The 106,138-nt window shown below is 40.7% G+C and overlaps 5 protein-coding genes across 14 annotated transcripts; 3 read left to right on the forward strand and 2 right to left on the reverse strand.

Annotated features, from left to right (window-relative positions):
* Nucleotides 1–836: 836 nt before the first annotated feature.
* slc1a3a (solute carrier family 1 member 3a) lies at nt 837–24,141 on the reverse strand. Of its 2 annotated transcripts, XM_086030303.1 has the most exons (12): nt 23,917–24,141; nt 22,005–22,043; nt 21,819–21,935; nt 19,918–20,112; nt 17,581–17,718; nt 12,428–12,632; nt 9,264–9,306; nt 7,460–7,728; nt 6,843–7,076; nt 6,581–6,775; nt 4,775–4,909; nt 837–3,742 (listed from the first exon to the last, which is right to left on the reverse strand). In XM_086030303.1, coding segments are annotated over exons 2-12 (1,743 nt in total). In that variant the 5' UTR covers nt 22,006–22,043; nt 23,917–24,141; the 3' UTR covers nt 837–3,531. The 2 variants fall into 2 exon arrangements, with proteins under 2 accessions (XP_085886429.1, XP_085886430.1); XM_086030304.1 differs by lacking the exons at nt 21,819–21,935; nt 22,005–22,043 and having other exon boundaries at nt 23,917–24,140.
* Nucleotides 24,142–32,249: 8,108 nt separating this feature from the next.
* LOC147147027 (G protein-coupled receptor-associated protein LMBRD2B-like) lies at nt 32,250–43,192 on the forward strand. Of its 3 annotated transcripts, XM_086031801.1 has the most exons (17): nt 32,250–32,400; nt 33,482–33,777; nt 35,405–35,514; nt 36,358–36,456; nt 36,551–36,718; nt 37,535–37,745; nt 37,846–37,920; nt 37,987–38,091; nt 38,355–38,538; nt 38,828–39,009; nt 39,945–40,078; nt 40,155–40,260; nt 40,679–40,776; nt 41,300–41,403; nt 41,506–41,552; nt 42,646–42,748; nt 42,823–43,192. In XM_086031801.1, exons 2-17 carry the CDS (start codon nt 33,604–33,606, stop codon nt 42,888–42,890), a joined length of 1,968 nt encoding a protein of 655 aa, XP_085887927.1. In that variant the 5' UTR covers nt 32,250–32,400; nt 33,482–33,603; the 3' UTR covers nt 42,891–43,192. The 3 variants fall into 3 exon arrangements, with proteins under 3 accessions (XP_085887927.1, XP_085887925.1, XP_085887926.1); XM_086031799.1 differs by having other exon boundaries at nt 42,646–43,192; XM_086031800.1 differs by having other exon boundaries at nt 33,548–33,777; nt 42,646–43,192.
* Nucleotides 43,193–43,784: 592 nt separating this feature from the next.
* Nucleotides 43,785–53,327, forward strand: golm1 (golgi membrane protein 1). 4 transcript variants are annotated; one of them, XM_086032085.1, is made up of 11 exons: nt 43,785–44,017; nt 45,837–45,972; nt 46,757–46,936; nt 47,012–47,066; nt 47,389–47,491; nt 48,224–48,338; nt 48,409–48,523; nt 49,505–49,654; nt 51,161–51,322; nt 52,118–52,216; nt 52,986–53,327. In XM_086032085.1, exons 2-10 carry the CDS (start codon nt 45,844–45,846, stop codon nt 52,213–52,215), a joined length of 1,107 nt encoding a protein of 368 aa, XP_085888211.1. In that variant the 5' UTR covers nt 43,785–44,017; nt 45,837–45,843; the 3' UTR covers nt 52,216; nt 52,986–53,327. The 4 variants fall into 4 exon arrangements, with proteins under 4 accessions (XP_085888211.1, XP_085888209.1, XP_085888210.1 ...); XM_086032083.1 differs by lacking the exon at nt 43,785–44,017 and adding an exon at nt 45,226–45,382 and having other exon boundaries at nt 51,164–51,322; XM_086032084.1 differs by lacking the exon at nt 43,785–44,017 and adding an exon at nt 45,226–45,382 and having other exon boundaries at nt 51,275–51,322.
* An 851-nt stretch (nt 53,328–54,178) lies between these two features.
* On the reverse strand, nt 54,179–63,917 carry naa35 (N-alpha-acetyltransferase 35, NatC auxiliary subunit). Its single transcript, XM_086030588.1, has 23 exons — nt 63,772–63,917; nt 62,464–62,592; nt 62,353–62,386; nt 62,144–62,258; nt 61,603–61,677; nt 61,347–61,514; nt 61,197–61,263; nt 61,064–61,107; nt 60,933–60,983; nt 59,521–59,604; nt 59,326–59,440; nt 59,048–59,226; nt 58,096–58,155; nt 57,513–57,619; nt 57,086–57,152; nt 56,897–56,995; nt 56,564–56,742; nt 56,333–56,469; nt 55,573–55,640; nt 55,357–55,497; nt 54,955–55,077; nt 54,536–54,616; nt 54,179–54,467 (listed from the first exon to the last, which is right to left on the reverse strand). Exons 2-23 carry the CDS (start codon nt 62,582–62,584, stop codon nt 54,408–54,410), a joined length of 2,175 nt encoding a protein of 724 aa, XP_085886714.1. The 5' UTR covers nt 62,585–62,592; nt 63,772–63,917; the 3' UTR covers nt 54,179–54,407.
* Nucleotides 63,913–100,959, forward strand: agtpbp1 (ATP/GTP binding carboxypeptidase 1). 4 transcript variants are annotated; one of them, XM_086030587.1, is made up of 29 exons: nt 63,914–64,227; nt 65,745–65,820; nt 66,868–66,926; nt 70,451–70,581; nt 74,758–74,825; nt 75,199–75,262; nt 76,149–76,295; nt 77,215–77,346; nt 77,453–77,546; nt 78,177–78,214; nt 79,825–80,033; nt 82,239–82,416; nt 82,549–82,590; nt 84,685–84,785; nt 84,864–84,980; nt 85,207–85,281; nt 85,369–85,820; nt 87,166–87,249; nt 87,334–87,423; nt 87,500–87,648; nt 88,493–88,580; nt 89,006–89,150; nt 89,216–89,366; nt 89,806–89,986; nt 90,066–90,195; nt 90,282–90,413; nt 90,492–90,668; nt 93,149–93,300; nt 97,117–100,959. In XM_086030587.1, the coding sequence occupies exons 2-29, from the start codon at nt 65,815–65,817 to the stop codon at nt 97,352–97,354; spliced, it is 3,630 nt and encodes a 1,209-aa protein (XP_085886713.1). In that variant the 5' UTR covers nt 63,914–64,227; nt 65,745–65,814; the 3' UTR covers nt 97,355–100,959. The 4 variants fall into 4 exon arrangements, with proteins under 4 accessions (XP_085886710.1, XP_085886712.1, XP_085886711.1 ...); XM_086030584.1 differs by having other exon boundaries at nt 63,913–64,227; nt 85,207–85,820; XM_086030586.1 differs by lacking the exon at nt 82,549–82,590 and having other exon boundaries at nt 63,913–64,227; nt 85,207–85,820.
* The last annotated feature ends 5,179 nt before the right edge of the window (nt 100,960–106,138 follow it).

Here is a 106,138-nt window from a genome sequence, read left to right on the forward strand (position 1 = left end):
ATTACCGGTACTGACATTTATGGCACCACTGTTAGTTAATGCAACAAAGCAAGCAAATTGTTTATTTTTTCTCTTATATCTTTAAGTTGGGGTCAAAGGGACAGTCGTTTTGTTAACTGTTATTTCTTTGTTGTGAAATGGAGGAAGGCCAATTTTCACAACAGCAAACAATTTAGCTAAATGTTATCAAAGTTTGTTACGTTGAAATTTTGAGTTTATGGGACATTCTTTTTAAAAAAACATCAAAACAGAGTCGTACGAAAACCGAGGTGTCGCCACGGTAATATACTGAGGGCGGGCTGCAAACGCCCCTGTGCCCTAGTTTGAACACCCCTGAATTAGACAACTCAATTTCTCTAACCACTATAAACTGAAGTTAAGTATAATATGGAGAGGACATGGAGCGATGCAAGAGGATGATTTGCTGTTGTGACCCCTAAATAGGATTAAGATGAAACAGAAAAACAATTATAGTGTTTCATGTCTCTTTGTACTTGTAATGTAGTTAGTAACATTAAAATCTTAATTATAAATGTACAGTTTCATGATGATTTAAGACATTATTTGACATGCAGTGGACATCCGCTATTCGTGGCGACTGGCGACCGGGCAAGCCTAGCAGAATCCGTGTATAACTGACGCCTACTGAAAAGCATTGGGGCTAAAAAAATAAATAAAATTATACCCCCCAAAAACTCTTCAAAAAACACGGATAAACATTCAATATGTATTTTCCTTGAAAACTTTGAAGAAAAGGAGTGAAACCCTCCAAATTCTTTGATGCCAAACCATGCATATGCAGGGATCTACTTTGCATATTATATTAACACCACATGAACATTTTTTTTCTCTTTATTTTTAGAAAACATTATGCAACCTACCGTTACAAACACCGTATGTCTTTTGGACATGACAGCAACGACTGTAAACAAATGAACTATCCCAATAATTTGGCTCTTTACATCACAACAGGATTTGTAACAGAATAATCACCAAGTAACCTTTTGCGATTAGACTACAGTTCATACAATACACATTTATCTACATACATAGAAAGATCTTCGACAACAGGGTTTCCCCAAACATTCCTGTCAACCAAACCTAGTAAAACATATCATAGAAATACTATAGACATGGAAATACTATAGACAAAGTCTTAAATGTATTCAATAAACATGAAATAAAAATCCCCTTTTGTCTGTCATAAAACAGATTTTTTTTCTCTCTTGGTAGAAAAGTATTACCCAGGCCCCCGTTTGGGCCCATGATAGTTTAGGAAGCATTGCTCTGTCAATGGTCAATCCGCTACCAGGTAGTTCAATTTAGAAAATCTTTACAAAATTTAAAAAAGTAAAAATATGCAATTTTAGCAGCATTTTAGATATTTTAAAATATGATAAAATTTACTAATTGAAAGTAAATTGAAAAAAAAAAGATTCAACTTAGTTATATTTTAAATGTTTTAATATTTTCAAGAACAAACATTTTTCAAATTAGCATCTTGATGTTTCATTTTTAATTATTGCTTGATAAGCCTCCAGTTACCCATGGACATTTTTGGTGTAGCTAAGAATCTGTTATCCCAAAATATTACCTCAACAAAACAAACTACAAATTTAACCTGCTAAAAATGTCAAAACCTAATTTTATTAGCACTTTATATATGTTAAAATATTAAATAGTTGCATTTACTGACATAATCAAGTTAAAAACATGTACACTATTCATTCAGATTCTTTTGTAAAATAACTGGATAAAATAGAGAGAGAGAGCGAGTTGTTCAAATATTGTAATTTGGTCAAATCGATTTTTGGGATCAAAATGTGGCTGAGAAATTTTGGTTTTTGTTTCCTTATATATGTTAACCTCCTGTTATGCTGTTGGCTGATTGTTTTTTATCTTTTTCCGATAGTGGAAAAAAAAAAACGTGAATTTGCATTGTTAGTTTTGATACGTTTAGACCTCCAGTGGGTCAGAGGCACATTGTCAGTGTAGCTACTCTAAGTGCTGAACATAACAGGAGGGTTAATAGGCATTCGGGTGACAAAGCAACTAACAGCATAGTACAAAGCATTTCAGCACACCCACTTTGTAACATCTCACAATGCCTCTCAAGCCTGTACAAAGACTTTTAAAGAAGCCAGCCGTTTCACAGTGTACTGTATGTGCGCGGTATCGAACATTTCGAACATCTCTGAGCAGCACCACTGTCATGGGTGAGGTTTAGGGGGACAAGCATAAAATTATGTTGGTAAGAAACTGTGTAGATCTGCTGGATTCAGAGGGGTACTGGATTCTAGTAGGAGAAATGGGTCATCATCACAGTTGAGAATTTAGCAGTTGAGAATTTAGTGGTGTGTCTTATGGTGGTTATTGCAGAGCCACGCTGTTAGTTAGCCCTATTAGCTCAGAAGCTAGTATAACATACTCCTATACCAATGACGTGTCACCAGGAAAATGACAATTCAGATGACAGCATAGCTTTATCATTTAAAGCATTTAGCTAGTTTGGCTTTGGAAATGTATCAAAAAAATAACATTAACCTTCACCAGCAAAGAAAAACATGTCACTTAACTAGGAAAGTGGTTATGCTAACAACCTCGTAGCTTTATCCAGAGCTTGCATGCATCTGGGTTACTTCTTGAAACAGGACAACAAAACATTTTTACTTTCAAGTTTAAAAAAAAGAACCTGAAAAATCTAAAATAGACACCCGCCCACCCCTAAAAGAAACCAATTCCCTTCCAAATTAGCATAATCATGATATCACCAAGTAAATACTATGCAGATCACTGCATATCTTTATCAAGAACCTCCTACATTTCTCTTCATTAAGCGTGTACTTTTTAAAGAGCAAAAATGTATCTGTAAAATGTATGTAAATAAAATAAAAGATAAACAGACCAATATGAAACCTTTCCATTGCACGGTACCTGGCTAACAATACTATGACTAGAAATACATTAAACTACTCAGCACACAAATGACAAAAGTAATCAGTTTGCTTTGCTTAGCTCTTCACTCTTTAGTGTCTCCACTTTGCTGCAGCTGTCCTTAAGTAAAAATTGTGTCCCTCTGTATCGACCCTTGTTGTTTTGTATGGTATCCACTTGAACCAGTACCATGCAGTAGAAAATGGCATTTAGTGCTCTACCAAAGAGGATGGCACCCCAACGAAGAGCAGCAAAAAAAAAAGTGTTTAAGAATGAGTTCTGAGTTATTTCATGGAAGTGTACTACTTGGTGAAAACGGGTGCATGGCAACCATGCCAACGATGCTTGAGTGAAAAACTGCCATGGGACAGAGTGCAGCGAACCTCCAACTATTTGTGGTTCACATATTCAAGAATTCAGATTTGTATTGCTTTCTGCGGAACCTTCAACAATTGTCGGAAAAACTCTAGCCACAAGATGACGGCAAAGCCCTGGCTAACACCCTTTCATCGTTTTTTGGACCAAGCGTCAAATTCTGATAGTGGAAGATTTTGACATTGTAAAAAAGAAAAACAGAATTAAAGCAACAAAACTGTGCTACATTTTGGTCTCGCTGTCAGCGACGGGCCTCTCATTCTCATACTCGTTATCCTGGCAGATGAGCCGGTAGGGCTTCTTATCCGTTTCCTCCACTGCCGCCAAGTGGGCCTCCTCTGGGTCCTTGGCTAACTCATGACGAGATAGATGCTCCACAATGCCAGCCCCGATGGAGTCTCCCAGAACGTTGGTAACGGTGCGCAAGCGGTCCCTGTGGCAAGCGCAAATAGGACAACAGACAAAGCATATTTATGTAAGGAAAAAAAAAGAGGTATTGTTTTCAAACATATTTTCTTATCACCAATTTGCTGAGATGACCTGTATTGCCCTCAAACAGCTATGCTGCAACCTGAAACCGATAACATATGAAGTCAAAATGTTGCGGAGGAAATATCCTACCATTGGAGCGAGTATCAGAAGCGCCTTTTACACTACCTGAAAAAGCAGTTACTATTCCTCCTTTTTCCCCATGTTACTGTGTTGTATCAATGGTACCTTGAATGGATGGGGAAGCTTTAAGTTGACGTGGAAATTTTTGCCTTTGAAAGTAGTATCAGAAGCCCTTTCACATTGCCTGTGAAAGTCTACATTTTCCCTTGTCTTCCCTGCGTCTCTGTTCTGTATAAAAGTCGCCTGACACGGAATGAAAGGATGAAGTCAACCAAGGAATTTCCTGCCTTCAGTGGTAGTTCAAATGTCCCCTTTTCACTGCCAGTAAAGGCCTAGTGCTTAGTCTTTTTTCCCTGAGCATTTCTGCAACTGACACAGAATGGGGGTACTTAGTCAACCCTGCAATTTTTGACTTGAGACGTTCGGCCAGTATCAAACGCCACAATTATTTCGCCGTATGAACAACAATGGGACACGGAATGTGGGGAAACAAATTCGACTGAATATTCAGCCTTCACAAGTAGAATCAGAAGCACTTTACACTGCCTGTAAAACAGGACATTTTTCCACCTTTTTTTTTTGGTCTGTTTTTTATAAACGGTACCTAAGATGGAACTGTGGCACCAAAATGACCTGGTGATTTTCCATCTTTGGAGGTAGTATCACAAGCTTGTTTGCAATACCTGCAAAAGCTGATTTTTTTTCCACCTGTTTGTATAAACAGCACCTGACACTGAATGGAGTTCCAAGTTGACCGAGCAGTTTCACACTTTGCGACGTAGTGCCTGAAAACGCTGCCAGTTTTGCAGTGTGAAAGTACAAATCTTGACAATTAGGCAGAGGAAGTACTCACAGGAACCAATCAACGGCGATGATGAGCGTGATGTCATCAGTGGGCAGTCCCACAGACGTGAGCACTATCACCATGGTAACCAGCCCCGCTTGGGGGATTCCAGCTGCTCCAATGCTGGCTGCTGTGGCTGTGATGCTGCAGGGAAATGGAGGCATTTTAATGGTCATCTGTTTGACCCACATGAACTCAAATTGGCCTCCCAGCATGCATGCACAGCAGTGAATAGGGTCACTGATTAGGCTGGACCGAATAAAGTTTAACTTTAAAAGCAGATTAAATCATGGTTTAAATTTAAATTATGTTGCACCAACCTAGTTTAAAATTACCACCGATTAAATATGAACCTCTCCCCACTAAAAACAACACCAGCGTGGTTTTGTTGTGTTTTATACTGATCTAGCTGCTTTTGGGCCTGCATGAACCATTTGTAGCCGATATATTTAATTGCATAATTAAATTAGATTAAAATGAAAAATATTTGAATTTCAACATCCAAAATTATCCCTATTGATTTAAAACAGTTTAAACTCGGTTTAAAATCAGTTAAACTGAGTTTTACTGAACTGAGATGAATTTCAAATGGTGCTTAACCCATTAAGGACTAAAGCGCCTGTCTCAACAGCTCCCCCAAACCTAAGGTCGCCTTTGGAATTACCCTTGAAAACCTGAAGTTCTCCCAGAAATTCAACACTTACAAATTCTCAGCCCCTGTAGCAGACAGAAACATAATACCAAAAGAAGTAAAGATCTTAGACATGTGGCTTTCACACAGGCAGAATTTATTATTATTTACTATTTCAATCGAAGATGTAAAAATAACGTGTCAGTGCAAGAGAAGCAGTATTTTAATAAAAATAAAAAAATCGAGTGGTAATTACCATCCTCTATTCTGTTACAAAGACGTCAATATTGTAATTGTCCACAAACCATATCATATCACGTTCGACTGGTTCCTCTGGTCGTGTGCGTCGTCTATATAGCACTGCCCTTACTTATAAGAGCTCCCGGCGATCAACGGCGTCCGCCATTAGCCTACCTACGGCTCGAAAAAATTCCACGACCTCCTCCGCGGTCTCGCGACACAGTCACGTGTATATTCTGACGCATTAAATTGGCTAAGAGACGGAGAAGTGGATTAAAAAAAAACACCGACGTATTCGCTCTCCCGGCTTTAAAGGTAGAAAGACGCAACAGCGCTCCCGGCTCTAGTGGTAGAAACGCGGTTATGCGCTCCCGTCCTTAATGGGTTAATTTTAAAACCCGACTAACTCATTAAACATAGTTTTACTAATCTCTGAGTAGAGCTAATATTGGATTAAATTAAACCTTGTTGGTGCAACCCAACATAAAAGTCATAGCCTAGAGCCCCTGAAATTGAAAGAATCCACATTTAAGCACTTTACAATTCTGGATGCTCTTTTTTTTTTTTTGCTCAGGGCTCACGTAATGACTTATGACTCAGCTTCAGAAAAGTGGTGAGCCGTGATTAGCGCTTTAGATGGCTAAAAACGAGTGGATTTTTCTGCTTAACTCATATTCCACTAACACAATATTTTTGGGAAAAAAAGAAACTCCAAACCTAACTATAATTATGTTTTTCTCTCGGAAAGGAGAGTAGAAAAAACGCTACAGCGGAGCCGTGCCAGGACAGAGGGAGGAGAAAGCGTGAGATATGTGCGGGTCAAAATTGACCATTTGTGTTCGCAACTTCACATGTTTTTCATTCAAATTAAATTTGTAAGGTCAAAAATTTGTCATACACTAGATTAGCACGATAGAGAAAATACAGCGTGTGCAGGCACTTACCTGATGGTGAGAATCTGCCCAAAGTTGAGGTCAAAGTTGTTCACCTGAGCGATAAAGATGGCCGCCAGCGCTTCATACAAGGCAGTGCCATCCATGTTGATGGTGGCGCCCACGGGGAGTACAAAGCGGGTAACGCGCTTGTCAACTTTGTTGTTTTCCTCGAGGCACTTGAACGTGATGGGCAACGTGGCTGAGCTAGAGTACAAATGAGCATATTAGCGCATACGGCGACCGTGTTGCAGTGACAGAATGGTTACCAAACCTGGAGGACGTTCCCAGCGCCGTGATAAGGGCCTGGAGCAGCCCCATGATGAAGACGAGGGGGTTCTTTCGGGTGACCGCAAAGTAGAGCGTGGGCAGGACTACGATGGCGTGGATGAGCAGGCCGCAAATGACGGTGATCGTGTACATTCCCAGCTGGCCGCCCATTGATGAGATGTCGTCCATCTCCACGATTTTACCCGCGATCAGGAACAGGATGCCGATGGGGGCATACCTGATCCCAAAAAAAAAAAAAAAAAAAAAAAAGGCTCTTGCTGATTTTCGATCATCCCTCAGCTTCACAATCATTTGTTATTCCACCTATAAAGAACTCTTGTTTTTTATGTTGGTGACATCACTGCTATAAATGTCGACATAAAAGGCAAATCCAAAATAAATTACACTATTATAACAAAAAAAGCCAAAATAAAATGATCTGATATTGAAAAAAAAAGTGTTGTATTTATAAAGTTGTATTTTCACATTATTTAGTATTTAACTGTCTGCCTGTAACTATACGCTGCTGACATACAGTAGATACATAAACAAGGACCCAGAATAGTAAATAATAATTTACAAAACCATTACATGACATTGGATGATTTTGTTTCGACGCACCACATAATGATGGCCACCAGCCTCATGATGGCCTCGTTGAGACAATCGAAGAGGTCCTTCAGGGGCTGTCCCTGCTCCTTCATTCTCCCAATGATCAACCCAAAGCACATGGAAAAGACCACCAGGCCCAGCGCGTTGACCCCGTTAACGGCACCCGGCACGGGGATCATCTCCTCCCTGGTCATCACCTGGCTCCCGTTGAGCAGGAACACCGACTCATTGACTGTCACATTGATTTGGATCACCCTCTTGGCATACTGTGTCTTGAACTGAAAGAAGAGTGAGAGCCTAAAGGTTAGCCAGTGAAGCTTTGAGCCATGCTGGTAGCAATGCAGTGGCAATTTAATAGCTTGCCATATATTCACAGTGCCTTGACGATCCTCGGGATATGACTCTAGTGAAATGACTACATCTGTAAAGAAAAGCATATGGAACAAACATTTCCAGACAGAGGTACAACACACGTGTCTTCATTCATGATATAGTGGAAGTATGGACACATTACATTTGCATTAGTGTACAGGTACTCTTGCTACTCTACTAACCATAAACTCCTGTGAAGAACATGCATTCGTGTATAATACGCACCCCCAAAATCAACCTTTCCTCTGTACTTTTGTGTAATACCGTCCGCCAATTAGCAGGTACATTTTATTATCAGAGTGAATAAAATGAACGCATAATTATATATATATATATATATATATATATATATATATATATATATATATATATATATATATATATATATATATATATATATATATATATATATATACACACACACACCTATACATACACACATTCATACATATATTAATTAATCTATTTTTTAATCTCACTTAAAAATTGCCAATGTCTGTACGCATGTATCTGTATTCATGGTGGATATCTTTTTTTTCAATTACCCAGTCATTTGTCACCTTTAGGAGCTGTTTTTCGCATTTATCAACCAAGCTCCTGGTTTCTGTTTTGACGACGATGAGTGCAAAAAAGTTAAAAGTTCCACTCACCATCAATAAAGTGTCCAGTCACCCCCAAAATAACCGTGGTTGTGAGTTGAGGTCCAGTGATCTGTGGTTATAGCAAATGTGTTCGAATCCCCACCAAAACGTCAAATTAGCTTTTTCTTTTCACAGTTAAACATCTCGCTGATTTTAGCCAGACACTGACTTCAGTCCTGCGCGGTGGTTTGTATGATGGGTCATTGGACGCTGTTTGCAACACCTCAATTAATCCCTTGTCTTCAACTATGTTAAATCAGCCTGCAGTTCATCACTATTTGTTTTGGAAGAACATTCCTCAGCCTGTCTGTCGCAGACTTGCTCATACGTGCGGGCTGTTCTCGAATTTAGTTTGGCGAAGAGCTTTGCAATCACTTGCTACGTTCGTGTCTTCATCGCTATCATTAGCTGTATCTTTAGTCGCGGTTGGTTACTTGGCATTACTGTGGTAGGCTTTAACTGCTTCTTTAGTAAGCAAAGTCCTTCTTACAAAGAAGGCATATGACTCTGCATTTATCACTAGTGCTGTCAGGGCCTTTTTTTAAATGTATCATTAATTGGACCAACTCTCACATGCTCCTCCATTTTCACATCTTCTCTCTGCTCCTGAACTTGCCCTCCCACAATCAATGCATCACAACTACATTAATTAAGATTTGTGTTGGTTTTATTCACGTAGTGGATGACTTCTAGTCATCATGCAACTTAGTAATCAATTAACAAAAAAATAATCAAATTCAATGATAATTTAAGTAATAGGAAAAAGTGAAAAGACCATGTGAAAAAATATTTCACATTACCTGTTTGGTGCACGCTTCCACAAGGTTCGGAGGGAACATGTTTCTGCAAAACAACAGAAGCACATCATCCTCTGTGAACCAGGATGTCATATTGAATTTTTGCTTTGGGAATTTTAAATTGGAACTCTTCTCCCTGCCTTAGTCCGAAAAATAATTAAATTCCTGTCATCTTGGTTTATTGTCCGTGAACCAGAATTAGACTGTTAGTTAACAAACGGCGGGATGGACAAACAAACCTGGCACATTTTTCCCTTTAGTGAACACAATGGAAGTGTTCCCCTCACGCAGAGTTAAAAATAGTCAAATCAAATTGTCTTGTACTGTCTGTGTACTAAGACAAAGACAGTTAGCTAATAAATTGACAAACAAAAATACAGTGTTTCGTCCATAGATATGAACATAGTTAGATACGACACGCCCCTTTTGAGTGGGTGCATATGACAATGCTAAGCTAGGAGGGGCAAAGGCTTCAGTGCATTCCATATGTGTGGTTGGCAAGAAAACCAAAACAATAAGGATGCCAGCACATTGTGCTGTACAGTGTTCCCTCACTTTTCGCAGAGTGCACCAAAAACAAAGTGCTGATGCACACTATGTAGGTGCTCCAACTAGGGACACGGTGTGCCAGTGCGTCAGGCAGTACAGATAGATACAGTTCAAGCATGAGCTGCTGATTAGTTTAGAAAATTATGAGAGGGGAGAGCGCACTCTGCCTCTACGAACATAAATACTCTTGAGTAGAAAACAGGTGTCAGTGTGAATGTCCGAAAGCTACCCTAATGTTAATCGCTCAGTTTTTGTAGAACATATTTCCCCTTAAAAAAACAAACAAACAAAAAAGACATTTATTGACTGCTCCAACTTAGATGGAAGAAAAATAAAAAAGCCTGCAAAATAGTGAGGTAAAACTGCAATAGATGAACTTTAGGTCACAAAGAAAATCCACGAGATTGACTCTGCAATAACCGAACTGCAGAGCAGCTAGGGAACAGCGTACATGGTTACGCACAATGCTGTACAATATACAACAAGAAAACTGGGAATAACTTTTCACAGATACTATTATTTGGGGGCTTTCCCCCCCTAAAAAAATATTCTGTATTCATAGTACACGATTTGGCATTTATAAAATAAACTTCATGAAAATAAGTTGGCACGTGGCATCTAGGCACTTCAGTTAGTGCTCTGATGTATCTAGTCTTCATGTCTGTGGTTTCATCATTTTGAAACAGGATTTTCACATTTTTTCCCAATGAGTCAATGAAGGAACCGCTTTCTCTCCCAAACTAATAAAAAAGATGGCAGTCTGTCATGTTGCATCATCCTCCATGAACAAGGAAGTAGCCTGCTAACTTCATAAAATTTCACAGAGAACAGCTGGTGTCACCAGCTACCAGCTGTCCACTGTCCTGCGGTGTGCAGTCAGGACCTTGTTCGCTGGCCCAAACGCAATCAGAAGCACTGATCTACATGAACAATTTAGATGAATTGTATTCATTTATTTCCAACAGTCTCATTTCAGAGAATGTGTCGTGGCGGCGCAGCTTCCAGTTATTTGTGGGTTAATTTTTTTTGGTCCAATCAGATTTCAGCTTCAATGTGTTGCCATGTGAATCTAATTTGCCCAAGGCCTCAAGAACCCTCACATTTACATTATACATGCATTTTTGCTTTTGTGGCCCCAATGTAAGGGTTCTCTCTGCCCAGTAGTAAAAAAATTGCACAGTCCTACAAACAAACAATAAAAATGTAGTGTTCTGCTACTTTTTGAGTAGTGGAAATAATTTGATCTTTTTCCTCTATTAGTTACAATGAAAAGAGAGGGTGACACAGAAGTGGATTTTCACTCCCGTGCCATCCCACTCCCAAAGAAAAAAAAATCTGATTTTTCATTTATTATTGTGGCCACGGTTAAAGCATTTCCTTGCCAGAGTAAAAAAACAGTACAATCCAGTCATTTTACGTCATTCTCCATGAACCGGAGTGTAGCTGGCTAACTTCACAAATGTTCACTTAGTTTGAGTTATTTATTTTCCCTTTGCTGTTTGAGTCACATTGAACAGTTACACATTGCCCTAGAATTAAAAATAGTACAGTCCAGCTGTCTTATCATCCTTCAAAAACCTCGAAGATGCCTGCTAAACAACCGACAGACAAAGTATTATAAACACATAAAATATTATGTATTTACAATTTACACTCTATTTATCCAGCCTGCTAAACAACCAACAGACAAAGTATTATAAACACATAAAATATTATGTATTTACAACTTACACTCTATTTATCCTCCTCGCCCACAGGTTCCACTGGATTTAGATTTGGTTTTTTTTTAACCCATCAAGGACTAAAGCGCCTTTCTCAACAGCTCCCCAAAATCTAAAGTGGCCTTTGGAATTACCCTTGAAAACTTGAAGTTCTCCCAGAAATTCAACACTTGATTAATATCTCAGCCCCTGTAGCAGACAGAAACGTAATTCCAAAAGAATTAAAGAGCTTTCACACAGGCAGAATTTATTATTATTTACTGTTTCAATTGAAGATGTAAAAATAACGTGTCAGTGCAAGAGAAGCACTATTTAAAAAAAATAAAATAAAAAAATCGAGTGGTAATTACCATCCTCTATTCTGTTACAAAGACGTCAATATCGTAATTGTCTACAAACCATATCATATCACATTCAACTGGTTCCACTGGTCGTGCACATTGTCTATATATCACTGCCGTTACTTACTTTAATCAGAGCGCCCGGCGATCGACAGCGACCGCCATTAGCCTACCTACGGCTCGAAAAAAATTCCACGACATCCTCCGCGGTCTCGCGACACCGTCACGTGTATATTCTGATGCATTAAGTTGGCTAAGAGACGGAGTATTGGATTAAAAAAGGACAGTGACGTATGCACTCTCCCGGTTTGAAAGGTAGAAAGACGCAACAGCGCTCCCGGCTCTAGTGGTAGGAACGCGGTTATGCGCTCCCGGGCTTAATGGGTTAATAGGAAATCGAAAAAAACAAAACAACAATTGTGGTACATCCCATGGCACAAGAACACAATAGGTTTTGTCATTGTTTTCATTTCAAGTCAGTGGTAGTCATTCGCTTTCTGTCACCTGGTAGTCCCCTGCCACGTACGGTTTACAAACATTATGAGAAGGTCTATACCTGATAAGGTCCAGGAAGGCGTCGGCGGGATTAACACGGTCGATTTTCTGCCGGTTGGTGAACTCGTCCTTGGAGCCTTTACCGGGGTGGATGATGAGCACCATGACGATGCCGATGAACACGGCAATAACCGTGGTGGTGGAGTAGTAGACCACCGCCCTCATGCCCATTTTACCTGACGCGCGGCTGTCAAGTGCAGCCATGCCTGAAATCAGAAAAGTCACACATTTTCAATCGGTATTCCACCACCAAATAATGAATTGTGTCCACTTCCTGGCCCTCCGTGTTTATTTGAGATGAGTTTTTTAACTTGAGAGCAGGCCTACATTTGATACAAATTTATTTTTATAACGTTCAACAATAAATATTATTTTATGCTCTATTGACCAGATTTTGCTCCCTAATTTGTTACACGTTACGGACAATCTCCGCCTAAATTTAAGATTTACAGGTGCCATGTGAACAAAATACAGGTAGTCCCCGAGTTACGACATACTCTATGTACGACATTTCCACTTTATGACGCCCGTGCTTCTTCCGCCATTTTGTCCCCAGCACCCTATCGTTTCTGCTTAGCTAGTGCATAGTGCTTGTTTGTACGCCGGGAGTATTTTTTGCCTTCTTCGCCCTCCCCTCCTCCTTCTCCATCTACTTCTCAACAGTAATGGTGTGTTCCGGCGAGCATACATCAAGTGAGCCTGGGAAAAAGGTGCTGTAATTATAGATGGAATACACCCATCCCCATAATCTATCCAACTATTTTACAAGGAACAAAGCGCAGTGAGAAATATAATCCAGTTCTGAACTACACCGCGGGTAAGCAACACCTACTGGACGGCACCCAGGGAACGATCATATCCGCTTTACTTTTTGTATATTTTAAATGGCGCTCACTGTTTGTTTGAAAGTGTATCAGAGGTGCCCCCTTGAGTGGTGCTTAATTCCCAAGCAATTTATTTAAACTTGTGGGCCAAAAGGAAGCCAAGTGTGACTGCTTTGCATGCGCAGAGATGCCAGTTAACGATTAACACGCTGACCTCGACCGACTTTGTTTGGTCAATGATAAAGCATGTTTTGGAATCTGACGCACACAACATTGTGGCAGTGAGCACTTAAATCTAAAATCATCTTACACACTGCCAGACTCCACTCTTTGATCCATTCTTTTATCTATTCTCGGCCCCATTGAAATGAGGGCTTGCGCTCAGTGAGCTCTTAAGATTTAGAAAGGATTGAATTTTATTGAAATTAAATTTGGGGCAAAATTCTGACAATATAAAATATAAATCTTTTTCCCCGCCGAAAATATGTAACTTACTAAAGTAAAAAATTAACATAGGCCCACATATACTGTTTATTTTTTTCGTGATTATGAAAATATACTGCTCTACTCTAAAGCATAAAAACTTTGTCAGAAACTTTTTTCCTCTAAATATTTACATTTTTTTAAAAAGGCTTTTCTTAAAGGCCTGGGCGCTTTGTAAGAGTTCCTTTGAGGTTTTTATTTGGTTTTAGACCACATTGTCATTCAGGTAAGAATTTTTTTTCTCCCCGAGAGGACAATGTTTAAACTAGGTTTTATGACCGCTGCAGTCAATGGAGCGCACTTTTTTTTTTTTTTAACTGTCTTCAAAAGTTAGTTAGGAAAGCATTCAAGTGACTACTGTGGTGGTCACAGAAATAGTGTTGGTGTGGATTTCAGAAGAAAAGGGAACGAAAGTGACATCATTACAAAGTGTCACCTCCCCTTATGGCTTTTGTGTTCATTCAGAGCAGTAACAGGCAAAGAACTACCTCTTGTTGGAATGGAGATTAATTTCCTCGCCTGTTTGTTGTGGCGTGAACGAAGCAGCTACGGTCAAATCCTGTGACCAAACTCACTCAAAATTTCGCCTTTTCAAAGCAGTGTCAGGCTGAGGTTAGTGGATTTGGGGAATTTTAGAAGCCAAGGACTTTTATGAAATGTATATATCCCAAACAATACAACTGTAATAGATTTTGACATGACAAAAATACCATTTGTGTGTCAAAATATAACTTATTCACAGCAATATGTCATCCATTTTTGTGGTATATGTTATGGGCACCATTTTTTTAAAATACATTCATGCCCTTTACTGCACCCCTTTATCCTGCCTTTCCTCCCTATCCTTTTGCTGACAAGCCTGGGAAAACTTGTTGACTTGAGTCTGCCTACACACACACACGCAGACATACACAATGATCCCTGACCTGTCGTCTGGGCAACAACAAATGCAGCCTCACTCATTTCTTCCACTCAAAAGAATGAAAGAGGCAATGTTGAGGGAGAGCAAGGAAAGGTAGTTTTAGAATGGAGGTGGGGGGTACAACTACAAATGCAGGCCCCTTTTCAGATAGGGAAAAGTTTAAGTCGGGGGCGCGAGATGGGCTCCAGACCTTTTGGAACCCAACCAAACCTGTTATCGACTGCCAATTTTTCATGTGTCCAAACGTTTTGGAACATGTGACTGACAGATGTGTTTTGTTGCCCTGGTGTGTCCTATTACATTGAATATTCAAACACTAAATCACACTAAATGTAACGCATGTGAAGATTACATTAATTTTCTAAAATAAGTATATATACGCTTAAAGCCTGCGATGGCTGGAATATATACCACCAAGTCATCGCAGGCCTTTTCCACGCCGTGACCATAAGGTCACTCTAAAGCAGCCACACCAGCGGGAAGCCACTGTCCGCACACTGGCTATTACGTCACTCTTTTTTTCCACCTCCCACTTCCGCCTTTCTCTGCGTGATATTTGCTCATAGCCCACTGGCACATGCCAGCGGATTATCCAAAGCAAAGATTTTCTGGGTGTAGGCATAGAAAGCGAGCTAACTGCATGTTGCAATTGCACCAGATAACCGTTGATGCGTTCCTACGGAGCTCAAATTCTTATATAGCGCAGGGGGGAGACTCATGCAGGAGCTTAAGTGTGTCATTGGGCTCCATTTTAGCCCCCCCCCCAAAAAATATATATAATTGAATATAATATAATATAATATGGGGCAGCACAGTGGTCGCCTGGTTAGCATGGGTTCGATCGTGGTTCGAGGATAAGCGTTCTAGATAATGGACTCCTGACTCTATACGACTTCCTTCAATGAAGTATGTGTATTCAACAAAGCCTCAGAAAACACTGCCGAAGTTGAGAATGTGCAAGGGACTTTGTGGTCAAATTCTGCTGAGTGAGCACTTTCTTTTTCAGTTTCACTTTGATAGATAATTACCTTGTCTTTCTTTTGGAGGAAGCTTGTGTCTATTTTAACTCAAACACAGTCATTCAGCATAATTAGTTACTTGACTTTCCTGCACTCCAAACTCATTTTCAGAGATGGGTAGTGACGAGTGACATCTACTTGAGTAAGTTTTGGGAAATTTTGTACTTCTAGGAGTAGATTTGTGAAGAAGAATCTCTCTCTCTCTCTCTCTCTCTCTCATAATGTTTATGATCCAAGCTTTTGCATTTTATCATATTTTTTAGGGCCTAGGGCAAAAGTGTGTGTGTGTGTTTTTTTTTTATGTTTTACAGTGTTTTTACAGTGTTTAACTTTTTTCTTTATATTTGTACAACAATTTTAAAAAATCAAACGTGTCACCTCTTAAAAAGACAAAGTCTTTTATATTGGTTAACTGAAAGAATTTGAAAATGAGATGAAATAAAACTCACCTTTGCATCACGCCTTTGTCAAGGTTTTTTGCATCTCAACGGTATGTTTTGTTGTTTTAACCTTATACAGTGGTTAACTTCTTACACTTCACATTTTTGTAAAAGAATGATAACATGTTACCCAAAACATGACCTGTAAGGTTTTAATGGTGGCCATAGTTTCGGTTTTGAATTTGATTATTTCCTTTTACATTATTTCCAATGAGGAAAAACAGACCTGTCTTGACACTCATGTTGTTGTTGTTGTTGTTTTCCTCCCTGTGTTTTAACAGTAGTGACATGACATGATGTCACAGAATGCTAATGCTCCGCTCTATGCACAGCACAAAGGCGCCTCTCTTATCTGTGCTGTGGCCCTGCAGGAGGCCATTACGTCTTTCTCTCAATGACCCGATCACACACTATATGCTTGCTGCACTTCAAAGCAAACAAGACCGTTGTCAACACCATGACTGCGCAAAATAACAACCGAACGTCATGCGGTTGCTCATTCAGTCGATAATGAGTTCATCTCACATTTCTTATCGGCCCTCTGTGACCTAAAAGCACTTGTACATAGTGGAAAAGATGGAAACATTCTGGTCCAAGTAACAATCATTAGTATTGAACACTGAAAGTTTCAGGATGGGCTTTGTACTTGACCCTTAAACAAACTTTCAACTCTCTCGAGCCCATTTTGCTTACACCATTTGCACACCTCTCAGCAGGGGTGGAAGTGGGTCACCAATGAGAAAATCTAAGTAGTAACCTTCAAATTTCAAGCATCTCTCAAGTTACTGTGGCAAAAATCAAGTCCCCATTTCATTTCAAGCAAGTTGACTCAAGTCATCGCTTGGTTTACAATAAGTAAGTCGTACAGGCTATGTTCAGACTGCAGGTCTTAATGCTCAATTCAGATTTTTGGGTGAAACCCGATTTTTTGTGTCATGGTTCACAGGTATTAATTGTGACCTCAGTCTGTCTGGTGTTTGAACCAAATGCGTCCCGAAAGTGACCTGCATGCGCAGAAGAAGAGAGGATGTCAGCTAACGCTAACAATATTGCTGTCTTGGTAAAGTTTAAGAACTGTAAAAAAAAAAAAAAAAAAAAAAAAAAACCTGCCGAGTGAATAGGACGCTGTTTGGCTGTGTGTGATGTAATATACCCGATGCTGATTGGCTGCCATGAGGCAAAATGGCAAAAAAGTTCATTGTTTTATACGCAACGAGTTGGGCGAATGGGCGGATTTTCGGTGCTTCGTCCCACCGCTCTAAACGCATCATTTGCGGCGCCCCGCACGAAACCGTGCCCGCCCGCGCAAACTACATTGACTCCACTTGAAATGGGCCGCCAGAAACGCTCCCAACGGAGTTGATGTGAATGCAGCATTATGCTTTTATTTTAATGTATTTTTGTATTTTTTTTTTATATTGCCCACTGCTGCTCTACTGTACTGTATGTTGTATCTTGTGACTGACCTGTAACGAGGCTGGACACCAGCAGGGGCAACACCAGCATCTGTAGCATCCTCATCAGCAGCTCTCCGGGGAAAGAGAAGAACTTGATGTCACGGTAGGACATTTTGTATGGCCGCAGGGCAAACCCCAAAATGATACCTAGGCATATATCACGTTAAAAGTCAGTAATTGATTTAATGTACAAACCACAATGAAACCAAGTTACTTTCATGCGTATTCAGCAGCAGATACAGTAGTTCGTTGGTTACTTAGTTAATTAGTTAGCAAGAGGGTGGCACGTCCATTGAAGTTAGTTATAGTAGCAAGTTTGTAAAATTGTACATTTTTCATCGTAGTTTGCTCACTAGATAATTAGCAATTTAACGGGGCTTAGTATGAAGTTAGCTAGCTAGTTAGTTGGCTTTAAATTATTTAGCAGGAGGGTATTGTCTATCCATCACTAAGTTCCCGTCTGTTCCGACCGACCCGCGTGGTCACAGTCCCCTCATCGGCGATAGCCAATCGGCATCTAGAATATAATTTTGAATCCTGAATTCTGAATCCCGTTTAAAATGATAGGCAGACTGGCCTATAGGCGATTACTATTTGGTCCGCCCGGACAAAAAGGCGGATAAGCGAACGGCGGTCCGCTACAGGATGAAGGCGCTAAACGGACCGGGAAATTTTGGTCAAATGCCCAGCTCTGCTCATTCACATGATTACATTAAAATCACTATGGATATAGATAAAACATTGTCCAGTGTTGTCACATGAGATAAAAACAATTTTCCGTGTAAATTCACTTGAAGGTGCAAATCAAGTCGCGAGATTCTTTGACTGAATATGGATGCTCTTTTTGTGATGTGCGTCACTGCAATGCAATCCCACTGAAACCCAAAGATGCTCCCCAGTGGTTGACTCAGAAGTGTGCTGTAACTCTAGCAGGGAGACAGATGTGGCATGCGTGGGTGACCTCTGCCTTACTTCCATCCACACTATGCCTCAAATTTTAATTCCAAATCATTCCAATGTCAGCCACAGGGGTCGGGTGAGGTCCAAGTGGGGTTAAGTTCAGTCCTCGCTTGCGGAAGTTTCTATTTATTTCTAAGACAGCTGGTCTCTATCATACTGCAGACACACTGACACAAAATGCATTGCGTATGTTCTATCATGACACCATGTTTGAAAATAAATACGCTATCCTGTAAAATGTTCATTTAGTCTGCTATTTTGGTCTGAATGTCCCATTTTTGGTGATTTCTGGTCATTTCTAAGGGTCCAACCAAATTCATCCTCGTAAGGAATTGATTCACTGACCACCAAATTTGACGGATGGATGACCCTTTCGCTGCGAATGTTGTCATAACATGTGGGCGGAGCCTGGCTCCCAAGTTGGACAAGTTCCCTTAAGAGACATGAATCTGCACACCATGCAGAATTTACACCTTCCACGAAAATAGAGCCCTTAGTCTCGCCAACATTTCCTCGTTCCGGTGGGACGTGCCCGGAACACCACACCAGTGAGGCATCCAGGAGGCATCTTGTGCCAAGTCCTGGGTGGCAGAACTTCCCACCCTATCTCTATGGAAGATCCCGGACACCACGCGGAGGAAACTCAATTTCTTGTATCCGTTAACTTGTTCTTTCGGCCACAATTTGTTTGTTTGTTTCTTTATTTAATTATCATCTATCAAAATCTTGGGATAAAAAGGTCAAAGAAATCACTACATTTAGAAATAGATGACCAAATGATTACCCACATGATAAAATACAAAATACAGTGAACCTTCACAACAATATGTCAGTCAAATAACTGGAAAATGAAACTAAGCGTTAAATGATGAAAACCAGTCTAGTCTTTCCCAGTCATTGATGATATGCCAAGGAGGAAAATGGTAATGATGTTAATATAATGAAAAAGAGATTCATTTGTTACAGTAATCATTGTATTTACTCTTGACACCAACATGTTAAATAACATTTTAACTATGCCGTCTTTAAAAGGTTTAATATGGTAAAAGTTCAATTTCCGTTATTTTTCCGCCAGGGGTGAATTTTGAAATGTTGGAATTCGTTTTATTCAAAGAGTACATAACCCAACCTCTCTTTGCTTCCATGTCCTCCAGTCTGGATCTTTTTTTTTTTTTGGTTCTTTTTGCGCACATTTTTATTTACCCTTCTAACAAGGGTACCAAAATAAAATAAAAAGTAAACAATAAATACATGTAGCCCTACATTTGACACTTTAAATTGCCACTAACTACTACCAGTATTTCCATGTTCTTTCAAAACGAAGCAACAGTTTTACTTCCAGTGCTCTTTCAGGCAGCAGCTTTACGTTTGAACATTGCCACTCACCAACGACGACTGCCGCCACTGTGAATATGACAAAGACGTTCCTTATGAAGAAGCCCTTCACGTCCTTCTTGCTGATGTTCGACATTCTCTTCCTGGCCAGCAGCGAACGGGACTGGATGCTGGCCTGGATCTGCCGGAGGCCTCGCTGCGCTCTCTGCGGGTCCTCCCCGTTGGCCTGCATCATGGAGGAGCTCTCTGGAACCAAAAGGTAGGAAACTTCAAAGGCAGACCGCAGAAGCTCACTCAGGTGTAATACTCTATATTGTAAACAAGCTCCCTATGCAGTTTAATAATAATAATAATAATAATAATAATAATAATAATAATAATAATAATATAAAAAGGAATACATTGGATGTATGTAGTACATTTAGTTTGCATGAAAAATAATCTTGTGTTATGTACAGATGACACCTTTTATTTGTACCCCACTAAACCCTGATATGTGGTCACTCTGTAATGTGTCTATGTGTACGTATCTCTTATTAGTTCTGCCCATTCTTCCTGTGAAGTCGGGACATTATAGTTTTTCCCCCCAGTATTGTAGTTTTTTTGGTCATTTTATACTTTTTAATCAAGTAATTGTGTATTTAATATTTTTGTATTGTGTTTCTAACAATTTTGTATTTGTCATCTTAAATTTTTTATTTGTTTTCATTATTTTCTAATGATGTGTATTTTTTGTCAAATACTTTTTTACTTTTGTCTACTTTTGTATTTTTTCCAAACGTGGAGTGCATTTCAAGTCTGATGCTAACCAAAACAGCAGTACCTACACTAAAAAATGTTACATCATGTTTTCCTTAGGAATTTAAATGATATTTACTTGAAAAAAAAAAAGCTGTACAGTTTATTTACTAAATTAAATTCTAAGTACATTTTACAAGGAGAGTTTTTCAGTAAATTTTACTTTAATAGTATTAGTTTATTTTTTTTTAAAAAAAGTCACTCATGGGTTGATGAACTCACTCATAACCTTCAGGACAGCCACTCTACCACCTGCGCCATGCTTCTACCGCTGTGTGTTAGAGGATCGTTGGTGTTAGGCGGAATACTCATACCTCCAAAAGGAGACCTCGTTTTTGGGGTTATGTTCGAATTCAAACGATGCCCAACCCTATGGACAACTGCGAACATGTGTGCACACCTGATGGGAGCCTTAAGCATCCTTATTCATTTTGTTTACTTGGACTGTATCATCAGAGGAGTATACAGTACAACCTTCTAGTGCACTATTTTGATTACTATTGAGTACTGTTCATTTACTCTGCCATTTATGTATTCACTGTATTTGAGTTGTATTGTTGCGCATTTAATGAGAGAAGTTGTCAATCTCATTTATTATGTAGCATAATGTGACCATGTATAGATAGATACTTTATTTTACATGGATATTATACTGTCTTTTAATTCTGATTGATACTGCACTCAAAACGTATCAAATTGGTCCAGGGGAGCATGCCCCGCACCCCCTTGAGGGGTCGTATACTTCTCACCTTTTTCTAACCCGTTTTCATGGCTGGCTAATACTAGGTATGAAAACTGACTCCTTTCCACCATTTTTCGTGACGCCATTTTCATGTGATCACTTCACGCAGGTCTGTTTTGCACTCCTCTCAGAAAGAAACAGCTCTGGCTTGTTAAAAATAAAAAACGTCTATTTTTTGATATGATGCACAGAGTAATCTCCTCTGTCGCCTCGTTTTTTCAAAAATGTTGATGATTTTCATACAGTATTTCGATGTTTATCGCATGCGCGGCGGGATAACTCATCTTTGACTGCCCAAAAAGTGTTGAAAGCTAGCTGCCACATTTCTATTGACCTATAGCACATGACTTTGAAGTATTTGGGGACATGCATACAAAGTTTCATCTAATTTGTAAAATTTGTGTCACCTAACCGTGAATGGGGGGGAGACGTAGGGGAGACGTCCATCGGGATAAGCCAGCCTTCCGTTGCCAGAGATGGTGAGGAAACCTCCGGTAGCCAAACAAACAACAGGCAGACGGGGGTGGCACTGCAGAGATGGCTTTTATGGCAGTTGTAGTCGTTCCCTATGCTTTTGTCGACTCCAAAATGCACTTACTTGTTCCTAAACAGCCGCACACCGCTTCGCACAGACACTCTTGCCACAGGCCATTCCATTGCAACAATGGAGAAAGTTTGAGACATTTTTGCTCACTTTTTTAAGCCTTTAAAATGTTCTAACTTTCTTAATTCTTAATATATTGACAAAATTTGAACAACGTTTTGTTTCTTTATTCCAGCTGTTTCGGGTGACATGGTCTTGCAGGGAAAAAAGGGTCACCCACGTACCAATACTACATGTCAGCAGTGAGCGCCACTTTCTTTTTTAAATGAGGGGACTTTTAACTCTTTTGATGCCATGACATGTAAATACGTGTGCAGAATCGTTGTTCGTGGATGCCATGACGTATTAATACGTCTTCAGTGTTTTTTTTTGTTTTTTTTTAAATAAAACTGTTAAAATGTAGCGTATGAGTTGTGTATGCTCTACAGCAAAGCTGCGTGACAAGCTTGGCACTCCCACTATGCAACAGACTATATTTTCAATCAAAGAAAGGTGACATAGTCCCATCGTCATCTTTGTTTGAAAGGAAAGGGATGATGTAACGTGCACACGATCATGGTGGAAAATTTAATAGAATTACCCAGAAAAATGATCGAGTGTCAATGTACAGTAAGACAGGAGAGAAGTAACCACCCCTTTTAGAAGCGTCAACTTGAACATGCACAGTGCAGTGTTTATCTTGCAATAAACTGTTGATTTTGCGATCAAAGCGCCATTTCTTTGTGTTCTTTATGATGTAATAAGCATTGTTTGGATATTTGAGGTATCACAAATGCAAAAAAAATAAAGCATCGAAGTGAAAATTCTGCTTGAAATGCGTCCTTTTACAAAAAGCTTTTTCTCAGAATCTTTCTTGGAAACAACTATTTTCAAGAAACTTACCAATTTTCAACTGCTGTTTAATAAAGAATGGTAAAGGGTAGAAACATTTTTTTCTGATGAAAGAAGAGGATCAAAGCTTTCTTTTGGTATGTTACATGTTTATACAGCTACAGAACTCAATTTTTTGTAGGCCTTCAAAAATGAGCCAAAGTAGTCAAAAATGGCTGGCACCGGCAAGTGCAATTGTTTAACATAGTCTGGCATTGAATGAGTTAAGCAGAGCACAATATGATTGGCTGCTTGGGGAGTTGCGTTGCGAGCAACCTATTTGGAGTTAATTGCTTCCAATGATCTTTTTTGGCAGCGGTTAGAACATAGCACCGAGGAGAAGGTGTGACAGACAAAGGTTGGACGGAGGAGGTGGGACGGAGGGGAAGAGGCACTACCCGGATGCCTTTGCATTGCCATTTCATTTCTGATATTCCTGTTCATGGCTGCTACTAAAACTACTTTACTGCTGTAAACCTTGAGGTTCCTCACTGGAGAGAAAACAAATGAAATGTTATTGTATATAGTAGGGGTACTGCTACAAAGTTCCCTTTGAACAACAAATACGTGAAGACGTCCTTGAAAAATGTTGCATCATGTTTTCCTTAGGACTTTAGCAAATCTGAGATAGGGAAAAAAAAAATCACCACCAGTTGCTTTACAGGCTAAAGCCCATTCCACTTTATTGAAAAAAATGTTGCATCATGTTTTCCTTAGGACTTTAGCAAATCTGAGACAGGAAAAAAAAATCACCACCAGTTGCTTTACAGTCTAAAGCCCATTCCACTTTATTGAAATTCATCAGAAAATCCGAATTTTGTTAAGAAATGTCAATCCACCCCCCACCCCCAAACTATAGGAAACTCTTCAAAACGTATTGAATGGGGAGCACATGTGGCATGAGGGAAAAAACTGTGACGGAACACTTCCTTAAACACAACACAACCACCATGCGTTCCACGCACGCAGTAAGAGTAGACGTTTAGCCACAGAGGGCCTCACAACAAGTGAAATGACAGAAAAATTGCTAACGTACCGTGAGGCTTGACACACTTCCTTTGGTGGAGGGTTTAAAGCTCAGTCAGTGCGTGGATGGGGAGAGGGGTGGGTCGGTGGTGCTCAGAGTCGCTCTGTGCTGGTGAGTGTACAGAAATGAGTGGGAGGCGAGAGGAGAGACAGAAAAGACAGCGAGGGGGAGCCTGTGAGTGAAAGAGCTAGTGAGGGAGAATGAAGGCGGTGCCACAGGAGTCACAGTTGTTGCCTTGTGGGGGTGAGAGAGGAGAAGGAGGGGAGGGGAAAGCGAGAGGCCGATGGGAATCAAGGTAGAGGAGGGGGGGGGGGTTGATTAGAGAAGGGCTGTTTGGTGGCAGGGGGGCTTGAGGAATAATAAGCTTTTCCGAGCAGGAAAGAAGAGAAAGGAACTTGTTGATTCCCTCTTTCAAAGGTTTTGTCACGCCTGATAAATTGGGACTGATTGCAGAATGCTGCAGAGAGGACAAGGTGGTCTCTGAACAGATGCCATTCAATTTAACGGAATCGAATTGAGTTGAATTTACAGAAGCGTGGAACTGCCAATGTGGAGTAAACAGTTTCGACCGGGCTATGTCGTTCGAGCGCACTTCAAAGGCGAACATTGGGTTTGCGCAAATGTACTGGTAAAGTCGTTCAAACCAATTTGCAAAGTTGTTCGGATGTCTTGGCAAAGTCGTTCGAACGTATTTGCTAAAGTCATTCAAACGTATTGGCAAAATGTAAGCTAAATGCCAAAAACAGCATTGTTTCCCATAATGCCACGGGGGATTGACTTGCGCATGTGGAATTGTGCACATTTGACGAAATATGTTTGCAGTACGTTTGAACGACATAGCCCTGTCAGAAATGGACATTGCTTTCTGCATTATGTATCATTGAGTATCCTGCTCTATTGTAGATTATTGAAATGAATTAGCTTTGAGGACCAGTCAGCTGAGCCTTCATGTCAATATACTGTAAATGTATGTCTATTAGGGATGGGTGAGCATCAGGCTCATACCAGACTTATCTTAAGGTATGGGTCCTCGCAATGGCTGCCAATACAAGCTGCTGAGCAAGCGGTTCTCTAAGTGAGCTGTAGCTATGGCCATCCTCTCATTCGTCCATAAATATGCCATTTCTGTGAGTATACAGTATGTATGTTTTTAAGATTTATATCAATGCTTAGCGTGCGTTATTCGTGTGTTTTTACCCAAATTTATGTTTAGTACGCTGGTAGCTACAGTACATTGTCTTCTGATTAAAAACAAATAGATATGTCACCGCGACATGCCCTTGTCTGCTTTGGAGCAATGTCAGCGGTTAAAGAGTTCCACTTCAACCGACTTCCACCCCTTGCCTTGGACAACACATCAGAGATAAGTTGCCCCCAAATGTAAGCATATCAGTACGCACAGAAAAAGAAACAAGGCGATCATTTTATTTATTGTTACTTGCCTTTTTCTACACGTGTTGCCGTTATTCACAGTGTTCCTGTGTTTCTGACTTGATAAGCAAAGAAATCACTGTCAGTAGACAGTATCACATTTCAAATGCTAAAAATAAGAAATATGATACTGTCGAATGAGTGACCAGACCATGTACCGTGAACTTTCCAGCAATACAGTGAGGCTTACTGCAGTGAGCTTTCACAAAATATTGCAATAAATATCGTACTGTGACGTCAATACCGTGATAAAACCAAACCATGAGCTCTTGATATTGTTACAGCAAGTTTGTATGATGAAAACGTAGTTTCGGCCCGCGTCATGATTGTGAGGAAAAAAATCAGTTTTACAAAAAGTGAGCAATTCGGTTGTGTGTGGAGGGCTCATTTGAACGTGGTGATGAAACGGATAGCATTCGACAATCAAGGTACCAAGTGTACGTGTATGCTTTCTTTGCGGGAATATGCTCTGTCAAAATTGTGGCTCTTTGCCTTTGAGTGGTTAGCCACCCCTGGCCTACTGCATGATACTGCAATAAAAGAAAAATAAACTTTCTAGAAGTCTTTTGCAATATTCGTAGTACTTGTGATGCATGTAACTGAATCCAAATTTTAAGTGCAATGGACTATATGCACGCAGCACATCCGCCTTCGGCGTCTGACTTACTCTAGCATCCTAAGCATTTGAGGAATCTGTGAAGGCCTCGTAGATTTGACAGGGAACGTGTTTTCGAGTTGTCCCACCCAGATTGCGAAGCTGCTATGATTCTGTGTTAATGACAGACTTACTGTAAGTAGACAGGAAAATCTGCTCATTTTTTTTCTCTTAGGCATATGACTCAACATGGCCCATAACAGTTATAGTGAGTCATTTACTTTCTAAAAGTGTGTGCCATGCAAAGTTAATGATATTTCCTATTTGAACATTTGCCAAGGTTTTACTTTGTTTTTATTTTTAGTATTATTATACTGAAGGCACATTTCCACAACACGGACATTGTCGATGCCATGCAAAAGCTATGATATTCCTTATGTAGATGAGGTCAATATTTGCCAAGGGTTCCGTGCTAGGAAATGACCTTGCATTTGTTCAAGGTAGTTATTCATAGAGTAGTGTTGCATGGAAAATGATTGATCAAACAATATTATTTTTTCTCCTGCCCCATAGCTGTGGAGTCTCACTGTGGTAAATACAAATGGAAAGTGTGAACAATCACTTATGTGCATATGTGCTGAGCGGGTAGCCCGGGGTGTTTATTTACTCAACTGCAAAGTTTGCCAGGCATCTGTTTGGCGTGGGTACCATGTTTGCATGTTTCTGTAATATTATGTAATATTGTACATATTTTCAGTCCCTTTTTCATGTTTCTTTTCCAGTGGCTGAAAAAAAAGGAGCTTTTTTTTTTGTATCTGTATTTTTTTTAAGTAAGTCCCTTTTCCCATTTTTTCTTCTTGTTTATTGGAGGTAAGGTGTCATCAAATGAATGATAAACCTGGCCCAAATTAATTGAAGCATTGTGTCTATTATAGCAGAGGCGAGTAATTGAGGAATTCCGTAATTGAAAATGTTGGCGAAAATGAACAAAAGTGAATAATTACAAGGAGCATTGCCTTTATTTGTACAAATGCATATTTACTGTATCTCTTTTTTGTCTATTCGAGGTTTAAAGGGGAAATCAACCAAAACATATTTTTTTCCATGAATATGTTCCCAGCAGACCCACTAGTTGAAATGAGGCATACTGATTAATATTATGGTTGTGGAATGTGAGATATCTACCCGTTTTTAGTCATCTCTAGGGGCGGCCATTTTGTCATTTCTGTCGACTGAAAACGACATCACAACTACTCAGGGCTCAGGTCACGACCAATCCTTATGGCTAGACATTTTGTGTGTAAAAAGACAGCTGTATCATTTCAAACAAAAAGTAAAAATGACGATGTTTTTTGGGGGGTCCGGGGGGGTGGTCTTTCACACGTACAGTAAGCACTTTTTCCACCTATTAATTCACTCGAAGCGCTTCACCCTGAGTTTGCATTTACCTACAGTTGGCACAGCATCAGGAGCAACTGGGGGTTCAGTATCTTACTTTGACATGGTAAAAGGCTGGGGATTGAACCTACAACCTCTGGGTTGGGAAGACGACCACTCAATCACTGAGCCATGCCACCGCCAAATATCATTATTTTATAATCTTTCATTCATGATGATGATTTTGATTAGATTACGCTAATATTGATTATTATTACTTTTATTTGAAATGTATTTTGTTTGGCCAATTGTGTAATTTTCTAGTGCTTATTACTGAAACCCTTTTGAATATTCATCCAGTCAACATTTCAAAACATGCAAAAACAAAGAACTGAAAATGTGCAATATTAATATTACACCCCCTGAAACTCTCTAAACTGTGTACAAACCTGGTTATGTTACATTGAAGTGAGTTGAAGTGTATACGCGTTCACTTTGCCATTACTTAATGCCTCAACTTCCCACACTGACAGTTGATCTTACGTAATCTCCAAAAGCTGCATGAAATCCAAACATTTATGACGATCTTGGATCACCTACTTCAAGGATATATTCTAAAATAAACAGATATATTAAACACCCAGTATGTGCTTTAAAGCTAATATAAATCCCTACAAAGCAATAGAAGTAACGCCGATCCCATATTTCCATCACTGAGCCTAAAAGTTGAAAGCGGGACCCCCACCAATCTTGACCCTGTCCTTAGTAAGCTGCAGTAGCCTGTAAGGTTTTATATAGACAGGTGTGTGCCTTTCCTAATCAAGTCCAATCAGTTTAATTAAACACAGCTGGACTCCAATAAAGGAGCAGAACTATCTCATGAAGATCAGAAGAAATGGACAGCATGTGAGTCAAATACGAAGGCCGCTTCAAAGGGTCTGAATACTTACAGTATGACCATATGATATTTCAGTTTTTCTTTTTTCATAAATTTGCAAAAATTTTCTACATTTCTGCTTTTTTTTTTACTTTTTTTACTGTCGAGATGGGGTGCTGAGCGTACATTAATGAGAAATAAAATGATTTTTTTATGATTTGGGCAATTGGTTGCAATGACACAGAAAGTGAAAAATTCTCAATATGTTCCGTACCCACTGCATGTGCTTTCAAAGCTAATATAAAGACCTACAAAGCAATACAAGTAACACCGATCCCCCTATATTCTCGTCACTGAGCCTAAAGCTTTAAAGCGGGACCCCCACCAATCTTGACCCTAGCCTTAGTGACTCACATGGCATCTGTGACACACACACACACGCGCAAACACACAACAAAGCCAACAACAGAACCATTGTTTTCTGCTGCACCAAAGAGAGAGTGTCTTGTAAATAGGAAGAAAGGCTGAGAAAAGTGCCATAAAATGCACAGAAAGAACGGGGAAAACAGGTAGTGTAAATCTCTACACGCATATGCACGCACTCACACGCACACACATTTGTTACATTTGTGCCCTTCTCACAACAACACACAGAGTAACTCTACCGTAGCCACGCTGCTCCCCAGGGGCTGATGTATCCAGGACAGGTTATAAGATCTGCGGCCTGCAGTAACCCCCGCCGCCCCGCCCACCCAACCCCGAGGGACGCCTTAGAACTAGGGCTGCATTGTATCATTATCATTGTGCGTGAGGGTTTCCCATGGATCAGGTGTTGTGAGCCAAGAGGCGGCGAATCTCAGTGCGCTCGTTTCTGTCGTTCAGTGGCTCGGATGGTCGCACGTTGTTTTGCCATTGAGGCCACCGCGGAGCCCACAATTTGAGCTCTGCTGCTAACCAAAACAGCAGCACCTACCGAGGCATTTCAACACTGTCTCAGATGGATGAAAGAAAGCATGGAGTCTTATTACATGTTGTGCATGAGCTCCCTGTACAGTTATTAAAAAAAAAAATCTTACATTACTGTATTTCCTCAAATTGCGGCCATCTCTCTTTATAGACGCCAGCCGCGTCATCCAGTCTAGGGAAATAAATGACACCCTCAAATAGAAAGCTTTGTTTTCCCATCAAACTAACAAAAGTAAACAAAAACATCATTATTTGAGTTAATAGATGTTATTCATTCGGATATAAGAGTCTGCTCAAATTTCGTTGCTAACCAAAAGATTAGTGCCTAAAGAGGCACACAGACAGTCTCTGAGAAGAATTCAAGTGTAAAGCCTTAGCACACTTTGTCCATTTTCACTTGATGCCTACGTCATTTTCATTTGAGTAAACAAATGGCGATTTGCCGAAGGTACAGTGAACTATTTGCGTGGAATAGGGCTGAAGTCCTGTTGCGAATAGCAAAACCCGTGAGAAATGAATACCCCCTTAAAAGAGTGTTTAATGCAAATGCAACAAAAAGGAAGCAAAAAAATATTTTTCTCTAATTAAAGCTTTCACTTCAAAAAATTTCCTTGGCACTGAGGTGCCACCAGATGGTGCCAAAGAATGACTGCTACTGCTTATTAGCTTAACAGCTCATCAACAAACTCTGAGAAGCCTGATAACGATCCTGATAATTTGAATCATGAGTGTTGGAGGAGGGAAACATCCAGGAGAGGGGCCCTCGAGGACCGGAGTTGAACACTCCTGGTTTATTGCATTACTGCTACTGGTTTGGCCTGAACAAGAAAAAACAGAAGCTGATAGGTCACTTTTTTTTTTTTTGCTTTGTGTTGTGAGCCAAAATTTGAGCGTCTGTATGTGCATCAGGTACTACTAAAAAGAGAGACCAATAGAGGCCTACTTCCAGTTGAGTAAATTGCTAATTAGTAAATAAACAAGCCCGTCCACTTTTTGTGGCTCCATTTCATTCATTCTCTAGTGCAGTGTTTTGCAAACTTTTTTGCGTCAAGGCACATTTATTTCATCGAAAAAATCCCGCAGCACACCACTAGCTGAAATTGTGAAAAAAAGAGCTTATTTTAACAATATTAGTGTTATATTGTTTATGTAAGTATTATTTAACATTGAAGAATGACGTTATATTATAATGTCTTGAATATGAATTAAATAAACACAAAGAAAAAAGTATTTTATAATGTTTCATATTGATACTTACTCAGTGTGAAACATGGCCCTGTTTGGATAAACATGCGTCACTAATTCGCTTGTCTCTAAACGAAGACAATTAGCGACCTGCTACTGCTGCTACCTGCTGGTATGGAAGAGTACTACAATGTAGTAAAGACATGATTACGCTGCCAGAGTTTGAAAAACACTGCTCTAGTGTGTACCGCTTATCCTCAGACCCCACTTATAATATGATCATCCTTCAAGGGCCATTATATTGAATTCGGTGGCATCTAGTGGTGAGAGTGCAGTGTAGCAGCAATATTGGATGTTAAACGCCAGTAGTTACCGACTATATGCCACACTTTCAGATATGAATGGGACTCGATGCTTTGAAATACATTAATAGTAATAGCCTACTGTATAGTAATAAGACATTTTAAAATAAATGAACTATTTTTCTTCATAGTGTTTACAGTATAGTGGATAGTTACACTAATCCCAGAGAGGTTGAAGTGCGCATGGCTGACAGATGGCCTCACTAATACCGGTACTTGCAAGTGCTGCTTGCCCTCCACCGGACATATTCAAAAACATTCTCAACAAGATGGACAGTTTTCTGGATGAAGGGACCGAACATTTGGACATTTTGTTCTCAGGGTGGATCGGTGGCCCTGCAGGAGGATGGTCCACTTGTCTGACTCTGGTGGAGCACATGTGCCTGGACCTGCTGGGCCAAATGGACTTTCTGCTGGAGCACAGAGATGTTTGCTTCAGTGTAGCAGGCCCGCTTTATTCGGATGACCTCTACGTGTGGCTGTTCCATCATATCTGAACAGAAAATGTGGATTCATCGTAACACACAATGCGTATATAAATGCGTCTTGTGAACTGCAATACCTCCAATGGTTGAACAATTTAAGGATTCAATCATCTGCACTAATGCCGCCAAAATTTCTGTAAAAGTTTTTTATTTGATGATGAGCTCCATCGCTCTTATGTATTAGCTATCGAGGTGAAGAATGTCTTCTTCTTTTTCACGTTGCAACAAACTTGCCATTTTTGGGGGTCTCCTGAAAAGACTATTTTGGATGTACAAGATTTTGGCCCGACGCCAGCAATGCACTTGTTATATCATTCCAACAACCTTTGGAAGGCCCCCTTGAAGTCCTCTGATGTGAACGTGTCCAGGACCCTCATCAAAGCGTCTTTCAACCCCTCAGTGGTCTGAAAACGACTGCCTCTGGGATTTTCCTTTAGCTTGGTGAGCAAACAAAAAGTCACAGGGAGCAAGGTCTGGACTGTAAGGAGCGGGAGCAACTGTCTTGATATCCATCTCGGTCAAATAGTTGGAAACACGGATGGACTTGTGGTCTGGTTCATTTTTCTGGTTTAAATGCCACATACACGATTTGAGGATCACTGACCTCTTGCCTTGGGACAAACTTGGCAGAAATTTTGTGCATGTTCAATTCATCTTAAATAATTGTGTGCACTGTTCCCACACTGACTGTACACCTATTGTCTTTATTGACACTCGACAGCCCTTATCCATAAAAGTACGAATTTACCCCAACAACGCCGGTGTTCTGACTTCTCTCTCCCTTCCACACCTCTCATTGTCTCTCACAGGCTCTCTGGCACCCAAGTTGAACCATAAGCAGTCTGAAGCAGATCATATAAGCATAACGTTATTTCCAAACTTAATGCGAAAATTTAATGCCATCATTGTTTATACATGAAGGTATAATTTTGTTATTTTCATGTAATTTAAAATCTAGTTTTGAAATACCTGTTCGTCATTTCTTCTTTTTAAATGTCATTTTTAAGGTAGCATGTATACAACGTCCTATAACAAGGTTTCCGGTTGGGCTGTATAACTACAACACCCACAAGTCCATGCGGCGCCAGTCTACTCTCTCGCAAACGAATGTTGTATTTCTTAAGTAGTTACGCAATGTAATTTCAAAGGTTGCGTGCTTTTGTATGGAATTCCACGTCACAGGAGCAGAGTGTCAGCATCTTGACGATAAAGAAGGTAAGAAGTCACTTTTGAACGCCTAAAATGGGGGTAAAAAAAGCTAAATGTCAATGTAAACAGTGGTCGACGAATGGCCTCCATGAGCAGAAACATAATCGTGTCTAGGTGATGACATTTGGAGAAAAGCTTTTCAAAATGTTCTTAAAATACATTTTTTTTTCTATAATACTGCTTATATGATCATGTTCATGTCGAGAGCGTTCCGGCATTACTAACTCGTGAAACAACCAAAAGATGTCAGCAAGCAGACCCAGAAACAATTTCATGTTCGACCAGCTGCATTGTAAGTTATAGCGGAATGGAATGTCATTAATCCGTTCCAGTCCCTCAAAAAACCCTCCATTTTTATTTTTTAAACATGTTTTTAATAAACCGTATTTTTAAACATTAAACATAAAAAATATAGTAAGACATAACGATAGCAAGGGAAAAAATGTTTTTTTATGATGTGTACTGAAGCTTGCTTCTACTTTAAATTTTGGCTTTGACTTTGACAAAGCCAAACAATTACCAAGGGATGACTCGGAGCTGGGAAAATACCTACGTTGAGGCACTTGTAAGTCAGAGTAACGTTGACCTGTAAACACAATTTAGTGTCATGTCAGTGCCCCGATTAGTTGTAGGGGAACCTTCAGACAGCGAAACGCCCTTTTTAAATAGCTAAACAACTTAAACATTACAAACATAAATTAAAATCAAATAAAATAATACAATATTTGAGGACAAAAATGTTACAAACAATGCAATATTAGGTTTTAAAAACTAGATAATAATGCTACAATCTTAGATGAAAAATACAACAAAAAATATATATATATACAGTATAGCCTATTTAATTAAAAATAAAAATTGCTGAAATAGAAAACAATTCAATACTATTTTTTTTTTAAAGTTGGGAAAATACAAAAAAATATTAGATAAAAATACAATATCAGTCGAAAATTCAAACTCATTAGATCGGAAAAACAGAAAATATTAGAATATAATACACACTAATGTGCCATGGCACAGTGGTTGAGAATCCCTGGTCTACTTCATTCCTGACTCGCTCCTGAACAGTCATTATTTTGTTTTAAAGGACACTTTCAGGGACAAATAAAGGCCTTGACAGTCAAATCAAGTGAATGCCTCTACTGATGTGCAGCTGACATTCCATCATGACGTCGTGACACCGGCCATCGCTTGCGTCTGCCCGTCACAATGAGCGGCGTGGCGCTGGGCTTGGTGCTTGTGGCCGTGTTCTTCCTGGCGCTTGCCCTCCTCCATCGCTATGGTGACCTGAGGAAGCAGCAGCGGATGGTGCTGCTGGGGACGCTGGCGTCCTGGTACCTCTGCTTCCTCATCGTCTTCGTCCTGCCGTTGGATGTCAGCACGGTATGTAAATGTACAGTGGGTACGGAAAATATTCAGACCTGTTGAAATTGTTCACTTCCTGTGTCATTGTAGGCATTTGCTAAAATCAAAAAAGTTCATTTTATTTCTCATTAATGTAGAAAAAACAAATGTACCAATTTATTAAAAAAGAAAAACTCAGATAAACTCAGACGTATTCAGACCATGTGTTCAGTATTGAGTAGAAGCACCCTTTTGAGCTTGTGCATCCATGAGTCTTCTTGAGAATGACGCAAAATGTTTTTCACACCTGGATTTGGGCATCCTCTGCCATTCTTCCTTGCAGATCCTCTCCAGTTCTGTCAGGTTGGATGGGCAATGTTGGTGGACAGCCATTTTCAGGTCTCTCCAGAGATGAATCAGGTTTAGCTCAGGGCTCTGGCTGGACCAGTCAAGGACGGTCACAGAGTTGTTCTGAAGCCACTCCTTTGTTATTTTAACTGTGTGCTTCAGGTTATTGTCCCGTTGAAAGGGGAACCTTCGGCCCAGTCCTAGATCCTGAGCACTCCGGAAGATGTTTTCCTCCAGGATATCACTGCACTTGGCCGCATTCATCTTTCCTTCAATTGCAACCAGTTGTCATGTCGCTGTAGCTGAAAACCACGCCCACAACATGATGCTCCCGCCACCAAGTTTCACTGTAGGGATGGTGATGAAGGGTGCCTGGGTTTCTCCACACTTACCGCTTAAAATGAACACCAAAAAGATCAATCTTGGTTTCATCAGAGCAGAGAATCGTATTTCTCATAGTCAGGGAGTCCTTCCTGTGTTTTTTGGCAAACTTTAGGCAGCTTTTCATGTGTCTTGCACTGAGGAGAGGCTTCCGTCGGGCCACTCTGCCATAAATCCCCGACTGGTGGAGCGCCACAGTGATAGTTGACTTTATAAAACTTTCTCCCATTCCCCTACTGCATCTCCGGAGCTCAGCCACAGTGATCTTTGGGTTATTCTTTACCTCTCTCACCAAAGCTCTTCTCCCACGATTGCTCAGTTTGGATGGACGGCCCCGCCTCGGAAGAGTTGTGGTCGACCCAAACCTCTTCTATTTGCGGATTATGGCGGCCACTGTGCTCTTAGGAAATTTGAGTGCTGCAGAAATTCTTTTGTAACCTTGGCCAGATCTGTGCCTTTCCGCAATTCTGACTCTGATCACCTTGGACAGTTCCTTCGATTTCATGATTGTCGTTTTCTCTGACATGCACTGTGAGCTGATAAGCCTGATGTAGACATTTCCTAATCAAGTGCAATCAATTTAATTAAGCAGAGCTGGACTCCAATAAGGAGAAGAACAATCTCAAGGAGGATCAGAAGAAATGGCCAGCATGTGAGTTAAATATAAAGGTCTCTGCAAAGGGTCTGAATACTTATGACCATATGATATTTCAGTTTTTCTTCTGTCATAAATTTGCAGATCTTTCTACATTTCAGTTTTTTTTTTCTGTCAAGATGGGGTGCTGAGTGAACATTAATGAGAAATCAAATGAACTTTTTTGATTTTGGCAAATGGCTGCAATGACACAGTGAAAAATTTCAAGGGCTCGAAATATTTACCATACCCACTGTATTGTCGAGTGTGCTTCAGGGAGTTTTAAATGCCCTTCTCTTTCAGACCATCTACAAGCAATGTCTGTTGGATAACACACATCATCCTGGCCCTGTTACGCCAACAAGACTCTATCGTATGACAGAAAATGTCTCCACTCTTTACCCAACTGAGAGGTAACTAAGATACATGGTGGTAGTCTTCAACAATACACTGCATATACATTCATCCATCCATCCATTTTCTGTACCACTTATAAGGGCCCGACCGATTAATCGGATGGCCAGTTATGGCCCTTCAAACATTGGCCAAAATAATCTGTCAACCGGACGATTTTATGTGTATGATGTGCTCTAACCATTTATAGCAGTTGTATACAAGTAACACTGGTTTCATTAGTTATTACACGCACAACTATACAACAACTTTTTGTCCTTAGATATATGTTATGAAATGTGTTGATAAGATCATTCTATTGTCCTGTCATTCAACACAAAGTGAATAGTAAATTTAAAACGCATGACAAAAACGTAAAGGAAATAGTGCAAAAGTACAAAATAATTACACATAAAACAGTTAAATAAATTGAGGGTATTAGAAAAATATTACACAATAATGTTGGAAGAAAAGTTAAAAAAAAATTATTATAAAACAATATAAACATATTCGATGGGGGAAAATACACATTTGAAAAAATATATAAATATTAGACTATATAAAAAATATTGAATTTCAGACAATGTTAAGTGGAAAGTAAAACAAGGTTATATAAAAATCCATCTTAAGAAAACAATTTGTTGGAAAAATATGCACTTTTGACAAATACAACAATTTTAGGTAACGTAAAAAAAATCTGACAAAATATTAGACAAAATGTTTCATGACAAATACAAAAATAACAACCACACATGTTGGAGAAAAATACACAAATATTATAAAAGGGTAAAAATATATTACAGTAAAAAAATGCAATAGAAAATAATACCCAAAAAATATTGGTGATGGTGTTTCATTGACAGTGCACCAAGTGTGTGTGAAATGCCGTGGAGTTACATACCAGATGGTGTTCTACCTGTCTTCTGGAGAGTTGTGTATTGGACCTCTCAGTTTCTCACCTGGTAAGACCCCCTTCACACATGCACACACAAGTCTCAAAATGTACCAAATGAACTGACTGTATATCACCCTTCCTTTGGGCGTGCATGCTTGCAGGTTGCTGCTGCCCTTCATGCAGTCGTACGCGCAGTCGGGCGCGTTCTCCCTGACGGGAAAGGTGAAAGCGGCCCTTGTTGAGAATGCCATCTACTACGGCACCTACCTGCTCATCTTCATCTTTCTGCTCATTTACGTCACTGCCCACCCGCGATGGCGACTCACATGGTCAGTTCTCATTGACGTTGTCAGACAAGTGTTTATTCAATATGTTTATGACTGTCTCACTGTGTTCTAGTCATGGAACGGTATGAACATTTCACATCCTAATTATGTGACGCAATAGGGTCACGGTCGTTGTATTATCACCATTTTGCTAAAAGAAATACACACAAGTCTATAAACAGTAGGTGAGCTTGCACAATCTAATGGGACCAAAACAACATATTTTTAAAAAGTTTTTGGAAAAAATGCAAAAATATTAGAAAACGATATTGCATGTAAAATACAAACATATTTCACTATAAAAGACAGATATTACCTAATAGTAAAAAAAAAGTATTAGACAAGAGTACAAAATTGTTAGATGAAAAATACAAAAATATTAGGGGAGAAGAAAACAAAAAAATAAGAGTATTAGAAAAAAGTGCAAATTTACCAGATGATGACAATGTTAAAATACATTTTGAATAAAAAGGGAAAATATTAAAAGAAAAGTACATAAACAAAAGAAAATACAAAAACATTATATAAAAAAAAGTACAAAAGTAGTTCAGAAAAGTGAAAACAGATATGAAACAAAAAATACTCAAATACTAGGGAAATATTTCAATATTAGAAGAGAAAAATACAAAAATAATAGACAAATGCAAACTTTCTAATAGTTGTATAGCCTGGAAAAAAAAAATCTCCAAATTATTTAGGGGAAAAATACAAAATTAATAGAATAGAATACAAATATACTAGACAAGAAATATATTTGCCCCCACTTTGGACACTGCTCTCTACTGCAATTTCAAAAATATCTTGGTCACCTGTATTCAGGACTGAGTTTCAGACCATTGGCATCACGGCCGCCAACACGTGGGGTCTTTTTCTCCTGGTGCTGTTGCTGGGCTATGGCCTGGTGGAAATCCCGCGTTCCTATTGGCTGTCATCCTGCCATGCCTATTTACTGGCCAAGACCTACTTCAAAGTGGCAAAGATGGCCAGCGAGAAGGCGGCGGCCGAGGAGAACTTGGCCGACGTCATGGAGGTGAGGGCGTTGAAATACTTCTACATTTATTTTCAAAACGAATGAACACATTGGATTGCGTTTGCATAACGAGCGTTTGTTCCAATGTCGTCGCCATCAGGAGGTGTCAGTCATCAACACGTCAGTCAAGTACAACCACTCGCTCAGGACGTGTGTGGACACCGTTTTGACAAAGGTGAAGCTTCAAGTTGCCTATTTGCTCTTTTTGTGTCATTAATTTACTGACATCATCTCACTTCAGTGTCCAATAGAGTACCAGGAGGAGATGGGCACCGACGTGGAACATTCTGGTGAAGATCAGACAGTCCTCCCGACCAAAAGAGGGCTCGTTCAGCTTCATAAAAAAGTACACAAAGTGACTTCAGTGCAGTACATATGATAATAAGCAACAATAATGCTCAGAATTTACACTCGAAAATTGACACAAATATGCACATTTTCTAATACAAAAATATTCGTTAGGGAAAATCATAAAAAATGTGACAAACTATTAGACCAAAAAATACTAGGAAACCAAAAAAGCTATCACAAATTATTAAATGAAAAAAAATATGAGGAAAAATGGTCGAATAGAACATTTACTCCAGACAGTAACAATATGTTTTTCAGGTGATCGCCGCCGTGCAGCAGTGCCGTCAGACTCGGGTTCAGTGGTCCATGTTGTTGGAGCGGATTTTCCATCTTGAGGACGTTGCTAAGAGCCGCAGCAGCCCTACGTGCCACTTTGTGCGTAGCTTCGCAGCGTCAGAGTGTGAGGGCTGCATCCGAAGGTTCCTTTACACGCCTAAAGTAGGTGAGTGTTTGGAAATTGTCGCCTTTTGCTAGATAATTTTGACTACTATTTGTGGGCAAGGGGTTGACGGGACAATCAATCAAACTCACAAATACGAAATGAGATCACTGACAAGGACTTGCTGTAGGCCACCAATGCAAGCCCAGACACTCAATACTACCACTTTAAGTATTCTATTTTCTAATAAAACAAATAAATATGTATTTAAGATTTTTTTTTTTTTTTCTCCTTTTCACAATTTGCACTATGCTGAGTCATGTTTGCGTGCGTGTGTGTGTGTGTTGTCCAGAGTGGTACTGGGAGTGCGTGTTCCGTCAGGTGTTCTACAAGCTGCTGGCATTGCTGCTGCTCTTCCTCTCTGTGGCGGTGGTGTGGTCCGAGTGCACCTTCTTCAGCGTGCGCCCGGTCCTCTCCCTCTTCGCCATTATCGTCCGCATGACTGAGCAGCAACGCTACTACATTTGTACCGAGGTGGGCACCAAGTTGGCTGACTTTCAAAGCTGAATTCCCCATTGACATCCAATCTATTTGGAATCATTCACAACATCACCATTTATGATCTTACAGGCAATGTTTTCAAGTCATATTTTATGATTATTATAGTTAAGCAGTCGATGTGTCCATGGATCACGTACACAATGTGTAGTGTATGAACTGCTGCCTCCATGAGCGAAAATCCTTGTTGTGCTTATAGACGCCTGACATTGTTGCCTCCACTTTGGACACTGCTCTGGCAAGTAGAAGCTGCTTGCTTGCTCAACCTCCTATCCGCGCTCCTTGTTGTCATGGCAATGAAATACGAACTGGCAGTATATAGTCATACTTTGACTTTGAGTGCCCCCAACTTGAGATATTTCGAGTTAACTCATTCACTGCCATTGATGAATTTACTTGTCTTGTCACAGTACAGCCATTCAATCCCAGGAATTTATTTATATATATATTTTTTTTAATTTGCCAAACGTTAGGGTAAAAGAGGGTATGAAACTGTCTGGCAGTGAATGAGTTAAGAACTGTGACCTTTTTTTAATTTTTTTAATTGGCTTTGTGTCGCTAGCAACAATTAGACTTATGCATGGCAAAACTAATTATGAATTTCAGTGAAAGCAAAGTTGAATTTAATCCTTTACATTCTATTTCTTGTTAATTTGTTATTAACAAGTTTTTATTGAGTACAAACGGACAAGGCTAATTTCAGCAGTACCACAGAATTTAACATATATGTTAATATGTTGATTATATATGCTAATGTAATTCTAAATTATTCTTCTTGGAGTATATTGATGAAAGTGTGTCACAGACAAGTGTTCTGAATTATGAAAAAAACAATATGCATAACGCGTCTTCTTGGAATGAGTCGGCAATAATACCTTCACTGATGTCCCTCTTTGGTCCGTGTCGACCAGGTGGTGTGTTTCGTCACCGTCCTCTTTCTGTGCGTTTGCGTCTACTCCACCGTGTTCCAAATCCGTGTATTCAACTTCTACTACCTGGCGCCGCATCACCAGACAGACGCCCACAGCCTGCAGTTCAGCAGCATGTATGCACAGCACACTCATCGTCGCAATATTGGGTATACCCGCACGCATTGGAGGTGTCACGTGTCTTCTCCCAAGGTTATTTTGTCGCCTGACTCCTCCCCTCTGCCTCAACTTCCTGGGTCTGATCCACATGGATCCCGCCGTGTCCCAACAGGATCGAATACACACGTCCTATACGTCTGTGAGTGGATCTGCTGTCGTAATGCGGTGACGTGAAGTACACTGGTACCTTGACTTAGGAGGTGAATTTCGTCTGCGACAAAGATAAGATAAGATGATCCCAAAGTGGGAAAATAGCAATTTGCTGAAGTACGTGCACAAAAACACGGAAAATGCTAGCACAAAGCACTACGGATACTTAACACGGCAAGTACAAGGAAACCAATATGAACTGATGGTGGCCGGATGTTGTGAATTTCCTTCCTGCCATCCAGTGACAGAATGACACTTTTTAATCACAATTTTGCTTATAAGACAGAGCAAATAAATCCACTGAGTGACAACATGTAACTGGAAAACTGCTACATTGGCGCACTTCGAAGTCAAGGTGCCACTGTATGTAATAATGACAAACTCGCTTATAGTTATGTCCCTACTAGATAATGGGCTCCATGCATCTTCTGTCCTTCATATCCAACGGCTTCTACATCTACTACCCCGTGTTGGTATTGCTGCTCTGCTTTGCCACACTTTACAAGTAAGATATTAAATACTTGTTGTTGTCTTTTTGTAAACTATATGCATTATTAGGGTTGGGAATCGAAGATCCAGTGGCACCGGGAATAACATTCCGGTTCCCCCGGAATCGTTCCGATTTTAAAATAGCAGTGCAAAATTTCGATGCTTAGTTTGCGCAAGCACGAGTTGCGGTAATTGAGATTACTTGGCGGGGAGAAAAAGAGGTGGAAAAAAAAAGACCAGTCTTATGCTCACGCGTGTTTTGCTCACGTATCATAAAATAATATTGTGGAAAGGAGGTTTCAAATGAAATATGATAAAACCTTGCTGGATACACAGACTATAGTTGATAGTGTCTCATCTTGTGCAGCCTCTAATTTTAAAATAATGACATTTCTAAGTGACAACCAACCTCGCTAGTGTTAGACATACGTTGGTGTATTTTCATGGAAAAATAAAACGCGGGTATGTCCATAAACTTTTGAAATGTGAAGTGCTAAATAATTGGAATTAATGGGAATTCCATACGTTTATGTTCCTAGCCTGGGCTCTCGCTGTTTGAACCTGCTGGGCGTTCATCAGTATGTCGCCGATGACGACCTGAGCTCGGACCTGGTGGATGAGGGCAAAGAGCTTGTCAGGAGAGGTCGCCTTTTCGTTGTCACTACAAATAATAACCCAATTATGTCTCTTTTTTTTTCTTTTATACCTAAGCCATATTAATCATGTTGATATTTTGCATATACAGAAAGAAGAAAACGACAGAAAAGTGAGGATGCAGCAAATGGAAGATTTGTTAGTATTTTGCATTTTACTTCTATACATTACTAATGACTCATTTTTTAATCATCCCTCGCATGTACAGTGGAACCCCTAAACTCCAATGAGGTCATACAAGTTGGAAATTGTCTGAATGTTTGGAAAGAATTGACCTCTAAAATCATGAAAGACACACATTTTGTTTTTTCTTTGGCTTTTCTGGTTTAGGAATGTTTTAGGAATATTTTTGGGGCCCCTATTCTCCATTATTGACTGAAAAACTCAGTTTGCAGTGTTTGTACTTTTGGCATGTGTACAAAAAATGCGAATGGGTGAGTTTTTCAGCAAATAATAGAGAATATGTTCCCCAGCAAACTATGTGAATAGGTAAGCACCATTTTGCGGCCTCGAAATGCCCAGGAGTTATGGCGAAGTGAGTTGAGGAGCTTCATTTTGGAAAATGTAGTACTTTGCCTCCATCTTGTGGAATCTATAGGAACATTTTCACCCTTTTGGAACACTGCAAAGCATTTTGATTTTTGCAGTGGTTAAGTTTGTTTTACACTTATAACAGGACTAAACAAAAATAATTTTCTTTCATTTCACTATTTAACGTCTTTTTACCCTTGTAAATCAATAATTTTAAATTGTTGTTTTGCTTTTACATTGTACTATTCACTGTGGTTAACTTGGATGTGGACAAAAAAATATAACTGTTTAATTACAGGCTACTATTCAGTGTTTAACCTCTTTACACCCTTATATAACAAGAACAGAAGAAAAAAAATCTAAATTGTTTGATTGTATTGATCAGTGTTCAACTTATAACATTTACAGTAAATTACAAGAATGTTAGCAAAAAAAGTGTTCATATTTACATATTCACTGGTGACCAATGATTCAATGTGATTGATGTGATTTTAATGACAGTTAAGAAAGTTAAATGTGACTTGAACATTACACCTCTATACAGTTAAAGGTTTTAGGATGGCCAAAAAGTTACTCCGGAAGGACCTGACTTTACCTTTAGAAGTTCTGCTGTATTAATACGTTATTTACTTATTTATCTATTACAAAAAAAACAAAAACAGTTTGGTTGTTGTGATAATGTTTTGCTTTGTATTGTCAGGCGTGGAGACAGCAATATGGAGGAGTCCAAGGGGCCTGCGGGGGGAGCGGAACTGGTTACACTGAAATTAAAGACGACCGAGAAACACAAACAAAGAAAAGCAGTGCGGATTCCTGTAACATGCAGTATAAATTGTTACTCTTGCTAGAGTCACCAAATATTATTTTCTCTTTGCAGTTTTCTCTTTCGGTTGGCGGGAGTCGGATGAGCAGCAGATTAGTTTATTGCACAGCAGTGATGGATGACGACCGAAGAAAAGGTTTGCTCCAGAAGCAATGATTTTGTTTAACACTGTACGTCCTTGTTGTCCAACTTCATCTTTGATTTATTTGTGTAAGGAGATCCACCCTGTGACAGTGTCTGAGCCCGGGAAGTGTTAAAAATAAATTTGGCAAGAGAAATAATGCCATCTATTTTGACGTTTTCCATTATGCACCGCTTGAAACTGTGAACATGCATACATGTTGTGCATGGAGTGTTGTTTTTCTACAAATGTTCATTTTTATGAGGATTTTCTTTGATAAGTTATTAAAGAATACAAATGTAACTTAGCTTTTGTGAGTTTCTTTTTGAGATTTTTTTGGCAACATTTACAAGATTAACAATTTGTGACATCATACATTTTGGTCGCAAAAAAAAACGCGTGTGTGCTGCCCTCTAACGTCAGTCGTGAAATTAGGCCATCGTCAGCAATTAAATGTTGTGCTCCCTTCACAGTCTGTCGTGAAAAAGAAAAAAGTGCTATCACCAGAAAACTCAACACGTTAAAAATCAGTGGTTACGCCAGTGTTTTGCGTAAATAGTCAACTCCACATATACATACATATATATATATATATATATATATATATATATATATATATATATATATATATATATATATATATATACATATACATATATATATATATACATATATATATACATATATATATGTATATATATATATATATATACATATAACATACAATAACAATTTAGCAAAAAATGCCATCATTAGTTATAAGTGAAGAGTAATACTAATCACAATATTTTAACAGTTAATGCATTTATTTCGCATTAGAATACGTCGTCCTTCCGTGGGTTCGTTTTCAAACGCAATTTAGAAAGTTAATTTAGCCGTGCGAAGAGCTACACATTGTTTCTTACGACAGCACTGGAACGCATCACCTGCGGTCCCAGTCAAAGGGGACTGTAAAAAGTGTAAACAGAAGTATGCTGCTGTTCGTGTTTGGCCAATAGCTCAATTAGAATTTCAATTAGAACGCATCGTCATGCTCATTTGCTGTAAAACGGGTTAGGGTTGGATAAGATTAAAAGCCGCCGAATCATCTTGGCGACGCCGTCCAGCTGCTGTCTTTGGGTTTACCGGGTAAGATGTTGCTAATAGCCTCCTTAGCAAGCTAACGTGCAAAGAGAAGGAATGACTGAAGAAAGACAGGGAAAGGGAAAGGGATAAGGATAGGATGTTAGCAGGGTTAGCGTACCGAAGCTAGCTTTTCATGGGGCTTGATTTATTTTTAATGAAACAGTCATCGCTAAGGGTTAGCGGCGTGTCTTCTTAAACAATGCTAACGCTCGATTTGTGATCAATTTTCTGCCATTGTCTGTGACTGATGCGTCCTATGCCGCTTTGGTTTGATACAAATTTATTTCAATGTGGCAGCTTGCTGTTGAAACGTATTGTTTATTCAGAGCTGTGATTTCGTTTTTTTTTCCGGCTCATCTTTCCTGTTTGTCTGCCTTGACTGCTACTGACTGCTGATGTGTCTTTCCATCACCGACGCCCATTTCCATTGTAAAAGACAACCGCAATGATAGTTGACATGTTGTTAGCATGAAAACAGTCAGGAGTTGTGCTGGATCTCGTTAGCTTGTGCAAGTGTAATCCGATGTTGTTGTACAAAACAGTGAAGTTCAAATGTAGAAAAAAAATCTTAAAACTAAATAAAGAGAACTCAACACAATAAATACGCTCAAATTTTCACAATTTCATTAAAAACATACAGAAATAACATTTAAAAAAACGTTTCTACAATGTCTGGAATTGCATATATTCAAGAATCGCAATTTTCAACAATAATATGTTATCTTCACTTTGAGTTTCAACATTTGTGATGCACAGTAAAATTTATGTGAACTTGATGCAATAAAGGTCCGGTGAATGGGGAAGCCACACGAAAAAATATTCAATATTGACATCTACTCCGTTCAAGCAAAAATGATAGTTTTGTGTGTTCATACTCTTAGGACACCGAAGTACATTTAAAATAGTTGCTAGGTGTCGAGCGTCTTTCATGTATATGACATCAACAACTTTGCACAACAATCGACTATGCTGCTTATAAGAAGCCCAAACTCTTAATTTACTTTAATATGTGCATCAAACATCAATGCAGCTCTGTTTGCCCTTTGGCTTTGACACATAGGCGTAACCAGCCCGAATTTGGGGGTGCACAAGCACCTCCAAATTCAACCCAAGCACCCCCAAAAATTATAGCATTTTTAAAACTATTATCCTTAATAAAGGACAGGATATGCTTAAATATGATAAACGCTGAATAAAAAAAATGAAACAAAACAAAAATGTGAACAACGCAGCATCGGAAATACCCCCTGCCTCGAAATGGTTCAGTCCATTTGATTCCCAGCACCGCTCTCGCACCCCTCCCCGCTCCTCCTTCGCTCGGCAAGTGATGCGGAATAGCACTGAGTCTGGAGGCTACGGTGTATTACGGTGAGAGCATGTTATACAGTGGTTATTAGTGATGGGCATAACAGTTCTTTTCAGTGAACTGAATCATTAGAATCAGTTCATCAAAAAGAATCGTTCGGAAAAAATCGGTTCACCGTATCATTCAGCCAATTGTTTCTTATTTTTACGTGAATGTGATTTCAGCATTAACGTGAAAATATCGAATGAATGATCCTAAATCACTTGAAGTGAAATGGAAAAAAATAAATAATATTGAACCTGCCAGACACTTTGGCTGCTCATGATCGTGTGGGTGCTTGAGGCGGCCTGTGGGTACCAATATGCATCAAAAGTTTTATCATCAGTAATACTGACTAAATTCTTTTAGTGCCAGTATGGCAGTGTTTGAAAGTTCACATTTTTTCCACTATAGCAGAGTGAGTTTATGTCTTAGATTCGAATAAATTCATGAACCCTTTCTGTGGTGTGTTTGTAGGCAAGTAATGGGTGGTCTGGTCAACGGGCGACGTGGAGGAAGGTCTCCACCTTTAATGATCGGCGCCCTGGTCACGTGTATCCTGATTCTGGGCTTCAACTACTGGGTGTCCAGCTCGCGGAACCTCGAGCTACAGGTATCGTCTTAGTAGCATGAGTACGTTTGTTTGATGCTATGTCCTCCTGTCTACTCTTAACCAAGATGTTTTTAATGGGCAGTAACAATCATAAGCACGAGAGGGAGTGAGGCTGTACTTTTGAGTATATTACTCCCATCTCGTGTGATTATTGCTTAATTACAGTATATCGTAGCTGTCCTGTGAAAAACACGTGTGTCCAATTTTGCAAACTTTTTTAATTGTCGCATTAATGCGGAAACACCGTTCATGTAAAAATGAAAAAAATGGAGATAAGTGTTGTATTAAATGTATTGTATTATATGATTCGTATAAATTATTTTGCAGTATCAACTGTGATAAATGCGAGTGCAAATAGTTCTACAAATAAAATATTCATCGCAAATCTTTCTTTTTTTAAAGTTGCAAAAAATAAAGACCTCCTTTCTCTTTACAATGTTTAACATGTTAATGTTAAATTATCACATAAGAGATGTATCGATGTGCTTATGAAACCACAATATGACATGGAATTATATAGTATACAGTAATCCCTCGTTTACCGCTGTTAATGGGACCAGTCAAATAAAAACAAAAAAAACAAAAAAACACCTTGCTATTTAAAAAAAAAAAAAACACACTTGGTACTGTCCTCCCCCTTAGGAGATAATGTACGTGGAGTTATGTTCAAAGTCAGAGCAGCGCATGCAGTGATTTCCACAGGCCGTATTTAAATGTTTGACGCCTTGGTGGAGGTTGGCGTGACACCGTCATCTGAATAGCTCCCCGTGTGTGTTGGCAACAGACCAAGCTTTACGAACTGGAGGGCCAAGTGCGTCGCGGGGCGGCAGAGCGCGGCGTTGACGAGGTGAAAAAACACGAGTTCCTGAAGGAGATCCACAGGCAGAAGGATCAGATTGAGCTCATCGAGACTCACTATAAGCGGCAGCTGGTGGAAGTGCAGGACACCTGCAGCCAGGAGAAGGTGCAGTCTGAATCAAATAATTGAGTTCATTACCTGGATTAGGCTAAACTCATTTTCTGTTACTTTCTTCTACAGGCAGTACTGCAGCAGAACATTTCCACCAGCACCAAAACCATACAAGAACTTAAAGGTAGCTATTTTCTTCCTTTCCTCTAATAGTGGCCCTCCCTCCATAGACGCTTAGCCCCTTTTATCGCCGTGTGTGTCCTCCACTTAGGACAACTAAAACTTTCTCTCCACATTTAACAAAAAGGGGGGGAAAAAAAAGTGTGATTTTCTTCGTTTGACTTCTCTATACTTCCTCTGCCACATGGGCATTTCGGAATTCTACCTAGCGAAAAGCGGCCAGGCCAAGCGAGTCTGTGATCACAGTTAATAGATATTGTTTGCTTGTGTGTACATTTTGTGGATTTCAAGCAGGCGTTTAAACGTCGCGTCCTTTGCGTTGGCAGGCCAGCTAAATCAGATGAACGACGACGTGTGGAAGCTTCAGAAGGAGCTGCAGGCTTGCCAGAGCAACGTCAAAACCCTCGACGACAAACTCACGTATGACATGTAAGAAACGCCTTCAAACACGAGACCTGCAATAAGACCGTTGGCAAGCTTGTGTGAGCGCCATTCGGGTCTAGCTGACTTAAAAAAAAATTAAAATGGACACTCTCTTGCATCCCCTCTTTCATTGCAAATCCTTAAAATGGCCGACAACGTTTGATGCTATCCTCCAAGCCACATTAAATGGCATAGGTAGAAAAGGTTGGCAATGTAGCGTTGCCCATCTGTGTCCGATCCTCGCCTTCCGTGGGGGCTCATTTGACTGAATTCCTTGAAGGAGTTTGAGCCTTGGATCTCTTCAACCTAAAATGGCTGACTTCCTGTTCAGTTTCCAGCCGGTTTTCGACTGCTTTGTTATCATACGCAAGTGTAAGCCTTTTTGTGATGATTGGCGAAACAGGTGTTGGGGGCCTCTTTTTTTTTTTTTGAACTTTCAAGCCCTTGAATAACAAGGCTCACGCAGAAATTTCTTTCGGTTCAGTTCTGGTTATGGATCCTTGAGACTTTTTTTGCGAGTCCTGTTGTGATAGACAAGTCCACCCTATTTCACGCCAACTGATGAAACTTCATTTTCAGGTGGCACTACTGAGTGTTTTATTTATTTATTTGTTTTTTTTAAAAAATGGATCCAGTTCTGATTTATTCAATACACGTGCGCGCGCACTCACAGAGAAGCATGTTATGCTATCATCAGTGGTCTTTGTTTACACGCGCGTAACGTGTGTTTGTGCGTAGGACACACTGTAACTCGCAGATCCTGACCCAGAAGGAACTGTGTGACGAGCGAGTGGCCGCCGCCAAACTGGAAGTCCAGAAGATGGCCAAGCTCGTCCTCCCCGCCGTCACCCAGGTAACCCAACGCTGGGACGCGGCCGCTTTTTGAGTGACATCACATCAAATGACTCGTAAACCGCCGGCAGGACGAGAAGGCGGAGAACAATGGCGTTAAAGCGGAAGGCGCTGCGGTGAACGGGTCCCTGAAGGGCTCGGCCAACTTCACGATGGCCAAAGCCAGCCAGCTTTTTACGCTGCAAGGTAAAGCACATTCGGTGTAGTTTGAAACATAGGTGGCATCAAATTAAACTGCACTAAGAAACTAACTGCCAGAGGGTGCCGGAACTGCACAAATGGAAAACAACTTGGGCTTTTTAAACAGATTTGCTGCTATTAATATCGCGACATGATGAGGACGATATATTGTGGTAATTTTAATATGGCCATAATGCTGATATTGTGATATCCCTAATGGTTAAGAGATATGTTTGTAGACAATGACAACCTCAACGGCTTTGTAACAGATAAATAGTGCTTCTCTTGCACCGACACTTTATTTTTACATTTTTGATTGAAACAGTAAATAATAATAAATTCTGGCCTGTGTGAAAGCCACACGTCTAAGCTCTCAAATTCTTTTGGAATTATGTTTCCATCTGCTACCAGGGGCTATCAATGATTTTGTAGGTGTTGAATTTCTGTGAAAACGTCAGGTTCCAGGCGCCTTGGGCCTTAATGGGTTAACTCACATTCCACAAAGGTAACGTTAATCAGAATACACTGTTTGGACTAGCGGAGGCGCATAGAACATATTGCAAAGATTTTTGGGGGGTTGACCTCCCCTTCAAAAACAGCTGTCAGATCAAAAACTCAACAAAAATTGTGTTCGCCAGTGTTATCTTTGTGTTTCATCAACATTTACAAACATCTGCTTTTACTTTGGAAAACACTGATCAGCATTTTTGCCTCTTCTCTTACAAAGTTACAGACTAAATTAGAAACTGAATCATAATTTATTTATTTAATTTATTTTCGACACCTTCAATTTGAGTTCCTGTATTAGAATCAAGGGATGGAAATGTATTTATTTATTTATTTTATCTGAGAAAAAAGAAAAACAGTAGACAGATCAAGCATTAAAATCGTTAGTTGCAGCCCCAGCGTCAAATCCTACAGGAATTCCGTTGTCCGATTTAATATTTAATTGAAAAGGAAATAATTGACTTTATTTCAACCTCCCAGGTGCTGCGGCGGGATTGGAGGATGTCCACCAGTTGGACGTGACAAAAGAGGACATCAAAATGCCTGACATGGCCGTGCCGGCCCAGACCAGCAAACCCTCTTTGACAAGTAACCGGACACAAGTGGAGCAGATAGCTGCTCAGGCACAAGGTGAGACACGATGGGAAGATGTATGGTTAGATGTTGGCTTCGGTTCATCCATCCATCCATTATCCGAACCGCTTATCCTCGCACGGGTCTTTTCAGTTTTTGTCGTCTTTCAAATTCCTTCCTATTACATTCGCCTTGTCATTCTCATCCGCATATACCGTATTTTCTGGGCTATAAGCCGCACCGTTTTATAAGCCGCACCGTTTTATAAGCCGCACCCATGCCATTTTAAAAAAAATATTTTTTTTGGGGGGGAAAAACCTTAAATAAGCCGCACCTTTATATAAGCCGCACCTATCTATGTTGAAAACTTTTATATTTACTGCATTTACAGAACGATTATGAACTGTAAATGTACCTGTGCAGATTCTTTCCTGACAGTGCCTTTTAACACTGCACCAACGTTGCTGATTAAAACAGAACAGAACCAAGAGAAAATAAACAGTACTTATCGTCATTTCGCTGCCGGCTGCCGCTCCAGTTTGTCAGCTAATGTCCACCATCTATTGTTCTACTACATTCTACATATGCACCTGTCTTGTTTTATGTTAAGAAAGTCAGCCAATCTAACACACAACGTGCTGAATCAACAATAGCATTTCACATCGAAACAACAGAACAGACGTAACAATCGCATTCATGTGCACTTCAAGGACCTCTAGGAAAAGATAAAATCAAAGAATTACAGCACCTAAAATAACCTAGTCTACGGCGCCCTCTCCTGTTGAACTCCTCCACCTGCACTCACATCCAGCAAATGTATTGTATTGAATTGTACTGTCATTCCGGTGAGAGCGCCCCGAGCGGTGGAAGAAAAATCCACAGAATAGCCGCACCGGACTATAAGCCGCATGGCTCAAATCTAGGAAAAATTTGCGGTTCATAGTCCGGAAAATACGGTAATCTCTAGCAGGCGTCTACATGTTTTCGTCATACTGCAACTAGGACTACTTCCCGCTTCTGTGTCTTAAGTATCACGAGAAATGTAATCCTACTAGCCTAATGCGAGCTATTTCCGTTGGCATGTTTCCAATGTTACAATGTCAAACCGTATCATTGCGGTTTGCAGGACTGAGAGTTCATGTTAAATTCCTTGCTATTTACTTTCAAAGTCACATTTGTGTTCACATGCTCTTCTGCAGCTAATCGCTAGCCGGCATCTGTTTTTGTCATACCGGAAAGAGAACTACTTTTTGTACTGCTAGCCTAATGGTGCGGTCGCCGGTTAGGCCCAACGTCAGCGGAGCTTTTCTGGCGGCTTATTTTGTGGGACCAAACCGGCGCCACGGAGCGAGTGCGAAAAATACGGTGCACGTCATGCGACATCATCTTGAATTCCCGTCACCGCGAACGACATGGCGGCGTGAACGTCTCGGAGAGAAGCTACAAGGCAACGCGAGCGAGGGCGGAGAAGGTTGCAAACAAAGACATGAGATTTAGCCACCGACGATGTTCGAGCTTCTGTGCTGGGGTTTCGCCTCCGTGACGCATTCAAACGTCTGTTAGAAGCAACGGAGCCGAGAAAGGGACGCGTGCTGATTGGCCTAGCGACAGCTGACACGACCGCCTCGGAGGAGAAACGGGATGGGAAGGATTCTGACCGTGATGATGTGCTGGCAGGAGGAGGAGGAGGAGGACTGGAGCAACCCAGACGGGATGCAACCATAGGTATATGCGCGCGCGCGTGTGTGCGTGTGTACGTCTAGACATGTTTTTGTGTTGAGTGTGTGTGTGTGTCTGTATTTGTCTGTCTGTCTCTGAGGTACTGTGAGTGTTTTAGTGTGTATGTGTGTTTCTTTGGGTGTGCGCCTAAGCGTTTTTTTTTTTTACATGTGTGTATGAATATGTTTATCAGTGTATGTGTTTGTGAATGTGTGTTTGTGTGTATTTTTCAATGTGGGCCCGTGTTAGTTATTTTGCGTGAATGTGAATTTGTGCATGTGTGTGTATGTGAATTTTAGTTTGTCTGTGTATTTGTGTGTGTGTTTTCTTTGCGTGGCCGTGCAAAGTTTGTGTACTTTCAAGTGTGTGTATCTGTGTGTGTGAATTTGTGTTAGGTGTCAGTGTGTGTACTGCGTTAGTATGTGTGTTTGCTTGTATGTGGTTGTGCGCGTCCATACGCGTGCATGTCTGTGTATTTCATGATAAAAGAGGAAATGTGTGACAGTAACCATGGAAGCCTCGACTTCCTCCGCAAACATCGAAAGGAAGACGCTGCCCTTCCTTTGACTTTTTTGTGCAAACCATAGAAAGTAAACTTGCAAGCATCGTCATCCATCCATAACGTCAGCAGTTTTTTTTTTTTTGTTTTTTTTTTGTGACGCCACCTCAGAAGAGGGTAACTGCGACAATAACCGTAGATCTTAAACTTTGAACCCTTACGCCGCAGCGTCAAATCTTGCCAAGTTGATTTTTCTTGCCACCACAGGAGAGGGAAAGTGACGCTTTTTTTGTACTCCCCAGACAAAGTGATGGAGGAGGAGCTGGCCGACTACAACGGCGACGATGACAACGAAGGAGAGTTTGAGGCGGACAAGCAAGCAGAACTTGCTCAGAGTTAAGGTAAAAATACACACGCACACACACACACACTGTATATCCTAGGATAGTAATAGTTGTGATGTCATGTCTGAAAATGACATCACGCTCAAGGCTGAAGTAACGACCAATCATGGCTGACCTATTTTCTGAAGCTGAGCTATGATTGATCAATATCTGAACCCTGAGGGTGCGTGAGGTCATTTTCAATCGACAGAAGTGACAAAATGGCCGCCCCCCGAGATGGCTAAAAAGGGGTGGATTTTGCTGTTTAACTCATATTCCACAAACGCAATATTAATCAGAATGCCGTGTTTCAACTAGTGGGCCTGCTGGGAACATATTCTTGAAAAAAATATGTTTGGGTTGATTTCCACTGTAAGTGACATTTGACATTTATTCAAGTGTATGAAGTGCATAAACTGTTCCAGTAACTGTTCCTGATACACAGGAGTGCAATAAATAAAACTCAATTCACAAAGCTCAACTTTAAGGACCTCAAATGTTCCAAAAGTATGTTATAGAACATGCAAAACATAACATAAGGTATCAGGAGTATCGATACGTTGGTATCGGCATAAAGAGCGTTACGATACATTGTGATACAATATTTTTTCAGCCAGCCTTAATATTCTGAATTTTAAAAACCCGAATAAGGGCATATTGGGGTTATTGCGCACGTTTACATGGCTTTTAAAAACCTGAATACTGCCAATATTCTGGTTTTAAAAGGTTAATTGGCTGCATGTAAACAATACAATACAATTTTATACAGTCAATGTTTTTCTTGCAGGAAAGCAAGACATGTGAGGAAATGCTTTTTGACTGCCAGTTGATTGGTCAACCACAGGAAAACATCAGCACAGCATTATTTTTAATAGCAATTTTTAGGAGTCATATTTGAGCTTGGCTGGACGGACGTGTTCACTCATTACCCAAAATGAGTTGTCCTGTGCAAACAAATGGACCGGAACCATTGAAGAATGAACTCAAAACTTCTCTGCACTAGCAGATCACTTTGATTTTAAGTATGTGTGTGACAGATTTTTTTTTTTTTTTTAAATGTGTAAATATAGTTTGACCTGCTGAACAAAGCCTATGAAAATCATACAATAAAAGCGGTGTTGAGAAGAGGGTTTGTTTGTCATTAGTTTTTTTTTTCATGAGAATACAATGGCAAATAAAAAAAGTAGAACTATTACTCATATGAAAATATTTGAGTTTTTAGGTAAACGTCTAAAATGAGATTACTTGAACATTTTACTTTCTTAAAATTTATATTAAAAAATGTTTTAAATTTGAAGTCCAACACACTAAATTTTTTAAAACTAAAATGAAAATACTGATTTCATTTTTTTTCCGACCACCACTTATCATTTGTAAATATAATTTACATACTGAAAAGAAAAAATATATATATTTACGATAAATGTGTTTTAGATCAAATCAATTCCACTTCAAGTATACTGTACATATTTATTGAGCATTAAAATGAAAAAGGCAGACTAACTGATATTTATAATTCAGTTGAACCATTGCTAATATTTTTTACTTTTTATTTTGTGGCATGCAGTCTGTGGCGAAGTTATAGTTATGGTAGTGATGCGATTAGTTGCACTTTATCCTGTATGTCTGTAATTTTGGCAAATGATTCCATAAATCCACCTTACCTGTAATTATCCATGCGGCCCTGCAACTTGGATGTGGCAAGTTCCCTTGGACCACAGGAACCACTCGGGAGCCGGACAGGAAGTGACATAGGTTTTAACGGTAACGCCGTTAAATGAAGCGACCTATCAGTGTCAATATGCATGTTACACATCTAACGAGAGTTTACCGGCATTGTTCTGTACGCCAGAATTCTTAGTCAAAGTTCTAAGATGCCAGAGATAAATGTTTTAACTTTTTTTTTTTTTTTTTTATACTCACGAATGACTGTTGACAATGAAAGAACTATTTATCCTGCTCATCTGAAAACAGATATACTTATTATTTGAAATATTTTATTGGTCATTTTCATACATTTTTTTGTCCCTTTGACTCAGCAAGGTGGGAGGGCAACACCCTGGCGCCCGCTTTTGACGGAGCCGCCACTGGTCTAACACTTACATTGGCAACACAAACGCACGCACACAATTTACAGTTGCGTCACAAACGCACACACACAGTTGCAATGGGTGGATCAGAAGCGCAGCAGGCGATTGTATCCGTAGCGTCACATGATCTTGACCACAGGGAAGTACTTGTGAGCCGTGAAGTCAAATTCAGGCAACACCTGATGATTAGAATACAATGGAATTCAAGTGATACGGTGGTATTATTAAGAAATTAAGTCATCCATACCATGGTCTCCTTCTTGTGTCCTCCAGCCAGGAGTTTGGTCACCACAAAGTTGGGTTTGGCTACTCTCAAGATACCGTTCACCTGCGGTCACACAACACAAATGTGTGTATGTTTCATCATCCAACCTACATGTATTATACATGTGTGCACACCAGAAGCAGCACACCGTCAATTGAATTAAAGCAAAAAAGTTCACCGGTTAATTCTTTACATTATTTTTAAGTTATTAATATATGTTTTGATATAATAAAAAACTGTAGAGTGATATTTTTCTTATGAATATGCCCAAAAAAATGCTTGTTGGTGTTTTTGTTTTGTTGTTGTTGGGGAGGGATTAATGGCATTTCCATTCATTTGCGACCTGAGTGATTTGGAACAACTTAAAAAGTCATAAAGCCAAATTAAATGAATGTAAAAACCTCCGGGTCTGGGCTGGGGACGTTTTCCAGGAATAACTTGGCCTGCTGGAAGTGTTTGCTGGCAGCCAGGTAGAGATCGGCTGAGCCCGGAGCAGGATTGTACTTCTTCAGGTCAGACATTTCCTATGGGGTAGGGGTGGAGGGAGTTCATTGTTTACATGCTCACTGAACTGAAGTCTCACAAGGTTTGCCGACACGATGTTTACGATGACGCTTTGAAGGTTAAAGCAATTTGTTTTCCATGGAAGCGGCATAAATAACAAATATAATAGATACCTTTACCTTCAATATTTCAAAATTCCCCATCTTAACTTCCTGTGGAAATTTACAGGAAATGCCCCGGCCTTTTACAACTCAAATCCTGAGAAAAGAAGCAGACGACTCCAAACCAAAAGCACCCACCTTGAACTGTATGTAGTGAACAGGCGGGGGTGTGACGACGCTGTTGAAGGGTGCGAAGCGGTGCTCGTAGCGAACCTGCTCACTGTCCAGCTCAAACTGAGGCTTGCGCACCTTGCCGTCCATGTCCAGCGCCACCATTGTCTGACCACACGGCGGACGAGGGTTACTAATGTACTTGCTGAGGGGAGTCCAAAGAAAAGGGGGGCGGTGTGGTACCTTGTACATGCCGGCACACATGTTCTGGTAGGCTTGACTCATGGTGATCTCTTTGCTCAGGGGGCGAACTGCACACAAATGGTGACGTCATTCACGGAGGTCATGACTTTCTTTTTTTCAATATCAATTCAGAATAACGCAAAACATAGGTTCTGGTTCATTACTAAAATTCACAAAATTAAACCTTTTTTTTTTTCTATTTTCATCGGGTTGTTGATGGGGAGAAAAATTACTAGTTATTTAAATTGCATTTTTATGTAATACACATTAGCTCCTTTTTCTGCGTGAGGACCAATACATGCAATTCAAATATATAACATTTAAATAATGAAATATATATAAAAATAAACGATATATTATATAAAATACATTTGATCTAAAATGGAAATACTTGAATATACAAAATGTTTTTAAAAAATTACAAAATTTACTGTAATTTATATTGTCTCTAATAAAATGCTAAAACATTTCCATAAAGTACATTATATACTACGCTGCAGGAATGCTAAATTGTTAAAGTGCTTTTTTCATGGGGGAAAATGTGTTAATCAGACTAGTTATTTATATTTGTGCAGTTTTCTGCTTGGAACATAAACTTGTCTGAAGGTTGAGCCTCATGTGAAGGTTGTTTGCTTGTGTTGAAAAACGTAAATAGCGAATAGGGTTCTTTGTCCGTGTGCTTAGAAACAACAGAAAATACATCAATCCAAAACTCAGGGATTTTCACAATTCAAGGCTGCCCCACCCCCCGACGAGGTACCTTTCTTCTTTTTCTTGCTCTTTTTACTGCTGCGTCCCTTCACCTGTTCCTCCAGGATCCTTTCCTCGGCCATCTGCGACGCATCCGCTCTGCTCAGCGTGGACATCAGCCAGGCATAGAGGAACTCCGACAGATACCTGCGCAGTGACTAGCTATTAGTCAGTTAGCCCGGCTATCGCGGCGCTATCGCGACAATCGCGACAATCGCGGCTATGGGCCTGAGCGGCGCACCAGTAGACGTAGTAGTACTCGTGCATGCTATACAGCTCCAGCTCAAAGCCGCTGAGCAGGTACTGGATCATGATCCTCAGGTTGTGGTAGAGGATCCAGGTTCCCAGGCAGGCCAGGTGCTGCCGCTGGGGCTCGTATTTGATCAGCAGGCTGAGCAGGGCTGCGTCAACCTTTTCCGCCTGCCAGGGGGAAGGTTGGTAAAGAGTTTTAAAATGCTACCATTAACATCAGTTCCTACCGGGTAAAAAAATAAAATAAAAGATAAATAAATTGATGATAGATATTTATTTGTGTATTGGTTGCTATTGTCAAGGTAAAAAAAAAAAAAATCACCTCATCTTGCAAGGTAGCGAACTCTTCCAGAATGTGACCCAGCTTGTCCCGCTGCCGAGCTCGGTTGTGTCCGTGGATCTGGATCAGGCTGCAGAACGGCTGACAAAATCAACCAGAAGACAACAGGACGGAAGTTAGGTCAGTAAAGGACAATGATTATGCCAGAAGCACAGAAGACAGCGGAGGTACCCTCGAACAGTGCGTGACAAAGGAGTCGATGTAGTCTTTGGCCTGGTGGTTGTTGAACAGACAGCACCTGCACACACAAAATACACTCAAATACTTCTTCTGGCGGGACAGCGGACGCCTCACAATCACAGATCCTGGGTTTGAATTTCTTTTGCGTGCACTCCTTGTGCGAATGTGATGAATATGTTGCTAGGGCAAATGAAAAACCTTTCCATGAGCATGCTCACTAAGGCTCTCTGAATAACAAACAAAGGCCGCTGGAGGGCGGCAACATAAAACAGCAAGCCATGGACAGGAAACAACAATACAATGAAACTCTGTATTCATTAGAAAAATGCATATTGGAACAAAGAGAAAGCAGGTGCACTACTGGATGTAGTGATGGCGTCAATGTGCAGTGTGTCAAGATAGAAAATAGCAGACTTACTTATATGAGAGGACGGGAGGACTGACAAAGTATCGGAGGGCGTCTTTGATCATGTCCTGCATCAGATGGGTGCCAAACACTTTCTTGTTGTCAATCAGGAAGGTCGTCTACATGGACCACAACAATCATTTTCATTGTCAGCAGTGTGTTAACAAGCTCAAAGTGGAAGTCAAGGCAAACATTTTTTTTTTTTTCAAGAATAGGTTCTTGGCAAGGGCACTAGTTGAAACAAGGCATTCTGATAAATATTGCATTTGTAGAATAAGTGTTCATCCACTCGTTTTTAGCCATCTCCGGGGGCGGCCATTTTGTCTTCCGTCGACTGAAGATGACATCACAACTGCTCACAACCACCAATCGCGGCTCAGAATCAGAAAACAGGTCAGCCGTGATTGGTGGTTGTGAGCAGTTGTGATGTCATTTTCGGAAGACAAAATGGCTAAAAACGAGTGCATTTTGCTGCTTAACTTATATTCCACAAACGCAAAATGAATCAGAATGCCGTGTTTCAACTAAAGGGCCCGCTGGGAACATATTCTTGAAAAAAATGTGTTTGGGTTGAGTTTAACAGGCATGAGCTCACCTGAAGTAGAGATCTGGACAGCACGCAAGGCGACTGTTCGCTGAACTCACAGAAGAAGTCCTGTTCAGTGTAGCAAACATAATAAACCAGAAGACATACACTATATAAAAAGACACACTTTTAAAAAAAAAAAATACTTTTCCTGTTTAAGGTCAATTAGGATTAGCAAGATTCACAACCAACCTTTTTTTGATCCAGTCACCCAATTTTACACTTTTTACACTAAACATTTGGGCCTTGGCAGAGGTCTGGCTTGAACTGTTTATTTGTTCCTGCTTTTGCATTGGCCTTTTGATGAAGAATACGCGTCATTAGGTACCGTATTTTCCGGACTACAAGTCGCGGTTTTCCCCCCATAGTTTGGCCGGGGGTGCGACTTATACTCCGGAGTGACTTATGTGTGAAATAATTCACACATTATTACCTGTATATCATTTCACATGTTATTTTAACCCACATAAAGAAACATAAAGATAAATCCTAAAAGCTATTATTCATCAGCCAGCCACACACACACACGTGCGCATGGAGCGGAGGAGACGAACAAAGAGATAATTACGACCGAATACAAAAATACTTTTGGAGACTTGGAAACATTCTACATGGTCGGCGATAAATAAAAGATTTATTTAATCGATCTACGACCGTTTTGGTGAGTTTAAAGTTATCTTACCGTAACTTTCATGTGTGAAGGTTAGCTAAATGTAGCTCGTGGAAATGATGTGTACTAAGCACACAACTTTATTAATTTGATTTATATGGACACATTTATTTGCGTTACGCGACAGAGACAACTTGGATTCCGAGAAGGGGTGGAAGGGGGTCGACTTATACTCCAGTGCGACTTATATATGTTTTATTTTCTTCTGTATTATGCATTTTATGGCTGGTGCGACTTGTACTCCGGAGCGACGTATAGTCCGGAAAATACGGTAACATGCCCCGCCACTACCAGAATGCCGTGCAGGTTGGTGGTGTTGATGACGTCGCAGACGGTCTTGATGCGCTCGATGAGCTTGCCGAAGTAGGCCACCATGTCCTCCCTCTTGATGATCTTGGCGTAGCGAGGGAAGGTGGGTGGCAGCAGGCGCTGGTTGACCAGTGGTTCGAAGCCCATCATGATGGGGTGATCTGCCGTTCGAATCATTAAAAAAAAAAATAGTTTAAGAAGTCATTCTTATTAAAAACACATTATTAGTCACACATGTGAGCTTGTATGCTTTTGTTAACCTCCTTTGGTGGTGTCATTCTGTGACTGGATGCCGTGCTGCACACTAGAATGAATGGCTGACAGGAGGTCAGCTGCCTGGGCGACAATCTTCTGGGCCTCCCCCACCGAGCTGGTCTGTTACGCAACACAAACGCGTCGCTCACTGCCGTGCATGTCACTGTGTGTCTTCTCCAAGTGGAACTCAGCCAAGTTACCTCTTTCTTGGTGAAGGCGATCAGTGCAGTTAAGAGAAGACGCGTGAACTTGATGCGGTTGAACAACGCCAAGTATTGCTGGTGCTGGAAGTGGCAGGAGCAGCAATTTAGGGAACATTAGCAGCAAGTCAGCGTTAGGAACAGCCACACAGGAAAAGGATGGCCAAAGAACGGCAAGTCAGGGACAAGAATGCAAGTGGAAACAGGAAGTCGGGCACAAGAGCAGCAAGTCGGTGTCAGCAACTCCGTCAGGATCAGGTCAGAAAGTCACAGACAGAGACTGAAAGTCAGGTCAGGGAATTTAAAGTCATTGACAAAAACAACAAGTTCGGAACTCGAACAGCAAGACAGGGACAGGGGCAACGATATATTAACATCAAGTCGAAGGCACGGCAAGTCAAGGACAGGAACACAAGTGGAAACACAAAGTCAGTCCCGGCAACTTCAAGTCAGGATCAGGATCAGAAAGTCAGAGACAGAAACAGAAAGTCAAGACAGGAGCGGTAATGACATGAATGGAAAGTCATTGGCAGGAACAGGGACAAATATTAAGCAACAGGAAGTTGAAGGCACAGAAAGTCAGGGACATAAACCGAGTTGGGAAGAGGTCCAGCCAGTCGGTGATATGAACAGCACAAGTACAAGCACAGCAAATTAGGGACAGGAAGTCGAATGAACAGCAAGTCAGGAACATGAACAGCATACCAAAGACAGGAAAGGCTAGTCAGGCACAGGGACAGGACAACAAGATAGGGGTAGGAAAAGCAAGACAAACAGTAAGTCAAAGGAACAGCAAGTCAAGGAAAGGAATGCAAGTCGTGAATTGAAGTGTCAAGCACAGGAACAGCAAGTCAGAAACACTAACAGGATCACAAAGTCCGGGACAGGAACAGCGAGTTGAAAAAACAAGGAAAGAACAGGAAGTCAGAAACATGAACGGAAGTCTGGAACAGCAACTTGGGGACAGGAACAGGAATAGGATCAGAAAGTCAGGTTCAGGAACAGCATATCAAAGAAATCAATGGCAAGTCAGATACAGGAACAGTAATTCACGACTAGTTGAAGGAAGGTTAAGTCAGAGACAGAAACCACATCAGGGATAAGTGCAGTGACACAGAACAGGAACAAGTCGGGAACATGATCTGGTTTCCCTTGCAAGTCATATTCATGAGTCACAGAAAATATTTGCTGTCCGTGCAGAGAAAGGGAGCTACATGTTTATTTAGTTTCTACGAGACAATAAAAAGTAGTGATGAATGGCCGACTACTCAATCATAAAAAAAAAAAAAAAAAAAGCATCACCGGTCTCGCTCCTTGTAGGGAGCCTCCATTATTCAACAGTCAGAAACACATTCATAGCTAACCACACGCTAATCTGCAAGCGTTCGTGTCTCCAAAAGACAATCAATCACCTCCAACTCCACCTCGGGGTCCCGCTGCTCGCCCTGGCGACTGCGTGTGCTCTGAAAGGGGGAACACGTAACAAAACATAAAAACGCCGAAGGAGGCAGCAGTCGCCTGGCAAATTTGATTGAAAAGTTACCTTGACTTTCCTCTGTAACTCGTCCTCCACATCTTTCAGCATACCTGAGAGACAAGTGAGGCGACATTATCGACCTTTGCTCTCGTTGACCTCATTTTATGAGACAACGCGGGAACGAGTAAAAACGCCATACCTGTCACCCGCAGGTCTGTGACATTGTTGGCCATCCTGAAGCCGTACGTCATGGCCTGGAAGTCCTCCTGGACAAACAGAGAGCAGATGTCACCCAGCCGCCGGGTTTGCGCTCCCACACAGCCTTCAAGATGTCAACCTCACCGCCCACCTCTTCAAACACAGCTGCCTTGTTGACTTTCTCCCGTGCGATGTCACAAATTTTCAAGGTGCCCAGGGCGAAGGCCTTGAGGGCGGGTTCCTCGATCAGGTCCGGGTTGTGGACATACAGGCAGGTGAACACCGTCTGGGCCAGGGAGTGGCCCTCCAGCCATGTGATCTGCACGCGGTCACGTGTACAGTGCATGATAAAACGTCCACATGTGTACATTTGTGACGGATTGTTGATTGTTCAGCGGGAGACTCACCAAACAGCAGAAGCACGTGTCCATGATTCCGATGAGTTCAGGAAGGCTCAGATCTTTCACTTTGATGGCGTGTTCCTACGCGGAATAAAACGGACACTTACGAGAACATTTAAGTCTTTTCACAGTCCGGCCATTCAATCCCAGGAATCTATTTATATTTTTTTTCCAAATTTTTTCAAACGTTTGGGTGAAAGAGGGTCTGAAAATGTCTGGCAGTGAATGAGTTAAATAGGGTTTCAAACAAGGGTTAGAGTTTCAGGGACAGGATTTCTAATTTGGGTTTCACGCCGGGGTTGTGGTTTAAAATTAGGGTTTCAAAACACGGTTTTAAGCCTGGTTTAGGGTTTCACATTACAGCTTCAAGCCTGGGTTCGAATTTCAAATAGGGGTTTCGATTTCAAGCCTGTCTTAGGGTTTCAAGTTTGAGTTAGGCTTTCAAATGAAGATTTAAAGCCTGTTGTAGGGGAAAATGGTTTATAGAGCACATTAAATTGACTGTGAATGAAATATTCACATGCCCTCAAAGAGAGCATTGGTGTACCTTGATGGCTTGCTCAAAGTTGAGCACTTTCCTGTTGACTTGGTTTCCAATCATCCCGGCATCCATTTTGGGATCCATCATCTCGATGGCCGACATGGCCTCAAACAAGCCGAACCTGCCACCATTAGAAAAGAAAAGTGTTTTTTTTTTTTGCTATGAATACACTTGGATCTACTCTGTATGACTATCCCAGTACTTTCCATACTTACAGCTTGTCATGAAGCAACTCCCCAAGGCTCAATTCTGTATATATAAAATAAAGGTACCGTACATGTAAAAACAGGGGAAAACAGATCTATATTATGTCCATTATTATGTACCTTTACAGGAACTCTTGAAATCATGGGTGATATCCACCCAGTTGGCATTGTTCTTCATCTTTTCCGGGATGCCCAGACCCCAGCCGCCATCATCCTCCTCCACCGACGACTTCATCACCATTGTTACAACTACGCATTCATACAGAGAGGACTAGATTAGACACTATTAGAATAGACATTATATCCCTACGTATCGAATCTATACGCTACTCGTGCATCGCACGTAGAGGCAAGTCATTGTAGAAGGCTAGGAAGAAGTCTAAAATTGTGTCAATTGCATGCTTGGCTGCACTAGATACCATTGTTAACTGCAAAAGGGGAGAACGCTCACTGATCACTGCTATACCATGTCTATTTGAATTAAGATAACAATTACTACAGTCACACTACAAGAGATTCGCAAGAGCATTTATTAATTTATTTATTACTGCATTACTTGCTACATGTCAAACTGTGTTAGAATAGCAATTGAAGCTACAGTCAATTAACTACTGAGACGTTTGACATCCTTGTAGAACATTCATGAGAAGGAAACTCCATTTCAGATGAAATAAAAAAATAGTGACAGTTCACAACAACATGACTTCTACAACTAACACAAGTAACGTAGAGAGAGAGAGAAAATGAAAAAGGTCGATAGATGCACATATTAAATTAGCTCATATTTTGTCTGAAGCTAACGCAATTTTTAAAAACGGATTTCAAACAGGGATAAGGATTTTAATTTGGGGTTAAAGCCAATGTTTGAGTTTCAAAACGGGGTTTCAAACAAGGGTTTGAAGACAACGTCGGGGTTTCAAACTTGGATTAGGGTTTGAATGAAGGATCATGATCTCAAACTAGGGTTTCAAATCAGACTGAAATGTCTAACTGGATTCGGATGATGACTACAGTCAATTATTATCGCTGAGATTCACAAGATCAACTCATCAGAGGAGTTACTACTTTAGCCATATTCTAATCTAGAAGATTCGTGCAAGTGTATTTTACTTGCCAACTAAATACACAAATACTGACAGTTCACAATACCATGATATATATATTGCAACAACAAGATAGAAATGTGTACACATTACACTACACTACACTGTTTAGTTAATGCAAGTAAATGACTCCAGGGATATAGACAATGCGACAAAAAAGGCACGGATTTAAATAAAGATGCAGATCTAGCTAGAGGCAGTAATGCTAAATAGGATATGTTGGCCAAGCTAACTTGTTTATAATTACTGATTTAACCCTCCAACGCCTCACAAATGAATAATAACAGTATAAAATGTGTTGCTTTGACTGAAAATGGAGACATACCTTATTGTTTTGTGATAGCCATGTAGCTTTAGCAGAAAGACTTCACGGGAACTGCCCCCTGGACGCAATGATATGACGTCAGCAGCAAACGCAAACTGCCGGGGTTTGTAGTTTTTTTGCATCCCGCTCAAAAATCAGCGCCTGCAGTACGCTTTCCGCTTGTAATTCACCTCGCGATGCGGAATATTATGCAATTAGTGTTGTATTTGGTGACGACTATGGCGCACTGGCTGTATCAAAGGCGTTTAAGCACGTAAAACCGCAGTGAGAGTCGTACTCTCGCGTGGCTCGCTCACTTTGACAGCCTCTCTCTCTCTCTGACAGTCTTGGGGCTGCCCCTCATCACAACATCACCAGGGCGTTTCACACAGCCAGACGACACACACTCTTACGGGATAAACACACCCTTTGGCTGCTGCTGTTATCTCAAGAAGACAGCCGTTCCTTGCAACGCAGGTAAGTCATGCTCATCCCCTTAACGTCACCGCGCGGGCTGACCGCTTTGTCTAAACGCGGCGGGGTCGTTCTGAAAATCGGCTTTATTGTCAGCGCAGTCCCGTGTTAGCTGACTCGTCCCTGGCGGCAGGTGCAACGGCCCCGGCCCGCTAACCCTTGTAGCCTCTTTTTTTTTTTATTACGCCTTTCCAGACAGCTATGGCGACATAGTTAACAGCGACGACTTCACGTTTCATCTGCGTTGTTATTTGACTTTGCTTCCGTGGTGGAATTACAAGGGGGTCATCGGATGGCTATCAGCCATCTGTCAAAATTACAATGGCTGTCAAGTGACAAGTAATAACCTATGCTACTAACAACAACGTCACGCTCGCTTGATAAATACTTCAAAAAGGCTGAGAAACCTGCAAGTGTAAGTCCAAAAGGCCCCCAACACAAACGTGCTCATGTCTAATAACAATAAAAAGGAAGTCCCCAATTCCCATTCCTTGCTTCTACCCCTATTTTCTTTTGTTTTGCAGTTATATTGGTCAACGTTTGCTTTATGTCACACTTTATCACTCCAAAACCTTAACTAGAAATATAGATTTTTTCCTCATGCAGACTCCAATTTAGTAAAATGCATCAATAATGGGCAATTTAGTGTATAAAATGCACGAGTGTGCTACATATTGTATAGACAGCACTTAATTATTTTATGTATTTATTTTTAGAAAGGAGTCATGCTTTGCTTTGACTTGTGGGGAACAAAGGAGATATGGGTGTTGTATGGCAGCAGTTTGGTAGTACTGACCAAATCTTCAGGAAAGACAGTTCAAGCTGTTTGATGCCACTCCCAGTTAAGTTTACTGTCAAATAAGAAATTCAAACAAAAAGACACAATTTGTTTTCAAAACAACCACATAACATGTCTGCTAACTTAATGCTAATGAATAGCGATTAATGGCGGTGTTATATAGGGATCAGATGTTTGTACACAAACGCTGCAGTAACATATGTAGACAAGACAACATAACAATACTCACAGGCTCATGTATTCTTTACCCTATGTGAAAAACAGGTAAGATTACTGCAGATCAGAGTTGGGTATTTTACAAAAAAAAATCCCAGTCCGTTTATCGGCTTCCACCCACAGCTGGGGTACCCTTCCGCCGTCCGTTTATCCGCCATGTTGTCCGTCCGGACCAAATAGTAATCGCCTATCGGATGGTCCTTCTATCAATTTACACGCGCTTCCGTCAGCGCTTCTGTTGACCAAACCCATCTCCCCTCCCACCAAAAACAAAAACAACCAAAAAACACACACATCATAGTCCAACAGATTGTGCATCGTTGCGGAGAGCTGGGACTGTATAGGAATTTTTGGGGGGGGGTTCACTGGAGCACCTCAGTAGTACAAAACAGTCTGGCATTACATTTTTTACTCGTCATCCATTGTCGTCAGGCAGGAGGGGTAGGGCCAAACGGAAAGCAAAAAAGAAAGAAAATGACTGAACTGGTTTCCCTCTTTGATGCAGGCAGTGGCCGGCAAGGATCAGGATTGTCATCTGTAACACCATATGGCACCCAACGAAATGTTTACTACATATGAAGGTAAAAGGCTTCACCTTGCTGGTGTTAATCTGGTCTTTTAGACAAGTTGAACCATCGTTCACATTTACCCCTCTGAGTTTTGGCTTCGGTAAACGAATAATGACTACATCCTTCATAGTGTCTGGAGTCGTTTCTGCAAGATCCATAGCAGCAGTGTTTACTCGGCATGTTTATAGATAAACGGGCAGAAAACAAGCAAGCTGCAGCACTAACAAGAGTCGCCTGTGAGCGTGCATCTACTTGTCTATGTTGACCCATTTCCGCATTGTGACATCACGCGGGCTAGGAATAGCGCTCGCTATGCTATTAGAACCCATTAGCTGACCAAAAACATGCCTGATGTAAAATACACGAATCAAGCATCAAACGAAACAATACTCATCAATATCAGGTTCTAGACGATCACATAGTCAGGCAACAATCCACTTCCGGAATGCCCAGCTCTGCTGCAGATTACTTGGTTACTTATACTAGTTCAATGAAAGAAACTCTTCTTTGTTTGTCTGGACGACTGAATTAAGGTCTTTTCACACTGCACTTGGTTTTCTTGGTGTTTGCTGTGGGGCAACAGGCATGGACGGCAGTGCAAACTTGCCCATATTTGGAAGATCTTGTGTTGCATGTAACCAGCACATACCATGCACCGCAACATTTCATCATAAACTACTGAAAACACAGAACATTTAAATTTATTATAATATGCACGGATCATGGAGCCCTTTGCCAAGAAAAGATGCGCCGGAACTAATGAAATAAATATATTAAAACAGTTGCCTCTGACAATTGTCAATGAAAATGGACTCGTTCCCATTTTGGTCCCCATACCACAGCAAAACAGCGTCATGTTGTCCTGCAATGACACATTGCACACTCAATAAAAGCATTATATAGTAAAGACTTAATATATAGCCTACTACTGATGCACTTCTAAAACGTTTTATGACTGGGCTTATCTTGCCTCTCAAGTGCTCCCGTATTGATTGGCTCTGTTCACTTAAATCACTTAGTTTTGAAACTACGTGCATTCAGTGTTTATTTCTTTCATAGATGACATGCCACGTTGATGTGACGAAAATGAACAAACCCAAGATGGCTTCAGAGAAGGGGTGAGTGTTGTTTTTTTTAAAAATTTTATTTTGAAGCGGAAGTCAATTCAAGCATTTACATTTTTAAAGAAAATGTTCCATGCAGGCCCACTAGTTGAAACAGAGCATTCTGACCAATATTGTGTTTGTGGAGTATGAGTTAAGCAACAAAATCCACCCATTTTTAGCCATCTGAGCAGGGGGGGGCGGCTATTTTGTCACTTCTGTCGACTGAAAATGACCTCACACACCCTCAGGGTTCAGATATTGATCAATCATAGCTCAGCTTCAGAAAACAGATGAGCCATGATTGCTCATTATCTGAGCCCTGAGCAACTGTGCTGTCATTTTCAGTCGACAGAAGTGACAAAATGGCCGCCCCCGGAGATGGCTAAAAACGGGTGGATTTTGCTGCTTAACTCATATTTCATATTAATCATATTGCCTTGTTTCAACTAGTGGGTCTGCATAGAACATATTCTTGAAAACAATACGTTTGGTTTGACTTTCGCTTTAAAAGCACAATTTCATCCAATCATAATGATGCAATTTTTCCCGTGTCGCAAGCATCTGCTCTCACTTACTGATACGCTCCCTCAAGTGTGTTGTAATACCTTTTGAACTCTCAGCATCAGTGCTTGTTTAGGTCCTGTTTTGGGGGTTTTGTGCACAAAAGCTTCACATGAAGGTTATGGGAAATTGTGCCTAGGCTTTTTGTCCTTGTCAGTATTCTCCATTTTCAAATGTATTATCTAAATGTGTTATATGAATTAAGTCATTCAAGCAGAGGTGGGCATTTTGTCAGACTGACCATTTTGCTGACGATTGACGGGACACTTTTTAAAAATGACGGACTAAGCACTGACGGAAGTGGGTTTTTTTCGTCCGTAGTTTAATTGTCACTAACCGCGTCCGTCATTGACGGATCTCTTAGTACGTCGCTGACGTTTTTTGTTTGGGGTGGGAATGTGCAGGTGTGAGAATGAGTGCCCACCCAGCCTGAAACAAAAAAAAAGCAACCAACAAGTAACATGGCACAGGAACTAGGCCCGCCAAAATAAAATAAAGTAATCCAGTACATATACACCACAAAAGCCACTGTATTGTGAGAGGAAAGAGAGCCCAATTTAATGGGGATAAAAATATTATGTCAAGTAAAAAAGTCTGAATATTATGAGAATAAAGTAATGAAATGCGGTATTACGAGTATAAAGTCTATATCTTTATGAGGAAACAGTTTATAAGAAGAGAATACCATTGTAATATAAGAAAAAAATGTAACATTTTATTATAATATAATGTAAATAAAGTATTAATATTTCAATAATCATATTATGAGAAAAAATACGTTTAAGAAATACACTAGTCATTTTTAATATGAAAAAATACTAATATTTAATATTTAAAGAAACAATTGTAAATTTACGACAATCAATTTGTAATATCAGGAGATTAACGTTTCAATATTCTGACCCGTGTCATTTTTTGGTAAACGTTTTTACAAAACTCAAATCACAATATATACCAGAAGAGTGCCGTAGTATTACAAGAAACAACTAGCAGTGAACAAAATGTAGTTACTCAAATAGAATAATTACCTACATTTTGAAAATGAGAATAAAGTTGCAAACATGCGAGAAAAAAGTCTGTACGAAGTTGGAAAAAAAGTTGTTATATTATGGGGAAAAAAATGAATTTCATACAATTACATTTGTCACAAGAAAATAACCTCACAAGAATAAGGCCATGGATTTATGAGGGAAAAAAATTGTATCACAAACAAATGTTCATTTATGAGAAAATTGAAGCAAAACCTCGCGATTGGCTGGCAACCAGTGGAAGGTGTACCCCGCCAACTGCCCGAAGACAGCTGGGATAGGCTCCAGCACGCCCCCACCACCCTCGTGCCTTAAGCGGTTCGAATAATGGATGGATGAATGAAACAAAACCCTTTTTCTACAAATTGAACCCTTTACGCGACACAATGTTATGAAATGTCGTGATATTATGAGAAGAGGTATTTCCAGAATACTTTAATGAGAAAAAAAAGAGTACAATTATGAGGAAATGATTTCATGTTTCATGCCCTCATGCCACTTCATGCATAACTGATGCAACGTGTTTATCTGGGCATGTATTGAACTCTCTAAGCGCTCGCTTGCCATTTGTTCTTGCGCTGTCCCCAGTGTGCACTCTTCTCTGCTGTGTCTTTATAAGGACATGGGGAACATTGAGCTGCGCTGGGTACAACTTGGATTCTCCTCTCCCATGCTTGCTGTTGCCGTACCAAGCAGCAACCTTTCACCCTGCTCGTCCAGCTGACCCAAAAGGCCCGCCGTTAACTTACTGAAATCGTGTCTACCAAAGTCCACAATGCAGACTGTGGTGTTTTGTTAGTTCTATAAATACCACTCGCCTATTTGATATCTGTCAAAACATGGCCGCTTTAGATTCAGCCTTGTGATGAATCATCCCCTCGAGGATTATAATTCAATTTTTGTTGAATCCGTGCGAAAGCTGTTGATTTATATCCTGTGTCATGTGTCATTTTGGAGGCCGAACTGTCTTTGAACTGAACAGGGTTAAACGAATAGAACACAAAAGTCTAAGTGGCTGGCCTCAGATGAACCTAATGTATCCCAATGGACATCCTCAGGCTGTTTTTCACAAACTTTTCAATACACAAATGAGTGGATGAAAGTATTGTTGTGCCCCCTTTTCCACTCTACAGTAGTACCAAGGAAAACTCCAAAAACACATCACATTGAACACATCAGTTGAGAAGAGACATGCTAAGTAACAATGGTGGGAGGAGACACGCTAAGTAACAATGGTGGCGAGTTAGAGTCTTTACTTACATTGTAGTTTTTACGTCTCAAATTTGATTCGGAAAGAGCCCCGGGGGCTGTTGTAGCAATGCGGAGACTGCGGGTACAATTCCTCTGAGCAGTGCCCAGAGATAAAACACAGAAACACATTTTGCTAACATTAGCCCGTGTGTTTATTTTTGTCTATTCTAGCCTGTGTATCCCCAAATTCAACAAATGCTGTATGCTCAGCCAAAGAACAACCAGCAGTGGTTTGTTCTCATGAAGTTTTCTGCGTGACAGTGCTTGGAAACCAGGAACTATACCTGGTTTTGCCGGTGGTAAAATAATGGATAAAAAACACTTCGGGGTCGGATCAAGTCATGCTAACAACAGCAGAGGAGAACAACGGTTTCCTGAATTTACTTCTCTGTAAGGATTTGATTCAGACTAAGACTAAGAGATGTTGCAATAAAGTGGAGTCTGTGGAGTAAAATAGCATCCAAAGCTAAAGTCCACAATAGGAAAAGCTAACGTCGCCCCGTGGGTTTATTTCTCCTCTGCACTCCTACATAGCAGGTAATGTTTCCGCACAGTCATCCATGGTCATATCAAGGTTCACTTTGCGGCCGATTTTTAAATTGTACACTATTATCATCAGGTTAGGAATGACAGGAATTCAGTCAAGAGTTGAGTGAATTCAATCGCATTTTACACGAGCGCTCATTTCCCTCCCAGTGTTCCCAGTAACTCCAGAGTGCAGATCCTGCTAGCCCAGCTGGAGAAGATGACTGGAGACTCCATGGTGAGGGATCCCGAGTCGGCGCGGCAGATAACCTCCAAGCTCCTGCATCTCGTGCAGACACAGGGTAAGCGCTAACGAATAATAATAATAATCTACACTCTTTATCATTATATCCAATGTCCAATATATCCAATCCTTCCGGGTGTCGGAAAGAGACTGACGGCTGCTGACTTGAAATGAAACCAATGACAAAAACTTGTTATGTTAGGGGTATGAGGTATTTTGCTATTTCGAAATTGATGCAGTGGAACCTGTGGGTGAGGAGGATTCATGTAGTGGGAATCATAAATAGTTGTAAAAGAGTACGGCTGGGCAATTTCATTGAATTGTAATCGTAATTTCGTTATTGACTCCCCTCGATTTAAAAAAAAAACAAAAAAAAAAAACAAAAAAAAAAAACATTATTATCAAAGAAAAGCAATTAATGTGCCAAACGGCGTCTTTGCAAGGTCCCACCGTTGTGATAGCACCCTGAATGCACCATGTTGCTTGTGCAGAAAGCGTGATACCTTTACTGTATATGATTCTGCCCTCCCCGAGTGTGCCTTAAGATGTTTAATGACAACCCAGTTGGAGTTTACGGTAAAATTAAACACACAACAAAATAGTTACACTGGTTGTATTGAAAAATACAAGATGTTTTGTTTTTAGAACATCGCCAGTGCTGACGCTAAATGCAATATAAAGTCCCATTGACATGCTAACGAGAAAGTAGCATCAACTTCCTGGGGTGATATCCCTTCAAATAGATAACGAATACTCACTCAGGTGTGGCTGCAGCCGAGTGGAAATGCAAGAGGCTTGAATTTCACGTGATATTTACAAGGTCGTTTTTTGTACTTGACAAAAAGAATACAGTTTTCAAGAATGAAGTGTTCAATGTACAGGGGTGAATGGGCATGACGGTATGATGGTAGTTTTGAGTAGTTGAGTTTTAGTAGTTGAATAAATCCTTATAAGTTTTGAAATCCATGAATAATCGTTTTTATTAATCATGATTGCAATATCAGTCAAAATAATTGTCATTAGTACTGTATTTTTTCCCATAATCGCCCAGCCCTACTACAGAGAAAATCAAAAGACTTCCCAGAGGTGGAGTAGCCGCTTCTAAAGGCACACTGGGATCCAAACGTTCATCATTATGTTTGTATGCAATGTCTAAAATGTTTGGTTAGGTGTTATTTGAGTAATTAAGCAAAACATAACGGCTATCCTGCTAGCTAATGTGCAGCAATGAAAGTAATTACAACAGGTACATATTGACAGGTAGCACAAAAATCTTTTAGGAGCAGCCAAAATGTATTTGTGGCCCCCCCGCCATAAATAAATGTGTATGTGGGAAACACTGCAGCTATAACGTCTTATTTTGTGGGGCTGTTCAATGACATCATCGATTGGACGGTCGAATTGACATTAGAGCCGATCACAACGTGTACATAAAATTCAAAATATTGTCCGATCCGATCCAGCCGATCAGATCTGCGTCAAGTCTAAATCGCAGCCGGATTTGGGTTCCCTTCCCATACCTCACTCACGTCACATCTTCTTTTCGACTCTCACTTCCCACATTCAATCTACAGCGGCTGAGAAGAAGGCAGAAATATTCAGTCCCTTAATCACTCTCTGGTTGGTAAATGATGACCTGATAGAAGATATTGTTTACTCATGGCGCATCTATGTAATCGAAGATTACTTGAGCTTTTTGTCACCCAAAAGTAAGTGTGACATCATGGCTGGACTAATAAGGCGTGGCCAGTGCCAGTACTTGAGGCGTGTGTATGGTGCATTTGCTTGAATAAAAAGGAAAACGCACATGTAACCCGAGCTACTGGTTTTGCTTCGGCTAGTGTGAATGAAGGTGTGGATCTGGTTCTATTGCATACTGTAAAGTACAAGTGGACACGGCCCTAATTGTTGGCATAGCCTTAAAATTACATGACTAGTGTACATAGCTTTAAATAGTGTGTGTCATCCAGCTTAAAATAGTGAACATACCCTTACTGTACCACCGCTATTTACTGACCTCTAGTGGCAGGTGCTATGTAGCACTTTCCTGTTACCCGTTTTGGATCCCTACCTACATACAGCAATACAGTTTTTCACCATTAAAATACAGATAAATAACTAAACAGAAATACTAAAAAAAAAACGTTATGAAGAATTAAATGCTACTGTGACATGCTGGATGAGTGTTTAGCACATCCGCCTCACAAATTTCCTGTGTCAAGTTTTGCCTGTGTTTGCGGTGGGGTTTCTTTCGATACTCCCGCTTCCTCAGCGGTATAGAAAAAAAATACAAATAAAAAAACAAGTAAAAACATATTAATAATGCACTGCGGAACCCTCCGCGGTGGCATCACCAAAAGAAAACAGTCCAAGTAAAAAGCAAAATACACTTGGTGAAAATCCTGCAGTAACTATGAGTTGAAGCCGTGCATGACGTCAGACAAAATGACCAGTGTAACATTTTTGTCTATTCAGATGCATTATCGTGAACATTTTTTACAAACTTTAGGGTTGAGGTAATAGAACTCATTCTTATTACTGATAATAATACATATAACTAAAATGTACAGTATATAGCCAGGGCTAAGGACACTCTTAAATAATTCAATTATTTCATTTTTTTCATTGTAAATGTATATATGCATTTTTTTACATACTCTTAATGTATTAATTACTCTTTTTTATTTTTATTTGTGTTTAACTTTGATAAGTTATGACATTATTAGTCTTGTCTGTCTGCCATGACCTAAATTTAAAAAAAAAAAAAAAATGAAAAGGAAACAAAAAGTTGTTGGGATTTCTACAAATTTAGGTTTAAAATACCAGAAGGTTCTTAATGATGTTGTTGTTGTGGTCAGAGATGCTGCCCAGTTCTTGGATTTGTTCAAACGTGGCACCTCTGACTTTTCTTGAACGTTGTCATACCTCCCGCCCATGACGAACATTACATTCCGTGCAGCGGAATGTAATGTCTGTCACCGCCATTCAGGGGTCCACCGCTCCCCCCGCCCCCGTCTGTCAGCTGTTCCTCTCATCTGCACCACACACTCACACAAGTACGCACACACAGAGCAACACCGCCCCCCTGCAGGGTGTGTGACGCGGGTACCGATCTGCCTGGCGGTAACTGTAAACCCTGGGCTGAACTTTGGTGCCCTCAGTTCTCACGTTTAAAGTGTGCGAGGCTCGGAGGGCAAGAACAAGAACAAGGGTGGCGGTGGGCAACGACAGTGGGGATTTTTTTTTTTTTTTGGGAGTGGACCGTCTCGTGTGTCTTGAAAGTGGTTTCTGGTTTTATTCCCCCGCCTCCTTCTCGTCTGTTCTGATTGGGAGAAATGTGTGAGGTTCTGTTGTCATTTTTCTATGGCAACACATGGTGTATTTTGTCCAGGCGTGATTACATGTGTCATAGTGTTCTGTGCACAGTGTCAGGACACGCTGCTTTTGGGAATACAGTTAGCAAAAAATTAAGTGTTTGAGAACCTAAAAATGGAGCATTGCTACGCCGGGAAGTACTGCGGCGACCGCCCTGACTCTCCAGGTAAAGATAGATTTAACGGTTCAGATGATTGGCATTTTCTACAAAATGTGTGACATGTGTAATGACAAAATGTGTAATGTTTCATTGTACTCACTTATAGGTGAAGAGATGCAATTAAGTTTAGAATAATGCAAAATTGATTACTGGATTTTTATATGATGCAGCGATACACCTCTCCAAACCAAACCACATTTATAAACCTTTGAATTAATTCAATACCTCTCTGACTGTGTCAATTGAAACGCAACAATATTATTATTCAAAATAATAACTTTACCTGTGGAGACCTATCTCTAGATATTTATCGAACCTACTATTATGTTTTTATAATACGGACACAAATACTTGGTAGCAATTAAAAACATAAATGAATTAAAAAAAAAATCAAATTACATTAATCTTCACCGGGGGCTCTTGTTGGAAGTCCAGCCGGAGCCCAGTTTTGAGGACTCCTTGGCATGACGGACCGAATGATGATGCGTCAACGATGCAGCTGCTCTTGGGTGGATCCACAAATGTTCATCTGAATCAACAAACAAATAAAGTCCGAATGCCCCGCTACTTTTGTCCAAATAATATGAATGGAGGGAGCCAGCCTGACATAGCGGCATGCGCTGCATGGTGACTGCGCCGAAACGAGCACTGTTGAGTTACAGTAGATGGATGAACAGCTGTCTTCCGTTTGTCTCGCAGAGAAGACATCGAAGGAGGTGATGTGCAAAGGCACCAGCGGCATGGAGGTCATCCTGACTTCACTGGAGGTCAGTTGGCACCACTCCAGGCACATGCGTCTGCCTGCCAGTCTTGTTTGTCTACCTGCTTAACATCTTCCTAGCCTCCTTGTCTAGCCACCTACAAACGTACTAATCCAATTTCCCAACAACCAACATAGCCTATCTAGCCACCAACCTACCTACCTATCTTTAGATGTCATTACCTGCAGGTGTAGAAAATGAATTGTCTGGTGGGTGTCGCATATCTAACAAGCATAAAGACCCACTAAACAAAGGCATACCCATACTATAAGTTACATGAATGTGAATGTATTTTTTTTTTTTTTTTACGAAAAGTTCAAGTTGATATGCTTTTTGGTCATTTGCAACAGCAAACCTTTGATAATCTGACTCTTAACAGAGCACCCGGGACAGCCAGACTATTCTGAATATCCTGTGCATTCTCAATGAGTTGCTGACCTTGGGTGAGTATAGATAGATGTCCATCTTCTGTACGTCCATCAATCGTCCACCCTTCCATTTTCAATGGCGTTTGTGACTGTGAGTTAGAGGCAGGGCATACCCTGAAATGGTTGATGGGCACGTATAGTCAAGCGTTCGCAGCCACATTCACAACTAACGACAATCGTGGCTCAGCTTCATCAAACAGGTGAGCCGTGATTGGTCCGTTATCTGAGCCCTGAGCAACTTCGATGTCATCTTCAGTCGACAGAAGTGACAAAATGGCTGCCACATGAGATGGCTAGAAGTGGGTGCATTTTGATGCTTGACTTATATGCCGTATTTCAACTAGTGGGCTTGCATAGAACATATTCTGGAAAAAAATATGTTTGGATTGACTTCCTCTTTAACAACAACAGATTGACTCTCAGTTGAGATGTATCACTTCTAGATATAAAGCACTTCCTGGGCAACAATTCCCGAACGACCATACTTTCCTTAGTGGTCATCTTGTGGCATCTTAGGGCATTTTAGAAAGAGCAAGACAAATGCAAAACGGTGAGTTTTTCATTGACAAGCCAGAAGTTGGTTCCACAGAACCATATGTGACTCGTTAGCTGTGGGTATGTAGTGGATTACTGTATTTTTACTATGAAGCGTGGAAATGAACTCTGCTTGAAGGAATGAAATCTATTATAGACATGACGCACTACAAAGAATCGGAGGATTGGGATCGTTTTTTTTTTATCTATTTCTTATAATTAAAACATCTTTTCTGCTAGTGGCAACATTTTACACTGGGTTCCCCCAGCTACCTTGCCACCTTTTGCGGACTGCTTTTTTACCATTACTAGTTCTTACGATTCCATTCAAATTGTTTGACTTGTAGTTGTCTTTTTACTGGTTTAGGCAAAGGACGCAGGGTGGGGGTCTTTGTATCAAAAGGAGGAACAGCAGTGTTACTCCGCATTATAATCAACACCAACAAAGAGTTTCACCCCAACGAAGAGCTCATGTTGCAGCTTCACTCCCTACTGGCCAAGGTGGGCCCGAAAGGTAAGATGTTTTGCAAAGACCATATCACAAGGATAGTTACACCCCTCCCACAAACTTTAAACACCTTTAAATGTATTAAATTATTATTATTATTTTTTTTAGTTATAAATGTATTTGCGCACAAAAACATTTCAAGCATATCATACTTTAGTGTCTGTGTTAGATATGTGCCTTTAAGAGGCGGGGCCTGGTGGAATAGCTGGTGACATTGCCGGGTGAGTGACTAGGCGTGAGCTAGGGCTGCTCGATTTATAAAAAAAAATAAAATAAAAATATGAATCATGATTAGTTTGGTAATAATTGAAATCGCGATCATTCAAACGATCATTTTTGGGTACGAAACAAGAAAATGTTTAAAGACACGTGAATGTAAGAAGTTCCATTTGGACGAAACAACATTTATGAAGTGAGTTATTATAAAATAAAAAGAAGGCGCAAATGTATAAATTCAAGTATGGTTTCCTTGTGCAAACAAACATAGTGCGCGATTATGCCAGTTTTGTAATCGCGGAGTTTAATTAATCGTAATTGTAATTGAATTCTGATTAATTGCGCAGCCCTAGTGTGAGCTGTGGCCGACAGCATCTCCTGCTTCAGTGTGCTCATTGTACTGAAAAATTGTATTGATAAATTTATCTCTCCTTTCCAACATGTGAGGGCATTACACTTAGCAAGCATACTGTACTGTAAAATCCTGTAAAAACGATCGATGAAAACTGCAGGTTTCTGCTGTAAAGAGGGGATTTCTGCAATAGACAAGTTGATATGTCGCACAAAAAAAAAAAAAAAAAAAAATCTGCAATGTAGCGGGGCTGTGCTAGGTGTACCACGATATTACGGGCAACCTGTACATGGCACAAGAAATAGGCACGGCATTGCTGACCACTAAGCCTTTGTGTGTGTGTGTGTGTGTGTATAGACAGGAAGTTGGGCGTGAAGGCGCGTCTGTCTGGCGCTCTGAACGTCACAATAAACCTGATCAGGAAGAACCTCCAAAATGTCAAGCTGCTGCTGCCCTGCTTGCAAGTTCTTCGGGTGTACTCGGCCAACAGTAAGTCAGTCACAAACAAACCCTACCAATCAATCGTCATTCATTCTCCCAAGAAAAAAAACAAACATTTTGTATGGTATTTGTTTTTTACTTGTACTCTGTGAAGTTGTGAATGCCATATCCCTGGGCAAAAGCGGAGCTGTTGAGCTGATGTTCAAGATTGTGGCACCGTACAGCAAGAAGAACACGAGCTTGATCAAGTACGTATGTGCAAGGCAACCGACTGAAACCAAACAACCGAATGTCTTGTTGTCTATTTCCAAAAGTTGTGTCTGTAAATGAGCCATTTATATAATACCAGCCCCTACACCGAGTTTCTCCCAAGCCCATGTCAGTGCTTCAATGTTACACACATTTGTGTCAGTTAATACACATTTTTAGCTTACACATACTTCAAATATTCAGCTATGTTGTCGACATTGTGCCGTGGGATATTTGTGTTTGCATGCACCACATGCACGAATCAGCTACAATAAATGACATTGTAATTGGACAGTGTAGTCATGAAGGAAAATGCAAACAAAATCTATATGGGCGCTAGCTTTAATGGTTAAAATTAGCCAGTTGGTGGTTTCGCAAAAGTACTTTTCACTTGCAGTCTGGACACAGGACATTTATTGTTCTGGGAGGAGTCTCGAACTCCACAAAAGCTTGCTTCGTCCCAACACTCTAGCTCCTCCCACGGTTGTCATGGTAACAAAAACTGTGCTCTTGATTTGCACCGACAGAACAGCATAAAACTGTGAAAAAAATGTATAGTGTCTCATTAAGTAGTCGAAGCAACCAAGTGTCTGTATTTGTAATTATCTTCTCTGTGTTTGACTCTGTAGGGTCGCTGTGGGTGCACTCGTTGCCCTGCTCAAATCCAGTGAGTATTGATTAAACCGGGTGCAGTGGTTTGACGCCTTTGTAGCAAGACAGCTGTTCTGGACTGGGGTGGGCTTTCATAACAATTTCCTCGATTGATAATTAAGAGGGATCATCACAGATGCTTCAAATTTGATGTGGCAAGTAAGAATCCAAACTGTGTGCGGATACCAAGACAAAGAATCAACAGCAATTAAACCAAAATAAAACCATGGTCATTTAAAAGAATCGATAAGCAGACAGAGGGGGGTGGAAGTGAGACTAAAATGCCGATGTTTTTTTTTACATTTCAAATCAGTCCTCTTGCTGTTTGATTACTACAGTCAGGCCGTGTAGGCAGCTAACAAGTCCATCATGCCGAGTAACATCAAATTCCAAACAAAAATTGCTGTGATCTTACAGTGCCTTGAAAAATTCTTCACTCCCTTCCTCATTTCAGATGATTTTTTTTTTTTGAATGGTCACACTTGCATGTTTTGGATCATCAAGACAATTTTAAAAGACAACCTACGTCTATTCAAAATGCACTTTTAAATCATGATTTTGCATGGATGCCAATTTTGCCAAATGTCTTTCTAATGGATGAGGCATGACCTTAACTGAGGCCAGTGAGGCCTTCGGGGTTCTCGAGGTGCCGAGGACCAAACGGATCCTCAGAGGGGATCGAGCCTTTTCTGTCGCCGGTCCTTCCCTCTGGAATGACCTCCCATTGGTTGTTAGGCAGGGCGGCACGGTGGTCGACTGGTTAGCACGTCCGCCTCACAGTTCAGAGGTCGTGGGTTCGATCCCGGCTCCGGCCTCCCTGTGTGGAGTTTGCATGTTCTCCCCGTGCCTGCGTGGGTTTTCTCCGGGCACTCCGGTTTCCTCCCACATTCCAAAAACATGCATGGTAAGTTGATTGGATACTCTAAATTGCCCCTAGGTGTGATTGTGAGTGCGGATGTTTGTCTCTGTGTGCCCTGCGATTGGCTGGCAACCAGTTCAGGGTGTCCCCCGCCTACTGCCCAAAGACAGCTGGGATAGGCTCCAGCACGCCCCGCGACCCTTGTGAGGAGAAGCGGTACAGATAATGGATGGATGGATGGTTGTTAGGCAAGCCCCCTCTCTGTCCATTTTTTAAAACCCAGTTCAAGACACATTTCTTTTCTCTGGCTTTTGATCAGACCTGAATTTTTCAGCTCTTTTCCGGCGTCACTTGTGTATAGTGTTTTATGTCAATTTATTGTCTTTATTTATTTATGTCTATAATTATTAATACATGTACCACAGCCTTTTATTGTTTTTGTTTTATTTATTGTGTTGTCAAGTGCTTTGTTACAGCCCTTGCTGTTATGAAATGCGCTATATAAATAAAATTGTATTGTATTCTTTAACAATTACTTTTCTCCTGAGGACAAATTGGTTGGATTTTTTTTCATCTTAATAAAAACCATCATTTAGCATCTGCATTTTGTCTTAACTTGGGTTGTCTTTGTGAGATGCTAAAATTGTCTTGATGATCTGAAACTTTGTGTGTGAAAAACAGGCAAAAAGCAAAATCTGAAATCAGGGAGGGGGCAAATGTTTTTTCATGGCACTGTACTTGATTGTATCCTCTCATCCTCCATCCAGAGACAAATGCTCGGCGGGCGGTGGATGGCGGCTACATTCCCACCCTGCTCGCTCTCTACTTGGACTGGCACCGCAATGACACGTGGCATCGCCATACGGTGATCCGCAAGGGGCTGCTGGGCTGTCTGCGCAATGTCACCAACATCAAGCTGGGCAGGCGGGCGTTCACTAAAGCCGACGGCATGCGCATTCTGTACAACTCTTCCAGTGTGAGTGACAGCGTTGAATGATTGCCAGCACACACCGTTACCTACAAGCTACAGTACCCCCAAAAAGTTTTAGGCAGAGGTGGGCATTCCGTCTCTCTGATGGACCGATCCGTCTGTCCATCTGTGACCGACACTCATTTTGCGGGCGATAAAACGATGGACGGGAAAGTTTCGAAAAAAAAAAAGAAAAGAAAAAAAAGACGGACTAAGCATAGGCGGAAGTGCACTTTTGACTGTCTATGTAATCATCTATCGCCTGTAACCTGACATAGATGATTATTGTTTCGTTTGCTGTATTCGTGCATTTTACATCAAGGCATGTTTTTGGTCAGCTCATGGGTCCTAATTTAAGTCAGACATGTTGGATAAGTAAGGAGTCCTAAAAGGGGACATATTGCATACCGCACAAGTACTATTTTTAGACGGAGTAACGTCACATCGTGAACCGGAAGGTGGACAACATACTGAAGAAGCGCGCTTACAGACATCTCCTTTTAGTACTGCTTGTTTTCTGCCCGTTTAACTCCGAAAAAAAAAAAAACGTGCCGAATAAACACTGCTGCTATGGAACTTGCAGAAACGACTCCAGACGCTACGACCGTCCACATATGAAGGATGTATTCTTTATTGCTTTCCCGAAGCCAAAAACTCAGAGGAATAAATGTGAACGATGGGTCAACTTGTGCAGACGTCCAAAAGACCAGTTTAATGCCAGCAAGGTGAAGCCTTTTACCTTCATATGTAGTAAACATTTCATTGGGGGCCATATGGTGTTACAGATGACAATCCCGATCCCTTGCCGGCCACTGCCTGCATTAAAGAGGTAAGCCATTTCGGTCGTTTCTTTTCTTTTTTTGCTTGGCGTGTGACGACAGTGAATGACGAGAAAAATGTTCAAATGTCTCCGCTGCTGTTGTTTGGACCTGTCTTGTCGACCGCCTGTTTATTTTAGTTTAGCATTACACATCAATCGTGATATGCTGTGAGATGTATGAAAAGTTATCAGTAGGGCTTAGTGGAGTTTTTCAGGAGATTTGTAAAGCGTTTTGGTTTATGGTTGCGGATTGAACGTGTTATCAGCCGCAAAAGAAAAGCACCGACGCCGAGGCAAGCACTTCCGCGACAAAAAGAATTAAAGTGGTGGACTCTGCAAACACCGATCTCGATGCAGCAAACGTTTTGTTGGATCTCAGTATGATCTCTCCTCCAGATGTTACTGACACATCAGGAAACAGCCTTAGTAAGGGGGAAGGGTAAAATTATTGATAGAATTGAGAGTTGTTATTAATATGGCGAGGGTTGTTGGTTGCGCCTGAGTAGAATTAGCGATCGCTAAGACAGATATGAAAGATAAGGCATATTGTGTTCAAGGATAGTTGATTGTTGAAACTGGAGAATGCCACTGTCAGTCGCGTAGGACAATGTTTTGGGAAAAAACAAATGGTGTCGATAAAAATTTACCTCTGGATCAAGTTGGCTCTTTTTCCCTTTTCCCTCTACACTCAAGGCATCTCCTCAATTGAACGTTAGTATGTTCTTCAACATCTATACCAGTGAATTTGACTCCAGGGACATCATTCTCGGACAGAATTAGTAGGTTTACCCCAGTAGACATCTCATCCGTAGACTCTTTACATGCGGTTAGCATGACTGCTACGCGCAGGTTTGACCCCCTTAGCAATCGTTGCTAGCGTCGTGACGTGTATCAGGTGGCGCGCCGTTGAGTCCGTTAGCCGCGGTGGGGTTTGGAGGGTAATAGACGGAAGCGCGGTGAAAATAATAGACGGATTGACCGATAGACGATTACAGTGTGGTCGGGCTTGACAAATAGATGGACGGCGGATGGGCACCCGGGCTGCAGACGGATGACGATTGACGGACCGGCAAATTTGAGTAAAATGCCCACCTGGTGTTTTTCGGTGTACTCTGAATAAGCAAACGGCACATTTACGCACCGCTCGAGTTTCAGACCGCTCGTAGTGAACCAGCGCCTGGCAGGTTGCATTAGCGATCCGGAGAGACCGGAAGAGTCACAGAAAGGCAGAGGAGTAAACATTCTTGGAAATGTATTGGTTGAATGTAAAGTGCATTCATAAGGTTAGAGTGCAAACGAAGTTGACCTTTAAAGGTTATCGTGCAGTTTACGCTCGTACTGAAATGCCCCCTTTAATGAGTTGTGTCATTCCCACCGTGGTGTTTTTCCAGGAGTGTCTCTCGGTGCGCACCTTGGATCCTCTTGTCAATGCCTCAAGTCTCATCATGAGGAAGTGCTTCCCGAAAAACCGCCTGCCTCTGCCTACCATCAAGTCGGCTTTCCATTACCAGCTGGAGCACGTGCTGGCTTCAGGGCCGGTCGCACAGCTCTACAGCCAACCTCCCGAAGGTGAGAAAACATGCGCACAAAAAAACCCGTCACGTCAGGGTGGCTCCGCATTGATTTCAACAGTTAAAGTCATGGACGCATGCTCGCACACACAAAAGTAATGTTTCTCACACACTGCTACTACACTTCCAGGAAGAACACATGCACAGCTCTGCAGCGAGCCCTTAAAAAAGGGTAAGACTATTCAAGACAAGCAGAGAATAACATTTGCCGTTCACCGTGCTTGCATGAGTCATCGCTAAGCTAGCATTATACATGCATCATATAATGCTTGTTTCATCATCATTTCCTCACATGTAAATATAGCATAAAACATTTCACTATAATATCGCTTGTCCTCTCCCCAAGACTCCTTGTATGCAGTTTTGTGGCTGCAGACATCAAGTTGAACTGAACAGTTTTTCCCATTGGAAATAACGTAGGTCGAATGAATCTGCTTCAGGCTCAAAAACGTTCTCCATCATGAAACATTTATGAACTAAACATGCAATTTTTTCAACTCAGCTGTTTAGATTTTTTTTGTCACACCAGAATTATTCTGAATTGACCCAATAAGTGTTTAATGTGTGTATGTGAGAGCGTGTGTGTGTACATGTAATCTGCATAATAAAAGAGGAAAAAAAGGCGGCGCAGTGGTCGACTCGTTAGCACGTCCGCCTCACAGTGCAGAGGTCGTGGGTTTGATTCCGGCCCCGGCCTCCCTGTGTGGAGTTTGCATGTTCTCCCCGTGCCCGCGTGGGTTTTCCCCGGGTACTCCGGTTTCCTCCCACATTCCCAAAAACATGCATGGTAGGTTGGTTGAACACTCTAAAATTGCACTTTGGTGCGACTGTGAGTGTTAATGTTCGTTTCCCTCTGTGTGCCCTGCGATTGGCTGGCAATCAATTCGGTGTGTACCCCGCCTACTGCCCGTTGACAACTAGGATAGGCTCCAGCACGCCCGCGACCTTTGTGAGGATAAGCGGTATAGATAATGGATGGATGGATGGATGATAAAAAATAAGGTCAGCAGAAAAAGTAGAAACTAATTTTATAGAAAATATTTTCTGGTTTTAAAACACTTTAACAGGGAGGCTAATTCACATTTAAGTGTCACTTACTCAACCACTGTTAATAATATAAGATCAAAATAAAAATACTAAGGTGACCGTGTTGCATCTTATTTCTTGTCCTTACTTGTCATGCTATTGTAAAAAAAAGTGAACCACATAAAATGAAACCGTGCACAGCTGTAATCGACACATAATAGTCAACAAAAGTATTGGGACGCCACTGGAGTGTTACTGCTTTGAATGCAAGTCTGCATACTTCTTGTGCCTGTTCTATGAACACCCCTTGTATGGAAGTGCCCTGGTCAAGGACACCACTGATTCACGAAGTTCAGTCAATCAAGCATGTGGCTAGTAAAATAGCTCAGCAGAATCCAAATTGCACTTGGTATCAATTAGTTGAGGAGGACAGTGACATCATCATTTCTCTACTGTTACACGGTCATGTTAAGGCCTAGATAGACCAAAAAGACGCTGGCCAACAGTGACAGACGCTTACCCCCTGTGGCGTCCGGCTGGCTGTCGGCACGTCGCGCTGGAAAAATACACCGCAACGACAGACACCGACGCTGACCATTAAAGTACCTTCCGCACATGCATGAGATGTAATACCATCGGCGGCGGTAGTCACCATTTCTCATGGTTAGAAAAATCCAACCGGGAAGCTGTTGGCCGGGGGCGGATTATAAAAACGTAAACAATACATTCAGCTATATTCTTCGCTCACGATGAACTCCCACGTGAAGTAAACCGTCACTTTCTTGACACGGTATTGTGAAATACTTACATTGTCAACCCTCGCTTTTGTACTTGTAAGAAGATTAAGGCAGCGGAGGCGTGCTCACTGTTTTTCCGCCTTTTGTCACTTCCCGTTGGTGCTCCGAGCGCTGATTTGCTAGCTAACAGCCAATCAGAGTGACCAAATGTCACGACTGGCGACGCCGATTCAACATGCGTAACCGCATCCAGACGCTTCACGACCTCCGACGTCGGTTTGGTCTATCAGGGCCTTTAGTCATCACCATTATGTTCTTGAAGAAATGTTGTTCTTTCTTCAAAAAAAAACAACAAAAAAAATCATTTGATCATGGCTGCACGCTTTGTGTTTTGAGACTTCCTGGTAATCCCTCGCAAGAATCATATTCCTCCAGAGAAACATGCAGGATATGCCAGTTTTAAGGGTAATAATTGATGTGCCTGTGCATGTGTGTCCCACCAGTGGACGACGTGGTGGATGACAGTGACGATAACGAGGACACGGAGGCAGACACGGAGAACGATACGGAGAACGAGGAAGATGAGAAGGATTGTGGCTCCCTGGTAACTCTTGCACTTGTTTCTTTTCTTGCCTCTACGTATGCAAATGCCACATACTGTTCTGTATATCCTTTTAAACAGAACGAGGACATTGAAAAGGATATAAACAAACTACACCCCCAGAAGATCCCGAGCCGACCTTATGAAGAGTTGAGAGTCTATGAGAAATTTTTTGTGGAGTTGTCTCAAGACTTCCAGGTAGGGCTGAACGATTTTTTAAAAATAATTTTTGAAATTAAAGTAGTATTTTCTTTGTTTTTTGTGATGGAGAAATGTTGTGAAGACCAAAGAACCGTTGGCAAACTGTACAGAAGTAATAAGTCACATTCAGTAGCTTCCTAGAACATGGAACACAGAGGAGGGAGGACAACATTGCGGCGTGTTCACATGAGAATAATATTTTCCACATGTTTCTCCACTCTAGGGATTCAACTTTGAATCCACTACTACATCTTCACCGGCCCAACCCGCTCAGCCCATCGTTGTGCCCGCAGCTCAGGTGCTGTCCCCGAATCACGTCACCGCGCAGGCTGCTCAGGATGTCTGCGGCTCTTCTGTTCCCACTCCCACTCTTCATCCTTTACAGCTGGACGCCAGCAATTTTGCCAAGGGCCTCAACAAAAACGCAGAGGCGCATAATCAACCAGTGGAGCAGAAACTCTCACAGGCGACCAAATGCGTCTCCTTAAATGCAGGCGAGATGGGCGTCAAACAGAAAGAAACTCCGGTCAGCGCACCGAAGGCCACGCAGCCCCCCCTGCTTTTGGAGGGCATCGCCATTCGCTGTTTAGCAGGAGCGGGAGGAGGTTCGGACTGCGGCTCAGAGGGCGCAGAGGATGAAGGGGGCGAAGGGGCCGTTCTGGAGGTGCCCGACACAGCTCAGCTTCTCCCGCTGCATGACCTGGACCTTTACGTGGAGATGGTGAAGGGGACAAAGTCTGTGCCGTGCTACACCGAGGTGGCCTACCCGGACTACTTTGGACACGTGGCCCCCACGTATAGGGAGCCCCTCCTGGAGAGGTTGTACGGGGTACAGAGGTGAGTAAACGCAGTTGGTGAAATCCATTTGACAGTTTGAATACAAATGATGCTGTCCAGGATAGAACAGCAACGTAATGGTTAGCACGCCTGCATGGTAGTTGAGAGGTTTTGGGTTCAGGTCTCGGCTTGGGCCGCTCCCTCTCCGAGTCCTCCCCCCACATTTTAAAAACAGGCATGTCAGTTTCATCGAAGGCGTGTGTCATTCATGTGAGTGTGAATTCTGTTATAGCCTCCATCTTACCCACGACCCAAATGAGGACTAGCCCTATATTTTGTATACAATTTGAACCCGTTGCCTGGCATCTTAATAACATGTCTATAACATGCTTTCATCAAAATATGCCAGGGATTCAAATATATAATGTACTATTTTTTTGTCTTGCTGAAATTAACCTGTTTTGAGGCTGCGGTCCCGTTTCATGAAAATGTACCACTGCTCGCACGACATCCTCTACTGCTCGGCCAGTGCAGAATACAGTGAAACGCTGAGTTAATCACTGAAAAAAAAAAATCACTAATTCACTGTTTTTGTGCTTAGGACGCAATAAAAGTCTTCTGTGGCATTTTAAAATCAAGGAACTATGTTGAAGTGATATTGTGCGTTTTTTCCACTGTCTTGTGGCATCTATAGGCAACTTTAAGGGGGTTAGCATGGCCGCCTGTAAATTTCAGATTTCTACTTTCAGGAGTCTAGGGACGGAGCTAGTGGGTGGCTACTTGTCAAGTCTTAAAGAGAGTGCACATTGATAGCACACACAAAAACCCCACGGATCATATTTCCACCCCTGGCGGCAGGATTTCATGACCAAGCCGTGAAATCACTTTTGTCAATTAGTGTGCAGGATCGTTGCCTGTGGCGCATACAGCAAATCATTTACATGTTTAATTTCACACTTGATGGGTAGGCAGCCACTCCGGGGTCCCAACTATTTGTATATAATTAATAGCAAATTAAAAAAAGTCAAACACAATCCATTCTGGTTGGTTTGTTGAAACCATTTGACATACTGTGATAGGGACAGAGCCCTGCTGTATGTTGATGTCCCCCTGAAAAGGTTTGCGATTGCTGGTAGATGCCACAGTATTGCAACAAAGCAACTGTTTTCTATTAGACAAGGCTCTGGCATGACATAACGAACTTCGCCCTTCATATCAACATAGTTCCACCAAGGCACCAAGAGGGCATTAAAGCAATATCTAAATTAGCCTGAGCACAAAACCAGTGAATATGTGAGTTTATCAGCAAAAAAATGCAATTTAGGTTACCCCCCCCAAATATCCGAAATATATTAATTTGCCGAGACAGAATATATATTCTAAATGTGTTCATGTAACCATGCAGGTCTAAGATATTCCAGGATATCGAGCGGTTGATTCACCCAAACGACATCATGGATAAAGTTGTTTACGACCTCGACTTGCCCGGGTGAGTTTTTATTTTTTCATCATACCGTTGATATTTGGAATATAGTCAATCTTATTTATTTATTATTATTATATTTTTTTTAAGCTGTCCTCTGATTGAAAGCGGTGGCGAGTCACTGCGATTCAACTCTCAGTTTGAGTCCGGCAACCTCCGGAAGGCCATTCAGATCAGGAAGTAAGCGTGCAAATCTGTTACTGTGACGCCAAGGTGCTCTGTTCAGTCGGTTACATGTTGGAGATATTGTGCGCAGGTACGAATACGACCTGATTCTGAACTCGGACATCAACAGCAACCACCACCACCAGTGGTTCTACTTTGAGGTGAGCGGCATGCGCATGGGAGCCATGTACCGCTTTAACATCATCAACTGTGAGAAGTCCAACAGTCAGTTCAACTATGGTGAGATTGCTTACTTCACCTTGCTCGTCATGAAATAAAGTTCAATTACTAAATATATATATATATATATATACAGTGGTGCCTTGAAATAAAGCTTTAATTTGTTCCATGTACCACACTCCTAACTCCAAACATTCGCATCTCAAATCATGTTTCCCCGTTGAAATGAGTGAAAATGCCACGAATGTGTTCTAGCCTCCAACAAAAAAAACAATAAAACATTTTGTAGTGTTTTTTTCCATGGGAAAAACAGCACTATAGTGTTGCATTTGATTAAAAAAAAAAAAACTAATGACATAAATAAATGGAAAGAATAAAAAATCTTAGCCATCAGTGGTAGTATGATACACACACAGATCTACATGGAAATATTAGTCGTTCTTCCCAGTGGATAAAGAATACGTATATACCTGTTAGTATTGCAATATCGTCTGTCTACCTTTGTTGCTCCTCCATTTATGTTCAAATGTCCATGGCTTAAAGGATTCTAACATAGTTAGCCCATCTATGGTATTTTGCATATTTTTTTTAGCACTTAGCTAAACGGACTATACTAAGGTATGTGGTTGTTTCAAATACACGATATGTCATTCTCTTTGTTGCATTATATATTTAGTTTGACAGTAAACTTCATCTATGGTTGTCACTCAACAGCTTGAAGCCTCTTTTTGGAAGAATTTTCTGCCAAACTGCTGCTTGTTGTGAAGTGGGTTGGGTTGAGTTCACTGGCGTTATAAAGACTCCGAAGTCGAGTCACTTGTATCTCAAAGCACCGCTGGTTTGTGTACGTGTATGTTAATGTTTGTGTGTGTGTGTGTGTGTGTGTGTTTGTGCGCCTGTTTAGGCATGCAGCCGCTGATTTACTCGGTTCAGGAAGCCATCAGTGGCAGGCCTCGCTGGGTCAGAACGGGAACAGACATCTGTTACTATAAGTAGGTCGGATTCATATAGAACAAGAATATCGCTGGCGTTGGGAGGAATTACTGTACCTCCAAAATCATCACTTTTCAAGAGAGCCCAATTACATTTTTGTTAAATATTATGACTGCATTTCCCCTGAAATTACGACTTTCTTCTTAAAAAAAAAAATATATATATATATATATATATTTTTTTCTTGTAATATTGAAACTGTCCTTTGAGCACAAATTAGAAACTTTCAAAATTGCAAACGTTTTTCCTCCCGATACTCAGTTTTTTTTTTCTCTTATGATATGCACCTCCGTTCAGATGAGATGACTTTTTTTTTTTTTTTTTATGTTACAGTACCATGCTTTTATTTGTGCTAAAATTGCAATTTTCATGGCATATCCATATATACAGTTGTTAAGGCTTCTATTTGCCTCCCCCCTCCCAGGAACCATTTTGCCAGAAGTTCCATCGCAACTGGCGGTCAGAAAGGGAAGTCCTACTACACAATGACCTTCAGCACCACCTTCAGCCACAAGGATGACGTCTGCTACTTTTCCTATCACTACCCGTACACATATTCCTCTCTTAAGGTATAACTACAGATCGCCCGTTGTGGACTGAATTTTTCTGACGTGAAATGCCAATTTGTTGTCAGATGCACTTGTCAAAGCTAGAGGCAATGAAGGCACCCGAGATTTACCTGCGACAGGATGTCCTGTGCGAGACGCTGGGGGGAAACAACTGCCCGCTCCTCACCGTCACCGCTATGCCAGAGTCGAACTCCAGCGATCACATCTGCCAGTTCAGTGAGTCAGGCGATCGCGCCATGTAATATTGCTCTCTTGAAATGATTCACATTTCATTATAATATCACAACTTTATTCGTACTAAAATTACAACTGTGTTAATGTAAAATTGCATTGATTGTTTTTAGTATGACATGTCCCAATGAGCTTTTTTTGACTTTACGTAAAATGTACGCAATGTCTGTCTGAATTTTATTCATATAGAATTACAACCTTTTTTGCATGCATAATATTATGACTGTATTTGCCCTGTATCCCATGTTACAAAGACTCTGACCTTTCGCTTATTAGAACTCTTGACCTAAAATTCAGAGTTTACTCACATAGAATTCAGGCTTTTATCCTCCAAAAATTGCAACTTTATTCTCGTGGGGGGAAAAAAAGGTTTACATTTGAGAAATTGTTAAAAAGAAAAAAAAAAGATCTCCCCTCTCTACAGGAAATCGTCCACTGATCTTCCTGTCGGCCAGAGTGCACCCTGGGGAAACCAATGCCAGCTGGGTGATGAAAGGGACGCTGGAGTTTCTGATGGGCACGAGCCTGCTGGCGGCCACCTTGAGGGAGTCCTACATCTTCAAGATCGTGCCCATGCTCAACCCTGACGGGGTCGTCAATGGAAAGTGAGTGTGGAGGTGTGCGGAATGGGGGCTTGGACTAGACCGGTGGCTTTTAAAAGTTGTGCTTTTATTTTGGCCCTAGTCATCGTTGTTCTCTGAGCGGGGAAGATTTGAATCGCCAGTGGCAGAACCCCGATCCTGAGCTGCACCCGACCATCTACCACACCAAGAGTCTGCTGCAGTACCTTGCACACACGCAACGAGCACCACTGGTACACACCGGTACCACATCGTTGATGTAGGGATTGGTTGTGTAAGTTGTGATGTCATGTGTGGTCACATGTGCGCGTGCGCTCAGGTTTTCTGCGACTACCACGGCCATTCCAGAAAGAAGAACGTCTTCATGTATGGCTGCAGTTTGAAGGAAACAATATGGCAGTCCAACATCAGCGCGGCGTCCAGTGACTTTGACGAGGACCTAGCATACAGGGTGAGCGCATCTCAAATCACACACAGACTTAAACACACACACTCAATGTTCTGCTTCTCATTTTTCCGATATTTTCAGGCCCTCCCAAAGATCCTCTCCCAGATCGCGCCGGCCTTCAGCATGGCCAGCTGTAGTTTCGTGGTGGAGCGCTCCAAGGAGTCGACGGCGCGCGTGGTGGTGTGGCGGGAGATCGGCGTGCGGCGCAGCTACACTATGGAGAGCACCGTCTGCGGATGCGACCAGGGCAAATATAAGGTAACGTCTTGTGACCTCATTTTGACGCACAGCTGCGAGACCATGCCAAGTTTAATTTCGTTTATCATTAGCTTTTTTAATTGAATGCTCTGCTTCTTTTCTGTGAAGCAGTTAGAAAATGATGAGACAAAAGGCAACATTTTGTGTGAAAATCAATTTTAAAGCGGAAGTCAACCCAAACCTGTTTTTTTCAAGAATATGTTCCCAGCAGGCCAACTAGTTGAAACACGGCATTCTGATTCATTTTGCGTTTGCGGAATATATGTAAAGCAGCAAAATGCACTTGTTTTTAGCCATCTCTGGGGGCGGCCATTTTGTCCTCTGTCAACTGAAAATGACATCACAACTGCTCACAACGACCAATCACGACTGACCTGTTTTCTGAATCTGATTGGTCGTTGTGAGCAGTTGGGGTGTCATTTTCAGTCAACAGAAGACAAAATGGCCGCCCTCAGTGGATTAACACTTTTCCCCAAAGCAATTATCAGATATCAAACATATGCCCTGTTTCAACTAGTGGCTTGCATTGAACATATTCTTGAGTTTTTATTACGAGAAAAAAGTCTTGAGAAAAAAATTGTAATTTTATGTCAATAAAGTTGTAATTTTAGTTAGTAAATGTGCGATATTGGGTGAAAAAAATACTTTATTTTATATAAGACTAGAATCTTAATATTAGGACAAACAAAGTCATGATATTACAAGAAATAAATTGCTATTTTTTTTACAAAGGAGACAAAAGACAAAATTTCATGTGAACGTCATGATTTTAGATGTTAATTTTAATTTGTGAAATTATAAGAAAATGTACTTGAAAATCTTTTGTGTGAATAAAATAGTAATTTTAAGACAAATAAATTTGGTGTGTTGTGTGGAGAAATACATTTTAAAATAATAAATTGTAACTTAGGGCAAATAAAGTTGCAGTATTATGAGAAATAAATTTTATGTGAATGAAGCTACAATTTTAACAACAATGAAACTTTCAATGCTTCAATGAAAAAAGTCATAATTTTATATTAGCAACATGGTACTACTAGAAAAAGATAAAATTGTAATTGTACATGCCACTCATTTTTCTGATGGACAACCTCTGACTAAGAGGGCAGTTTCCAGCAGGTGGTGCTGCAGTCCCTTTTTTGCATTGACCGCTCTCTTTAATCAACAACCTTGCTTGACGACAGAGGAACTGTTGTGAAGGAAAGCTTTGGGAATTGAAAAGTACCCACGTTGTTCAAAGCATTTGTCCATGTGCACGGCCCGACATTCAAACTTTTTAAGTGGTGGCCGGATCAGCCAAGTTGTGAGTTGGCTACTAACTATTTCATTTTTAGTGTCTTCATTCTGTATAATTACAATAATGATAAATAAATGGCCATGACCATAATACAATTAAGGCATTGCAAATGTCCAATTTATTATTAATGCTTCAAAGAATTCATCAATTACACAATGATTGAATTACATACTTAGCAATGACAATTGAACAAAGCACAACATATAGATGTATATTGTTGAATATAAAAGCAACAGTCCCCAAACTTTTTAGTGCCACTGACCGTTTTCGTGTTAAAACCAATGTTGAAGGATTGGCAAAGAAACAAATAAAAACAAATGATTAAAAATATCACTTACCATTAGCTACGCTTCAGCTAGCCTGGTCTTATGCCGTATTCTGACAAGTGTTACGATAAGTCTTGCTGTTGGTGCACGTTGTCCTACAACTTCAATGATGAATTCAGTTCTCGTTAGCACACAGTTATTGTCCACATATTACTGCACATAATAATCTGGTGCATCATTTTGCATTGCTGCCTTTGTCGTTCTCTTCTGTAGTGCCGCTGCCACTTGGATTAATCAATTCAAGCTGGTGAAATCGTCTAGCCGAAGCTAGCATCGTGAGGATCACTCCGATTTATGCCCCTTGACCCGGTCAAGTGTGTGCTCGTTACGTTTTGTCATTGCGTCATCGCAGCATCCTGATCGTCAGGGTGATAAAAGAATTTTATGCACTTTTAGGCCTTTGTCGGCGACCGTGACTCAGAAATTTGGACTGGCCGGTGTCTGAAGCTGGGTAGTGGCCCAACACAATGGCGAACTGGCACTGTGGCCACCGGGCCACCATTAATGTTGAACCCTGAAATGTGAAGGAGCACACGAATCTGGCCCAGCATTGGCCTTCATGCAGGGAAGGAACAAAAAGTGCTCTGTGAACGTGTGTGGTTGACTGTGCGTGTACTGTATGTGTGTGACCACTTCACTATTGAGACTTCAAGGACTCACAACAATACACATGAGTTTGCACTTCCTGTAATGGGATTACAGCAATGAAGATGTATTGACAGCAAAACCTTTCCTCGGGTTGGTCGTTCCTAGCATTGAAGCACAGCGCCAAATTCAAGTCAGTTTACGTCCAAGTAGTTGTGTGACAGGTTATCTTTGCGTGAAATTGATGTTATCATGAATGTACATGTGCGCAGGGGTTTCAAATTGGCACCAGGGAACTGGAAGAGATGGGAGCTCAGTTCTGTGTGGCCCTTCTGAGGCTCAAGCGAATGACGGGGATCCACAGCCATCAGCACCTGCTGGACCTGGAGAGCGACCTCATTGGGACACAGCCGAAAGTAGTCAGGTTAGAAATGACACTCAAAGGACATATAAGCGAGCTGATCGCTTATAAAGGTGAAAAAAAAGGAAACAAGATTTGATATGGTCAAAGTTTCTGAATACAATCGGAGAGAATCTTGTTTTGGGTGACTATTTGAAAAGTATTATATTCTTGGGAAAAAAAAAAAAAAAAGCACATGTCCTGATAGGACCGCGTAAACACACACGCATTGTAGTGCTCAGAGGTAGTACTCGGTATACGGGTAGTCCTCAACGACGCCACCAAGGCCCCATGGTTAACGATTGTGCATAATTTATAAAAAAAAGAAAACAAATTGTAATTCTTCGTGAATAAAGTAGGAATCATAGGACAAATAATGTTGAAATATACAATAAATCAAATTCGCATGTAAATATAGACGTAAATTTAAGGCACATCAAGTTGTAATACTATTGGAAAGAAGTTGCTTTTTTAAGTGAATAAAATCTGAATTTTACAGCAAATAAAGTTGGAATATTCAGAGAAAAAAAAAAATCACTGCCCAAAAAAAAGACTTTCTATGTTAATAGTCATAATTTTAGGACGAATTAGACATATTAGAAATATTAGAAATATTAGATGGCGGCACGGTGGTCGACTGGTTAGCACGTCCGCCTCACAGTTCAGAGGTCGTGGGTTCGATCCCGTCTCCGGCCTCCCTGTGTGGAGTTTGCATGTTCTCCCAGTGTCTTTTCTCCGGGCACTCCGGTTTCCTCCCACATTCCAAAAAAAACATGCATGGTAAGTTGATTGGATACTCTAAATTGCCCCTAGGTGTGATTGTGAGTGCGGATGTTTGTCTCTGTGTGCCCTGTGATTGGCTGGCAACCAGTTCAGGGTGTCCCCCGCCTACTACCCGAAGACAGCTGGGATAGGCTCCAGCACGCCCCGCGACCCTTGTGAGGAGAAGCGGTACAGATAATGGATGGATGGATAGAAATATTAGATGAAAAAAAATGTTTTTTTTACAACAAATGAAGTCAATTTGAATATTGTAATTTTATGTGAACACAGCAGTAATATTAGGACAACCAAAGCTGTAATATTTGAGAAAAAAGGCCATCATCCAATGTGGATAAAATTGTAATTTTATAAAAAGTAGGATGAAAAAAAAGGACATCATTTTATGTGGACGTATTCATAATTCTAGGAACACTAGGAACTAGGAATTCTAGAACATTTCACCTGACCAAAATATGATTTCTTTGAGAACTAAATCCAGAATCTTCAGAAAACTACGTTTTAATTTCCATCCATTATCTGATCTATATAATTAATAATTGCCGAGGAAAACAAAGTAATATTACAAAAGAACAAGCATTTTTTTTGTCAATAATGCTTTTGATTGTACAGACATTTCTGAAGATATGTTGTAACGTTTTGAGAAAAAGGTCATCATTTTAGGACCAACCAAGCAGTCATATGCGTCTCAAACCAACTCATACATTCCAACCGACACTTTTAATATCACTTTTCACAAGAGTCATTGTGAACAAAAGGACAACAAACAAACAAACTAACTAACGGTGAAGCAGACATCAACTTTCACCTGTACTGTACCCAACCTTTGCCACTCTCTTTCAACAGACGACAAATTGTAACAACAAGCTATTTGTTTACGTAATCATTTGGATGTTTGCTGTCTCTGTTAAGTCAGTTGATGGCTTTATTCTCCAAACCACTTAATGCTCACCCACCAGCACCACCCTCCCATGAGCATCTTCATCTGGCCTTCTCCCTCTCCTCTGCTCTCATATTGATAGGCGTTCATTCATCATTGATGCCTTTGATCATTAAGGGACTCGCAGTGTTCTCTCCCCGGCGATTGGATGCTCTCAGGCAGGCAGACCGAAATGCTAGCACTTAGCATTTAATAGGTCGTCGTTGCAATGATATTATGGCCATTGGGAGCGTCTGCCAGTTTGTAAAAGGCAAGATACGGTCAGTTATGTGTGCGCGGCGCGCGCGCGCGGATGTAAACGATGTGTGTAGTGTAGAATGGAGGAAAGAGCTATTGGAACCCAAAGAAAAGGGACATTTCCTGTTCACTCGCAACTCTCATCACCATTACGCTGCACACATTTACAGTACGCCATTTGTATGTCTCCCTCCCACTTGTACCGGCACAACACTGGAGTGGCGGCCCCGTGATAGACTGCACCCCCCCCCCCCCGACCCCCCCGGGATCGCATTTCAGACCATTAACACCATTAAAAGGCCACTAAAGCCACTAAAACCTCAAAAGATGCAGCAGGCGTTTAAGCATTGGGACCCACGGGGAAAGAAAGAAGGAGGCGTCCTTGGCTAGCCATTTTGATTCCAAATTACCATATATCGTTTTTTGTCACAATGGATAAACATATTCAAATTGTATGCATTTAAAAGCTTATGGGGCCATTTAATAGTATGTAGTGCCTTTTTAGCCTTCTGTTTGAAGACAAAATAACAGGGACTTAGGTAATCCAAAAATATCTTTTGAAGTCTTGCATGTTATATTACCGGGTTTTTCGGACTATAAGTCGCACTGGAGCATAAATCGCACGAGTCCAAAAATGCCACATGACGATGAAAAACTGTTTAAGTCGCATTTTGGGGGAGAAATTGATTTTACAAAAGATTTAATACTTCTGCTTGATACTTGGAAAAGCCTCGATCAGAAATTGGAGGATTTGAATCAGAGCAAATCATTCGGTATTGTCGCACACACTCCATTTCAGAAGGTAGCGGTAAATGCACTAAAAGTATTTGCCAACAGCCAAAATAAAGTAATTGAAGAAATAGAAGAAGAAAAATGAGTCGTAGCAACTAGCGTGTGACCTATGGTGTTAGTTTGCTGCCGCCTCTCACGGCAACAAATGAAGGGACCGTCTCCCCAGTTAGCTTGCTAATTTAGCATGCGACATCCGCCAGAGCACCAAAAGACGCAGTAACCGACCAGGATTCTACCTTCGGTCACAATGCGACGTGGGATACTAGTTCAATTCAGCCATTTTAAACTAAAAAGAAAAATGTATCCGTAGATTGAAGCAGACGTTTTGAACCCAATTGGAACTCGTTTGTTGCCATCAACACAATCAGGGAACGTGGTTTTTGGGTGCAAGCGCGAGCTCTTATTTGACTATATAAGTCACATCTATGTCTAAGTCATAAAACCAGCCAGACTATGAAAAAACATGCAACTTTTAGTCTGAAAAATTAGAAGAAAGAACTGCACTTTTTAATAAGGATATAGTAATTTAGCATGAATAGCTGCTGCACAAAGAACGTAACTAATGCACTTTTTGTCCCTAATGGGCTTTTATATGCACTGCTCAATGACTAAAATACATTTGAACTGTGAGGATAAGCACATCAGATGATGGATGGAGGGATGAATAATGTGCTAAACAGTGGTGTCCAAATTTAGCCCAGTGGGCCATTTGCAGTCCACCGTCCATGTTTTTTTGTTTTTGAAAATAATGTATTTCCCGCATTTAGTGTATTTTTGTTCTGCTATCCATGCCAATGACACCGTGACAGGCAGAAAAAAAAAACTCTTTCATTTGATGGCAGATACAGCAAAAAAGTGTATTGTTTTTGCATTTCAGTTCATTTCAATGGGGGGAATCGATTTCATATACTGTAGAGTAAATTGAGTGGCGAGATTGGTCACGTAAGCCCACGTACTGTACCACTGTGTATACCTTTTATGACATTTTTGTTTTTTAAATATGGGTCTTGTTTCAATCAAGACTGGGAAATACCGCATGGTTAAACTCATAGTTTTGATGACGGCGCATGTGTTTTTGTGCGGCCCTGCAGCAGCTGCCCCACCACCTACGTTATGGACGAGGATGAGCCGTCCTTCCTGGAGGCGGTGGATTACAGCGCCGAGAGCAACGACGAGGACGCCGAGGTGGACCTGGAGGCCGCCGCCTCCGCCATCACCACCACCGCCACCGCCGCCGCAGACGCCGGTGAAGTTCCGGAGAGGCTCTCAGACCCCGAGAACAATCACGACGCTTGGAAACCTGAGCCTGTCACCACCAACAGCCAATGACTGATTTTTAAAAATCTTTTTTAATTTATTTATTGTTTTTTTTTTTTTTTTTCTTTTTTTTTAGTTTCAATTCCAAAAACAATGGAGGTAACCACACTCACATCTTCCATTCTAAACACTTACCGTCTCTCTCTCTCAAAGGCTGGATTTACACTGCATATATGATAATTTTACTACGTTTAACTTTAATGGTTTACGAAAATGCACATAAGCGACAACGATAATAAATATAATACAAATGTTAAATGTTACAAACACTGACTAAATACAGGTAAACTCCTTGGTCTCTACCAAGCGTTCCTAATTGGTCTCACCCCGCATTCACAACGAAATGATTTTTCTTGGTCTCATTTTTTCATTTTATAGATAAATAAAATATAATATTTTAGATCATAAAAATACCTAGCATTCGCACAATGAAGGTTTTGAATCAAATAACAAAATAACCACTTACTGTAAAAAAATCAAAAATTCCAGTGCAATAAAAATACCATTGCATAAAAATTACCATTCAACAGCGACACAAAATTACTGAATAAGAAACCAACATTTTGTGACAAAAATCAACTCACTCAAAATTGTAATATTGAGCTACTATGTTTGTCGTCCATATCATTCCAAATATGCAAAAAAATATTCAGACTACTCAAGTTGCAGTACAGTGCAGTATAAAACCCAGGGTAAGCACAACTAAGTCATGTCTACCATCTACTGGTCAATGGGGATATTGCAACTTAAAACCACAGTCAATGCATACAGTATTTGCGGTTCGGCACCTGCAAGTATCCTCCGATTTTTTTTCTTTTTAAATTATTTATAAATATTATGTGTTTTTCCATTTCTTTTTTTTTTCCTGGGATTTTTTTCCTTTACACGTACACCCCTTTTTTGTGGAAAATGTTTCATTACTGTATCTCAGTGTTTTCTGGACTTTTTATTTTTTTGAATTAATCAATCAAGGGACCACCCGTGGGCCAACAGTTGCCCATCACTATACTAAATAGTACATAAAGCTGAAAATTACACACAATGAATAAGGTTACATTTCAAGTCCAGCATTAGATGCACATTTTACCGTACTATTGAACTCGCTGATGAACACAGCTTACACACCTCACATTGCCCTCGCTTGACCCATGTAGTGTAAATCCAGCCTGAAAGCCGGCCACAGCATAAACCTCAACCGCAACCGAGGCGTTCTGGCATCCGCGGGTCCGTTTGACCTGCTGTTTGGTGCAACACTTCAGACAATTCCCCCTACAAACGGGAGCAGTCACCATAGATGACTTCTTGGAATTCCTCATGAATTTCCGTCCATAATGACTCTGGGGTGGCATCGGAGGCTCACACGGGCCTCCATCTTGACACAGAAGCTACCCAGGCTAGTCCCTTCCTCCCTCCCTCCCTCCCTCCCTCAAAACCAAGACACCTGCCTTCTCACGCTCACCCTGCACTTTAACTTGTTTACTCCGCACTTCCTGTCTTAACATGAACTGTGGTTGAAACCTCACTACTGAACTCAAGTGGCCCCCGTGTAGAAGGACGCTTGACTACGCTTGGCCTCGCAAAGCATCCCTCCGCCCCACTTTTAAGTGCATTGCACATACAGTGGAACCTCGAAAGTGGAGCGCCTCTTAAGTTGTAAAATTCAAAATTCCACCAGAAATGTTGTTTTTTTGGGGGAAATTTTACATTTCCGTGCCATCTTGCAACACCTCATGTGAGATCTCAGATCAGGGCGCTTAACCAGGCAGTCATTTATTGTCAATAGCTGGTCATTTGGGGCGCACAATTCTGGAGGTTTAACATTTAACAAAAGAAAAAAACAAATTTGAGTAGGAATGGAATTACTACTTTCTGTTACGTAATAAGTCATCCATTCATATTCTCGAGTTCTTACTCTGTTTAGGGGAGCTGGAGTCTATCCCAGGGCAGGGCACACATATAGACTGAAAACCGTTGTCGCTCACGTTCACTCACACAATTGAATCCGCAGTGACTTATATAAAAAGGTTCAAATCGAAATAGAAAAAGGCCATGCTATTATAAATAATAAAACAAGTAATAAAATACTGTATTCCCCCACAATTCATACAATCATTTTAGCATGTTTTCACAGCCCAATTTTGACATCAATATGTTCCTTCTTTCAAGTTGGAATTTTTCAAATTCTAATTTCTTGTCAGAATTTTTTAAAGAATTTTTTGAGAATCGTGTTTTTTCACGGCATTTTTCAAATCCTCGGAATTCTCATTTTTCAAATCAATTTTAAAAATTGTGCAGATCATTTTTTATTTTTTTGCTTCAACATATTTTTTCTAATCATAATTTCTGTATACTTATTTGTAAAAATACAAATTTTGACATAATGATATTTAAAATATTTTTTAAAATAATTTATTCAGGTCAAAATGTTTCAAATTATTCATTGCTTCTGTCCATCATATTTTTGTTCTCACATTTCAAGCCATTTTTGAAAATTGTTTCTGTCACATCTTTTTTTTTTTTTTAATCCTTAAAATAAAATGTTTTCAATAGAATTCCGAAGTTTTTAATTTTTTTTTTTTCTTACTTGCTAAAAGCAAAGGTACACTCTGCTTAACTTTTTTTTTTCACTCGTATGACTGCAAAAAAAAAAGAGGTTTTGCCGTTGTCATTTACTGTTAAAGTTTAGCGAGTCTTTTTCACTTTTACATTACAACATATGACATATAACACTGGCCGCGTTAAATATTAAATATAAATATTAAATATTCACTGACGGCCACAGTTTGACCCTGGCACGGATTAAATCTCTTTCCCCTCTTTGCTTTGGAGAAAAGCTGCTGTGAAACACCAATGAATATGAGGTTCTCCTTTCAAGGTTTCCACTGTTTGCCCTTGTGCCGTATACCTACCCCCCCAAAAAAAAAACGTGTTTATATGACACAAATGTTGAATGTTCACCACGACATTGCAGTGTACACACAACATGCAGCAGTAAATATTGAGCTTAAATGGACCAGAAGCCGCATAGAACACATTCATGATGTTTGTACCTTTATATTTACCCACTGTATCCACATATATATACTTACGAATACATGCATACGTGTGTGTGTGCGTGCGTGCGTCGGCGTGTGTGTGTGTAAGATGGTGCTGTTATGTATTGAGAGTCTAGCTATAGACTGTGAACATGCTTTTTTTTTTCCCCCACTTGAGATATTAATGGAGTATTGTTTCTGGGATGCAACCTGCGTGTATGTATATTAGGCATCGGAGCATTGGAGTGCCGAGGTGCGTGCGTGCGCGTGTGTGTGGGTGTGTACGGTTTTTAAGTTATTGCATTATTCAGCCGCACTAATGCTTTGCTACTGTGTTCCTTCTTACAATTTGATTATACCAACCCTCTCACCATTTTCTCCCTCCATCAAAAACCTCTCCATCCTTTTTTTTTTTTTTTAACATGCATTTTGTTTTCACTCATGAGCGTCTTAACAGTGTGTGTGTTGTGTGTCTGATTGTAAAACAAATGAAAATTTGTTTTTGTTTGTTTTTTTGTTTGTTTGCAGAAGCAAAGAGTCAAGAAGAGGTCAGAAATAAAATGTGAACGTGATCAACTATGATTCATCAGCACTTTTCTGAGTGTGCGTGCGCGTGCGTGCGTGCGCGTGTAAACGTGTGGGCGTGTGTGTCGTGTGCTGCAATGACCACACGAACTGGCGATTGTAAATCGGTTTCGCGAGCTGTTATGGATTGCACTGGTTTTGGCGTAGTGTTTAGCAGAGCTGGGCATCGCTTAACCGCCGCCGAGTTTCCGTCTGCGCATTTCATCGAGCCACGTGATCCCAATCGGTCCGAGTCAGCCAAACGACGTCGAGAACGGATTTAAACTGTGCTGCGTCACACGCAGGCGCCGCACTCGCCGTTGTGTGGCCGAGGAAGGAAAAAAAATTAAAACAATGTGGTGTACCTTGCGGTCCCACAGACGCAATGACATGGGACCCCATATTGTTTTTATTTCATCGATCACCACGTTGTACGTGAGTGTGTCTGTTTTTGTTTGATATTTTTTTCTTTGTTTGGCGGCATGTCTGCTCGTGGGGCGCCTGCGTGTGACTTTAAAGAGACTACAATACAATGAATATCACACACACTGTCACAATCACTAATATGTGCGTTTTTTTTTTTTTTGCAACTAACAGGCTCAATTAGGTTTTGGGTGAGGTCTAGGGTCAGGCTTTTAGGGTTACAGGCGGTCTGTTAGAGTTTCTGTTTACAGTTAAGGTTGCGGTTATGACGTTAGGGTTAGAAGCGTCTTCCCTGACAACGTTGATGTTATTCAACTTTTACGAGCTCAGTGAACCTTGGAGCTTCCACTCCACTTTATATTCACACAATTAAACTTAGTGTCTTTGCTTTTGTAATAGGCCGCACACTTTAATGCAGGTCGTATAGTACAAGTGAAGATAAAAAAAACAACAACATTCAGCCACTTTGGTTGTTTTTTTTGGGTTTTGCCTCAGGTTTTCCATTATTTGGGCCTCTTTAAAATGATACAGCTTGCTTTTCTTTATCTCCATAAACAGCTTAGTCGACTCATTACCGCCTTCTCTTCCCTTGTGTTTGGGACATATAGAGGACAATGATGAATATCAAATATAGACAAATAAAACACAATAGAAAAGTTCTCTGCATGATGCAGTGCAGTTGTACAAGCACGATAATATGGACACATTTGATTATATTGTTAAATGTACATTGCTTTCATAGTTTTAACAACTCAGCGGAAAGGGTTAGATGTTTAATTTTCCTTTTAAAGATGTGTATTTGTTTATTTTTGCAGGACTAAAGCTGGTTCAGCCTTATTATTGTTCTTAAGTCATTTGTATTTCCTACCCTATTGGTGAGGGTGCCATTATTGTATTTCTTTTGAATGCCAAAATAATAATAATAATGACAGTGACAACAATAATAACAACAACAACAACAACATTAATAATAATAATAATAAAAACATCAATTGCAAAGAAAACAAGACCAATAAAGAACAGGTATTTATGGGTATTTGAATAAAACCACTGATGGCTTTTAGGTTGTGATTATTAATAATGTTTCTGTGTGGAAAAAATTCATGCATCCTGATGCCAAAATGAACAAGACAAAAGGGCTCCAAACGGTCCCCATTGAGGCATAAAGAAAGAGAGGGATAGAAAAGCTTCCGGTCCCTTCTGTCAATCACAGCAGCCGAAGTGCTCTTGACAAACACGACACCAGCAAACAAGGCCGATTCCGTCCCCGACCCCGCATGCCCCCTCATCCAAATCCCCCTCTAGCATCATCCATGAAGGGTTTTTGATGGAAGAACGGAAAAGTGTATGCTCGTTGCCAAGACGACTTTGAACCCCCTTTTTGCTTTCAAATCAATCTTGCTCTATGTGTGTGCGTGCGCGCGCGTTGTGATGCAGTGTGGGAGCTCGCAGCGGGCCAATTAGCGCAGTGGGCCGACTTGGCTACTCGTCAACCGCTCTGGTGGTCCTACTGAGGGGACACAATGGCTCCTGTGAGAAACTACAAGACCGCAAGGAAGAAAGGGGCCTGTAGTGTGTTTGTGTGTCCGTGCGTACGTGCGTGTGCGCGTGTGTGTGTTGCTTAATCCCACTGGAATTTTGAAAAAATCGGTTTGATGATAAAAATGTCTTTTTTTTAGGTGCATGTTAAATACCGCAATAATATCGATATCGCTATATTCAACAACCATATCGCATGCATATATATATATATATATATATGTATATGTGTGTGTGTGTGTGTGTGTGTGTGTCTGTGGTCATTTTTACATTTTAATTGTACAGTGTATATAGTTTTGGGATTTTTTTTTAAATTCACTATTAATTTTAAAATGTATTTTCTAATATGTTTCAATGAATTTTTATTCAATATTTATGTATACATTTTTCATTATAATATGCTTATTATAACAAACGAAAACACTTTGAGTCAGTAGGGCTATACAAAATATACATGGTGGTATTTTATGGTGGTAATTGTATGAGGTCAGTCTAATTGAGACACTTGCGGTTTTGTGCATATTCAAATCATTTGTGAATATTTTGTTTGAAGCCGTTGAAGTTTTGGAGCATCCTCTTCGGATGACATGGCACACATTTTGTTCTTTCATTCAGGGTGATTTAGTGTCTCTTTTAGCGGTTACATTTTGCCAGACGAAATCTCTGAGCAAGGACAGGACGTCCAAGACCATTGGGAACAACGCGTTTTTTTTGTGGAAGGACGTGGATTTTTTTTTCCAACCAAAAATATCTTGAATGCTGAAACGAAACACTGGGTCAAAATGTTTGTCAAGCAGTCACCTTGGTAACAACGTCCACTTTAGTCGTGAATTCACGCCAATTCGATTCAAGGCTACCTTCGTGCATCTTGATGGCTGAAACGTTGTTAGAAATTTCAGCAGGTCACTCACTTGGGATGTAAGCTCAATTATTAGTTCACAAAAAAAAAAAACAATTTTCCAACCGTCACATATACAGTGTTATCCTGTCAGATCAGTCGAATCAAAAACGTTGGTTCTGATCTTCTCCATCTATAGCTCATCACTTCAAGGACCAGATGGCCTGGCCCGGAGACATCCTTGGTCAAGGACACAAGCCACAAATAGCTTTCTTTCTTCCCTTGCTATTGATTGTTTATATATATATATATATATATATATATATATATATATATATATATATATATATATATATATATATATATATATATATATATATATACATGAAATATTTTTTTAAAAATCCCTGAAAAAAAAAATTCAAAGAAAACAATAATATGTTAAAAATACAAAATGATATCATGAAAGAAGAAATCATATCTCTTAAAGGAGAAGTCAAGTCAAAATGTTCTTTCCAAGAATATGTTCTATGCGGCCCCACTAGTAATGGGTGGCCTGGAAAAATCAGGGTGGGCTTGAATATTTCCCTCACCGAGCACAATCCTCCTGTCCCGACACATCGTATATTCACATGAAATTCAGATCTTCCCTGAACCACAATTATGCCATTCTTAATATTCAATAAAATTTAAAAAAAACACAACGAAACACAAATTCAAAAATAATTTAGCAAAAATTTAAAAGTATATATTTTTTTCATGAATCTCACTGGGTGGGCGGCTTGTCAAGATGGGTGAGCCTGTGCCCACCCATGGCTCCGCCCCTGAAACAGAATGTTCAGACAAAAAAAGTGAGTTATATTAACTCATAAATACAAAGTAAATAAAGCCAATCTAAATGAGAAGTAAATCATACAATGTAACAATGTGGATTAAATAAGTAAAAGGGCTAATCTAAAAAGTGCATAATAAATAAATTAACAAAATAATAATAACAAAATAACAAGTTTATCATTTACATTAGAACTATAAAGCGAATGGTGCATACGAGGTGCCACTAGGGGAAGCATTTCCTCATCCCACGTTCATCTGCGAGCGTACGAGTGTGCGTGGAGGAGGCTTTCATCAAACATGGCAGCAACATGCAATTGTGTGCGCGTGTGTTTGTGATGCATGTGAAGCATGTGTGCATCAAGACGGCTGTGAGTGCGTGTCACATGGGCCCACTTCCTATTTTGCATATCAATGGCAGCCGCACACTAAACACACTAACACACACACACACACGCACGCACGCAACGACGTAATTGGCTACGTTGGGATCCAAGCCAACGTGCACCTCTCGTTGCCGTAGCAACCGGGTAGACATTTTTTTTTTTTTTTTTCCCAGGGAGCACTTACTCACATCCTGTCTCTTATCCACTGCTTTTTGTTCATTCGTTGGCACTTTTCAAAGCTCTCCTCCAATGAGACACCCCGCTGGCAGCCATATGCAAATGAGGTGGCCATCCACACCAATTAAAACCAATAGAATAGCTCACGTCGCGGTGCCAAATTGGGGTGTGCAAACACATCCGTTACATAACATTGAATTTAAATGAAAAATATAAGAATACTGTTTGCAAATAAAATGATGACAAAGTATAATCATTTTTTTTTTGGGGGGGTGGGGGGAACTCTGACAATTGAAAACAGACGAATTCATCTAAAAATGTGAAATAGACTTACAAGATGACTGAATGAGGGTTGTATGTTCTTCAGCATTTATTGTTCACATTTAGGGTAGATATATGGTTACATGATTTTTCACAAAAAACAATAAAAATTGTGCTTGTGGCTTAGTGGTTACTTTAGTTAACAGGACATCTGCGTTTTGAAGAGGCAAAATGTGAATGTTAAAAAACAGAAGGTTTTGAAAACGGCGTATGCTTGTTTTAATAGTAGTCAAAACTGGCAAAATATTGTCACAATCAAAACAACAATCACAACAATGACGTATGCGAGATGACCAAAATCGGCCATTATGCGGACCTTAACCACGTTCAACATTTTGAACGGAAAAAAGGTACAGAAGTTATGTAAAAAGTCATCCAAAACTGACACCGGCAGAACATAACGTAAAAATGTAAAAACACCAAATGAGATTTTTGAAAATGACACCATCCATCCATTACCTATACCGCTTCTCCTCACAAGGGTCGCGGGCGTGCTGGAGCCTATCCCGGCTGTCGTCCAGCAGTAGGCGGGGGGGACACCCTGAACCGGTTGCCAGCCAATCGCAGGGCACACAGAGACAAATATGATTTTTTTTTCTCAGAAAACAAGGAAAAAGTACAATAAATTCAACAAACAAGTAAAGTCCAATTGCCTCGTTAGTAAGCAAGTGAAAAATGACTT

The sequence above is a fragment of the Filicampus tigris genome, chromosome 5 (assembly GCF_054856515.1).
Source record: "Filicampus tigris isolate MCC_2025a chromosome 5, RoL_Ftig_1.0, whole genome shotgun sequence".
Taxonomy (NCBI): domain Eukaryota; kingdom Metazoa; phylum Chordata; class Actinopteri; order Syngnathiformes; family Syngnathidae; genus Filicampus; species Filicampus tigris.

What these genes read in the sequence shown, in the direction of transcription:
- slc1a3a (XM_086030303.1), bottom strand. An exon ending in GCGCTGGGAACGTCCTCCAG is followed by an intron (nt 6,776 to 6,842) that starts GTTTGGTAACCA and finishes TTTGTACTCTAG; the next exon opens with CTCAGCCACGTTGCCCATCA. An exon ending in GGGCAGATTCTCACCATCAG is followed by an intron (nt 4,910 to 6,580) that starts GTAAGTGCCTGC and finishes ATTTCCCTGCAG; the next exon opens with CATCACAGCCACAGCAGCCA.
- LOC147147027 (XM_086031799.1), top strand. Translation starts at nt 33,604, where the DNA reads ATGAGCGGCGTGGCGCTGGGCTTGGTGCTTGTGGCCGTGTTCTTCCTG. An exon ending in GCTACTACATTTGTACCGAG is followed by an intron (nt 39,010 to 39,944) that starts GTGGGCACCAAG and finishes CGTGTCGACCAG; the next exon opens with GTGGTGTGTTTCGTCACCGT. An exon ending in TGCTTTGCCACACTTTACAA is followed by an intron (nt 40,777 to 41,299) that starts GTAAGATATTAA and finishes TTATGTTCCTAG; the next exon opens with CCTGGGCTCTCGCTGTTTGA.
- golm1 (XM_086032082.1), top strand. Translation starts at nt 45,342, where the DNA reads ATGCGGAATAGCACTGAGTCTGGAGGCTACGGTGTATTACG. An exon ending in CGCGGAACCTCGAGCTACAG is followed by an intron (nt 45,973 to 46,756) that starts GTATCGTCTTAG and finishes TGTTGGCAACAG; the next exon opens with ACCAAGCTTTACGAACTGGA. An exon ending in AACCATACAAGAACTTAAAG is followed by an intron (nt 47,067 to 47,388) that starts GTAGCTATTTTC and finishes TTGCGTTGGCAG; the next exon opens with GCCAGCTAAATCAGATGAAC.
- naa35 (XM_086030588.1), bottom strand. Translation starts at nt 62,584, where the DNA reads ATGGTGATGAAGTCGTCGGTGGAGGAGGATGATGGCGGCTGGGGTCTG. An exon ending in CACAGACCTGCGGGTGACAG is followed by an intron (nt 61,108 to 61,196) that starts GTATGGCGTTTT and finishes CTTGTCTCTCAG; the next exon opens with GTATGCTGAAAGATGTGGAG. An exon ending in TTCACTACATACAGTTCAAG is followed by an intron (nt 55,078 to 55,356) that starts GTGGGTGCTTTT and finishes CCTACCCCATAG; the next exon opens with GAAATGTCTGACCTGAAGAA.
- agtpbp1 (XM_086030584.1), top strand. An exon ending in ACACATATTCCTCTCTTAAG is followed by an intron (nt 89,151 to 89,215) that starts GTATAACTACAG and finishes ATTTGTTGTCAG; the next exon opens with ATGCACTTGTCAAAGCTAGA. An exon ending in GACGGGGTCGTCAATGGAAA is followed by an intron (nt 89,987 to 90,065) that starts GTGAGTGTGGAG and finishes TTTTGGCCCTAG; the next exon opens with TCATCGTTGTTCTCTGAGCG.